The sequence below is a fragment of the Falco cherrug genome, chromosome 6 (genome assembly GCF_023634085.1).
Source record: "Falco cherrug isolate bFalChe1 chromosome 6, bFalChe1.pri, whole genome shotgun sequence".
NCBI lineage: Eukaryota > Metazoa > Chordata > Aves > Falconiformes > Falconidae > Falco > Falco cherrug.
Genome location: NC_073702.1, coordinates 60,696,423 through 60,818,318, shown reverse-complemented (window position 1 = coordinate 60,818,318; position 121,896 = coordinate 60,696,423). Strand labels below are relative to the sequence as shown.

The 121,896-nt window shown below is 39.4% G+C and overlaps 1 long non-coding RNA gene across 5 annotated transcripts; it reads left to right on the top strand.

Annotated features, from left to right (window-relative positions):
• Positions 1 to 1,474: 1,474 nt before the first annotated feature.
• On the top strand, positions 1,475 to 75,160 carry LOC114017687 (uncharacterized). Of its 5 annotated transcripts, XR_008732978.1 has the most exons (7): positions 1,475 to 1,697; positions 7,897 to 8,011; positions 24,366 to 24,484; positions 66,521 to 66,642; positions 67,301 to 69,419; positions 71,348 to 71,439; positions 74,168 to 75,160. It is a non-coding gene; the product is annotated as an uncharacterized LOC114017687 (long non-coding RNA). The 5 variants fall into 5 exon arrangements; XR_008732979.1 differs by lacking the exons at positions 1,475 to 1,697; positions 7,897 to 8,011; positions 24,366 to 24,484 and adding exons at positions 59,686 to 59,913; positions 70,099 to 70,159 and having other exon boundaries at positions 74,168 to 75,159; XR_003562883.2 differs by lacking the exons at positions 1,475 to 1,697; positions 7,897 to 8,011; positions 24,366 to 24,484 and adding an exon at positions 59,686 to 59,913 and having other exon boundaries at positions 67,301 to 68,690; positions 69,339 to 69,419; positions 74,168 to 75,158.
• Positions 75,161 to 121,896: the final 46,736 nt, after the last annotated feature.

The following is a 121,896-nucleotide window of genomic DNA, read 5'->3' as shown; positions in this document are numbered from 1 at the left end:
GAATTTCTCTGTCCTCTGATTTCCTAAGTAGGTCTTACCCAGCACTGGGAAAGGTTTGGTGTTTTAATTATACTGACAAAATGTTCTAATGTAGGTGCAGATTTATCAGCAGAGGGAGATTTCTTATACTGCTTATACCAATTCCCTGGAGAAAGTAACACTGGCAACCTATCCTATATACATGTTTTTGTTACTATAATTAAGCCTGTGCTTGGATTTTTTGGCATAGGAATGAGCAAAAAATAACACTGCTTTAACTAATAATCTATACTGACATTTAAGTTTTGCCTTAGAGGAAAGTACCTCCTTGCCCTACCACTTTGCCATCTTCATCTGAATTTCTTACAAAAGGAGAGAGAGCTTCCACTCTTTTCTTGACACTTTAGTTTTGGTGATGGGTGTTGACTTTTCTCATTTTAACCTTCAGTAAATAGGAAGAGAAAAGAAGTTAGGTCTATAGGAACAGGGACTGGAAAGAGGCATATTGTTGACCTATTCTTCTGTACTACCAGTCCTAACATTTTCTTTCCTCTGCTTATATCAGCTGTTCTGAGGAGCAGGAACAAGTTTATTTCAATGTTTGTGAAGCAGAAGCAGAGGGGGCATATTTAGAGGCAGAAGTATTTAAGAACAAAGAGAAAGAAGCTTAAAAATACTCAATTTAACCTGCCAGTAACTTTTGAGCAAACAACTTTTCAGCATTCTGTTACCAAGTTTACATTTAGCCCAGGATACAGCTATTGCCTTGAAACAGACTATTCATTTATGTTTGAAATGATGTTTATTATATCACTTACAGGATTTTGCAATAAGGAGACTGTCAGAGAAAGCAGAAGGACTCTACCTAGCAAAACCAGGACAGCATGTTCTCCTGCTCTTAAAGATCAAACATGGATTATTCTCCTGCATTTGCTTCACCCCTCTATGTAAATATGTAAAACCACAGAGTGGATTATTAAGTTTACCTTGTTCAGTCACTCTGGTGACACTGATGCATGTGTCAGCCTCCTAGAGCTCCGTAAAAGATAAGATTAGTAAGGAAATAAAGTTCAAGGGTCACAGCTTTGGTAAACAACCAAACTGAAGGAAGTTCATTTGAGGTGAAATTGCTTAAAACAGGCGTGTCAAGTAGCCATTTAAATTTCAGACCTTGGATTTATAGTGCAAATAGGCAGAGAGGAAAAAACAAACTGGGCAATGTGTCCCTAATTCTGATATCCCAGTGAATGAGAAGAACGTTTATGAGACTTCCCAGCTGCTTTGCTCTTGAGACATTGGTCTGTCCTTCAGCCAGCATTCTGCCTCTGGGCTTTTTATCACTCGGACAATACTTTCACCTTGCATAGGACTGGCTTGCACAGGGTGCTTGCTCCTATCCTTATTGATAGTCATCTCTAGAAGACTATACTAGTGCTGTTGCATTAAGGAGAAGTGAGATTGTGTTCTTCCTGAGCAAGAAACAGATGGCCTTGCAGCCTGTTGCTCAATCATAACCTTTTGCAGAAGTAGGAGGAGTTGCAGGGGTGGTGCCCATGCCTGCAACATCTGTGGGAACAATATGAGCTGTAGCTGCATCTCTGGAATTGAGGGGAGTGATGGGGCTTTAGAAAGACAAAAATAATCTGGCACCCTGACTGGAATTATATTTAGCAGCTGCCGTACTCCAGCTTTTACTTCGCTCCTGGTTACTTACCAGTGTGAGTTGCTTTTCTATTGAGTAGCAAAATGCTTTGTCCATTAAAGTAGGCTTGACTTTAAGAACATTGTGAATATACAGATTCCTGAGGACTGTGTAAATTTTGAACTTTGAGAGCAGCTTCTTTTTGAAGCTCAGGAGCACAGACAGAACCAGCTCTTGTTGCTGACAAGAGTCTTCTGGAATTCCTACCGGTTTAAAAGGAATTGGGGATCACAGGAGGCAAAGAGGAAAGAAATCTGATCTTCCTGTCAGAGCTATACATCTCTAATTCCCTTTGATCTTTTGCTTAGCATTTGATTAAATGTTTGGATGTAGACTGGACTACTTGATCAGAGATGGTTTGCAATACCTCTGTGCTGGTGCTATGTGCTCCAGCCTGCCTCTGTAATCTTGCAGACCAGGATACAAGGACTTGGTGGTGTTATCACTCATAAGCAAGAAGCTATTTAAGGTCAGTTTCATGCTCCTTTTAAGATTTTCAGAGGCAGTTCTTCAGGTACAATAAATTCTGTATCAGTTCATTGTACCGAAGCAACGCTGTAAAAATAGTCTCTCAGCATTAATATTTGCAGTTGTGGTTACAGGGGGAAAGTACCTTATACTCATTACTGAAGACTGATGTCAGCAGGGCGTTTCAGTTAGAGATGTACTCTAACCATAATCTCAGACCCAGATAACCTAAATCTGAACATCTCTCAAATGTCAGGATGTTTAATCCTACTGTGACTTTCACAGTGAGTCTCCCTTTCATGAGTCAGACACTTAGTTTAAGATACTTCCATACATAAAAGTCTCAGATCTAACTGCCTGCTTTTCTGTTACTTCTACAGATTTAAATCTAGCTCTAATAATTGAGGCTTAGGCTGCACCTATGCTGCTGAATTAAACATCACAATGTTCCCAGGCACTTTCTGGAATAATTCCTGGCATTCTTTTTACCCAGAATAACTAGCATTTTCTCAGTTTCCAGGCACTGTGTGGGGCTTAACACATGCCAGAGACCGTATTTGCTATGGCAGTTTGGATGATCCTGTTTTGGAGGCTAAGAGAACTTAGTAGAAGACAGAGGGCTGCATTGTGCCAGCTGATCTCAGAGCCAGAAAATAGGCCCTGGCATGTTTCCTTTACTAGTATAGATATAGATATAGCCTCAGGGTTTTCATCTTTGGCTCTGTGATTTGTTAGGAAATGTTTTCTTTTGGATAAGACAGCAAGATGAGTCAATTTATCTGTTTGTTTATGACTTGCAACTGGGTAGAAGCTAAAGATTGCACTATATTTTTCAATAGAAAAGCAGGAAGAACCCAAACATCCCAGGTTATTTTCTGTCTCAATTGCTAGTATTTGAAAACTGAACTACTTTTCTTTAATCAAAGTGCTGTTCCTGTTTGGTTCTCTACAGTTCAGGGTGATATGCCATATTAGAAGTATGGCAGGCCAATGAAAAATTCTGTTTGATTCTCTTTTCTTCAATTCTGTGCCCACTGTTTGTGGATTTCAAAGGATATTTAATTCCAAAATGAATATAGTAATTTTTCAGAATGATCTAGTGAAAGATGTGTTCTTAATGCCCAATACCCACTGATGTTAAACAAGAGATGAAGATAGTTTCTCTCTCATAAAGACATACTGTTGAAACATTGGAAGAGATCTATCTATACTTCTGAGGGACCATAGGGAGGGCCAAGCAGAAAGTTTTACTGTTTACGGCAATGAAGTGGGGTAGGCAAATTAAAATTCACCTTGGGTATTCCACTGCAAATTTAGATTGTTTTATGTAATAATGTGAATATTTGGAAAGCCATGTCAATCCCAGCAACCTTGGGGGAGCTCCGGACCATCTACCTGGAAGCACTGGAAGGGTTTGTCCCTTCCAGTTGTTGCTGGAAGCTGATGAGGGATGTGCCAGGATGGTGACACTTTGCTCTAGTTCATTCCACAGTGGAGGGAGAGCTGTGGAAAAGTGATGTGAGCTCAGGGTATGATTCCTGTCTAGGAGAATCTCAGCTGATCATATTACAGGGCCCCTTCTCAGTTACAACAGTGTCAATTTGAAATTTCAGGACACTTATACTAGGCAGCATAGGAAAAAAACTAGCCCATAGCAAACAGAAAATATTTGGGTCGTGTGGCCCATTGCTCAGTCTCAAGCAGGTTGACTGGCTCAAATAAAAGGGCTTCTACCCCTCCACTTTTGGGGATTTTCCACTGTTAGAAGTAACTTTCATTTGATCTTTTTAAAAATATTAGCTTGATTTTCTTATTTGCCCTTGTATTATCCTCCTTAGCTCCTTTTGCACCATGCCCTCCCAAAGGGCAACAATGGATCCCAAACCAGTCACATCTCAGATCTTGACTGGGTGCAAGACTGGGGTTTCACAGGTTAATTTGAAGTGCTGGGTTACAGCTGTGTCCTAACTGTGTCATCTCTTGGCTCAGCAACACCTAGTTAACTCTTCTCATCTTCCTAATATTTTACAGTTCCTTATGTACAATGAGAAGATAGAAAACACAGGATGTCAGACCTGTTCAAGCAAGTTTAGTGGTTTTTTAATTTGACTCTTTTTATAGTGGAGGAAAACACATCGGTTTAAATCATTAGATTAATGGGAATATTTGCAGAAGTTTTCGAATTCGGATTCCACACATGCTCCCTTTTGTTCTGACAGTAGTCTTTCCTCTTTTAAGTGTGTATTTCTGAATGGCAAGATAATAACAGACAAATATCAGTTGGCAAGGTAAGCAGGATGTTATCAGAGAAATGATCATCTTAAACTAATGTGCAAAGATAGTGGAAAGGCAGAAGTTTGTAGTGTGGATTAGCAAGTCATCCACCTTGAACATCAAGGAAGCCTTGCAATGAGCACCGCCAATCCCATTGCAGAGCCCAGAGCTTCAGTTTTCACCCACAGCCTGATGACAGAAGGTGGGGCTTGAACAATCAAAGCACACAACACTTCTTTTTTTGAGAAGTAGTCTGTCTCTCTAAGTGTTGTGCTTAATTTGCTTAGTCTATTTTACAGTGTTTGCAGACTCCCAGTGGCAAGCCAGGGGAGTTCCATGTTTAGCCATGTATTGATAAAAGCATGGTAAGGAGCTGTGGCTATCTGGTTGGCTCTTTTTTATAACCAACAGGTCTTGAAAAGTGATCTTGTATTAATAGTTAAATGTCCTGTAAAAAAAAAATAAAATTGTCAGTGGGCATGAAGTCTCTGGGTGCTGACATACATGATGTTTTCACCTCCTGTCATCATATGCTTGGGCACCTGGAGATGACTGATTTACTACCATGCTCATCTCTGTGGAAGGAGCTGTTAGAGGTGTTTATGGTTTCAGTGTTGTATCCCTGTTGCCTTTATGTAGGCTTGTCTGCACAGCTGAAAAGGTGCTTATTGTTTCTAACTTGCACTCAAGTTATGTTAAGGTAAAACGTCCAATCCAAACCAGGACCTTTGCTTTCATCTCCAGGACAAGCACATAAGGTTACAGCTGTACCTCAGTGAGTTCCTCACATTCTGTATTTCCAGCTAGGTCTCAGGCACCTGCAATTCCTCGCTTCTGAAGTACTGTGATATTTGACCACCGTCCTTCTTCATGCAGAGCCATTGTCAATTAGCAATAGAGGAAAGCAATAGAGAAATGTTTTTGAAACAGCCATGTGAATATTTTCTCTAACCTAATCTCACGCTTCACTGCAAGCAAAGCTAGATAAGCTTCCCTCAAAGCGGCAGAGCAGAACCCGTTGCCAGCCACAGAGAAAGTGTGTCTGTATGGGTGCAAGAGCCTGACTGACTCCCAGGCCTCTTCGAAAGACTCTGCCCCCTTCCATCCTTTGCCCTCCAGATATGTTTCTAAATATTGTCTTGCTCAATTTACCTATGTGCTGGCTCCCCTTGTTGAATTCACTTTGGTGCCGCTAGGGCCATAATTAACTGTATGAAAGAGGCTCCTGCTTTTCACACTAGGCTCTGCTGAGTAAGACCCATGCACAGCCCATATGTAGCTCTGAAAGCCATATGGCTGATGATTAATGGACATCTTCCTCCAACATTAGATCTTCATCTCTGATTGAGTTGTCTCCCACTGCTGAAGCTTTCAGGTTGTTACAGAGGGAGGTCAGACATTCAGGAAAGCGTCCAAGGTGAGGCACGAAACACTGGTTTCAGTGTTGCACAAGATACACATACAGTTTTCAGGAATGCCTTCCAAAGCATTTGATGAGCCATACATTGCTGGTACAAGTGGCTCTGGATTCCACTAACCTTATTCTGTGAAGTCAGATACTGAGGGTGTTTGTTAGATCATGCCACTGAGAGAAAAGAGAGCAATCTTTTCATCCATTTTATTTTGTTTGTTTGCTTTTCCTCCCCTTCAGTGACATAAATTGATGGTCTCTGGCAGAAAGTTAGTAGCAGTATCATCTGATGCTCCCAAATCCTTTGATTATCTGGCAGTACTTTAAAGTGCAGCTCTATGCTGAAAAATTATTCTAAAAGTGGCACTGCGGGGTTCTATGTCTATTATCTCTAAATGATTTTCATATCAAATGTCTTCTGTGAGTGATGAAAAAGACAATTTAGTTCCTGCCTGTCAGCCCCCTGGACTTGAAGTTCTCACTGGATTCTTTCCCTCTCCCATGTCATTGCCAGTAACAGAGCATTCGATGGGCCAAATTAAGTCTTCAGTTGTATCACAGCAAGCCTACTGTCTTTAAACCGGACCTCACTGCCACCTGTAAAGCCCCATGTTTTCTGCAGTTTTGCTCAAGTAACTGGAATCTATTAAACAGCTCTGTTGATGCATGAAAACAGGAAACACAAATGGGGTCCCTGTGTCTTTGCTGCTTTTTGTATGTGAACAGCGGCAGAAAGAAGAAATTTTTATTTTTTCCTCTCTAAAGCAGAATGCACAAGGTGCAAGTCTGTGGGGGAAAATGTCATAATTTTTTGTGTAGTATCTTTCAGATCAAAATTGTAGTCTGCAGAAGAAGAATACTTCCCATATGATGCAGTCTTAACTAATTTGCTTTTCTATTTTTCAGATTTTTCATGTCATTCTTGCTTAGTATGAACCATTCAGTTTTGTTTTTCCTGTTATTCTTGTTCTTTTGTACTCTTTCTCTACTTTTTTTGTAGTCTCCTCTAATTTTGTAACCAAAACATACAGCCCATTTGATGAATACATGCTCCCATATCTCTATAGGTTGAAGAACATTTGCTGTTCAACTGTTCTGCACTTTATTTCCTTACTTGAAGTACTAAACAATGTTCTATACATGTATGCATGCAGCAATGCATATAATATAGATGTAACAAAAGTGTGCATGCTGCAGCATCTTTTTCTAAGAGTTGTTTTCACAAACCAAATCCCTAATATCCAGAAATGGTAAAACTGGTAGCAGATCCCAGTAGTAGTACTTCAGCAGTCAAAGAGAGCGACATGACAGGAAGTGCATATAACACAAAATAGTTGTTACTGGCAGATAGTTTGACCAGATTGTGGAGTAGAAAGAATACAAAGTCTTAAAAATCAGGTAAACCGCAGTTTTGAAAAAAGGCTCTGGTAAATCTTGCTTGGCTGCTGACTTTCCCCATTCAGGATGGACAGCTAGACTAATAAGCGCTGCCTAGTTCTTTGCTAAATTCCCTGTACCTAAGGATGCATGGGAGAAACATCAAAATGTATCCCGAATTCTAGTCCCCAGAGAACGCTACCGCTATTTCATACAAGAGAAAAATACAACATAAAAGTGTAAAAGAATAAATTAATTTCAGAAAATCATGCTTGCTTTGAATTCTGGAGGCTTGGCTTTGTTGCTTCAAATAATCAGCCTCCATGGTGGCCTCCAGACTGGCTAACTTCCCAAGCACTTCTTTGAAGGTGGCTCCAGGCTCCCTTTTAACACGTGAGATGAATTCTTGGGTATATTTAGCAGCATTTCCTTTCAAGTATGTCTCTGAGGAAGTGGCTGTTGGATAACATTGCCCAGTGTAAGGTGGGGAAGGGGACAGAGATTGCCTTCTGTTAAGGTCACTGTAGCTATGGGGCCCAAGTTTGTACAGGGGCAATTTTATCATAGGGATTGTGCTGTGTATTGGCTGGATAACTTGATATACAGAAAACCCACAAAGCATAGAGCTTGTCAATAGCAATGCAGATGAATAGTTTAGGCTTCATTCTGTAATGTATTCACACAGGTGCAGAGGCTATGGGAGAACATATGTTAAGTCTGCCAGGACACCGGTCACTGCTGTCTTCCTTACTCCTCCCGAGCACATGCCCATCACATCTGTGGTGATGGCAATGGCATCAGTAAGTCACATTTCAACTGTTACAAACTGAATTGACAGAACTTCATTATATAAATGGCTGCTGAAGGGTATTTCCATTGGTGATGGAAATGAGTTCCACCATACCTCATGTAACATTTTTTCTAATTACTGCTCTCCAGAGACGAAAAAAAAAGAAAAAGAAAAAGAAAAAAAGGGGTCAAACTGAAAGGATCCATCCCCAAATTAGTACATGAGATGTTGTAGAGTACTATAAAAATGTTTATGTTTTATGACACTCCTCCAGCAAAGACTTGCATAACTCACTGGTGGCTCCATCACTCATGAGCAAAGCACTCATCCCAAATGTATGGCCATAAAATCTTTATAGTGCCTTGCAAAGTGTGATGTGCCATAAAGCTTTTATAACCATGCATTTGGGCTGACCACATTACATCATCACATATTTTCCCCATAAAGATTTTGGCTTACTGCTGCTTTAAGCCAACTAACCTTTACAGATGGTTCCCAGAATAGCTAAAAGATCCCTGCTTTGTTTTTTTGTTGTCAGCATGAATTTAATGTACTCCTTTTGTTTCATTAAGTCCCAGAGCTAAGCTGCAGGGGAAGTGGAATAGTGCAGTCAATACACGACTGGATTTGCTTCCTAGTTATATCAATCACATTGTCTCACTCCATTATTAAACATTTATGCTGTGGTAATGTTTGCATAGTACAGCTGACATACAAGACCAGGCAGAGCAGCAGCATACATGGGTATGTATCATGGGATCTGGTTTGTATGTTGTCACCCCTTGGGGAACCTTTATCTCTTAAGAGTGTAAAGCACTAATATATACTAAAAAGATACTTCCTATCTCAATTTGATACTTCCTATCTCAATTTTTGCTTACTCTCAGTTCTTTTCTTGACTGCTTTTCAGCCAGATGAGTTAGCGATTTTGCCCTTCTGTGACCCTCTGAGCCCAGGAATACACAACCTGGAGTGAAAAAACAAAGGACCCCTTCACTCATGGGTGGCTCAAATTTACTTTGGCTTACCCAGTTATGAAACTGCACCCTTGGACCATGTTTCACTGTAAGACACAAAACCTTGAAATATTATCACTTCTAAAACTATCCCTGTGTTTAAAATCAAAATTACATTAAAAGAAAATTAGGATTACTATTTTTTTTTAACAATTAGCACAATTCCAGAGTAAGAATAACTACAATGATGAAACTAAGAGAGGAAGGCATTACAAATGTAGAACAAAACTCATGAAAAAACAGTTTTCAGATTCAAGGCAGGTTATATCAGGGGAAAAAACAATCTCTGTATGAAAAATACTTGAACCAGCCCCCAAGTCCAAATAATGAGCATTGCTCAACTTTTACCCACAGTTTAATGCATTATAATACTTTAAATATTAGTGTTGACTGAGGAGATGGGGCCCTAAATCAGTGCCAAAGTGCATTAACTAAACAGGGTAGAACACAGTTCCAATCCAGAGTTCTATTATTTTCCTAGATTTTTTGAAAATTATTATTTAAAACTTTTTTTCTTGTTTATTTATGCCTAATTTTGGTCTCCTGTTATTAGGTCACTGGGTCCACAAAATTTGTTACTCCTTGTCTCTTTAGCACTTACTTGAAACAGGTTTTGGCAGACTTTCAGAAGTCTCAGATTAACTAAAACTTGTGATTTTATGCTTAATGATCATCAGTATGCAAGAAAAGGAAAATAATGCCATCCATTGTCACCCATTCATTCATTGTCATCTGTTTCTGACAGCAGGCAGAATCTGATTGAGTTACTGCTATACGTTTTCAGCTGCTGAACAAATGGGAAAACTTTGACATTCCACAGTGCTAACTTACATATGCAAATGTTGTTGGTGTAGTCCGCTGGGCGGAATGCAGAGCAATATGTTTGTGCATGATATATTAAATGATCATCAGTTTCTCATGAGGAATAGGTCCGGTCATTAAGTAGGTAACATTTGGTTGTAATTGAATGGGTTATAGAAGGGAGAATTTGAGACTTAACTGATTTTAGGCAATTGGCTTGCAAACTTTCACAGAATTAATAAAATGGAAGAGAAACTCATCCTCTGCTGTATGTTTAGTGCTGTCTGATGCTGAGGACTGTCTGTAATTGACGCTTGAGTCTTAATGAGTAGCCCCTCTGTATATTTATTTATGCTTTCAAGCTACTGTTTATGTGTCTGGTAATAGTGAAAAATGTCTTCCAGGTGCAGCATAATGTAAATGTGGAAGACAAAGCTCTGAGGGACAGAACTGAGTTTTGCAGCTGACAGCTGCACATGTGGTGTCCTGCTGGAGTAGTTTAATACAGTCCATAATCAATTAATTATGTTTATAGTTTGCAGAGAGCACTGTGAAAACTGTCAGGTGCAGTCAAAAAAGTAGTTGTGGAAAGACATAGGTGGAAATGCATATATTCCACTCTTAAAATAGCTGTTAACTATATCATTAGTATCTTAAATTATAAGAATGAAAGAAAATTGTATGACCTCATGTACTCTTTTGCATCTTCCTTCTTTTGACATTTATGTTGGCCCAAAAAGTGAAAATAATTTGAGTGCAGTTCTCTGAACAATGTCTGTATGAAAAGAGCATTTTAGAGTTCACTGCTTGTGTCGCTGAATTCCAGATCAAATCTGATCCAATTTACACAGAAAATTTAAAGAGCACTTAATCTGATGTAGGTTTATATTATTTATTTCTAGATGGGCATGACATTACACATCACTGTAAAATGAAGGACCTGGATTCTGAGCCTGGAAAAAAAATTCATATATAGAGTTCTTTCTTTTCCCACCATATTGTTTTTTACTTACCCATCAACATCCTTTAATAAGGAACTTTGCAGACAAAATGCCCTGATCATTTTACTTTGACTTATCTAGCTGTGCTTGCTGCATTGTCATTCTCCCTCAGAGTGCTAGTTCTAATGTGACAAAAGAAATTTAAATCAGTGCAAACAGCACCCAATTTGCAGACTTTGCAAGCAATCAGCTGAGCAACTAAATCTCTGAACATGTGTAGATTTATGTCTTCTTTTTAAACAGTTTCCAGCTATGCAGCTTGATCTAACAAAAGATATTATCTCTCAAATCATTCGAATGTCCACCTATATATATACAGAATCATGGGTTTGAGGTTCACTTCAGGACTTCACAATACATGGAAAACAACACCCAGTGTGCTACATTTCCAGAACTGGCTCGTTTGTGTGCCTGGAGTGCCAGGATGCGGCACGGGGAACCACTGCACCACATAGGGACCTGGAATTTCTCTATTTGAGCCCCAGCGAGGCAGAGAGCAGGGTGTGCCAGAGGCTGGCTCAAGCAGTTGATTTGGGTATTGGCTGCTTTGTCAACAGTTGTTTTGGCCAAACTGTCTCCAGTAGAGATCTGTCCTTGAACAGCTATTATGGAACCACTTCTTTCAATTAGCTCTCCAAAGAGATGTTTCACCCTGCAGTGGGAGCCCATTTGTGTGGTTTTAGAGCAGTCGAAACTGTCACACCCACAATGCTCAGTGTAGGAAAAGCCCAGAAATAGCCTAGAGAAGATGTGCCTATAATTCAAACTGAAACTTTTTTCACTCTAACCTCCAGTCTTTACAGTCTTCCAGCTTAATCAGATGGAAGATGAGACAAAGAAAATCCGCTGTTAAAGTGTTTATGCTGTTCTTATGGATTTAGAAGGCTCTATATGAAATACAGTTTGAATCAATATCAAAACAATGAATAAACAAATCTCCAAACTTGCAAACCCATTTGAATCTCTGTTTTGCACTAACTTGTCATCTGTATCCAGGTTTGCTGTGGGCTACAGTGTTTAAGCCCTCTTGGTTTAAGCAAATTGAGCATTTTCCTGATTTTTATTTTATGCTTTCTCTGTTCATGCTCCTTCCTGTGCCGTGTCTTTTGCTTTCATTTCTTTAAGGTATTAGCCTTAGCCTTGGTACTCAGTTATAGTCAGGGATATACCAACACTTTTCATCCACTCAGATCTGTGATGAACTGGACTGAAAAAATGCCCAATACCAGCTAGCTGCAGACTCCCATTTACCATGCGGTGCAATACCGCATTCCTGCCACTTCGTAGCATTCTGAGAGACTCCAAACTAATTAATGTGATTTAGGGTGATGTGTGTTTATCAAGCAGCAGTCACAGTTTGTTCTCTCAGCTGTCTCAAAGAGTCTTCCTTCCAGATAAGAGCATTTCTGTTGCACGGAAGGCTCTTCTCGGTGCTTTTTGTAGCTGGGTTTGGTGAGAGGAAGGCAGTTTATTGTTGTTAGAGTGTCAGATGTAAACCTGCCTTAAGAATCTGGGAGGCCCTGGGTGTAAAAGCAGTGTGTAAACAAAGACCCTCTCTTAGTGGTTGCTGGTTGCTAGGGCTCCACAAAAGCTAGTTTCTTGGGGTTAATAGCCTAATAAATTAGATAGGCCAGTTCAGTTGCTTGAGAGCTATTGAACTGAGATGCCTCCGGGCACACTTTCTATTTGCACCTGTTTAGCTGTGGGGTTTTTTCAGGTATTTTTGGAATAACCAGGAGCTAAAAGTTCCCTTTCAGTTTTCTCTCATCTCCCCAGATGAAAGCTGTGTTTCCATTAGCAATTATGTTTCCTTGAGCCAACCCTGTTGATATCAATTCCTCCTTCTAATTCTTCCCTGGAGCTCTTTGTTAACTTTCCTGGGGTGCCTTGGATATTCTTAACCTTTTAACACTCTCCACATTTTGGTTATCTGTTCCTCCATGGGAGTTCACTCTATTTATTTCTGCAGTTTGGGATATACAACAAATGTGTCCTAGGAAGTCACAAGGCGTTTCCAAGCACAAGGTTTTTCTGCTTCATGTGGATTGTCTTATTTGTCTGCATTTTGTTTTGAAGGAATTAGCCCATCTGCAAAGTACTGTGCTCACCAATGCTCCCCCATAAACAGTAGTAACCAGATTAATCCATTTGGTTTCTTGAGGTTCTTGCATTAGATAGAAGTTTGCTATATTTGGGATTTTGAGCAGCTTGCAAATAAATATTTCCATTGGAAACCACTCTGATGTTACTACACAGGTGACAAACCAAGAAACTGCTTCCTGTAACCCTTTAAAAATGAAAATGGATGCAAGAACTGCCTTACTTTGAGCAGCAAGGTGCAGGGAAGTGTGTCAGAGAAGAGCAAGCACAAAGTGATAGCTTCCGAGATTATGCTCTAACATATTCCAGCTCACAGTCTTCCTGAACTTCTTTGGCATTTTCTTCTTTGTCCAATCTCTCTCTAAACTCATGTGAACTTAACAACTTTGTGCATTCTACTGCAAGGAATTCCCCAGCTCTCCTCCTCTTTCACAGGGAGTGTTTCTGCCACACTTTTAACCTGCCACCGGTTCACCAGTTTGAGCTGGTGAACTCTGAACATTTGTTCCTTGTTCAGTTCTTCACCGTTTCACAGATGTCTGTTGCAATGCACCCTCAGCTGGACTCTGGATGTAAGACTAGTAATTTCTGCCATTCCTATAATGGGAACCATTCTGAAATTGGCTTCAGGCAACTTCTGTAACTGGTTTCACCGTTTGCTTCTCTCCTTTTCTCAGCTCCTTTTTAATATGGGGAAGGGGAGAAGAATAGCACACAGAATTCATGAAGAGATATATGTGGTGAAGTACCAGGGTTAGCCCTGGTGGGCAGCTCAGCCCCACACAGGCACTCACTCCCCCCCAGTGGGATGGAGAAGAGAATCAGAAGGGTAAAAGTGAGAAAACTCATGGGCTGAGATAAAGACAGTTTAATAGGTAAAGCAAAAGCCACGCACACAAGCAAAGCAAAACAAGGAACTCATTCACTCCTCATTGGCAGGCAGGTGTTCAGCCATCTCCAGGAAAGCAGGGCTCCAGTATGTGCAATGGTTACTTAGGAAGACAAACACCATCACACCGAATGTCCCTCCCTTCCTTCTCCTTCCCCCAGCTTTATATGCTGAGCACAATGTCATACAGTATGGAATATCCCTTTGGCAGTTGGGATCAGCTGTCCCGCTTGTGTCTCCTCACAGCCTCTTGTGCACCCCCAGCCTCCTCGCTGGTGGCGTGGGGTGAGGAGCACAAAAGGCCTTGGCTCAGTGCAAGCGCCGCTCAGCAATAGCTAAAACATCCCTGTGTTACCAGCACTGTTTCTAGCACTAATCCAAAACACAACCCCATACCAGCTACTATAAAGAAAAAAAACTCTACTCCAGCCAAAACCAGTACAGTTCTCTATGACTTTCCTTATAATTCTGAACATGTGATTTGTTTATTTGGCTTCTGTTCAGTATCATGCTGGTGTTTTCTTTAAATGATTTATTATAAGCTGAAGATCTCAGTCTGGTTGGGAGTCAGCTCTGAGCCCTCTCCTGCAGATGTAAATCTCAGATTTCTCCCCCCTCCCTCCCCCCCCCTTGCATCCTTCTACATTTATCTACATTGAATTTTGTTGTCAGTGTTTACTAGAAGTTGTATTAAAACAATGTGAACAGCTGTTAACTATTAAACCTCCATGTGTGCGTGCCTCTCCATATCAGAACTTACCTTTTGTGGTGAAGCCTGCTTAATATCAGATTGAATAAAGAGATGTGAAAACTGGAGAGTGCTTAGATTAATTGTTCCGAGTTGCATAATAATAATAGTGGCCTCCCTGAGGGATTAAGGTGGGAGAAACTGTGGAAAAGAATATAGGTCCAAGAGCCATTATAGGCTCTTGTTATGATGCTGGGAATATGGGTTTGCTGTAGGAGTATGGTGTACATGGCCATGCAGTTTTCTGGAGATTTGGATGCTTGCTACCTTGTTAGAAGAAAATGCAGCACTGTTCTTGTGTTGTGGGTTTTTTTTCCTCTTATTAAATCCTGTCTGTTCATACTCCTTTCCGTGACTCAATGCAGATGTGAGGGTGTCTCATCACCAGTAGACGAAGGGTATTACCATGAGGTGTTGAGGTTCTGTGACTAGCACACTTGCATGCATTAAGGCATGTTTTCAGACTGCTAGTTAAGCCAAGTAAATTCTCCAGAAACATTCACACTGGGGGGATTAGGGGCCTCCCACTTCACTGGGATATAGCTCCTATAAACATTAAGATGTTAAAAACTGCATCTATGTGGCTCAGCTTTCCCATATGCCTGAAAATACCTCTGATCATAGCAGAGTCACATTTGGCCTTGGAAACATGCACAATCAAACGGAGTCTATATTACTGACATGGTAACAGCTTGACACTGTACAGATTGATATGATTAGCTGGCAAGTTCTCAGAAGGAGATGCTGCAGATATTGTGCTCAGACCTACTTATTAACCTGTGTCTCTTATTGATGTGATACACAGTAAGCAGTTACAGCATCTCATCTTGGTGCCTCCAATGCCGTGCAGTCTTTCCACCTCAGTTGACAGTCCTGTGATTTCAGGGTGCATGCGAATGAAATGAAATCCTCAGTGTTGAAGTGGACCTTCACACACAAGAACATGCAGTAGACTAGTGAGTCTGAACACGAGGGAAATACGGTGTTGGAGCACAGGTCTGTCTTGTGCATAGTGCTGCTGATGTGCCTGCTTTCACATGACTATTGGGATAAAAATGATAAATAATTTTATTTTAAAATATTAGCTTGTCTTAAACTGACGAAAGGGAAACAATCACAGCTGACCAGATAGTGTCTAATACTCTCATGTCTAGTCACTACTGCACAAGAAAAATCATAAAAGTACGTAATGAAGAGAATAAAAACTGGCCACCTGTGGGTGCCATCTGGTGGTGAATACTCTGATCCTGATCCAGCAGTGCTTTTGAATCTGTGCTTGTTCCTAAAGCATGAACGACCCCTCTCCTAACCCTGTGGGTGTGTTACTAAGTCCCACACAATAGGGTAGGCACGTTGGAAGAGTGAGTCCTACTGTAGGTCCTCCAATGGAGATTCTCTGAATGTTTGCCCTTCAAATAAACTAGGGCTTGTAACAGCCCTGAGGAGGATGGAGCACTTCTTGCTTACAGGAAGACTAAAGAACAAGGCAAGGAGCCCTGTTGTAAAGTCCCAGCACATACCATGTGCCAGGAAGGCATGGGAGTGCTGGCAATGTCAGCACTCAGCTATTTTGATTCTGGTACCTTTTCCACAAATACCAATTTATGTTCTTGTGAAAATGTAGAACATAATTTGAAAGCATTTGGGTTGTAATTACACAGATGTGTGCACACAGGGCCATGCTCAGAGCTCCATTAGCACAGCATGGGACCTGGGCTCCTATATCCTTCTGTAGCCCATGAGCTTAGGCACGTATTACACAAGGAGAGTGTAGATTTGTTTTAGGGCAGGAAGGCTCTGCAGAGGGATCTGGGCAGGCTGGACTGATGGGCCGAGGCCAGTTGTATGAGGTTCAACAGGGCTGAGTGCTGGGCCCTGCACCTGGGTCACAACAACCCCACACAGCGCTACAGGCTTGGGGAAGGGTGGCTGGAAAGCTGCCCAGAAGGAAAGGACCTGGGGCTGCTGGTTGATTCAGCCGGCTGAATGTGAGCCCACAGTGTGCCCAGGTGGCCATGAAGACCAACAGCATCCTGGCTTGTATTGAAAACAGTGTGGCCAGCAGGACTAGGGAGGTGATTGTCCCCCTGTACTGGGCACTGGTGAGGTCTCACCTCAAATACTCTGCTCAGTTTTGTGCCACTCACTTCAACAAAGACACTGAGGTGCTGGAGCATGCCTAGAGAAGGGCAATGAAGTTGATGAAGGGTCTAGAGAACAAGTCTTATGAGGAGCGTCTGAGGGAACTGGGACTGTTTAGTCTGTAGAAGAGGAGACTCAGGGAAGACCTTGTCGCTCTCTACAAGTACCTGAAAGCAGACTGTAGAGAGGTGGGTGTCAGTCTCTTCTCCCAAGTAACAAGTGATGGGACAGGAGGAGATGGCCTCAGGTTGCACCAGGAGAGGTTTAGATTGGATATTTAGATTGGATATTAGGAAAAACTTCTTCACCAAAAAGGGCTGTCAAGCACTGGAACAGGCTGCCCAAGGATGTGGTGGAATCATCATCCCTGGAGGTATTTAAAGGAGGTGTAGATGTGGTGCTTAGGGACACGGTTTAGTCATGGACTTGGCAGTTAATGGTTGGACTGGGTGGTCTTAAAGGTGTTTTCCAACCTAAATGTCGTTCTGTGATTGTACTAGCTGGAACTCCTGGTTTCAATCACAGGTAGCAGAGCTCGGGGCTGTCCCCACCTGTCTGTGGAGACCTGGAAGTCTAACAAAATAACTAAATGCCTACAGCTAGCCCTCTCCCATCTGTGCTCAGCCGGTAAGGAATGGAGCTGATGGGAGATGCTGCTGCCTCTTGTTTCTCATCAGCATCCAGTCAAGGCAGGTCTCTGCTTTCCTAAGGCTGCTCACAGAAGAGGTGAGACACTATCTGCAGCTGTGTAAGATAACTCACTGACTTTATCTGAAGCTACTGTACCATCTGTTCTGCTGGAAAACATTAGGGTCAATAACCTCCAGTGGAGGGACAGCAGCCCACAGGTCAGGGAGGAGGGAAGGGCAGGGTGAGGGGCTGTGCCCACAGCTGGCACAGCAATCAGGGAAGGGGCCATCTATCCGGAGTGGTCTGCAGGCTGCTTCCTACTTCCCCCATCCACTGGCTGCAAGCTCAAAGGGTGCTGTGAAGTGCTACCATAGGGGCTCTGACGGGGGTTTTGCAGCAAGGCATGAGTTTTCTTGCCTCATATAAACCAAGCAGAAAATGGTGCAATAAGTTTAAAGATGAGGAAAAGACTCAGAATTTCCTTTCTTTTTCTACCAATAAACCAAAGTTTTATCTTAATTTCAGTCCTACATGCATGAGTTTACTATTCAGCCAAACATTCCTTCTGAACTATATTATCTTGGTGCTGTTCAAAATCCCATAAACCAGAAAGTACTAGACAACTTTCCCCCCACAGAAAGCACAGTGGGGAATAAGCAAATAAAGTTGAAACAGATAAAGATCCTAGTATTGATCTCTGCTTGTGTTGCCTAATAGAGTGTAACTCCAAAGGAATATTGTAGTCACTGGTGGACGAGAAATCGAAATAATCTGGCTATCACTTTACATGTCTCTGTATTACAAGGGTCACGTAGGCTAAAGAGCGCTAGGGATTTACCCAAAGTAACCACAGATTTTCATGAGCTGTATAGATTTACAGCAGCCTCCCGGAACGTGCTACAAGAAGCACTAGAGTTCCCTCAGTAGTGGTGCTCGCACAGCTGTGATTTTGTTGTGAACCCACAGCAGCTCCCCCATGCTTCTCTGCCTACCTGAAATGTGTGTTATCTCACAGCTGCCAGGTATGGGTGTCCCCCCAAATGATCACACTGAAGTTAATACCAGGATTTTTCTGCTTATTTTTAGTGTGAAACTAGTACCAGAGGTCACATGTGAAAGGCATTATTTTTCTAACATGACCATTTCCCTGTTTTTTCAATAGCTTATTTGAAATTGTTTGGGAAGACAGCCTTCATTATGCAATTAACTCATGTTACTTCCTGCAGTTGCAACTGTATCTGAGAAATAAGAACAGAAATTACATTTTCTGACTCAGCAGTGATGGTTATCACTCTCATGGATAAAGGAGTTTTATTACAGCTTTACTTCTGCTCAAATCACAGAACCTGTAGTTATAGGAAGGCAAAATGGATTCCATCTGGCTCATACATTATCAACAATTGTTAATAGAGCTTCAGTTACAAGGACAAATTGCCAAGGCAGAAATGAAGACCTTGAGGACAAATGCAGTTTCATACCTGTAATTTAAAGTGCAGTTTGGCTCACAAAATCTTTGCAATGTGCAATAAATGGGAGCCTTGCCTGACTTTCAGATCAACTTTCAGCTGAAGTTTTCAGAGCCAGCAGCTAGGAAAAAAATAATTCTGTGCTTGTAAACTGAAAAAATTCTTATCTGAAAGCCCTCTGGACACTTTGAATACATGGTAGCATGATGCAGCTACTTTTCACTGTGCACAAACATCACCCTCATGGTTTACATTATTCACCCAAACAAGATGCTGTAAATGCTGTCTCCTCCAGAGCCTCTTAGAGAGGAGGCTTCAGCTGTGTCTTGGAAACCCTGCAGGCTCTCCTCTTGTGTTTGATTTGCAAGGAGATACTAAGAGACTGCCTTGGTGTTTCATTGGGTGAAGACACATTCCTACAGCCTCTTGCAGGAGCCCTGTTGAAAGCATAGACAATCTGTGTGGGCACAGGATACTACCTACATGTATTGGAGTAGCCTTTCAGGGCCTAAAACTATGCTCAACCTTACAGGCACAGAGGCTGTCTGCAGAACAGTGATGAATGCCTTCTCAGCTCAAGAAGCTTATGAGAAAAACTCCTGTTTTATGAACTGAAACATGTAACAAGTGCAGCATGTTGAAGGCATATATGGTCAGTGTGCTACAAGCCCATCAGACTGAAGTCCTATACATTTATTAAACTGCAATTCACTTAGAACACTGGAGTGACATCTCTATTCTGAAATTTGCACTTTCTAAGTTGATTGTGTGGTGGGAGGGCGGGTAGGGAAGGAAATGGAGCAAACTAGCAAATATTAAGGATGGTTAAGTTGGAAGGCAGGAATAAATTCCAATATCAGATCTCAGACAAAGTCCTTTATCAGGAAAGTCCTTCTTCCTGTCCTCACTTCTTATTCATTCATTTTTTGGTGCCAATAGCAACTCTACAATTCCTATCATGTGCTGTAGACCTTAGCAGCCCTCAGTCACTGGAACAGCTTCACATCATGGACTGTGGTTGTGGTACCTCCCTCTAAGAATATTCCTGAGTGGGACAAAGCAATAGGCCTTAAAGATGAAGAGATTGCTGGAAAAACATTAGCACTACTGACTGACCAGGGACCTGAGGAAACACTTTACCAAAAACCTAACTGTAAATTTCTGCTTGAACCCCATGGCTTTAATATACTTTAAACAAGCAGTGTGCTGAGTGTTTACTTCTGGCCCTGTGAAACAGCTGTTGCTCCAGTTGACATGCACTGTGAGAAAGTGAAGTCTATTTTTTTCCTAAACTGATATTGAAACATAGGTTATGGAATAACCAACTTTTAAATTGTATTTCATACACCATTGACTAGAAATTCTCATGGCTTCATTGCAATCCAGATCTCTTTTATTAAAAGGCATTCTTTCAGTCCCAGTGTGAGATCCTTCCGTATTGTGAGTTATTATACACTAAATATGTGTGCTAATCCAAATGAAACTAACTTCCCTTGAGTATTTTTATAGCCTACAGTCAGCTGAATCTGGGCAGAAGATACAGAACCTGGGTTAATGTACCGATCTGTTTTGACTGACATAAATAGTTTACTTATTCTGCTTCAAATCCAGAATATTTATCCTTAAAGACCAGCTAGAAAGGATTGCTTTCAATGAAGCTGCTAGTTTTTTTCTAGTTGCCATTTAAAAAAATAATGATGGAATTTTTGTGAACATTCACTTGTATTCTGTGAAGTAATGGTACACTTTTTTTCCTTACACAGTGCAGTGAGATTTCTTACCTAATCGAAGCTGCTAAAATGTGATGGGCATTGAATTTGTGTTAATGAGGTGTTCATGAATGCATGTTAGAACAATAGCCTGTCATTTCTTCATGAACTGATCTGACATTTTTGCTGTGCTTGGGGTATGAAACAAAAAAGCTGTAGAGATGTTGTCATTAGTAAGATTTACAGCAGCAAAGGCTACGGTGACATAGGCCTGTTAGGATTACAATTAGATGTAAAAGATCATCTAGAAAAGTACAATTGCAGGCAATCTATCCAATCAAACATGTGCAAGTGACACCACCGGAAGAAATCCTGTTCTCCTGTGATGTTTTTACGTATGGTGCTGGTAGCCTTGGTGCTACTTCCATAGATCTGAAACAAACATACTTTGTTTCTCCGTAACATACTATTTCTGCCCTGTGGCTTTTTTTTCACTTTTAGCCTATAAATAAAATGACAGCATATATGTTAAGTGTGTGAGAACTAGTTTATGCTGTCACTTACATTTCAAGGTGTTTTAGTGTCATGCTTGCCTAGAGCCCTTGACGAAATAAGAGAGCTCTTATTCAACAAAATATTTTGTAAGAGTAGTTCTGCAGAGTGTTTCTTATTTTGCTTTTGTTCATAAGGGAACATAATGACCAAAATTATGGATTCTAGCATGCTGAGTGACAGTCTACTTCCCTGAGAGCTTTGCAGAAAGGAAATACATTTTACACCCTAGATGTGGCCCAATCTATGCATCTAAATATCCCTGAATATTGAATATTGAAACAGTTATTGTAGTCCAAGATTAATTGCTTCTGTGAGTAAACAACTAAAATAACCAAGCTTGTGTTAGAAAATATCATGGAGACTATCTTCTTTGTGCTCTAGGGCACAGACTAATCAGTTGGGGGAAAAATATCATTCAGCGACATATTGATTCATAATTGGTCCCACTTTAGGTAATTTATTTTTTCCCTTGGAAAGGCTCGGTAGTGACCGATACTGGAAACAATAGCCTATTTAAACTACAGATTTATTCTGATGCATTTATATATTTTTTACAGGAGCTGTATTTAAGATGATGACTTTTCACCATGATGATGTTGCACAAAGACTGGTTTTGTGTCATCTTGTGGAAGAAATGCAGATTCTTCACTGCATGTATATCTGAAAGCTATGTATTTATAGATATTGTTTTTGAAATAGCTTTCCTAATAAATAGTTCTATGGATTTATGTTCTTTTTAGACGAAAATAGAAGAAAAAAAAAAATGTAAGCATCTTCTACCAAAATCCAAAGACTGTGTAGTAAGTGACTGGAAGGCATACCAGTGGATCATGATGTAACTCAGCTTTAATTGTAGTGAGTAGAAGTTTTTCTCTGTCTCATTTCCATTACCTTCTGTGGTAAAGGAAGAGTAAGCAGGTACTGAAGATATGTCTTAAGTACTGCATCCTGTGTTAAATGGGACACCAGACTCCTTTTTACATTTTTAAGCTATAAAAGTGTGAAAAATTAATTCTCATTCCACTCAAAACAGGGAAAATGAAGATGTGCAGGTCTGTTTTCTCACCCAGCAATAAAATTCTGGGAACACCATCTATATCCTTTAGTCAAAGTGCTGTATAAGACTGTGCGTAAAATTGCATCCCTCGAGGGTATAGATTACCCATAATGAAGAAGCCTCTTGGGGCACCTATTAGGAATTTTAGTCTTTGAAAGCTTAAAGTTATCTTAGAAAATGAGTGCAAATGTGATAAACTGCCATTCACCTCCTTTGAGTTGCTCTATAATTCCTCCCACCCTTTCTTCAGACCTATTTTTTTCCAGAGTTATGCCAATATCTTTTGATTCCTTGTGTGGATGCTTATGGTTTTCTATAAGAGTGTAGTCTTTTTAGGTTTTATTTAAACCTCTTTCCAAGTTGCATAAGCTGTGAATAAAATCAGTTGGTTTTATTTTTGAAAAACTGCCTATAAAGTGTCATATTGTTATATATGTTTGGCCTACATTCACCTCTTGGTTTACGAGAAAACTTGCCAAAATAAGAAAAATATTGGAAACTTTGGCTGCTAGAAAATCTTATAATAACAGAGCATCATAGTTCAGAATTAAAGTCATACCTGTAACTCTGTTGACCCCAGAGACAATGAGGGTATTTTTTTTCTCATCTGCCGTTAGTCATTTAAATGTTTGGAGGCAAATGATTCCTTTTTAAGATTAACTGTGCAGAGCTTGTCTTGAGGGGTATTTTTGCAGGCAGTGGAAGAAGACTGGGCACTTCTAAAAGGATGCTTATCCCACTTATTTTCTGATGAAATGAATCACCCTTGGGAACAAAGCTTTTCTAAATTTCTAATTCTTAAACATTTCCCTTTCTAAATTATAAAGGGACATTAGTGTCAAACATATGCCTACGTTTCAGATTACAAAAACAAGATGAGAGGAATCTCACACAGAGTTTATGTACTTCCTAAGGCACTCAGTGGGCATACTGACTAGATCTTACATATCTTGGAGTTAATGCTGCTTCAAGTCTAATTTTAAACCAGAGTTTTGGATTGCCTAAAAGTAAAGTCAATGCAGTTAGAATTGTTCTCTTAAGGTATGACCTGCCCTCAGTGGAAATGTATGGGAATCATAGGCAGTAAACTAATACAGATCCTAGTACTTAATCTCAAAATCTTACTTGGACATCTTGCTTTTATGCCCTGTGTAGTAACATCCTTTTGAAAAATTATTTTCTATTATGTGCAAGTACCTCTTCTGACAGTGATGATAAAGAGTGATCAGCAATATCTTTCTTCTGTCTACATTATTTTATGCTTCATGTTGTTACATGTACTGTTTAACAGTGCTACAGAGAAGTGATGAGAGAAGGGTTCTTCCCTATTTTCTGACACCCCTTCCTTTTCTTTTGTTCTTTAGTTCATGCTTCCATTACCTGTCTCATGCCTGTTATCATGGTCAGTTATACCCTAAATCTCTACTGAGCACCCTGCAGTCCTAGGGGTTTCTCTGTGTAAAGGTCTAATTGCAGAATAGGAAGTCTGGTGCTCAGACTGCTGGGTTCTGTTTGATTTAGAAGGCAATGTCTGAACCCACTGTTATTAAATGTGACAGGATCTGACAGAGCCTTAATCAGTTTCCCCTCTTGTCTTTTTCCACAGTGTTCAGTGAAAGAGAAAAACATTAATTGAAAACTGTGGCCATAAAACTCATAGAAAGTGGCAAGATGAAACACAGACTATGAGCACTACATTAAATTTGTTTTAATTCCTGGTTTTATGTGTAGGAATGATCAAACTTCAGGTCAACAATGACACTTTAGCATTATTTCCACTGCATGAGTAAAAAATAGCATCAAAGTGATGGCTTTTAAATGTTCTGTATTATGAAATATAACCCTTTTGATATAAAGATAATTCACTAAGTAATATATCCACACTAAAATGTTGTGCTTTGTAATACAGCTCTTCATCTGTCCAAGTTATTTGCCTTATAAAGTGTTTGAATTTCATAATAAATACTTTCTGAAAGAAAGTTATCGATAACTTCCAGCCTGACTACACTGATTAAGCAGATGTAAGAATTATGACTAGTGGGTAGGTTTTAACAACACAAACATATATGTAAGGGACATAGACTGTATATTTGCAAAGTGCGCAGCAATGAGACCAAGTGATGAAACATCATCCCATGTATAAGTTGTATGAGAGTCAGCAGAGGCTGATTTTTCTCATATTTGGCCACTGTGCAGGTCAGAATTCCTTCCTGATGGACTAACTCATGAACTTGTATGCTTTTCTTCTAGGTGGACACCTGGTAATCCCTGGCTGTCTGTTGGAGGAGGAAGCTTACACCTTTCAGAAAAGGTTTCTGGCTTTCTCCGATAGCCTTTTCTGCACAAATCTGTTCCAGACATGGGCACAGGTTGTTCTTTTTCTGTCTGAAGTACTCTAACTTATGATCTGGCATTTGTTGTTGGTTACAATTCCTGCTTGGAGTACCTGAGTTGTAAACACTGAATGGTCCGAGGAGATGATCTGACTGTCTCAATGGCATTCAGTTGTGTGTACAGTGTATGAATGAGGTAGTGATATTTATGTGCTCAATCTCAATTCTCATTCTGCATTTGACTTGTGACTCTCTGCCCACAAATGCTTCCCTGCTAGACTTATTGGCATGCTTCCCGAGCAGCTTCCAGCACCTGTGGTAAAAGAAGACCATTAAGAATGCTGTGGTTGGGATGCTTGGCCATGAGCTGGAAATCCTGAAACTCTGAATGAACTGAACTGCAAGAAAAGTGCTTAAAATAGACAGTAACACTTATCACAGGAAGGGGGAATTTAAAGCATGATATAAACTCACTTTTGTCTAGCGCTTCAAACTTATCTGGGCCAGAAGATCATTAGGTAGGTAGAGATTCCCAGCCGGAGTTACTTTCAGAACTGAATGGTGCTTGGTGTGAGTTAGTTTCTGTTTTAGGAGTTAAAAGTTTCTTCTGAGTCTCTGTTAGACCTGTGGCATTAAGGAGATGCAGAAATACAGGTGGAGAGATGCAAAAGGTAGCATGACAGTCTAATTGACACCTAGGGTGACCTGTAAAATTCTCTTGATGTTTTGTCACTGATGAGTAACGTAAGCTACTTTGAAACCAAGCCTCCCAATTCTTTATATGCATCGTGGATCTTTATTTTTTATGCTTAGCTTTTGCCATTTCACTGAGCAATTAACCTCTTCTTCTCCTGAAGGGGTTTTGGTGCTGCTTGTTCAACAGTCGTGTGTAAGATAACTGAAAATAAGCATTTGTAATACAAACTTTTAAAGATCTTGGTCTTTGTTGTCTTTACTCATTCTAAGTTAACAAGTTTTTATCAAAAACACAATATCAAATTCATTTTTTTCTGAAGTGAAGCGTGTCAGCAAGTATAGTCCATTTCCATTGTTGGCATATTTTAGTATCTCCTCAAGGTGTAACTCAGGTATTTAGTAACCTTTGAATGTTTCTGTCAGATTGTCTTAGCAGCAGCATCACATCTCATCTCAAATTGGAAAGGATCCTCCATGGAAATGTGAAAAGGCTGGAAGGCTGATGTTTAAAATGAAGAAGACAGAACAATCTTTTTGTAATGATTGCAGTACCCATCAGTTTTGAGTGGCATTGCTGACAGCAGCACTGAAGATTTGCTGTAAGGACAGAGTTCACGGCAGGCAGCTGAGCATCTCCGCAGATGGATAATACAAAGTTAGGTACACCTGTTGGCTGCCTGACCCCCACCTCTGTTTTTCATCATACAGATAATCTTTTCCATAGCTTTTCCGAGAATTATTCAGCTAAACTTGTGCTTTGCCTGAGGCAGAAAGAAACTCCAGTAAAACTTGTGTAATGCAATAGTGAAACCACGTAACTTCTCTTTTATCCCATAATAAAAGTCAGGCAACTGGGCAGGAAACAGGCAAAGAAAATTTACTAGCATTTATGGCTATATTTCTCAGCCTCGGTTTTGGGGAGGGGGTCAGCTGATGTTTATGGCTCAGTAGTGAAAACATTCCTGTCTGTACTGATAATAGCTGCTAACTGTAACAAAAGCATCAGGAAGATGCCCCTCTGGCTGCAGCACTTCAGCAAACTTGCTTATCCGTAGGTGGGCTATATTATAAATTATTAGTATTATTAGTATCATCTCTCAAAGAAGAGGTGTCTCTCATTTCCTTTGAGATGTCTTTTTTTTTTTTTTTTTTTCTCATTATTTGGTGAATTTGATCACAAAGTTGTATATCAGTGTCCTGGCTTTTGTGTAAAGCCTAGCTGTGCAAAACAAAGCTTAAGTCAGGTGCAGCCTCAGTGACGGAAGATGATAATGATTCCCTAATTAAGCTTTATAAATACTGATCTTAAAAGACTTACTACTACTACTACTACTACTACTAATGTCCCTAGCTAATGCTGAAGAAAAAAACCCATGTCTATGAACTTTCAAATGAAATAGCGTAAAACTACTAAGCCGTATCAGCAGTTACTTAAAGAAAAGTGAAGTTGAAATATTCAGCCAGTTTTTAAGTAGTAACATACTTTCTCATTATTTTTTTTTTGCATTATCTATCCTCTGTAAGGACACAGTAATCAGTGGCAGAAGGAGAGTGAGTGTCAGCTAGAAACTGGAAAGTGGTGAAGGACATGCACATGATTAAAACAGTCTCTGCTGTAACAAACTCATGTCTAAGCATTTCAGGATTCATGAGCAGAGTGAATGTGTGGTGTGTACTGTTCAGATGGCCTCAGCAGGGTTGCTTGAATATTGTTCTTATCTAACCAGGGTGCCCATGGACTAGTCACTGACAGGAGCGAGTTAAGGATGAAGTGCTGGAGCTGTGGATATTTCATTTAAAAATGCAGCAGCTAAGAAGAAAGAGTAGTGGTGCTCTTCTACATAAACCCTTTTATCCCTGTAAGTGCGAGATGTGGATCAATTTCTTCAGCAGACTGGAAGTGTTCAAAGACATCTGCCAGGAGCGTGCCAAGAGCAGTGGGGGTGGGTTGGTCATGGGAGAATTCCTTAAAAGTTGAGTTGCTCTTAGAGGTTTCTATCTTTTCTGTTTGGGTGCAAAATGAAGCCTGACATGGTTGGCATTTGTGTCTGGATTTGTTCAACCATGTTTGCAAGATCCACGATACAAGAGAGAGCATGTCTCAGCTCAGTGCCAAGGGTGCTGAGGGAGGTGAGAGCATTAAGTGCAGATCCTGCTTCCACCGTTGCTTCACACTTTACCAGTGACTACTGCATGGGCTGACCCTAGGATATACATATGACCCTAGGATATGACATACAGGTGCACAGAACAGCCTCCTTACCACTGTTACTGCTTTTTCTCCTTCCAACAATGTGAACACTGAGGCAGCGATCACATGTGACAGGAGCAGCCCAGAGAAGGAATCTGGCCCTGAGCAGAGGTGCCCTGAGCTCCTGGGTGCCTGTCCCTCCAGCGCCAGGACGTGACCAGCATGGCAGGGATGCAAGCATGGCAAATGGCCACTGCAGCTCGTGGGGTGCTAGTGGTGAGACGCATCCTGAGCCTCAGCCCTCCAGATGATTTCTGGTACTGCAAGAGCTTTGAACCTCCCTGTAGCAGCAGCTATATTTTATAAGAAAACTGTCGGACTATGTGTCCTCTTTCCAGTTGTGTAGCTTATGCCTCTCTCTTTGGATTAACATAGCTTTTTTTGTGGTGGTTATAACAATTGCTTACAAGGAAAGCAAACACTAGGAATACAAGAGTGATAATATGAGTGATCTCTGCTCAGATTTGTACTACAGATATGGTCCAGTATTTGGGATTTTAGTTCTTTGATTTAATGAGCATAGCTGTTAAGAACACAGACAATACTATGATGTATGCAAGCAAGGGAGCACAATTTCAGCTGATCAGATTTGTCATGTTACACAATGAATTTTCCTGTTCTAAAGACCTTATTATCTGCATCAGCAGATTGTGTAACACTGTTACATCATGTGTAACGTTATTACTTAATGCTTGTAATGTTTGTTGCCCAGGGGCCCCAGTCAAGACTGCGACCCCCACGGCGTTAAGTACTGTGTAAACATGCACAATTCAAGGAAATATGTGACCTGAAAAGAGAGACAAAGCAGACAATAAATTAAATTTGTTTTGAGATGATACACATTTGTACTGTTTAACTGTTGTCATAAGTTGGTAGGTGGCCTTATTTGTGCCTCAGGCCATCACTAATTTTCTGACTCTTTGTTTTGTAGGCAAAACAGCAAAGAGAGATTTTGAGCAGTGATTTGGATTAAAAAAATATATATGTGTTTATCTTGATTAGGGAATTGAAATAGTTTCTGGGCAGGAAGCTCAGAGACTTCTGGAGCATCTGGGAGCATGATCTGCTAGTGGAACAAGAGAGCAAAGGAAAAGCATGGTAAAAAAACAAAGTCAGGCATCCAGTAGAAATACTGATTTGATTTAACTGGGACAGTGGGACTCAGTGGAAGATGTAAGCGATAGATTCCAGTGTGTTGTAATGAAAATCCTGGAATCATATGATGCTTTGGTTTGGAAGGGACATTAAAAAGTCATCTAGTCCAGCACCCCTGCAATAGGGAGGGACATTATCAACTAGGTCAGGTTGCTCAGAGCCCCATCCAACCTGTCCTTGAATGTTTCCACAGATGGGGCATCTTTAACCTGAATTTGGAAGATGGGTTAGAAAAATTACTTTGAAAGATTATGTTTTCCCTTGGTTGGAGAGATATTGCACCACACATACAGATCTCTCCCAGAGGAGTAGATGAGATAGAAGGGCTCACAATGCTGTCACTGTGTTATTCAGTGCATGTCTGGTAGGAGCGAAGACCCAGCGATGCAGCCTGCAGCAGCAGCAGCAAGATTGACAGGAAGTGTTGTGTTGAATTTTTAGCAGTGTCAGGTAATGCAGGGAGCACTGAGATTTCTGCTTTCCTGCTTGTAGTTAATGCCATCAAACATCCAAAGGAAGGTGGGCAGCAGGTAGGTAGGTGCAAAACAGCAAGGAATGGTGATGGTCAGAAACACAGCCATTGCAATGCTTCAGAGTTGGTATTGTATTGAAAGATAAAATTAAAATTACTGACAGCTCAACTTCAGAAAAAAATCACCAAATTATCGATAACATTTAAGATTAATTTTTTCTTCTAATACTCCAAGTGAAAGCAAGCTAATTAAGTTTGGGAGGTTATTTTGTTACTTGGTTTCAAAATCTTTAAATGCTTTATTTAGTTAGATTCTGGGTATGAAAGTACTTGCAGACCCATATTGATTGAAAGCAAGGATTAAAAACTTGAGTGCAGAATTCAGAAAGTTTTTGCAAGAGTGCTTGTCATTACAATAACTGTATTATCACAAAAAGATGGTGGTTGTTTTGTCACTGTGACTTGATTTTCAGCGTTAACACACCCTGCAATTTAATTTCACTGTTTTCTGCCAGCAACAGAGACTAGTTAATTTTTTATTTTGTTCCATCTTTCCTTCTGGCTACAAATGCATCTCAGAGGGGCTGCCAAAGTTTAAATGATCATGGTGCTGATCAGTGATTTCTTATTTACGGATATATTTTTTTAAATTACTTTCCATTGGTATATTCATTTCATTTCATGAATTTGTTTTTGTGACTCATTTGTTCATTTGTCTCAGAGACAGGACCATAAACAAGGGGGAAAAAAAGCTCAGCTCTTTGAAACAGAAATCTGTGGTGTCTTGGAAATGTCAGAGAGAAGCTGAGATACAAGGACACCAAATCTCATCAGGTTTTGTTAGTTATTCCAACTAAAGAAATAAGGCTGACATACAGAACTTTTTACAGAAGGCACTCTTACTCATTTTAGCTTTAATGACGGTGCATCATCTGAGATAGGAAAAAGATTTTTGCTGAAAAATCTACAATATTGCTGAAAACCAAGACAAGAAGTAGACATGCAGAAAGCCACTGGTAATGCAAGAGTTCTGTTATGAGTAAACTACTAATCCTTCCTCTGTCTGATCTGTGCTACCTGGCACAGAGTAGATTATTGGTGTTCTGTATAGAAATAACTTTTTCTGGAAAAAATTAGGAATGTTGTCCTCTGTTATTTTAGATGAAAGAGCAAAGAACATTTCTCTGACAATGATGATGTGTGAGGAGTCAACAGTATGTCAGAAATATTAATAATGAAAAATAGAGTACTGTATCAGTATCAGTTCATACTGATACCACCCAGTTACCTTTAGGAGTATAATGGATGGCAATGAAGTTGAAAAGACAATGATTTTTTGGTATATTAAAATTTTTATTTGAAGTGTTATCTGAAATTTTCTTATGAAAATTAATTTCATATTTAACTGCATTAATTTTTTAAATGCCGATGAGATTTAACTCCTCTTGAGCCCTGGAGGTTAATATAAATTATTTATTTGGACTTTCAAAGGCCTTTGACATAGTGTCTCATAAAGTTGTTAAAAAGCTACTCACCTGAAATGCCATCATGGATTACAAATTAAAGACAAATGAAGATTAAAAGGTTGCTTTTCAACATGACAAAATATTATCACTTGTTTGTCCTGGATGTCTCTGGGGACAAATCAGAAGGGGCCAAAATAAAATATAAAACATAGTTTTGTGAAAAGAGTAGTACAGAAAATGCAAGTGATAACAATTCATTATCTTTCATTGCTGGTTGTACTGTGTTTGGCTTTGGCAGCCTCATTTTTATAAAGAAATAGGAATGTGAGAAGGTAAGGAGGTGATAAAAGGTAGGTGATAAGATTTGTGAGAGAAGACTATTCTTGTAGTTTAGACACTAAACACGTAAGAGATGTTCTTCTTTTAGTTTAGAAAGGAAACAAACAGCGCGGTAGAAATAGTATGGTAGAAGCATACCCAGTATTTGATACTACAGAGAAGATAAATTTGTAGCTCAAAATGAAAATCCAGGAGGGATTCACTGCTGTAAGTCATCATTGACCGAAATTAACAAAACTCTCATCTTCCCTCATATGCCTGTGAATAGCAGTGTTGTGAAGCTTTCTCTTGTATTCCCTCCACAAAGAGGAAGCTCTTAAAGCTGATATTGCTGAAATATATTTCAAGGCAAGGTGAACTTTTGGACCTTGTTTTCAGAAGAGTCATTTAGTCTGCTTTTACCTGTATGTTTTGTCCATCTGATCACAGCAAATTCTGGTGTATTTATCCGTACAAGCTGTTTTGTTTCTCTGAAGCATCTGGTATTTGCCACAGCTGGAGGTGAGATCAATGTTTCTCAGACTCAGCTGTGATGCTTTTGAGCTCAAACGGTTGGTGGATTGGGGAGCTTGTGGTGCCTTATGAGTCAATAGTCAGCAAGACATCAGTTGCCCCTGGCTTGGAAGTGTCTTGGTTCCTCCAGGATAAAGGACCAACTGTGGTGACTGGCTGCCTGCGTGCAGAGTAACCAGCAATTGCAAATTGTACACCAGGCACTGGCGGACATGGACAGTGGGGCTGACCTCGTTTTACAGTAGGATCAAAATATGGGGTGTTGGATGAGGAACTGAAGAAGAGAATTCATGGTGAGGAGGGAAGGTCAGAGAAAAAGGAGTAGACAGAGTAAAATCCAGAGGGATAAGTTTTAGAGAAAAGGAGAGAGCCACAGAACGGAGGGAATAAGCAGTCCTAAGGAAAGCAGCACAGGAAGGCCAGAGGACAGATAAGCAAAGCATCAGGCATTTCATAGTAAGCAATTCACTTTCAGTGAATCCCTTGTTTCCTCAAACACTCTTCAATTTCCTAGGTCTTGCTGGCTGAGTGCTTTGAACACATGCTTGTGTAAAGTGAGGAGATGAAACATGACCTAAGCTTCTGTTCAGATATACTTTAAAATGTTTAAAGCACTCAGTCAGCTGGGTCTTAATTGATTTGTCAATAACTTGTGGCTCATGTTTAGTTCAGTAACAATCAGTAGTTCAAGGTCTAAATGTCAGGCGGACTGTTGCTGAGATTAGTTCATGAACTGTTGTGCTGTATTTTGTCTGTTACTCAAGATGCCTCAAGCTCCTCCAAGGATAGAGTCCTCAATGTCCTAAACCTGTTTTTGAAATGACGTAGAAATGTCTTAGCTGCCTACCTGTATGATGGGGCTTCAGAAACTTGTTCAGCTTGTAGGTGTGGGTGAACCAAGTGAATCACTGAACTGGTTGTTATATGCCGTCTCTGAGGAGTTTGTCTCACACTATTATTCATTTTGCAGTGATGGCAACTTCTGATGCTCTAAAGCTGCAGATTGCTGCATTGTACACACTTTTTCAGTTAGCAATGAAAATAACAGCTGCAGTATTTGATACATATGGATGTCATGGAGGACAATTAGACTGTAATACTCATTCGGTTTCTCATATTGGTAACTCAGTCGTAACTTTGAAGGAGTGCTCCCTACCTAACTTGGTGCCTACAAGCCCTTAAGATGTAGTTGTTGCCGTATTTTTGGTGTTGTTTCGCAGATATATCTGCATAGGAAGATCTCTAGCAAAGAGGGAGGAAGAGGGACAGGCTTTCTGAATTGATATAAGGACAGGTGAATAGCTGCTCAATACTTTCTTTCCATTTCTTCAGCATGATGCTGAATCTTTCTGTAAAAGACTGTAGAAAAGAACCTGCTAGGCCATGACTGCAAATTAAAAGTTTACCCTTGCAAGAATACAGAACACTATTAAAATTGATAGAGACTGCGGCAATCTTTTCCCATTTGCATTAAACTCTGTATAATCCCCAATTTCATGATCTTCTTCTCTTTATTTTGGCTTTGTTACAGGAAAAAAAGATAGAGGGAAAGAAATTCCACTGGTATAAAACCTGTAAAAATGCAGGCAGATGCATGGACTCCTGCAGTTAGAATGGAGTGATAGCACAAACTGGTATCCCCATGAGTGGAGGAACAAGGAGGGAAATAACCTGGCTGCCTCATTAGGTACAGCATGTCCCTTGCAGTGCCTACAGCTCATGAGCAGTTCACCGCCATATCAGTGCTAACTCATTTTTAAAGCCAGCATGGATTATACATGCTGCATAATCATAGCGCTGATTGTAGGGTAAATCCTCTAGTTTATAACAACTTCTAAGTCATGTAATTGCTCTTGGAAATTATTCTTTTTTGCATTGATGATGTCCTTCCAAATGATCAACCTCGTTTCAGAGTATTTTTTGTGATTTAATAGACTGCATCCATTTCATTCAAATTTTTTCCTCATAAACTCTATGCTGTATGTTGCTACTTATCTTTTGATGTATTAAAATGTGCTCTTTTCATTGTTCTCCTTGCAGCTATAAAGAATAGCTTTGTATTGTTTTCTATTTTTATAATGGGTGTTGGAAGCTTAGAGTCTTCTGTGTTTTTGCAGCATTAGTAAAAAGAAGGTCTTGAGAACATTTCATCAGCAGACTCTGATAAAGTGCAGTCTGCTGCTAGCTGTGTGTCCCCATTAGCACTGGGTGTTTGGGTCACCAGTGGTTTATTCGTGAGAAGTTTCATGTGTTTTCATTTGAGTGAGTTTTCATTTACAAGTTTGTACCTGAGGAATGTTTTCTGTTCTTTGCTAGCATTCCCTGTGTTGTTGTTTCTCCTGGAGCATAAAAGGTGCATAATAAGACCACAAATTAAAACTTTTAATGAATAATAGGCAATAGCGAACAGTTTTCTGACTGACTGGTGGGTTGAAATCTGTATCTGAATTCGTCAAAGAACACACCGATATATCTACAGTACTCATGACCAAATTGCAAATGGTTTGTGAACAAAAACTGGGCTTCCTTCATCAGGTATCTTATTCATGATGAATAAGTCGATCAGCTCTAGTATTGTGAGGCAAATTATACTGATTATTATAGTGTGTAAGAAGTTCTTGCTGGTTTGAATGACTTTTTGCCTGCTCAAATCTGTGTGAAAGAATACTGTCTACATAGCTGTAGTTATATTCATGCTTTACAAGAACAACTTAAAAGAGTAAAGGGAGAAACTTAAATAGGAATAATAGGCTAAAACTGCAGAAGAAAACAAAGGATAAATATCTGCAAGTCATTTCCAAGAGTAATTTCTGAAGGTTACAGATAAGAGAGGTAATTTGCATAGCTTGAAGTAGATTGGACAAGTAATTAATAAGCAAAACATTATTAGCAGAAGAATAGGCAAGATTGTCCCAAGTAAAGATAAGAATGATCTATCTTAAGCATATATTGCTGGTCTAAACATTATATGCATTTTCTGGTTTGGAATTACCTTTACTGTCTAGGCTTTGGTTTCTTCTCTAGGTCACTTAACTAAAGGTAAAGGTTAGAAATATTATGTATTGCAAGAAAGCAAAGCCAAGCACCTAGATGCTAGAACTGTTCAAAGGAGCTATCTGTTATCATGTTATCATATAGGAATAGTTTGTGAAGTTTTGATTTGTTAAAAGTAGATGGTAACTTGCACATTTTATTACTAATTGTTTGCTGTCATAGCATTTAGGTGAAATGGTATTCTTTGAAATAATGAGTTACTATAGAAGGGGTAAGATCATTTTAGAGGACATAATATGCTGCAATAAGAACAACCTCTGGAATATTTTTATGGGTCACTACAAGAATTATCCTTGCAAAAGGCAATGTGACTTCTTTTCAAAAGACAGTGTTTCTTCAAAGGTTAAAATTGTATTGCCAGCTTCTATGATTCAGTAAGATACTTTTTTTCAAGATAAGGCCTACATAATTTCAGATACTGCAAGATTTCCTCTGGATAAATGAATGCCAGAAAATGGAAAAAGCTCATTTTCTAAGCCTGAGTGGCAATTTTCTTATTATGCTGTCATATGGATAAAGTACTTGCCATTCTGAATTGTGCTGGCTCTTAGGAAGCAAAATTTAGGCCAAGATTAATGAAATCAAATAAAATAATGTTTGTTTCCTTGGACGCTCTATTGACGTTCCTAAATGGCCTGTCAGATCTCTTTTCTAAGATCATTAGCTTGCTGATAGAGTTTGATCTGTCATTTGAAAAGTCCAGTCTTCAAAGCTTCCCTCCTGTTTGCTGTATCCTGCAGCATCTTCTGAAGGACTAGAGCCTCATCATCAGGGCCCACTCTCTCAGTAGCTCTCCTTTCAGACAATGAACAGCACTGGACACATTAAAAATTTTTTCAGAAGTCAGCAAACTGTATTCATAACTTCAGAAGTTGTAGTAGATGTCGTTGCTCCGGCTGGGGCTCCAACCAGGGATAAGCTGAAGATGTGTGAGAGGCTAGTCTGTCTTGGCAGCTGGATACTGAGTGTAGACATGACCCCACTGTGCTGTCCAGATGTACAGAAAAATAGGAACTGTACTCAGAAATGATCAGTGCCTACCAGGTGACTTACAGTAAAGCCAAGAGGAATTAATGGTTTAATTTAAAAAGTGAATTGCCCTAATGTCTGTTGGCTCTACAGGGACCCAAGACAGGCCAGGGCCTGCCTTGCGCCAGCAGAAAGGAGTAGCCGAGATTAAATCAGCCTAGAGTGTTTGCCTGGATTTCATTGTATTTCTTCACTCTGAAATAACATGGATGCAAACCACATGCATCTCTGCCCTGAGTCTAGCTTGAGCGCATGAGGACTATGTCTGGGAACGTAATATCCATCAGGGATGGAGGACAAGGGTCTTTGGGATGTAGGGCAGGAGGAGGGAGTATGACAGCAGTGTCAAAGTGGTTGTTGCTGGTGCTGGTAAAAACATCAGGGTGGTCATAAGGATAAAAATATCAGGGCATCAACTTGTTACTGGTAGAAGCGTATTAGAATATTGATGTCAAAGAAGACGACATACAGTTGTGTGTGTGCACCTATGCACATACAAATGCTGTGGTCGAGGCTACGCATACATGCGTATTATTTTTTTCAGGAATATCTAGTGTTCATGTGCATATATGAGGCAAAAATATTTATCTACAGAGGCTTGCATGATGCAAACAGGACAAGCCCGTGAGGCACAGGGACAGAAAAGCCAGTTTGCCTGTGGATTTTTGCTCATATTGTCAAGAAAGCTTTTGGGGTCAAGACAGGGCTGGACATGGAAGAAAACTGTACACTGAAACCAGAAAGCATGCATGACAGTATAATTTGAAATAAGAGTTCTGAAGTTGAAATTTGCCCTTCGACTATTTTTATTTAACACACTTATAGCAGATATTTTCAAAGTTATCTCATACTTGTCTTAGTGCATGCAAGTATGTAAGTAGCTCCCCTGTAGAGCTCTGGCATTACATGATAAGAGCCTGTACTGAGGCAGACCATGATCCATTATAGTTGGATATCTTCAGGTGGAAAACCTGATGTTCTGGTGTAACAGTATGGTTGACAGACACTGAGGCATGGCATAAAATAATGAATCCAGTAATTTGTAGGTTTTGATTCAACCCTAACATAATGCTGAAGCTGGTGCTCAGCTGCACAGAAAGAACCCTGTGTTTTGACAGTTTTTTTCCTCATATTCCTTATGAGAGACATAGGAAATCATGCATCTCTCTGAGTCTATGCTGGCCTAAAGGCTTCAGTGACAGTCTAATAAAGGCTAAGGACACATTTCTTATTAGAAAAGCTCTCCCTTTACTTTTTTTAAAAATTATTTTTGCACTGAGGAAGTATTTTTTTCTAATCTTCCGTGGAAGTTTACAAGCATCTTTCCCCTGTACTTTAATAATTTTTTGCATTTTTTTGGATCCTCTGAACTTTTTGATATCTACTGCAATTTCTCCAAAACATGGCTAGCCTTCCAGCAGCAGATGTGAGTCCAGAAGCTGCTTTATTAACAAAACTGAACATGTAATTCTGCAAAAAAGTGCGTAATAGAGGTGATCTGTTTTCTTTTACAGTAACTCAGAGGGACACAAAAGATGAAACACCTTTCAGGTGCTACTGAAAAGGAGTCTACTGGAAGGAGAGGGAAGGGAGGGGACTCCTGCTTGCTTTATTTGTTTTCTCCTCCTAAGTTGTATTTGTAGGTGAAGCCTGGGTACTTGCATTCAAAGGCTGTTATTTTTAGAAGGAGGAAAAAGCTCATTCTTTTCCATCTTTCTGTCACATTACTAAGTTTCTGCCAGCCAGAAGTATGTAGTCATACATACATGTAGCACACATGCTTGACACAGTTTTATATGGGGAGTAAGAGTGTTCAGGGCAGATATAAATGCCTGGTTTATGACAGACAAGTGAGCTGAAAGTTCAGGATGGCCAGGTCACATAGCATTTATTTACAGAAGGCAGCAGAATGGCAGGCAAACCCAACTTTCAGCTTGTTTGAAATGGCAAGGCGGTGCGTACACAAGGCGGTGCGTACACAAGGCTCCCTGCTAGAGCGGTAACCATCTGTAACGTCATGCGGGGCCTGGCTTCTTCTATTTGAACTTAGTAAACAGAGGGCTGCAGCCTCAGTACTATGCCAGGCTCCCTGGAGCGTGCAAAGGCACCACATGACTGGTCTTACTGCTGCTGTGATTGGCACCCTCTTGCACTTTACAATGCTTTTTATAAAGGTTTTTTGTTCTACCAGTAGCTGGAACATACATCAACAACCTGGCTGTAGTGCAAATAATACAACAATCAAAACCAGACTTGGTCATTAAGACCCAAGGCTTAGTTAATCGCTAACTACAGCCCATGTGAATCTGGGTGCTGCCAGTCCTTATCAGGTGTTTGCTGTGGTTTAGGAAGATAAAAGCAGTTGTACTAGGTCAGAGCAGAGATCCACCTAGTGTGGTGTCCCAACTCCAGCACTGGCCAGAAGATCTGTGGGGAAGTGCGTAGGAACGGAGAAAAATTATTTTCCCCCATACTTTCCCCAGTTTCTTGTGCTCTGTAGTTTACGATTTTCCTGACCCAGGCATTACAGCTTTGAGTATATCGGCCTTCAGTACATCTTCTATGACTTTTTCATTATGGTTTATTAATAAAATGTATAATTATCCAATTTTTTCCTGAATTTTTGAAGCTCATTTCATTTCCTTCAGAGCAAATTTTAAACTTTAGAGCACTGAAGAAAAGAAAAAGAAAACTCCAGAATCTGTAAGTTTTGGCTGAAACCTAACTCTGTTTAACCTAAATAAGATAGGCAAATAATTTGGCTAGACTGCTCTGATTTTTTTTATTGAGACCAGAAATATCTTCTAGAAAGCTATTTCCTATGTGCTCTGAGAATAAGACAAAGCACCAGATTTATCCGGGTTCCCGAGCTGCCCCTGCAGCATTCTGCAGCATTACCCAGCACTGTTGCTTCACTGTGACTAGAGGCAGTAGCTGTCTTTGGAAAGGGAACACAATGCAGAAAGAATCGTGTGGTTTGAAAAAGGTGAAAGAAAGAAACCAGGCAATGATCTGAAGGGAAAACCTCTTCTTCTCGTGAAGTGCATAGGATTGGTCTTTTTCCTGATCTAATTTCCCTGAAGAGCAAGAGTCTGCCAATACAGTCTAAAAAAAAGTGGTTTGGTGGAGCAAATGTGTTCAAAAACAAGCTGTTGGCCAAGAAAAACAGTGAGGAAATGTGAAAAAATGGAAATGATGGAAAATCTGCTGAGTAGCTCCTTTCTTTGTTGCCATATAATATTTTCCTTGTAAGAAATGTTCATCTTCTCCCTTTCCCCATTCTTTTGTGGGAGGAATGGGGAGGATTGAGGACAGACTCGGGCATGGCTGCTGCTGTTCCTGGGGGAAGTTCTTGCACTGCCACCTGCACGGCCTTCACCCTTTCCTCCTGCTTTCCCTTTCTCCCTAGATGGGTGACCCTTTCCCCTTCGGGCAGCAATCCCCTGCCCTCCCCACAGGCTTGAGCATCTCACCTGAATTTGTGCCCCAGACCTGAGCCAGGGTTGTAAAGATGGCTTGGAGGGTGGCAAGAGGTGCTGCTTCCCAAAGCACCAGGCAAGGTGACAGGAGGGGAGCTTCTGGCTCCATCCTAATCTCTTTGCAAGTTCCATGCTCTCCTCCTTCCTGCCCCATCCCTCCCTAGGCATCACTTCTATCACTGTGTACTGTCATCAGTAACTGAAACTGCTGTTTTATTTGATGCAATCTTTGACTAATGAAGAGTTATGGAAGAAAACTGAAATGCATTACATTTTTTTGAAGTGTTCAGGTGTTAATATGGTGAATGTCAATGAAAAGCTTCAGCTGAGGATTTGCTGTTCAATTAAAAAAAAAAACCCGGACAGTCTGTATTACTCAACATTGGCACATTTCTGAGGTTCCTTGTCTGGCTGCAAGCCCCAGGCATGTCTTAACTTCATATTAAGATGTGTTTGTCTGCAAGTTTCCTCTCTATATTCCTCTTTCCTTATCTTCTTTCCTTTCTTGCCTCCTCTCACTTGTTTGTTGTTGATTTTTTTTTTCCCCCCAGAAAGAAAATTCAGTGCATGCCCTGGATGGGAGCTCTTGCTCTGTCTAGGTAGTTGTCAGTTGGAATGACCAGGGAAATGGAGCTTCTAGATGCACTGGACATCAAAGAAGTGTCTGGATGCATTAAAAAGCAACTTCCTAAAAAGCCTGCCAAGGTTAATGTGTTCTCCTCTGGCAACTGCAAATTCATTTTGCTCTCCTCATCCCCTTCCTCCCAACTTGTGTCATTTTAATCAAATTTCTTTAAAATACTGTTCTGAATTGTTATATGCTGTGAGACTGATTATTGGTTACATGTAGAACGCGAGAAAGGAGAAGGGAAGCTGATTTTTTCAATTGCCACAGGAGAATATATCCACTTTGTCTTAATCCTTGATAAATAAGTTCACTAAACAGAGTGTTATCATTTGATAAGCAAAGTATGTACGATATTACATTTGAAATGGCTAAATTTTTGGAAGCTAAAGCACAGCCATCTCATAACCAGACTGGCCTCAGAGATGCTGCGTTGAAGGGGAGGGGGCAAGCCCTGTTTTGTACTGGTCTGGGCATAAATTTTTTATTACTTGAAATGGATAATTTTTGAATGGCAAATTGCATTACTGGATACATTTATTAAAGCTGTGTTGCTACCTCAGTCAGCCTCTAAATATCCTCAAACATCCTAGCAATCATTCTTATAAAATGCCTCTGTTTGCTGATGTGCTTATAGAAGACTTCAGCTGTCATTTTGGTATTTTAATGGTAGTCACTATACAGCTCACAAATATTTAGAGAAAATCCTTAATGTCAAACCTTCCTCTCACATAACATAAATAATTTTTCTCATTATATATTTGTTGTTCACTGCTTTAGCTCTCTATAAATCCTTATCCTGATTTTAAAATCATCTTATCATGCATTTATAACAAATTTCTATTGATCTCACTTTGGAGTAATTTCTTTCACAACGACAAGGGTAATAATCCTATTTATTTTGGCACATACATTCAGTATTTACCCTCCCTGCTGTGTAAACACACAGAGAGCTGGTATTAGGAAGATCGTGTTTTTCCTGTGTATGTGCCTGAAGAATATCAGGTCATAACCAGTTGATACACCATTAAGAGTGTATACTGAAGGAATTGACAGGGACAGAAATTCTCCCTTCTGGGTGTAAGTGTATGGGTCTGATACAAAATACACACACCCTCAAATGGCAGAACGCCTCAGCCATTTGCCTCCTAAGTTTTCTTGCCTCAGTCCAGAGGAAGGTCATGAAAAGCCATGACCCATGGTCTGGCAGTACACACAGACCCTCCGGACTCCCTAATGAGCAGGTTGCCTGACCAAAGGTTCCTCTGCCCAGGGACCCCGAGCAGCAGCCGCTTTGGTCCTCTTGAATCTTAATTACGAGGGTTCAGGCCACAAGTGAAAGGTTGAGGAGATTAACTTGCTGATGCAGTAAAACCTGGGAGTTTTCAGTTTGTGCAGTTTTGCAGGGAAAAGTATGTGTTGATGGCCAGACAGCCCAGGTTTTTAAGGACCGGGCAAGGAGCCAAAGAAGTCCTGCCTTTAAATTCAGTCTCTGGCATTTTCACTGTAGATATGGGCAGCCTGTTCAGCCTTTTCTATGTTACTTACCCTACATGCAGCACAGGGATTGTATCTGGTTGGTATCATTACAGGGTGTGTTGGTTAGCATGAGTGGAGATGAGAAAAGCCAAGCAATAGTAGCTTAATTTTACTAAGCTGTCCTGCTTCCTTCTCTATCCACCTGAGATTTGGTTCATGGGCACCTACCTAGATGCTTTTTTAATGCATAAAAATAATTTAGACAACACAATTTTACAGTGTATTAAAGAACAAAGAGAAACACCTTGGTGTAAATTTTCCATGCTGTTGTAGCAGCATATTTGTTTCACAGATATAAATCAGACAAAAAAGCTTTGGTTTTTGTATAGTGTTTTACAGTGTTCTAAGAAACAACTGAAGCCAAACACCTATAATTTAATTAAAATATTATGTTGCCAATTCATAATATAATTTTTATTTTTCTATCAGAGTGGAATAATTTATTCATAATTTTTTATCTTGTATTATTACTATTTATCAGTGTGCATGCCTGACTCACCTTGGTTCCTAGTCACTACCATCTGACGTCTCTGTAGCATCACTGCTGCCCTGGTGAATGGCATACCGGTGCTTCCCCCGCATCCCCAGTACTGTCACCTCCCTTATGGCTTTTAATAAACAGCTTTTCCTGCTAAGCCTTCCAACACCCTTCCAAACTGCTGCTTTGCTGGTTTTGTTTCTACAACACGTCTAGTTCTGAACCACCTTATTTTCTGCCCCGCTGCAATCAGGACAAATCCTGCCGAAAAGGCCCGTGCAGCAATAAGGGAGATGCTCATTATAAGCACTAAGGCAATAAAGCTGCCTTAAAACAGTAGCTAATAATGAATTTCAGCCCTCTGTGAAATGCCAACTAGATTAAATTTTCTTTTGTTAAGACTTTAGTTTACTTGGATTAATTCTTTCTAAAAGTTTGAGCCATAGCTCATTGGAATAAATCTTTCCAGCATACTTTGGAAACTGGCCCTAAGTAAGGTACAGAGTTTGACTTAGCCAGGGAAAGTGATTGTATTTTTGAGTTTTAGTGGAAAGAGGGGAAACTCCATAGTGGATTTTCTGATGTAGTATTAGCAACAGGTGGCTAAAGAAAAAAGTTTTCAGATTTGCTGGGCGTCAACTCATCCTTTTGCGAGGCTAATACACAGGTCAGCAAGACTTAAGTCCTAGTTTCACCGGGTAGTTGTGGGTTGAAAATAGGTTTCAAAGCAGAGGCTGCAAAACCAAGTACCTGGCATTTTCTGGAAGAAGAATTATTTTTGGGCTTCCACAATTCCAATTCCTTGCATGTAATTCCTTGACTTTCAATGGCTGATTTCTGTACAGATGAGGGCACGTTATTACTGGTAAATCCATTCAAGCTATTTTAAATCTATTTTTGTTTGTAATAATCTCAGATAAGTTTCACTATGTGTTTTCTTGTTTGTATATGTTAGATTGCAAATTATAGATGAAAGCTGACATAGCTTATTGGAAAATGTTTTTATCCCAGCCAGAAATTCTCTGTGACTGCCCATAGTCATCGGAAGACTTTGCCTTATAAGAAAAATCCAAGATTGGTGAATGACTGAGGACAGATAAAAGCACACCTATTTGTTTTTGTTTTTAACGTAAGACCATATGAGTGACATGTTATGTTAGGCACAAATAGTTCTGAAAAATATTGTTTAGAGTTCTTTATCATTTAGTAGTGTAATAACATAATATGTAGAGGTGATATTGCTGCAATAAAAAGGTGAAGGAACAAATTCTGCAAGCTAGTCTGATGAAAAAGGAGCTACATATTTCATCCTAGTATTCATCCTGGTATCCAGTCAAATGGGGGTAAAATATATAATTTGAGTCTTTGATTAGAAGTGAAGATAAAATAAACCAAAATATTTAGGAGTGAGTGAAATACATAAAGGAGAAGTCTGAGTATATGGATTTGAAAGACCGGACCTCAAGAAAAACCTCACTCTTTTCCTTAGGATTTATATGTTGGATGAAGCTAGAAAAGCCAATGTTTTCTGATATTTCAAGAGCAAAAGTATAACGTTCCAGTATAAGATCTGCATACATATCAACCTCTTAACTGAATTTTTACAGGTTTTCCTTGTAAACAGTTGGATTTCTTCAGAGGATATATGAAGAAGGGAAAAAAGGTACCAGCATGCTTAACAGCCCGAATGGCAGAGAGCAAAATGCAGGGATTTTTGGTATTCAACATGAGATACTGTGAAACAGTGGTGAATCCATGTTATGTGTCCAGTCAGTTGTGTAGTGCTTGTCCTTCTTGTTAACTTCTGCAGGCAACCACTTTGTATCTTGAAACCCAAGATTCAGTTAACTGTCTTGTTTGTTACTGCTAAAGTTAAAATGTTAGGATGTGCTCATAAGGTTATTGAGCCACAGTACCAGACTCTTTGTCCTCTGATTAATACTATATTGAAAAACTAAATACTGTTGTGTATACAGCACACATGACCATGTTTTTTGAAGGTGTATAATGCAAGAGGCACAAAGGATTAGAGATGAAAGCTGCTTTGACAATTACTGATAACCATGTTCTAGTGTTTCTACGCTTCTTAGTAGCTGACCTCCGTGAGATGAGAACTGATGCTTCATTTCTTGTTTTCCTTGTTATGGGGTGTGTATGTATGTACAGTGGTGATGTGGGTATGCCACTTCTAACTGAACTTGGAGCCTGCTTTTCCAATGGGCCGAATTCCTTGGAAGAGGCACTCAGCATCCCCACTACCGCCTGTAGCTCAAGATCTTCAGCTCTTCAAAGGAAATGGTGTTGAATTTTCTCTTTTGTTGAAGCAGTCTCTCGGATAATGTAGAAGTGTGGTCCTCAGAGGAGAATCAGAAGGTTAATAGCCCATTTGCCCAAAATGAGGCAGAATCAGCTACCTGTATGCCAAGAATTTTTGCAAATTTTTTTCTGATGTTTAATTTGAAATCTTCTTGCTGCAATTTGCATATCCTTATTCCTTGCTCTATCTACCATAAACACAGAGAACCGATTTTTCTCTTCCTCTTGACAGAAACTTTTTTACATATTTGATGCTCCTCAGTAATTTTTTCTTTAGCTTAGGTAACCCTAGTTCTTTCGCACTTTTCAGCCTTCTGGTTGTGGCTATTCTTTAGATCCAGTTACCCAACATCTTTCCCCTGGGTGTGACCCTTGAAACTGGATATGGTGTTCCAATGGGAGCTGTTGCAGCATTAAACAGAGGAACCCAAATACTTCACATATCTTCCTGGCTACATTTTTATGACCTCATCCCATGATGGTATTGGTTTCTTTCACAGCAGCATGATGTTGTTGGCACATTTCAATGTGCAATCCAAAGGCACCAAGGCTAGAAGAACTTAGAGAAGACAGCGGTGGTGCCATTAATAGAGAGGGCAGAAACTATCTGGAGAACTACACTTGAAGCATAACTTTCTGAACAAAGCTAGCTGTGTGGGCAAGCTGAGTCCAGGTAGACAAGGAAAAGCATATGCATTCCTGAATGGAGATTCACAAGTGCCATTCCTGAAAGGAAATGGCTCCTCTCTGCAGCTGAAATAGACACCCATGTGACAATGATACCTGATGATGTATCAGAAGACCAAATCCAAATGTTAATAAAATTTTACCGAGACTGAGCTGCTGAGTAAAAAATCTTTCTACTGTTTTCCCACAGCTGCAAACTTAGCCATGAAATGGGATGCTGCGGTGACACCTGTATGTTGTTCAAAGGAAGAGTGTGGCCTATGCTTAGGGTGCAATGAACCCAGGTCAAATAATCAGTCAGGGCACTGCTCTTCAGGTCTAGGTCTCCCAAATCCTAACCCTATTCATTAGCATAGCTCAGAGCTCCAAGAAATGAAGAATTACACATTTGATTATACCAGTAACATTCCTTACTGTGTGTGACTGTTTTGGAGCTGTTTTGCTTTGCGTTACTTCATGCTCAGTGGGTTTAAGGAGCTTCTGTTTCATAAGCCTCTCTTAGCTCCCTCTTTAACTCACCAGTTTCAGCACTTCTGAGATAGACCAGTCCAGCTGCAAGACAGGCACTGATTGGGTGTTTCCCTCTGAAAAAGCACAAGGAAGCTCAGAGCACTGCCTAACCACATTGATACTGATGAAGTTGTGAAGCCAAAGTTAAGATTTTGACAGCTGCTATTTCAGATTATTCCTTCAGGTGAAATTGGGACAGTTGTCCTTCAGACAAGACTTGAGTTAACATTAACAATATCATTATGGCGATATAAAACAGTGGGGGCTGCTAAATCTGTTCAAGTGTATGCTAAGTTTCCCAGACAGGTTTTATAACCTGCATTGAGAAACAAAGTGCTGTATCTCTGCTGCTGACAGTTATGTGAGCAACTGATATAGGATATTCTGATTATACTGGATGGTAGCCGCAGTATAGATATATCCTCAGGTCCCATAGGAAAATGATGTCTCCTACTTTAGATCCCTCAATAGGGGGAGAATTATTTCTTTTCTCTTTGCATGTCTTGGGTAGGAATCTCTGTTTGAAAATACTCAATAGGTTTTCCTGTTTCTCTGTGGAGGAGTGACTGGAAAGGAACTGGGTTTTAAGCTCTGTTCAATTCATTGCTGCTGGTGCCTGGAGAAGATAAAGTCTCAGTTCATTTCTCAGCAGAGTGAGCTCACCCAGGCAGGCCTAATATCTGCCAGCTTGCTTGAGCTTGTCGGTGCTGTTCCATAGCCTCCCTTACCTTTTATGAGAACACTGACCAATGGTGTAAGAGAGACTTTGGTTGTCCTCAAGGAACTTCTTCATAATCGATATCGTCGTTGCTGATTGCATTAGAGCAGAGAGCTGCAGACCATGGCATGCTCAATGGTGAGATCCCACCTCTCAGGGACAGTGATTTGCAGTTAGTGTCTGAGCATGCCAGGTTTAGGTGGCTGGCCCTTGAGGGCTGTTTCTCCTCGACAGCAAAAAGTTATTCAGCAAATCAGTGCAATACATTGAATTTTTTTTTTCCCCAGTGAGGTGTTACATATAAAATAAATGTTTTTCATTTCACCTATGTAGGATAGTCATTACAGCTCTAGATAAAAACAATACTAACAAGATGAGACAGTTATTACCAGCCCAGCTGCCAAAAGCAAGAAAGGGTCAATATGGTCCTTTTTATATCACCACAGGCTGCTTTCTCAAGGGTGTCAGTACAAATAAAAATGTAAATCTAAATAAAATTTCAAATTGCTTTTCCTTTTGTTCTCACATATGATGTCATGCGTTATCAATGAAAGGCTGCTGCATATCTGTGGACATCTAACTGTATAGTCTTTTAACCATGATTCTCTAGGGTATTGTCTCCTACATTGTGTAGGTAAAACCTGGCGGTGTGTTAGTTTTCTCTCTTGTCTTTATTGGTGGGTCTGTATCAGCTGCTCAAGTAATATACATATTTTATTTCTTGCATTTGTGCTGTTAAGGGTGTTAAATAACACTGTGTGGGGATTCTTATAGCAGCATGAGGAGTTGGACAAACAAGTATCAATGTGATCTGAAGACAAAAGTAATATTATTAAAATTGTCACTGTCAACTTTCATGACAAAACGACCAAAGAAAAGTGAAGTACAGCTTCTAAACTGCTGAGGTGGCCACTCCTCATGTGTAAAAAACCCAAGGGGCACAGCTATAATATGTGCCGATAGTGGCTTCTTCCTGTTTATATCCAGCTTTTCCAGTTTTGTCAAGCATTTAGCATTATAAGTAATTCTGTTAAGAGGAATGAATGTGCTAGAAAGTGAGTAATGAAAAACAGAGAATTTAACTTTAGGTTATTGGACTGTTTCATCTGGATAGTCATGATACGTTATCATCTGATGAGTATTTGTCTGCCTCTTTGAAAACAGATGGGAGATATAGCTCTGTTCCTCGGAGAGAAGTGTTCCCACTTCAGAAACTTCATTTGGCACTTTGTATGGAAATAAAGGAATTACTCTAGATGTCATCAGAAAAATATGCTACAGCACTGGCCTGGTGAGACTGGAGGGTCTAAGCCAGAGGAAAATTATGAGGAAAACCTTGCAGGATAAAAGTCAGAGAGATTTGTTTCCATTTGTTACCATTAGCCAAAATCTATGCCCAATGCATCGTGCTTGTGAAAGGAGTGGAAATATCCCCAGGTGTTGGCACCTCATCCCATCCACCCTTCACCAGGATTGTTTTTATGAGAAAATTTGTCTTCTATTCTGGGTTCACAGCTGCAGTGCACATTTTCATGTGGATTGCCCTTTGCCAATAGGACAGCTGAGAGCCTTGGGTGTTTAACCAGTAAAACTTAAAGTTTTCACAGTAACTTTGAGACCACATTTTATTCCAATTATTCTTATTTTGCTGCAGATCTCCCAGAATCCTTGAGGAGACTAGAGACTTTTACGCATTACCTGACAGTTCTCGCTCTCTCAGAAAGCCCTATCATGTCAGAGCTCAAGCCATTTACCATATAATCAATAAGCCATGCTTCTAAATGCTTTTATACAATAGCACTACTACTTTGATATCCTTTCCTTCCGGACATTACACTGCAAGGATTATTTGTTTACTGAGAGTGACTGTGCTCAGTCCAACATAGCAAATAACTTTGTCTTCAGTTGTTGTCTGCGTGTGCTTAGAGAGATGTAGTTATAAGCTGTATATACAACACTTTATGAGTTTTTACTCCATAGCTTCTGAAATTATTCTTGTAAATGGTGACTCTCATGGGAAACTTAGAAAGAGTGGTGATTCCTGTGTTATACAGACCAGTCTATTGCACTGTGAAATGCCAGCTCTTCTAATCTCTTTCATATGCGTGGCAAAATCCGTGTTAAAGTTGGTAGGTTTTCTCCCTCTGTGTTCCTATGGGAAAACTGTTCTTGAACATCAGCTCTTTAAGGAATGAGAAACCTCCACCTAACTTCCAGTCTAACCCAACTCCTGGCTAACTCACTTTTCTTAGCAGTTGACCTTCATCTTAGGTGGTTCTTTTGCACTTATCCCCTTATGATAGATATATTTTTGTAGAAGAAAGAAATGACCTGTGGTACCCAGGAGTAAAGACAGACATTGCTACCAAAAATCATAACCAGGAAAACTCTCCAAACCAAATGATAGTTTAGAAAGCCAACACTGGTTTATTGCAGTGGTGGGTGCATGGGGGATCTTTCCTCCTAACATGCGCAGCAAGCTACTCAAGGGTACACATTATATACAGTAGAGTACTTGCATATTCATAGTACATTACATATTCATTTTCATTCACACACAGGACTAGTTACAAGTTTCTCACTTCAATGCAAATTAGTGTGCACTACTGAAGTTTCTTACTGCCTACACATGCTCCCGAAGCAGGGGGTTGCCCTCTTTTGGTATGTGTGTGTGTGTGTGTGTGCGCTCTATCTGAGTTGGAGGTCCAGATCTCCCATTACCACAATTACCTTTGTCCTACTTTCAACTGATTTTCTGAGGAATGCAACACCTTGTCAGCTTGTCTCCTCTTGCAGTCAGAACTTTCCCACTTGGAGGCTTCTTTCTGCATAATTTAGATAATGGTGCTCTTATCATTATCTGTTCTTTGTTTCCCAAGATTGACTCCCTTGATTAGAAATCCTTTCATTCATCAGTTTTCATGACTTGAGACAGTAAGTCATTTAAAGATCTGAGAGGGTTAGGTCAACTGGACCTAACTTTGTGCACATTCTTGTTTAATCAAATCAGAATTTAGCAATTCAGGAGTTTAAGCAACAATTCAGCCCTTTGTGACTTATTTGTATATATTCATATATCAAATAAGTCTCATTCCCTCTGAACTCTTAATTGAAGCAATACAACCCTTCACGATACAGTGTAATATAACATACAAGCATACAAATATAACAATCATGAGTACAATAATTACAATTAACTTTTTAATCCATAGGTGTGAAACAGGAAACCAGGACATTAGCCAGTTCCAAACTGCTTGAAATCCCTAAGAATATAATTTTTCTGGATCTCATGCAAGATTTTAGTATGTTTCCAAATCTCTTGTAAGTGGGTAGAAATTCTTCCAATTTGATGCACATACACACAACAACCAGTACATTAACAGTAGTACAAACTCTGCCTTGAGATGCCAGCATCAAGTCTAATACCATTCAGTTATGCACAGCTATATGAGCTATTTCTGAAACTTCTTCCTGCAAAGCCTTTATGGCATCTTCAGTGTTGCTGGCTGTCCCTTCCATTACTGCATATATATGTATCATTGCCTTTTCCAGTTCAGCAACCGCTAAGTAAGGAATAAACCACCTAGCAAAAGAATGAAATCCAGTGGGTCTTTAAATAATGGGATTTTGACCCTCCCTATATCTCTCCCGATAAGTTCTTAACCACAGATTATCATCCAGTTTCTCAGCTATAATCATATTGGGAAAAATCACTCCCAATGTACAAGTGCCTGACCATCTTGGTGGTAAAGATTTTCGTGCTACACTGCCACGTACCTAATGGAACATTCCAGTACTTACTCGTAGTTAATTCTGAGGAATTCATCGGCTGCTTTGACCAATCACAATGTGGATAGTGCCCCAGAGATACCTCATCTCTATTTGTGTGTGTCTTGGTTTTATTTGTAGTAGCACACTTCACAATGGACAAGCGTGGATTCAATATTGTCCAGGTTTGGAGGTCAGTCACATTCCAATTAGTGTATTTTGGTCTCACCCACAAGTTATTCCAATTAGTCCTGAACGGAATAGTGATATCAACTAGAGGAATTCCTTTATGAGTTTATTCAGGGAAATGGGTACATACCCAACACTCAGTCTTATTAACAACCTTTGTTGATATTTCCACAATTTTCAAATGAGTATTCTGTGTCTAAGAGTCCTCTTGATCCCACCAAATTTGAGAATTTATCATACCACATAACAGGCAAAATTCTATATATCAGTAAAGCATGTTTAAACAAGTATCTAGGAAGAAATCATGTTAACAAACTCAACCCCCCCTGTGTACAATCCAATTCTATATAGGGTCTTATTTTAGTCATTAACTTTCATGCTGCTTGGCAGTATTGCAAGAGACCGAACCTAGAACTTTATGAATCTTGAGTTAGTTTCAAGCATAAAGGTCCTTCCTGCTTAACCGTCCATTCTGGTGAATTGGCTGGCTTAACTCTGCTGTGATGTATCCATGGAATGATTCCTTCAAGCTTGACAGCAGTGTAGGTGGTGAGTAAAATCTGGAAAGGTCCTTTTCACTTCTCTTTCAACTGTTTGTCTGACCACATTCTCTGATACACTTGATCTCTGGGTTGGAAAGAATGTACCAGCACATCCAATGGTACAGGTGCTCTCTGTTGAATATACCTCTGTACAATGAGGAAAGAGTCTTTCCCAAAGACAATATATATTCAGTGAACACCCAATCGCCAGAAATACAAGTTTGGTCTTCCGTTCCTATTAAATTTACAGCATAAGGTCTTCCATATAATACCTCAAACAGGCTTACCTTTTCCTAACTTTTGAGGTGATTCTAATTCTCATTAAAGTGGTAGGTAAAACATCTATCCATTTTAAATTAGTTTCTTGACACAATTTAGCTAACTTTTTTTAAAGATCCTTTCTCCTTTCCCACTAGACTGGGATTTCCAAGGTGTATGTAAATCCCATTTTATTCCTTAAAGGGCAGAAATTGTCTGTATTACTTCTGCTATAAAGTGTGGGCTTCTGTTCGGTTAGATCCCACTTGGAATTACAAATCTTTGCATAATCTCATTAAATAATTTATTTGTTACCTTGAGCTCAATTGGTTTAACATGGGAAAGCTTCAGGCCATTACGAAAAGATATCTACCAGTACCAAAATAAATTTATAATTATTGCATTTTGGTAATTCAGAAAAATCAATCTGTCAGTATTCTCCTGGAATATTCCCTTTTTGTACCTCTCCAAGTGGGGAGATCTTAATTCCACTTTAGAATAATTTACAACATATTACATGTCGGTTTACTATTTGATCAGCATAGCTTTGCATCTTTGGCCCTATATCTCCTAACGCTTGTGATTATAGCATCTGCTCCCATGTAAACTCCTTCGTGTGTCTGCTGTAGCAACTTCTACATTATGAGAGCTGTTAATAAACATTGTCCAGTAGATATTACCCATCATCTGTCTGAAGTCCTTATACATTTTAACATCTTAGTGAATTCATTCTCCTTTTTATTATATTTGGGCTCTTCAGTTCTCATTACATTTTGAGGAATCACGGCTCCCATTGTTTTATTGGCCGTTCTCTTCGCTATTTCATCTGCCTTACAATCCTCTTGAATGATTTCAGTATGCCCAGGCCAGTGAGCCTTACAATGAATTACAGCCAACTCCTTAGGTTTCTGAACCACTTCTAATAATTTCAATATTTCTGATCCGTGCTTAACAGGTGACCCTTGTGAGTTCTCTTTCTTTCCACATTGCCCCATGTGCATGTGTCACTCTAAAAGCATATTTAGAGCCAGTATACATATTGACTTGTTTATCCTGTGACAATGTCAAAGCTCTAGTAAGGGCAATTAATTCAGCGTTTTGTGCTGAATTATTTGATGGCTAGGGTTCTGATTCAATACTCCAAAGTCACCAATGCATATCCAGACTGTCGTTCTCCAGCATGAAGAGCCCACTCTAGATTTTCCAATGGAATATCCTTCAGATGTGGCCTACTGGAAAAGACCTATTCAATAGTTAGTACACACTCGTGCTCTGCATTTATATCATCAGATACCAGTAATAAAGTACCAGGATTCAAAGAGGTTGTTACTTTTAAACTTACATTGTTCAGTTTCAATAATGCTGCTTGACACTGGATCATTCTACTAGGTGATAACCAGTGATGTCCTTGTTGTTCCAGCACTGAGATCACAGCATGTGGTACAAATCCAGGTCTCTAAACCAATTTTTGCTCCCATTTTCACAGGTTACAGTTTTGCTTCTTTCTTTCTTTCTTTCCTTCTTTCTTTCCTTCTCTCTTTCTTTCTTTCTTTCTTTCTTTCTTTCTTTCTTTCTTTCTTTCTTTCTTTCTTTCTTTCTTTCTTTCTTCCTTTCTTCCTTTCTTCCTTTCTTCCTTTCTTCCTTTCTTTCTTTCTTTCCTTCTTTCCTTCTTTCTTTCTTTCTGTTTTTTTTTTTTGTTTTGTTTTTTGTTTACTAATTTGGAGTTTTGTTTTAATTCTACCTTTATCAGTGTGGTGTTAGCTTCTCCCAATACTTCAGTAGCCCATATCAACAGAAATACAGCATCCGGGATTTCTTAGATTTCTGGTTCACTTCATTGTTCCCCTTGCAGCACATATATTTGTGCCTTCCGAGTGTTTTCTGGTGGGATATGCAACTGAATGGAATTTTAAACCCCCCCCCACATTATTCACATTATTTGGGCCTGTAGTTTACAAAGTAAATCCCAGCCTAAGAGAGGTATAGGGCATTCTGGCATATACAAGGACTCATCTCCAATCTGATATTCCATTAGTTTCAAAAATAGCTTGAATTGTCTCTTTCCATTAATCCCAACAACTGGCATATTAAATTTACTGAGAAGCCCCTTACAACTAGTTACTATAGAATAGTTGCTCCTGTATCTATCAAGAAACCTATAGTTTAATTCTCCAGCTTTACTGGCACCAGGGGATCTGCTGGAGATGCCTCTAAGCTCACCCCCACTCCCCGTCAGCCTGAATCTTCCGTACCAATCTTAAGCAGGTCTGCCTCTGGAATGAATGCAGACACGGGTATCCTTATTAATTGACTGTTTCTTTGGACATTCATTTTTCCAGTGTCATTTTTCCTTGCAAATCATGCACTGATACTTCCCCAGAGGAATTTTATTCTTTCTATTTCCTCCTGTTCTTTGTCCTCTTCCCCACTCTCATCCTCTTGGGAAACCTCTTCCCCAAGATGAGGTTTGGGCTTGGATAAATGCAGCTGCCAAAATTGCAGCATTTTGTTTCTTTTTCTTTCTGTTTATCTTCCTCCCCCCCCCCCCCTCCAATTCCTCTCTGTTATGATAAACCTTATAAACAATTTCTATCAACTCAGATATCGACGTTTCAGACATACCATCTACTTTTTACAACTTTCTTCTTATATCTGGTGTTGACTGCCCCCCAAACAAAGCAGTAAAAGTCATTTATCCTCTCATTCTCTTCCCTAGCTTTCTCCAACACCATTCTTTTTCCTTAGGCAAAAATCTCTCCCTATCATCAACAACACTATCCTGAAACCATCAATTGCACATCCTCTTCTTCGTTCTTCATTTTCAAACACCTTTTCCCAATACTACAAGCAGAACAAAACTGAGGCAATTTCTTATCATACTCCATCATCATCGATACATCAGAGTCAAATATAATCAATTTATATTTCTTTCTCATTTCATGATAATTTCTCAAGGCAAAAAAAAAAAAACAGATCCAAATATGGGTATTCATTTTCCTTTGCATATACAAAACAACATTATTTACAATATTGTATTATAATTCTTACTTCTGTTCTTAGGCCATCTCTCCTGATCATCTAAGGTATACAAGAGCTATGAGTGATTACAATATTCTACCATTTTTTTTCTGAGTGAAAGGGTCACCCCCAAACCTGCTCCAATATCTTAATATACAGCCCAATGGAGAACTCTTAAGAACTGCCTACACCCCATACCACTCACATCCCCTGCCCCGCTCCCCAGTAGAATATCCAGTTCCCATGTTAGAAAGTTTTTAAAATCACAAATACCCAATACTTTAAAAAGTCCAACAGAAAAAAATCCAGCAAACAAAATCCAATAGAGACAAAATCTGGTAAACAATAACCAACAAAGTTTCAATTTACCAATACCCAAAATCCGGACCCTAGGAGACCCTGTAATAGCAAACAGACTTACACAGCTGTGTACTTCAAATGTCCCAGTGGGACTGCAGCCCACTGGTAGGACTCCTACCCACAACACTGATAGCTTAACAATGCATATATAACTCAGACATACCAGGGGAACTATAACCCACTCTCCAATACAACCTGTTTGTAAGCAACCTAAGTATTTATGACCAATGTTGTTAATATCCCAGAGAACTGTCCCAGAAACTTACTTGGCCAGGAAATCAGAGGGCCTCCCCACAAATACTCCCGTGCACGCTTGGAGTCCTCACAATTCTTCTGGTCCATTGAGATTCCAGAGAGCATGCCCCATCTGGGTCACCAAATTCTGTTACCGAAAATCATAACCAGGAAAACTTTCCAAACCAAATGATGGTTTAGAAAGCTGACATTGGTTTATTGCAGTGCCGGGCAGGCTTTCTGAACTATCGTTTCGTTTGGGGAGTTTTCCTTGTTATGATTTTTGGTAACAACACACAGTTTTTCAGAGACAGAATCAAAACCATGGAAAGTATTCTGTGTCATGTCTTGTTTGATACCCCTCCCTCCCTGAAAAGTTTAATTCGGAGCAGAATTAAATGCTGGTTTTGTTGTTGTTTTAATCAAAACTATTTTAGCAAAATTTTCAGGTTTTTAAAGGAAGAAGTAAAAACTTTGGTGTTTTTGAAAATATCAAATGAAAGTATTCCAATATTTCAGAAACATTTGATTATAAAAGTGGCATAATATTCCATTTTTTACAGAGAGTTCAAATCTATTTTTAGTTAACTTAGTACAAGTTACAACATGCCCACCTGTGTTTAGAAATCTACCATAGCCAGAAGCTCCCTCTTCAGTGTGTGGTGCCAGTGAGCCTGAAAGTTAACTGACTGGTGTTTCACAAGATGTTTGTAGATACTCCACCATTACTTGCAAGTGCTGCATCAGCAGCTGACATTCCATCTGCACCAGCCAGCTCCATAGGTTATTTGAGCTACATTTTGGTAGATTTTACTGGGCAGAGAACTACAGGAAGTGTAGTCTTGAAAATTTTTTTGAGTAAGCAGCTCTTGGTATTTTTCTGATACATATGTGGATTTTCAGACTGAAGGGGTGATAGGAGGTAAAGAAGCTAAATGTACCTGTAGCCTGCTCCAGGTTCTGAGGAAGAGCAGGAGTGCCGTGTGCTACGGGAGATAGCACTGTGCAAGCCTCTGCCAAAGTACTGTACACTTCAGGGAATTTCATATATGCATATGAATGAAAGGATGACTTTTGAGCTTTGCTTCAGAAAATGGCTTTGTAGTGCCTGCTGATATTTGTCAGTGTTCCATTTTTTCCTAACATCTCTGAACTCCGATTTATTCTGGCAGGGTACTAATGTGAAGAGTTTTGCATGTTTGTAAGCAGGGTATGGAATAGATTTGCTCTGGGCGAGTCTTAGTTGGAATTTAATGGTGTCCCCTGTCACGGCAGCATTCGTGCCATCTCCTTTTGGGCTACGCGTTATCAGAGGTGACACAAATGATATGAGAATTTCCGTTGTGTGGAGAAGAATGGTGATTAGAAAAAAAAAAAGAAATTTGATATCTTGAAAACAGCACAGCTTATGTGGAGAATAAGGACTTCTGGAACGTCATGTTCTCTTTTGGAAATGCTTGTCACTGCAAAGCCTATGTGTATAGAGACTAATATGTCAATTAACCTTGCTTGGCCAAGTGCAATCTGCAGGAGTGATGTGATCACTCCTGAGTACTTGCTGGTAATATGTTTCATTGGAATGTTCTGTATTGTGGGGGCACCGGGGGAACGTCGCTGTGATTGTAAGACTGTCCAGCCTCGTGTAGGCAAGACCTTGGCCCTTGGTGCAGTGCCACGTAACTTGCTTCTGCTCCCTGAACTGAAGAAAACAGGACTGAGTACAAGAAATTAGTATGCATCTGGCACGGATCCACTTCTCCCCCGCTAGAAGCTTGGCTTTTACAATGTATAATTCTTGTGACAGCAGGAAGATCAAACTTACAGAAGAGATATTTGTTAGGACTGGTGAGAAGCAGGCACTTAGCACTGACTGAAAGGCAGTACAGATAAAGATACTGAATTTGAAAACCTCTGATAAAAACTGCACTGAACAGTAGGAAGCATTTAACAATCACTGTGCTTAACTGCCCTGTCATCATTTACATAGAGAGTCGTTCAAAAGAGAGGAGAGAATTACAATGGGGGAACCTGGCAAAATCTTGAAAGCTGCTCTTCTTTTAGCTTCCAAGCAGAAATGCATCTGGAATGTATATTCCCACATTGTTCTCTATAAGGCTTTAATTCTGCATTCACATATGGTACTTAATTTGCATTTTTCATACAGTCATTAATGCTTGGTGAACTTGAAAGGTCTAGAAAAGTATTCAAAGGCTTGGATGCTTCCCAGAAATGTGTTCATGCTGTACTGGCTTGGAAATCTGGCATGAAATCTGCAGGTCAGATGCTGACCTGGGATTTCAGTTCTTTCTTTGTGAGGTATTTTGATAACAGAAGGCTTCTTCTCAGGCTTGTTTTATGTTTTAGGCTACTGTGAATCATTTTGCTATTGGTATCATTTTGATCACATTTCTAGCAGGGGCCAGATACAAGGGAGTGTCAAGAACAGGGAGCTGCCTGGAACCAGAGGTCAATGTACCTTCAAGGGAAGGCAGCAGATTTAGGGCTTGAAACTACCCTGGAAACAATCTGCTCTCTTGATTCTTAATCTAAGCCAGAAGAAGCAGGTCCTGGTCATGATAAGGTTGGCAGCAGGCTCCCACCCACATGCAGGAACTGCAGTGGTGGCCACAAGACTTGCAAGAGAGAAGGTACAAGAGCTAAAATGCTCAAATGAAAGATGCTGGATTATTTTTAGAGGAATGAATGAGGTCACTGGGATTTATTCTCTTATTGTGGGATTTATTCTCAACTGGACAGTCTTCTGGTACTACATACATTGCAGCAACCTTGACCAGCAGCAGGAAACTACTAGATAAGGTGGAACGCTGCCGCTGCTGGGGGAAGACAATCAGCAGCTAGGAAGATGTGACTGGCTGAAAGCAAGTCTTATGGTGTGTATTCTTAGAGATAGGGTGTAATCTTATTTTCAGAAACAAAAACGAATCACAAAATTTTTCTCCTCCTCTTTTATGAAGCAATAAATAATTTCAGATGAGAGGAGCAGTGTGATAGCTGATGGGAGATGGAGTAAGGCTTCCTCCCCTCCCCCCATCAGAGCCCCCCCACCCAGTGGCATTGAAGTGCAGAGAGTCTATTGTTCTGCTGCTTCTCTTTCCTTTTTATCTGTGGAGCTGTGTTCTCCATCAGATACCATTGGGCTGCCAGAGCTACTCTTCAGAGTCTGGGTAGGTGATTTGTTAACTGCTTGTCTTGGAGTAAACTACTTAGTCATGCAAGTTAGTTAGTCTGACAAAAGAACAAAAGAAAGAAAGTAATTGGTAATTATCCCCTCTACACCTTCCCTCCTCTCAATTTTAAAAAAGGGATATTTTTGCAGCAGTATCGTGTACCTATTTAATCAGTTACACCAGCTGATGAAATAAAAGCTTTTGTCCCTTGGCCCCTTGGAAATTATTCTTGTTAATTATTTTTTAATTATCCTTCCATCATTGCTCCTGGTGCCACTTTCATAATTTCTACATCAGTGGGTGCAGACATGACAAATCTAAAACCTCATCACAGAGAATTACTGCTGCTGCTGTTGTGGCTCCAGAGGAACACAAGTTGAAGTGTGACCCAGGGGGACTCCCTCCTGGTTCACCTGACGGTCGGTGCCTCCTCTGCTGTGCCGTATGTGACAATCCCTTGTTGGCACACGCATGAGAATCCCTTGTTGGCACACACACTTGCACGCACATATCGACTCACGCCTATGGACACACTTGCACGAGTGTGTAAATGCACTCATTAGTTAGTTCAAGCTGCACATTAGCGAGTTAATATCTGAGTGTTTTCAAGGTGGCTGACAGCATATTAATCAGAACCACATTTAAACAGATGGGTACATTGTATCTCTCCCTAATCCAGATAGCGAAGAAAAGATCCCCAGTGTGGAAGATGAGACTGCAGATTGCAACACTCTGTGGATGGTTTCTAAGGCATAAAAAGGATTAATTCATTTTTTCTGTTGGAAGGGTGCAGTGAAGATGTCAACAATCTGCTGTGCTATATACCTGCAAGTTTACAGAACCTGTGTTAACAGAATATAGGTCCTGGCACAATTTCCCTGTCCCCCAGGCTTTCCCATTTTAAAAAATAGTAACAACTTGCTGGAAGATACAGATGAAGCAGAAGCAGAACCCTAAATGTGGATGTACAGTTGAGCAAAAGGGAAGGAAATGAAACATAATATGTCTTTCCCCAGGGGCTAGAAATATTAAAAACAAAGTATTTTGAGCATGTGTGACAAAAGCAAGTCATGAGGCAAAGGAATAACTAGGCATAGCATTTGCATCTGAGTACTTATTTATTCCCTGAACTGCATTCCCCGCCCCCCCCCCCCCCCCCCCCCCCGGGCAAATTACTTACAAACAGATGTTGCATTTTACCGGTGTTCCTCAGAGTTAGTTGGAAGGTGGCTTGTGTTAGGAAGGTGGCTTGTGTTAGGAAGTTTAACCTCTGGTCTGCCTGCAGTGATTCACCACCACTGTTTACCTGAGAACTGGGCTTGCTGTATGTGAGCCATACTTTATGCAGAGTTTGATGGGTTTACGTTTTTGATAAGCACTTCCACAATTTAGTTCATGATGACCATAAAGGGTTATTCCCATTCTATTTGCATGGACATTGCCTAAACTAGAAAATTTTACATCATTATGTTTCCTGAGTTGCCTTTTAGGAAATAATTTTGCAGCAGATGCTTTGCCTTTCTGCATTTTTCCCAGCTGCAGACTTTAGAGGACACTTTGCATGACACTTTTTATAACCACAACACTTAGTTTCCTTGGCACCTTATAAACACAAACTGGCATAAACCAAAACAGTCTTACTGCTGACATTTTTGTGTTGGGTTTTCACATCCATACAGTGCCTTTGGAGGCCGTGAAAGCTTTGTATCATCTGGTTTTAGCTAGATTAGTAAAGTCACAGGAGCAACAGTTTAAAGTGAGCAGAGGTGCCTGCTGACTGCTCACCATTACTTGGTGATGTCAGTGAAGGACTGACCAGCTTACGGTGACAAAAAGAACATTTTCATAGCGTGATATGATGTGGATTGGGTGCTGCAGCACTGCAATCCAGCGTAACACTGATTTTTGCTGTGCCCGTGGTCATCTCAGATTATTTTCCTGGTTAAGTTCTTCCATTGCTAGAGTTTTTCCCTATTTACATAGCTGATGCCCACAGAAAATGTGATGTATGCCCTAAAATTTATCCATACTATCTCCAAGTGCCTGTACCTAGGAGATGGGTACCTAGATCTGCCTATTAAATGGATACAATATTCCTTAAATATTTGCAACCAGTCAGACTTTATAACTGCCTGAATTTTCTTGCTGCTATGAAGGATAAAGAGTTCCCTTTGTCCTTTCAAATTTGTCCTCTCACAGCTCACATTTGTAAAAAAAATATAGACATGGAGTCATTTCACTCAGAAAAATCCCAGGGGCGAGCCCTAGCATTAAATAATACAATGAAGAAGAATTGGCAGTGTTTATTTAGACTTTCAGGTGGAAACCGGTTTGAAGATTCAAAGCTGGGCAGAGTCATGGCTCATTTCCAGAAAGGAAAAGAGAACAGTGATTATGAAGAACAGACAGGACACAATAAAAGGTTGAGGAGCTGAACACAACACATGAGTTAGAGGAAAACATATTATTTAATTCTGAAATGGTGTAATAAACCAACTTCTCATGGACTGGAGATAACAAAGGGAGGTGGCAAGACCCCCCCACAGTACAGAAGAAACGGAAGAGTGAAATGTGTGATAAGGTAAGTATAGAAAGACTGTAATTATAAGTGACTTCACATTCCTATGATTTTTGTTGCCTTTGTAACAACATTTAATGAAGGAAATGCAGATAAGGGATTTAGCTAACAAACGTTTCTTGCATAGCTACTATGCCAGCAATTCAACCTACCTGTGATTCAAAACCATGTCTGATCTAGATTAATGATCAGAATATTTTAAATAAAATTAACTCATAGATCCTGATGTAATTATTGTTGATATCTCCTGATACTAAAAGATGTGTACAAGACCAGGATGCATGGCTTGATATAGACCTTAACTCTCTAAAGGAGAAACAAGAGGTATGGAAACAACTGAGTAATTTTAGAATTCATTATTTACTGTGAATGTACACAGCCAATTTTTCTCTTGGGATAAAGCCACTGCTGTCAGTTTAATTACATTGGGAGTAAATGTGACAAACCCCCCCTCACCCCCCAACCTTCTGTAAGTGAACAGTTTCTAATAAAGTTGTAACAGATCAATCATGAAAAGGTCTCGGCAGAAAAATCGGTAGGTAGGTAATAAAAAAGATAAAGGACACCAAAATGAATAGAGTGACATGCTGCAGGATATTAGCTTTATGAAGACAGCTTTGTCCAATAAGAAAAGTTAGGTAGTGGCCTGAGACAGGAGCAAGTGGAGGACTCCCAGCACTGCTAAAAAAGCTTGGTGCCATTTCTGAGGACAAAATGTTGTGATGGGAGTGGCAAATGCTTTCAGTGGGAGGTGCTTTTTTAGCATTACAGTTGCTTAAACTAAAGTAAATGGACACGTCGATTATGCAAAAATAAAGGCTTATCCATTCATCAAAAAGGTGATAGCTGGACTTGCATTTAAAGTGAATTTAAGTGCATTTAAAGTAAACATAAAGAGCTGGGGCTCACATAATGTGCTTCTTGTTCAGAGCTGCAGCATAAGCCAGTCAGTGCTCTGTGCTCTTCACAGCAGACCCTACTTGCCTTGCGCCTGCCATTGCAAAGTGAGCAGTGTTGCACTGTGATTTGAATATGCTGAGCACTATGGAAATGCTAAATAAAGTCAAGATCAGCTTAAATGTATGAACTGCTAAGTCTGCTTTGAAAGCACTTATTCTGCAGAAATTTCTGTGCAGTCTTTGATGGCTGTGGAAGAGCGTGTTGTCCTTGTGATGCTACACACGCCATTTTGTCCTAGCGGGGATGTATGTGTGGGTGGAAGGCAATACTTGCCATTTTCCTGGAGGGGAGCTGAGCAAATTTTTCTTACAGCTGTACTCACTTGGTTTATTTGCAGCTGTGCTTGTCTACAACTCACCATATTCTGTCCCCTGCATTTCCCTGCTCCTTTCCCCTCTAGCTCCTTTTTCTTCCTGCGGCTTCCCTTTCCCTCTCATCACTGCCACCATTGCAGTGCTCTTGCATTTCCTCCCTTTGCCTTGTGCTCAGCTGGTTTCCTTCTCTTGCATTCTCCAGAAGTTCCTTCACCCTTATTCAAAACAAAGAGGTCAGCCCCCTCCATCATCTCCTGTCTGCTACTTTGTGGGTCTGAGATCTGAACTCTGTTGGTTGGAAGGTTACCTAATTGCTTTTACACCTTTTTTCTTAGTTTCCCCACAGTATTAGACCATGGCAGGGGATGTGGGCTTACTCCATCCCACTCCTCACTCTGAAGTACTGCTTCCTCCATTTCCTACTCCCTTGCTTCCTCTGAGCAGCACTGCTTATGATTTTTCCTCATTACTCCCTTCTACCTGCTACTACCAACATTTCACCCAGCTCCTCCTAATCAGTTTTCCATCCTAAATTCGATTTTGGCCTCTCCCTCTCTACACTGCACTGACTATTGTCATATATGATGAATATATGAATTCATATATGACTTCTGATGAAACTCATGTCTCACTGCAGTTGCCTTCCAAGTTTGGTTCAAAGCTGTCTTTAAGTTGTCAGAAAGGATGACTTAAAGGATACACTTGAAGACCTATTTCATTCTTTTTCTACAGAATAACTCCAGGATGAAGCTTTAAAAAAATCACTAGAGAACAGTATTCTAAAAACACTGCATATGGAAAGCGGAAAATCTGCTCAGTGATATTTATATTGTTTTGGACATAATCCTAAGTGTTGTGGTTATTTTCTTTTTTTTTTTTTTTAGATTTTATACTTTTGGATCTGCCTCACCAAGATATCCATACTGTTATTATTGTCATAATATGAAATTCAGCCAGGTTACAGTGATGGTGGTACTTTTTCCTTCAAACAATCATTCTGGCACAGTACACTGCCCGCTGTGGTGCTGCTGTTTGATAATTTGAAAATGGTCTTTCTGCAGTTATGATGAGGGAATGTGGGAAATGATGGGAAGACCATAGCTTTGCTCTCAAGGGAATTAACTTGCTTTTAGGAAAGACAGGTGTGCTGCCTAATAGTAGAAGTCATCTCCAGGAACCACACAAATAAAAGTTTCTTTCTTCTTTTTGAACACCCAAGACTCAAATTTTAAAAAATTATTTTCCTCACCAAAACCTTTGCTTCTCTCTAAATTCCTCATTCAGTAAAATGGATGAAATATCAAATTGTGCAACAGGGGCCATTAGTAATACCTAGCAAAAACAAATGGATACATAAAAGCGAAATTCTGATCTTCCTTACATTCATGTAAATTGATAATAACCCTATTGATTCAAACTAAGTGATTCTGTATTGCGTTAGAATAAATGAGTTATATTTGAATCCTGATTTACTGAAGTGAAAAGGGAGATACCCAGGATATCCAGTTGTCCAAATGTTTTTGTTGTGTTTTTTTTTTTAATAGGAATTTTCTTTGTAGCTCTTTTTTACTTTCGCTGTTGCTCTTTAAGTGTGGTCTTAATGATGACTTTGTAACATTTATGTTCATTTGCATGGCAGGGATCTCAACTGACACAAGAAAGCATTATATTTTTGGTGGAGGATTAACAGGAAAAGAAGCTGGGTCATAAGCAATGAAATCACTTGTTCAAACTGTCTGAAATATCAGAAAATGAGATTAAAAAAACTGTGGTGAACACATCACTCTTTGTACAAATGTTCTCTTCCTGCAGTTCAGTTTTTTTCCTGCTTTCAGTCTCTTTCATTTCAGAATAACACAATTAAGTCTTTGCAGATTTATATATGGACTTAACCCTTCAGAAGTGAATTGCTAACACACAAATAGAACTTGATTGTAAAGAAAAAAGCCTATTTAGGTCCTGATTCAGCAAGGAATATAAATATTGGTCTACTGCATTGTTTGAGACATTAAAAAACCAAATAGCTGACAGATAAATAGTGAGGTTAAGATATATTTCCAAGCCCATTTTCACCCATTATATGATGACTGAGTAAAAAATATAAGTATAGGTCTAATTTTAAATGCATGTTTGCATTCAGTTAAACTCAACATGACCTTATTAACCTGAATGAATTGAAGCTAAATACAGAGCTCCTGTTTTCCTTAAAATCATGTGTTTGACTTCCGAGACAAATGGAGAGCTTTGCTCCAATATCAGCTTTGCAGCCAGTTTTTTTCATGTTTGTTTTCTATATATATATGATAGGTTCTTTTAACGTAACTCCTTTGGCTGTATTTGGACTCTTGAAGGTTTTGGTTTTTGTAAGGGGGAGGGAAGGTCGGGTGATTTCTTGATAGAATAGTAATTTACAAAACTCTGGTCCTCCTAGTACAGTAGAACTGGGTAAGAGAAAGTAGTTTCCTTGCTTAATAATCTGAGCTTTCCTTCTCCCCGCCCCTTTCTGCCTCTTTTACAGCCTGCTTTCTGTTAGAAAAGCTCTTAATTTTGTTTCTGGACTCCATAAATGCGTCCCTGCCAGTGAGACCTCCTGCCACCCTCTGTGTTTATGGATCTGGCATTCTGACATTTTAGGCTTTGGTTGTGTAATAGCTTCTGCAAACAGCGATCAGATCGCTCAGTCTGCAGTATGTCCACAGTGAATATGCCTGTTTGTTCCTCCACATAGCTCAATTTCTGACCAGTGTTATGTGTGTAGCTGGCTTTGTGGGCAGTAGCAACCACTGCTTTCACTCACTTTAAGAGAAGATTTATTTGACTCATGTTTCTCGCAAATAACAGCTAATCCTTCCAAGAACAGGGAGTATATGATCCATCCCTATGTATAACAGTTGCTTATCTCCAATGACTCTATTACATTAAAAATGTGAAAGCTGTGTCCCCAAACTGTAAAATGATATAATCATGATAAATATGACTAGAAGGGTCCTTCAGAGGTCCTGTAGTCTGTCCTTTTATTGAGACAGATTCAGTTATACTGAGAGCCTTTCTCATAGATGTTTGCATACTCTGTTCTTAAAAGAATCCCAGTCAAGTGGGTCAGTCACCTTCCTAAGTGCTCCTCTATTCTATTGCCTAGTTATCCTTCTAATTACAGATATTTCCCCCTCCTTGTGTTTACCTTACATCTTCTTTTCTTAATTTAAACCCATTATTTACTTTCCTTTAACCTGTGTATAGAAAGAACGTTTATCTTCTAAATATCTGAAAATTGTTACCGTGTCTTTTTTAATCCCTGACTCAGTAAACTGAACTTCAGCTTTTCCTTTTTTTCTTCAGGGATCTATTTTCTCCACCTTTTATTTTTACTTTTTTTGTTCTTGTTGGGTTTTTTTGTTTGTTTGCTTTATTTTGTTTTGTTGTTGTCTTTGGACACTTTCTGATTAATTTCTTTCTTGAGTTTGGTAGGCAAAAGGACACAATGATGTGTTGGCTGAGCCATAGCCTTTCTGAGGTGTGTGGGAGGCTTGAATAAAAGAAGCTCCTTTTTACAAATAAGCGGTCTGACAGGGTAGTGAAATGATAATGTTGACTCTGGGCAGTTCCTAAACCTTCTAATGCTGTAGGCCCATTTTGACAGTGTTTCTGTTTAGATGGCAATTCTCTATTTCATAATTATGCACATGATTGTTCCTATGTTAGGGTAATGGTTTGCATTTGCCTTTATTGATTTGCATGTTTTATATGTTTTTACTCAAATAACTTTTAATAACATTCAAAGGTATTTACAGTTTCCCATTCCTCCATTATTTTTCTACTCAAGTATGTGAACCCAAAAGCACGGGATGAACTGAACAAGAGGCTTGAAAGATTCTAAGTTTTATATGAGATGAATCTATTAAATTGCCAATGTAGAGTTGTAATTTCCTTGGGATGACTTATACTTGTTATTGGAAAAAAACTTGTCTTGGGCAAGTATTCAAGTAGATGCAGACCAGAGTCTTATTCAGCACACTAAGGCACCTGGTTATTAGTCAGGAATAGAATAAATCATGATTTACTTTATAAAATGAGTTTCTTAATCTCACAGAAAGCAATTTCAGGTCTGTCTCTTGCCTAAATTCATCAGTCTTCACCTCTAAGGAAGCAGAGCTCCCTTTCTATGTCCCTGGCTCCTTTCCTTTTAAATGACAGTGAAGTTACACCTTCTAGCAAGGTGGAACTGTAAGTACAGCTTTCCTGGTAGGTGGTTCACTTGGGACCTTGGGTGTTGTTGGCCATTTTGGTAAAACCTACTCTTCAGTACCTGGCGGAAGTTGCTGTGCTCTTCAGAAACCTGCTACTGTGCATGCCTGCATCATCTGCCTGGGATCAGCATCTGGTCTTTTATTTCTGTTCACTGGAAAGCTGCAGTGTCATTTTGTTTTCTAGGACCAGTTTGTATCAGTTCTTTGTTCAACCCTACTGTTACGAAGTGGAAAATTCCATCTTGGGCCTGTCAGTGGTATAGAAAAATTAATAGAAGGCTTAGTTTCCATGTGACTGGTGGGAAAGTATTTTATTATTTTGGCTATGGATTTTATGTGTGACTAGGAAACAGCTTTTATCCCATTTCCTTTGTACTGGTGGATTTTCCGTGAGTGTTTCAACTCCTGTTCTGGACACAAAGCTTCTAGTAGTTCCTATATGGGTGCCTATAATTTTGGGAGATAATTTTCAGTGATGACTGAAATGACAGGTATATTTAAAAATCTGTGGAGTCTTGGAATCTCAGCTGCTGTGTATTTTGTTTCTATGTTTGATTTTTTTATTAGCAAAACCAACAGACCTGTTAGAGATCAAAGTTCTCCAGACAATTTCCTGGAATACGTTTAGAAACAAATGCAGTAAATCTTGAGTTTTCTATTTTGCTATGTAAGTTGATCATGTGTTTCTGCATAAAAATTGTCTTTGTTCTGGAAGGTTGAAGGAGCTAGTTATAAAACAAAACCCTAAAGAGCTTACTGTAACAACAAAAAAGCTTACAGTAACAACAAAAGAGCTTAGTGCAACAACATAAAGCAAACCAAACCAGGAAAATCTTGCTCCCTTTCAGGGGTTCAGTGTAGATGCTGACACCTCAGTTCCCAAAGAGGAATCGTAATGAATTGAACTTATCTATTGCAAATCAGATACTGCTCATCAGATTGTCTTTTCAATGCCTGCATGGCACTACTCTGTACGTGTATCATGAATGCGTGATTTATATCTTAGAATAGTACCTGTCTGATTGACACGACTTTGTGTATTTATACTACATTATATTTTAAGATCAACAGAGTGATCTTATTTTCCAGAGTGAAAAATATTTCCCCTGGAGTAACATCACTACTTCCTCTGCTCAGAACAAGTAACATGAAGCACCTGGAGACAACTGTACATCTCTTCTAATAAATAAGAAGTTTGAATCTAAAGTCAGGTAACATTTTGCCTTAAAGTCTTTTCATAGGTGGATTTTTTTCTTCCTGCTTAAAAGACAAGTCAGTAAAGATTTATTATAACTTCTCTTGAGAGATCTCCTACTTCTCTAACTCACCTTCTTAAAGAGATAGCCACAGAAATAATAGCTATATTCTGCACAAGAGGTTTGGAACATGACTGCCAATTTCTGAATTATTATCATGCGTTGGATTTGAATGTATCTTTATATACTAACCCTTTTAGTGCCACATTACATTTTATGTCAGAGGTCACCTCTAACGCTTTTAGTAAGCTAATGATTTTGCCTTAAGTAAAATCTTTGGGGGGTTTTATAGTCACTTTCTAAATTCAGTTGCTCATAGTAGTGCATTTATTTAAAGCAGAGCTTTAGTAGGAGATAATACAAGGCATACGGAAGGAGAAGTCTGTGAGAATTTTGTAGATATGAGATTGAATGGGGACTTTCTGGAGTCAGCAGAACCACATGCCTGGTACGTGCAGTCCAGGATGTCCTGTCAGGCTGAGCCTGGTAAAAAAGACAGCAAGAACTGGTTGCTGCCTGCAGTGGGGCAGTGAGCAGATGCTACCTCATTCAACCTTTATATTTGAGCAAGATGCTTGAATATACTGACAGGTTTTATCTTTTCCTTCCTCAGTTTTCTGCAAAGGACATGCAAGTGGTTATCTGCAAGGAGAAGAACTGCATCCTCATTCCTCTGTGCTATAGAAAAAACATGAAGACACTCCTCATGAATTGTATAAAGGCTTGCACTCCACTCCCATGTCTTGGGACCACTGGCTTTTTTCAGCACGGTGTGCGGTATATAAGAGATTACACAACACAGTCTCAGTGCAGGGGGCAGAGCAGGGGCTGTCTTGGGGTTAGAGTCCAAGTGAAAGAGATCATCCTATATTCCTCCTCCTTTTTGGACGCCTTCTGCATTCAAACCTATTTCTCATGGATATTTCATCTTGGATCTTTGCTGTTCTTACTTCACCCTGTGTCCTCCTAGTCTTTACTGGCCTCTATCTGCATGACTGCATCTTTAGACTGAAGAATTCAATCTTGCTTTTATTTTGTAGGTGGGGATAATAGTGGGTTTATTGCCATCAATTACAATGACATAACTGAACAGTGACTCGTTGGTGCACCAGAAACCTGCTTTAAATTTAATTAATATTCTCCTCCCTTCTGTTTTCTATTGCTTAGTCTTTATTCTTAGACTTCTGACTTCCTCCAGAATTATTCATGCTGCTTTGTTGTGAGTTCCCCTCTCTTGCCCTTTGTCATATCCAGGGTTCACATAAAACCTCTGAGGAGTTGCAGGCCATCCACAGGGACTGTAACTGGGATCTGCACAGACAAAAGGCTGCTGGTGTTTTGCTTTTCCTCCTGTCTTCTCCCCAGCTAAGTATGGGAAGGCAAATGTCATGCTCTGCTGGGCAGCCGGGAGTCAGGTGCAGGAGCCAGGGAGGCACTGGTGGGGGGCTTGGAGCTGGGGCTGACAGGAATCCCAGCACTTTATTTTAAAACAGCATTCAACAGGGAAATATGTCAGGATGGCTAGGACACCAGTGTCTCCCTTGTAAACTGGAAAATGAGAGAGGCTAGTGGCCATAGTAATCAAGGTGATAGAGTTGGAGCTTAAGTGGTTGCCAGATTTTCTTAGCTATTAATGAAATGCATTAAGGTACTGTTGTTCAAATGATAGTTCATGTTTCTGTAAATGATTTTTGTCCTAAAGCTTGTTAGCTGTTGTGCTCTCCTTTCTTTCGGTAGTTTGTCTCTGCGTGTAATGTATATTTACAGACTGTGTTTATAGTTAACAGGCTTTTCTAGAGGAAATAAGCATGACATATTCACAAGAATTTGCAACTATTCAAAGCCAGCTCTAAATGTGCAAAACACCAGCTCTGGTGAATAATTATGGTCACCTCCAACCCCGTTGCTTCAAAGATACGAAGTGAGGAAAGAGCATTTTGAGCAAGCCATACACTGTGTCACGGCAACATGACTCAGAGCTGAGATGCTGGGAAGGAGAAAAGGTTTTCTTAAGCAGAAGATGTGTTTCAGCCTTATGAGTATTCACTTATGTCTCCTTCTGACTTACCTCTTACCCTGTGTTGCCAGCCATGGAGTTTGGCTTGCAGGGCAGTGTTTGCAGCATCTCTTGCCTGGAGATTGTACTGGTGTCTGGTCTGAACAGATTGACTCTAAGATACTTGCTTCCATAGAGAGGTCATCTGGGAACAAGGGGTCTGTCTTGCTCTAAATTGCTCCTAAGGAGAGTGTAAGGCTCCCCAAGGCGAAAGACACTGGTCAGTGTATGGGTTGCAAGGAAGAACCTCATCTAGATGGACAGCCATCCTCTAGACACACACCTATGAAAGGCATCCATGTGTGTTTGATTTCCTAATACCTAAGTGATGGCATTATCTTTACTGCCTTTGTCCTTCAGAAAGCCTGTTGGGACATTAGTGTCTTGCAGTCCCAAGGGTTGATCAACTACAGCTCAGATATGATTTATCAAATGCTGCACAAGGTATGTCTGTGCAGCAGAGTGCAGTGCTCTATAGAAAGAAACACATCCAGCTCTGGTACATCTTTGGCTTTCATCCCCACAGTAGAGCTATTGAACTGGAAAATGACTTTTAATGGTGTCCTCTCTGTGTATGTGTGTCTCTTTCCAACAGTGCCGGTAGATGTTCCCAGTGTTCATGGGTCTGCAGATCTTCCTAGCATGGATGTCCACAACCTCCTGCATCCTTCAAACTGTAAGTATTTAAATTACCATTGATGTGCACTGCCTGTTTTTGCATTTTCCAAATGAGTTACTGCTAACTAGTGTGATTACTGTTTTGTGCTGTCTTTCGTGTACCGATCTGCACTGTTTTCCCACCTCCCACTTGTGCAGTGGAAAAGATTAGACTTCAAGACCTTTTGCTACATTTATCTATTCATTTAGTTAAAATAAATATTTTACTATTGTAGCCGTTGATGTTTGACTGTAGCACATCCAACACTGGCAGAAATACTATCCAGTTGAGCAAATCATGTTTTACCCTTTACAGCTGGCTGGAGTTTCCAAGGCTTTTTGGGCCTCATGAAGAAATTGTTTTCTAGTTAGCTGTACTTGAGGTTTGCTTCTGACATTTCCTAACCAAATAGGAATGAAATGGTGCAGCAATTGCCCAGCAATGGATATGCTTACAAAGTGAATAATGAAATATTACTAGGAGAGAAGGATATTGTCCATTAGGGAAGTTCACTGAGAAATGTGTTGAGTGATAAGGCTGAGTGACAAACGTGTTGGAATTATCACATGTGGGCAAATGTTATGGCAGTGGCTTAAATCAGGGGAGATATGGCATGGTGCAGCATAACCTAAGTCTTGGAATCCAGCATTATGGATTGGCTCCAAAAAAGCTGACTCGTTCTTTGCACCTCTGGCAGATTCATGCTGCTTGACTGTGTGTACCTGTTGCTCATGAGGCAGGATTTGGTCTGTGGGCTGGTGAGTAAAATTTACAGCATTCCCAGAAAGCTGAAATTGAGGAGTGAATCATTAAACAGGCATATGTTGCACATCTTACCAACAGCAACCATTTGCTAAGGCTACAAAACCAGTGCATTGCAGATGTTTCTCAGTCTCACCTGATAAACCTGGCAAACTGCAGAAATATTTGTGCTTGTGTGCCAAAAGAACAGAGTTGGTATCGCAAGCTTAGAGGCTATTCTGGAGTGTAAAATAAAGCCGGATCACTGCACAGTAATACCACTTTAATTACAAAAGTCATGTTACTTCAGAGTCTATAAGATCATTGCTACATTTTATAATCTCTACTTTCATTTGACCCTAGGCAGTTGAAATTAAGTGAGGGTTAGAATAAAGGTTAAGGCTACTGGATTTCCCTCATCACTTTAGCTTTAAAACAACACTCAGCTAAGTTGGTATAGTGTTCTCCTGGGACATAAGTAAGGTAGTATTCAACTACTAGCAAGATAGCTTAGAAAAGAAAAGAAAACAAAACAATTATTGAAGGGTTCATCCTTAGGTCAAAAGAGGCATGTATAAAAACCTATTTGAGCTAATAGATTTCCAGGCAGACATTCCTGATTTCTTACACTGAATAGTGTGTAAGCATGGTCAGATTTCTTCATATTGAATATCCCCAACTTTTCTCAAAGTCAGTAGATGTGCTTTACATGCATGGTACATATTAAAAATACGCATACATTAATTCAAGAAGAATTGGGCTCCCTCTCCCTCTTCCAGAGGTGCTAAATACCCATATCTTTTGTCTGGAATGGAAAATGAGGTTGCTCGTATTTAGTTAAATGGAGTTAATAAGCAATGAAAGGAGCTATTTTTAGCTCCGTGAGCTTTGCTCATTAAATGCAGAAATGGGTGCCATGAATTGAGGTATAAAATGTTAACCTTGCAGGAAGTGAATTGTCTTGGACTTTATACACAGAATTTAATACAAGGTATTTTAAAGTGAGAATATGCATCCCTCTGTCTCTATATACATATATAGATTCAGAGAAAAAAAATATATTCCTGTACTTACAATGAGAAATAATTCTCATTTAAATTGTTTTGTTTCATGAGCAACTTATATAGCTATCATATTTTTTCCTTTTTATTGCCTATCATTTTTACTGTAGACTCCATTAATAGGTAGCTTTCTTGCACTGGCAGGTCCTCAGATGTATAGTAAGGGACCATTTCTGTCTTCCAGAAGCTTATTGTGTGTGTATCTTGCTGAATTCATCAGGATTTACTGTAGGAAGGTGAGTTGTATTTGTTTTTAGAGGAACTAGTTCGATAAAAATCTAAGTCTCTGTTGAGGCAGTAACTGTTTTATGATATAATCAAGCACGAAATTCAGAGCAACAGAAACTAATGTTTCTTGTAAGACTTGTTAATTCTGTGCTGACTAATTATGATTAATATTCCTATTCTTGTCAAAAGTAACCCAGATATACTGTACTGAAGTATACAGCATGTACTAGATGAGCAAATTGTCACTATATGGACTGGAATATGTAGCATTATCTTCCTGGCCTGCAACTAATGATGCATATAAGTAAATTTACATTCCTGAGTAGCTCTATTAACTTTACACATGAATGTGTATTTCCAGCAAATTCTATGGCATACTCTTGCATATAGAATTATTCATACATACAAATTTCTACAAGACTCCTAACGTTTGTAGCACTGGGGATACGGATCACAGCCCTTCTAAAGAACAAGTATATAAATTCTTAGTACAATTTTTAGATCACATCTAGTCTAAATCATAAATAATAATTCTTAATTTCATCTTTTGCTGACTCATACTTAGATCAATGAACTTATTGCTACATGGAGAGTAGGGCTTTTTTTCATTTTTTCAGGGGAAATAAATTGATTTTAGGGCTAAAAGGACCTAAGAAAAAAATAGTGGAGCTTAGAAAAGCAGTAATGACATATGTAATACAAGCCAATATAAATTTAAGTGGCACAGAACACCAGTCAGAACTGTTTTCTCCAGCCCGTACTGATGATGCAAATTGAGTATCAACAGATACAAAAAAGGAAGTTAGGAAACAATTTTTCTAGCTGAGAATAATAAAAATATGAAATACCCTACCAGGCACTAGGCTCAAGCCAAAAACCTTGGGATCATCCAAAGGAGCAATAGATACCTTCTTGTGTGACAAAGCAGCACTAAAAGAATGGTCCCCAGCAGATTGTGGACACCTTATGTATTACCTTGAAATTATCTATTTTCCAGACATTCCGATATATATCAGCATATGATGATTGCTTTAAGCAATTATATCTTTTTCTTTTCAGAGGACAAATAATGAAGGTTTGTAATGGTCCAGCCCCTATAAAAATGACAGTTTTCACAGGCAGTTAAAACACCATCCAAAGCCAGCCTGAGCGTAAACAATGAAGTATCTAATATGGGATCACTGAGCATATGTTTTTATGAGCAATTAAGTATTAGCCTGAGATGAAAAGTTTTCTGAAAACACCTTCATTTCTTCAAAGCAGACTCTTCACAATTATCTTGTCTCAGCTTTAGAAAACAACTGTTTCAAAGCATGCTATTTCTCACAACTACTGCAGCTGAATATTTTGCAGTTGCTTTAATTTGCCCTGTATGTGTGATCAGCTGAGACAAAGTCATGACAATGAGCATCTTAACCCTGTTAGTAAGAGGCCCTTGCAGTTTAAGAGTTAAGCAGGCCATTTAGATGGGGTGGACTTTAAGACAGTGCTATTAGATGCTTTTAGTAGCCAGGGTTTTTTTATTAATTGAAGGCAACTTGGGGTCAGCAGTGGGAACGGCTCTAAAGTGCATCTTGCTCCTGGAAGAACTCTGGACACAGGTGATTTGAATGTTCAGTGGGAGGAGCTTTAGCCCATGTGCAGGCACACTTAATCACAAAGGGTTTCTCTCCTAGTGTGGGTTTTGTATGCTGGTTTTTTGTACTTCTCTGATTTTTCTTCTTACCTGCTCTTTCTGTGTCTAGATACGGTGGGTGAGAGGCAGCCAGTCAGAAGAAGCTTGAAAGCTGCCTAATAGCCTATGTACATTTTGCTAAAGATTATTTCCTAATTGTTTATTATTCTTGATGCCTAGTGTAATAACATTAAAACAGTATTTGGGCATTTCTGAATGTGGGCCATTTGAACCTGGACCTGGAAAGCAGACATCATTTCCTTACAGGACCATTTCTAAGGAGTCGTGTTCTCAGAAATGTTTTTTCCTGGGAGCGCACATAATTTGTGAGTTATTCAGCTATCAAGGTAGTTTTTCTAAGACTGTAACTATTTGCGTCAAGCAATGGTAATTTGTTCTTCTCTAGCTGATTGGATTTGTTGTCTTCCAGTGCTTGTGCTCACCCCCATTCATTCATACTGTGTTATAGGCCTGTTTCTGGAGGACGCTGAGTACCTGCGGTTTGATTGAAAGTTATTGCATCTCTCAGGAGTAAATTTAATTTGAACGATACCCTCTATAACCCAGTGTGATATGATGCATTAGAAAATAAAGCAATAACAGAGTATCTACAAGCCATTTTTCCAATCTGATTTGAGGAAAAGAAATTGTAGCAGAGAAAACCTCAGAAATAAACTGTTTTTTGTTCTTTAGCTAATATAGAAGTTCCTTGAATCCTGAAAACTAAAAAGAAAGAGAGAAAAAAAAACAAAATTAGGCATTGGTCATAAACAGCCCTCTGTCAGCTGTTAGCAACTGGGATTGGTGTTTTGTTACCAACGTTATTTCAGGTAAATGAGAAGGCAGAATTGTAAACAAAGGAAAATGTTCAATCCCTGAAGTGAAACGTGGGCTGACATCTAGCATTTATAGCTTGGTACATTCTCATTAATCTATTCTGTTAAATATTTCTTTTCTTTAACACTGACTAAAAAAGAATACTAATTTAACATTTCTCTGCTGTTTCTAAGTGTTATGTTATATTTGAGAGTTTACTTGCTAATATATTTTTCTTTCCAAAGAGCTCATGCAGTCTTCACTTGGATCATGCCGTGGAAAAGAATCACTGCATTTCTTAAACTATTAACAAATACTTTAAGTGATGAAAACCCACCGAAGCCAGTAGGAAACACAATCCAGCAATTACACAGCAGCAGCAACCTGGCTTTTTTTCTGATTTCGAGTCAGTGGAAGAGTAGTAGTCATTGTAATTATGTCTTTAAAAAATACTTAATAATGTTTGCTTGTTTCTGACATACCTGAAGACTTGTCCGCAGAGTCTGATGCTAAAAAAACCCTGTATACTCCAATAAAATGTATTGTCAACCTCAGATTCATATAAAACATTTTTAATGATGTACTGGTATTGTTTTGGCCACAGTGTTTATATCAAAAAGGACATGGGGATGAAGAGAGTACTACTTAGAACTTAGTGTAAAGATGCAGTAGAAAGACTTACAGTTGTATCCATAATTTTTGAGATTTGTTACTCAGCTCAGTCCTGTTGAAGCACTGACAGAAATTCCATTGTTCTCAACATGATCCAGCCTGTGTGTCCCTTTTCAGTTTATGTCTGGACTGGTAGAAAATCATGATTATGAAATTTTTATAGTAAAGCTGTTGTATACATGGTATTTACTGCAAAATCCAAGTCTTGTAAGACAATAGGATTCAAAAGGTTCAAAGCTAGGTTTTCAACTGTTATTTCAGGGTCAGATTTTCAAAAGATTTTAAAAGTCAATGTTGCAGAAGTGGTGGGGAAATATGGCCTTAGCCTGGCACACTAAGATCTTTTATACCCTGGTCTAGCTGGACTGAGGACCAACAGTACTAAGATCTGTTAAGTGGGCTGTGTCACTAACAATGATGTATTCTGCTATCTACTGAAAGAACTGATTTTCATACTTCATTTACAGTTAGCACTTATGTAATGGCTGTAAATTTTTGGATGAGATATTGCTGAAAATAACTTTTATTTTCTAACTATTTATCTTTTGAGAAATTTTAATAAACTAGTTTGCCCACCTAACTTAACTGATGCATTTAGGCACTTGAACTGGCTCAGAGCTTTTTGTTCAGGTGATCTCAGAGTTGGCCTGTGTTTGGTTCAGGAGCTGCAAGATTTTGCTTCCTTCTCAGAGCCCTTTTCCACTGTAAGACTGCGTTTATTATTACTGCTCTCCCTTACTGGCCATCACCACTCATGAGGGGAGGCACACAGCTGCTGAGGGTAGCCAACAGCAGCATTAGGGGGTGGATCTGTCTGCAGGGTGGACATGTCCAGCACTGCAGTTCACCAGGGTATGTTTGACATTGAACTAGGCCTTAATGAAACACTGCAGGAAGCTACTTGTTCATTTCAGAGTGAGGTTTTCTTCACAGTTTTGGGAAGAGGGACAACTTTAAAAAGTTTTGTCTTTATATGAAAACTTCATTTTTAGTCAAAATATAGTTTTGCTTGAAAACTTTCACCTACCCTTAGCAGAGACCTCACTGGCCCCTTCTGGAATGCTGTTGGCTGTACCTGTGGGATAAGTTAAAATCCCTTGAATAAACAAAACCAAAACCTGAGGACATCTTATGTCCCTAGGGAAATGCCTGGCTTCCTTAAGTGTTCTGCAAATACCACAAATCCACATCAATTAAACCCATATTCTGTAACACTATTTTTAACCTTTTTTCATAAGACACAATATTTTACTATAATATTTGTATTCTATTCTTTGAAGACCATCAAGAGGACTTGTCAGTGATTTACTTCACCAGTAGTGGATAGTTAAAGCAAGAATTTTTCTTGATACTTAAATGGGCTTAATATCTCCTGAGCAAGGAGGTACACATGCAAATCTGTGATTATCAGGACTATGCGATGTTGCATCTGGTGTTGCATTACTTAAAGTCATCATGTAATTGCTGATGGTTAGTAAAAACACTTATCTCTGCTTCACATTATTATTATTATTAATATTATCATCATTACTATTAATTTTGGGAAGGTTGAGACAGTAGTTGAAAAAGAACAATCCTTCCAAATCTGAGAAAGTTTCAGAAAAATTAGAAGATTGCTTTTGTGCTTTGGCATGGCTATGTCAAAAATACATGATAAAGTCCAGAAGTCTGAAAGATGACCTCTGTTTTAGATTTCTCAGTCACGATGCATAGTTAGATAGCTCTAACCATTCATGTAAGGGTTTTTTATGCTTTTTTTTTTTCTTTTTCCAATTGTTAACAACTCGTAAAGGTTGAAATAAGACTGTGTAAAGCACTTTCTAATTTGGATTTACTCATATTAGCCTGGAAAAACCTCCTATTTCTGTTATCTATACAAAGAAAACAAATGAACCCTGAAGTCTAATCCAGATAGACAAAGGTGAGAAGGCCAAAGCTGATTTCAGGGAAGGGTCTGCTTCTGCTCTTCCCCAGTTCAGGAGCTGGTCTGGAGTAATGGATAAAATAAAATTGTGTGGCAGCACCTATTACTTCTGCATCTGGTGAGGAGTTTTACTGATATCTGTAGGTTCATGGAGCCATATATATTACACTGAAACACTGAAAATATTCCTCCTTAGGTTAGGACACATCAAAGTGGAAGGCAAGGATGCTAAAATTCTGGCTGTAGTCCTTGTAGACCAATAGAGGAGCAAAGTCTTTCTAAAATGTAGTCAGATATTTTCTCAGCAAATATTCATGGTCTACTTGTTATCATCGCTCATAATCCACTTTCTGAGAATGTCATACAAGGTGCCTTCTGTTCACAAGTGGGAAAATGCAAACAGAAAGCTGAGGACAGCTCCTGAGAAGGTCAACACAATCTGAGGAGCTGGCATGAACAGGTCAGTTTCTGTCTGCCTACAGAAAACTGTGCTGGAATGTTGATTGCTTGAGTTACCTGAGTTATTTAAAATGACTAGTAGCAAAAATCTAGAAATGGCTGTCAGTTGTGTCTGTGAGCTATAAAGTGTTGTGCATCTCATTAGTTACCTTCTGGTATGGTGAAAGGACTTGAATAAAAGTACTAAGGAACAGCAGAACAAAGAATGATTACATAGAAATGCTCAGCATGATCAGGCTATCTGTGCCATCAGGAAAACTTAAAATATATAGAGCCTTAAGATATATATTTTGAAAGAAGATAATTTGGAAGATCAACAAGCAAGAAAAGTGGCAAACATTAAAAGCCGTGCCTTCTGTAGAAGCTGCATTCTTGGTGTCATCTGGATTATTGCTACCAGGCATGGCAAAATTTTGAATTAATCTTTTTCTCCTGGAAACTTTAGCGTCTTCAAGTTCTGCCCAAATTCTCCTTGAGATTAATAGATGAGTTAGAGAGAAACCCAAAGAGACCTAATACATGGAAATGTGACTTTATTATAGGGATAAGAAAAGAGGGTGGAAAGCAATTAGAATTTATGCTAAGAAATTTACCATTACTTTACTTTTTGTTACTTTTTTTTTCCTTTTTCCACATTTTTCCTTATTTTAGTAAGCAGCTTTAGCTATCTGGCTATTTAACAGTTCAGTATGTGGTATTTTCTTTTGCTTTGAATACAGACATCACTGAGAATTACCTTTCATGCTCTAATTGTCTATTTAGCACCTGCATATGGCCTTTTAATAGGGAGGTTCTGATCGCAGCTCTGAGAGTTCGGTTTGTTTCTAGATCTTCCTTTACCAGTATGTTTGTAATTGTGTGATTGTTTGAGTTAAATATTCTGTAGCAAATTCTGTTTGTCTATATTCTATTCTTCATATTTCTGTAAGCTGTGTTTCTCTGTAACAGCTGCAAAATTTCCTCCCCCCCTACAGTTGCAATCACACTGTCTTTCACACGCTCAAGATATTCTATGTAATTGGCAGCAGACAGCATGTCCGAGTAAAAAAAGAGACAGTGACCAGCCTGTCATGTGCCTCTTGGAGCAGACAGAGCGATCACCTCATCATTGCATTGGATGAGTTTTGTGCTGTGAACTAGAAGGAGTCTAAGGCGGGTAGGAGGGCTGACACTGCTGGAGGGAGCCCCGGTGGAGGCAGAGGGCTGGAGCACCCCCACTGGCACTGCTTTCTCATTCTGTTAATTTAGCCCTAGCTGCTCAGCTCTTTTGCTGGGCTGCTGGCTCAGGCTGGCCCATCCCCTTTCAATACTGTAAGACCTCAACAAAAGAAGGAGCACAAGCCAGGAGCCAGAATTGCCGACTGGAGCTGTCAATGTTCTGCAGGTGCCCCTTGAGCACGTGGCAGGTTATTGGGATTTAGCAAGGGACAGGCAGCTCAGGTTTTCAGTACTTTCCTTTTCTAGGGTCTTATGCCCCTTCCAAGTGGGAGGTCAGTGTGTGAAGAAGCATGGAGGTATCTGTAGCTCTGTAGCTGGCAAATTTCTCAGGGATTTTGTGATCTATGAGCAGAAGAGGAGTCTGTATTTCGGTGCTGATTGAGGCATGATGCATGGGTGGTGGTGGTGGTGAACAGGGCTATGAGTTTAAGGTAACTGGGTGGTGTTCCTCAGTGTGCCAGAAAAGGGGGGGGGAATAAAGAAGAGAGGGGTGAGAAGATTGCACAGGTCATACTGTGAAGTACTTTAGGTAAGATTGGACAGAAAATTGTTGCTGCAGTCAAGGCAGAAAAGGTTATATTTTTGGCAGCGTAAAATTAGAAGCATTTTTTGAAATAGAAGAAACAGATATGTTACACAGAAAACTGGTGTTGACACATATTTGGGATCTGGAGAGACACATTCCTTGTTGAAGGTGAAGACCCAGCAGGATACCTGGACAGAAAGTGGTCTTGAAGTGCAAGCTTTTACGATGGGCAGGATGCATTGTACTCCGCACAGGAAAAGGGTATAGCAGGGGTAGCTTTGGGAAAGATTATTTTGTCCATATTGAGTTTAATTTAGGCTGAATGTCTGTGTTCCGTTCAAATGGTTTAAAGCTGAGCACCATTACTGCTAATTTCTCCCAGAACCTACACTTTCCTGCCAAAGCACAAATCCACACGTGCTGACACAGCAAGTTTCCATGCTTTGGGCTGGAGCCACCCAATATGATGCATTCGGTGCCTGCAAGGAGAGGCAATTTTTTACTGGCAGGTAACAGTTTTCAAATTTCCACAGGGTTTCACAGAAGGCCATCTAGCAGGGGCAGCTTGGAAATGGCTCTGTCTTGGTTTCCCTTGCTTCAGGGCTTTTGTGCACCAGCCTGACAGCCCTGCGAAGGAAACAAATTGAAGATGGCTTGTTCCAGCCGACTTTCTATTGCTACAGCTGAGTACCTGGTGTGAGCAGAGGGTGATTGCTGCTTATCAGAGACTAGCTTTGAGGGCAGAGCACTCTTGATCACCAGTAGATTTCACACATTGACTTTGCACAGGCTTAAACTGCTCACTGGGGAGAAATGTGTGTGGTTCCCTTTGGTGCTCTTCTGTGTTGTGTGCCGTTCTAGCTCATTTTCCTGCCTGCTGAGCAGCGGGGCGAGGTGGAAAGCTGAGTGCTGAACTACGGGCAGTAACATGGGAGGTAGATCAGGCTGGCTCAGGAAGCGCTACAAACACTGCCTGGCACCTCAGAAACGTATTAAAATCAGAATTATACTAGAGCCACATAAATTGTTGTCAGATTTCAAAGTATATCGGTCCCTCTGCCTACCTGAGGGAGCCCTACCACTGGGAGGGAAGGCTGATGGTCATAGCGGCTCTGTGCTTTTGGCAGGGTTGCGATCCATTTTTTTTCAGCATGGTGCCATTTGGCATGAAATGCAGTAACAGCCTGATGGTGGTTTAGAAAGGGGAAGCCACTCAGCTGTGGTAGAGTCTGGTTCTGCCAGAATTGCCCCTAAACTCCACGAGGGTTAGGTTGAAGCTGGCACTGCATGCAATGTTGATGCAGGAGGGTGGGATGTCGCTGTGCCTGCCAGTAACCCTGCCTGTGGTTAACACGGGCAGCTGGAGAGATCTGCTGAGGAATGTATTCCACAGAGTCCAACTACCTTCCTCACGCTCGACTGTTTCCCCTCAAACACATGCTTTGAATGGCGTTTTAGCCTGACAGGTGCTGCCATGGCTGACAAGCCTGTGCACCCCACAAGGGGAGGGAAACGGACAGAGGCTGGCAGTCACCAAAATGAGCAAATACTCGCTTCTGTGCAGCCACTGAAAGTGAGAGCACATGGCTTCCAGTAAAAGCAGGGCAGAACAGGACAGAGGGGACCCTGGGCACTAATAATGTGCACTTCATAATGTGCTGCACGGAAAACAAAAACAAGTCAGCAGTGACAGCAAAGCTGTCCAACAACTGTCTTCCGCAGAAGAGCTGCTTCTCACTTGGCTTCTGAAGATTATTTCATTTTGGTAGAGTTAGTAACTGAGAGCCTCTGACAACTATATGAAAGAACAGCCTTGTTTCTGGGACATAAGCAGCATAAAAGACAATCTTATACCAAGTTTTTCTTTCTTCTTCTTTTCTCCTGTTTCATTTGCCATGAATATGAAATGATAATGTTTAAGTATTTCTTTAGGCAAAAAGCTAGGTCCTACTGTTTCCATTGTCCATGCTGTTTACATGCCACAACCCACAAACGTCTCCTGCTCTTTTTTAGGAGAACTGAATTGCCTGGTAGGATAATTCTGGATATCAGATTGTGATGGGAAGTAGGAGCTGCTGGAGCACAATGGGGCTCCAACACCTCTCAGAATCTTTGTATCTGAGATACCAATGGCATCTTTAGCCCAGCACTGCCTTACAGCACCTGTCCAGCATCAGCTCTCAGGCATTACTTAAGACACACCACACACAACAGTTAAAAACGGGAGCAGGGGAATGCTTGTAAACATTATCTGCTCAATAGCTGCAGTGTGCTACATCCCCCTGACATCAGTGGTATACCTGTTAATGGTTTCTGTAGAGGAATGACTAGGATATATGTGGTTGGTTGTTCGCTGTCAGCTGAGAACGAAATTCAGTAATTTAAAGGCTATAGCTCCATCAGCTCCAGTGCAGCCCTGGCACAGCTCTGCTTGCTCAGCCCCCTGACCCTCCCAGAGATCCATAGTGAAATTCTGAGCTGGCTGTAGTTTGGGGGTGCTGCAGTGCCAGGTGCTGGGTTTTTATCCTCATGCTTCTCACTAGATTACTCTTCCTTTGCTTCCTGTGCTTGAATTCTAGTTAATTTCACACTGTCTTCCATTTAACTGAAAAATAAACCTCTTTTTTTTCATATGCTTCTTTTTGTATGCTATTTATACCCAAAATCTAATTCCCAAATCAATACGCTTCACCAGACAGGGAAGCATTCTTTACCTAAAATGGCGCAATCATGGGGAAATAACACACAGGTAAACTTCCTAAAAAATATCAGTGTAGATATACTGTGGCTGCATGAATGTTGGCAGGCTAGTAAACAGGAAAGGCTGTGAACGGAGCTCTATGAATAAACGTGAAGGTGGTGTTCATCCTGCCCTGCTCTTAGGATGTGCATATGTATTCCTGTTCTGCCTTTTACAGTACTGATAGTTCATCTTTAATAAATCAAAGGCAGCTTATTCTTGCTTGCATGCTCTCTGAAGGAGGGGATATCCAGTCATACCCTAAAGAGTTTTGACACACAGATAATGTCTGGTGAAATGTGCTAATGGTAGTCTTTTATTTACAGATGTGTTGAGAAATATGCAAGGTAATGAGTTTATCTTCCCTCTTCCTCAGAGGAGGTGAATAAGATGAGAAGCACATTCTCCTTTCGTCCTCTAAATCCAAAGGAGGCTGGTTTTCCCTGTCATCCCTCGAAGAAACTCCTTTACACTTGTCTAGCCAGGACAGTTTCTAACATGCCTCTTTTCTTATGCACTGGCACCCTGGTGACTCGGCTGACATTGATATGAGTGTTTCTCTTTCCAGTCCGCCCCTGCATGCCTGCTGTATGGGGCTGATGCCTGTCAGCTGCCTGGAGCGCTGCTGCTGGAGCACCTCTTGGATCAGTGGGCTCCTTGTCATGCGGCAAGGGCTCGGCAGGAGCTGCAGGCTGCTGGCATATTCCTGGTCCTGATCTGAAATTAATTGACATAACTCGAAACTTTGGAGATGATGCCAGAAGGAAGAACAGAAGACCTGTGAGATAGCAAAGAGCAAATATGATGTAAAATTGTCTGCTGGCATTCTTAAAATGGAGTGGTTTGATTTTTCTTTTACAGCTTGGTTTGCTTCACCTTGCAGCCATACAAGCTGCCATTTAGAGCTTTTGAGACTTGCCATTGTCTCAGCAGCTCTGTGCGTTTCTTTAGCCAGGAGAGGTTCAGTACTGTATGTGATAATAAAAGGCTCTTCATGCTACTGTGCAGCCTCATCTGTAAGACTGCCAAAACAGCCTTGTCACAACAGTGAAAACTACCAATATAGGTGCATGGTTTTGGAAAAGGAACAAAAGAGAAGGAGTTTTTTACTGAATTAGGTTCCTGGGTATAATTTCTTTGAAGGAGATTCCACAACTGGAGTATTACATAAATACTGTACCTTTTGTGAGGGCATATTTGCGTAAGATGCCCTCATCTACAAAACTGTAACTGGTTTGAGAGGTCAAAATAATTAATATCCATGTTTTTCCTCCTCCTTTTATATATGTAAAGGTCCCTTTTTTCTTGCTCTTAGTGCCACCTTCTGCAGGTCACACTAACTGAATTACTCTAAATTGTTCCAAAAATCTCTGAGTTTTTCTATTCTCTGCCCCACGGAAAGCTTTACAAATGAAGACAGCTAAAGACATAAATAGTGTCTGAAGAGTACATATTTGAGATTTGCATATGTTCAGAAATTTATCAGTCTTGTTTCCAAGAAAAATGGGGATGAATCACCCTCCAGAGGGGCTTTTTTCTCTCTGCTGACTGTACAGGAACTTTAGCTTGGTGTCAGGCAGCTGAAGTTACAGCTAGCATTCATCTGACCCAAGAAACAAAAATACTCTTCTAAAGGAGAGATCAAGCTGGTACTTAAACACGGAGTAATGGGAAAGTGAAACGTGCAGATACCAAGTGAAGGGCAGAGGTAGGGACTAAGAGCCTGCCATACCAAGTGGGATAGGGAGGTGTGGTTACACATTGCAAGGGTACAAAACCAGACAACTGGCAAGAGGATGATGTCTTTTTCATGACAGGTAACATTTGAAAGCAGAAGTGGTGGTTTGTATCTCTTAATCAAGATCATAATTGACGCTTTGTTCCATGTGGACCCTGTCTATGCAACCAGGTGCAGACAGCTACCTCCTAGCTTTGCCCATTTTCTGGGCACCCAGGACTCTGTGGCCAAACTGAGATGTGTGCCAGCTCCACTCCAGAAGCCATTTAAACACATTTACACAACTGTGACAATGTGACTGAATCCTCCTTGGTGCATGTAAGAATGTGGCATGCAGCTGTCTGCACTTAGACTCACAGAGCAGTTTAAGTTGGACAGGACCTTTGGGGGTTGCCTAGTCACACCCCCATGCAAAGCAGGGCCAGACAAATCAGGCTGCACAAGACTGTGTCCAGTCAAGTTCTGAATATCTCCAGGAATGAAGATTCCTTAACTTGTCTGAGCAGCAAGTTCCAGTGTTTGATCTCCTGCATTGGTGGTGAAGAACAGAAATATTCTGCTATCTAGTTGGAATTTCCTTGTTCCAGCTTCTCTCTCATCCTATTGCTGTGCACCTTTCAGAAGACCCTGAGTTTGTCTTGTCTACATATTCCCATTAGGTAACTGTCAACAGCCATAAGACCCCTCCCTGAAGCCTTCTCCTCTCAGTGCTGAACAAGCCCAACTCCCTCAACCTCTCCTTGGCTGTCCTGTGTTCCTTCTCCTCGACCAGCTTGGTGGCCTTTGCTGAACTTGCTTTGATGTGCTGATGTCTGTCTTGTATTGGTGAAAAGTGAACACAACAGTCCAGAAGTGGTCTCACATGTACTGAATAGAGGGAAGGGATCAGATCCGTGGACCTGCTGGCTAATGCAACCCAGTATGCGGCAAGCTTTTGCTGCAAGGATACTCTGCTGACATATTTAAATTGCAAATGTTCAGTCTGCAGCTATGCACTCTATTCACCTAGTTAAAATAGAAGAAACGTAAGGACAAGACATACTGTATACATACTGAGCTGGAATTAAATATTCAACCCTAATGGACAAACCTCTGGATCCCAGTTACACTATATGAAAAAGTCTGAGCAGGTTTGCCATCACACAGCTTGTAGTTCTTGGTGCTTATTTAGAAGTCCTTTTTCCACGGTCAGTTCTGAACAGGAATTTCTCATGTTCATTCCAAATTCACCACAAATAAAGATAAATGCTAGGTGAATGAACAGCATCTCTTACCTATGGGTGCTAGAAACATAGCAGGAAGCATTAGTGTCTTTAGCTTATGTTATTTCTGTTTGCAAACAGCAATTTAAATAACATTCATCACCCAAAAGAAGGTCCATTGGTTGTAGAGGAATGCAGGCAGTGGGTTGATGGGCATTGATGGTATGCAGCTGTGGCCTTGCCTCAGCGACAGTGGGTTGATTGACATGGATGATGTGCAGCTGTAGCTCGTTCCTGCCAAGTGGTTAAATAGCCCTGAGGATGGTGGGAGAGAGGTTGGATGGTGGAGGAGCAGTGTGGTCTGACCTCTGGAGGAAGGAGAAGCAGCATGGACAGTAGAATCTGACTGAGGGTAAAGCCTTATTGCAGCCTACTAGTTTGTTTGTGTCCTGTGTGAGGCTGACTGAGTTGGACTCTGACTGCAATTGGTAAGGAGAGAGATGATATTAAAAGGTGTAGGACAGCTTTTATACAGTTTGCTGTTAATAATTTTTATGTGTGTCTTCTATCTGCGGAAGACCTTGGCCCCCAAACAGGCATTTTGGAAACATCAGCATGTAGTGCAAAGGGAAAATGTATTAGTTTCATAGATATCTGCTTAGTAATGAAAGAACTCTAAACTTTGTTAAAAATTGCATATATATATGAAGTGATGAAAAGTAAAGATTCTTGGGACACTTTTAAATGATGCCCACAGAAAATGTTAAGAAACATTAATTTATGGTTTAAGTATTTAACAATTTCTTGAGTACCTTGAAGAAAATAAGGCTGTTCTTATCCCCAAGACTGAAGTCTTCTGATTGCAAACTTAGAAATACCTGCCCCTTTAGAGGAGGGTTGTATGTTAAGATTTTGGCTACCCTGTTTGCAAGCGAAGTTCAAAACATCACACAGCAGTTCCAGGTTGCAAGAGAGGCAATATCTTTCCACTATTAATAATAAAGTGCTAATGATAAATTTGCTGTAATAGTTATAAGCCTTGCCAAAGCTTTTGATTTAGTGAGGCATGATCACACTATATATGTTGATAAAAATATTGGATTAAAGACTATTTTAACAGAAAAATGTCAAGATTTGTATCAGAATTATTCTCATTTAGAACCCAAACAGGAATTGATAGTGACAATTATTCTTGTTTATAATAGCATTATATAGGGCTATCCATAAGTCCAGATTTAATATCACCTTCTATCTTATTTTTTGTTAATTGAGGAATGGAATAATCAACTTTATAATATTTGGTGGACAAATAATAGTTTTGTTTTTACAAATAAATCTGCTATTGGCAGGATTTAGTATCCTGATACGATTAAAAATTTAGAGCTGCAGAAATGGTTTTGTTCTTGTTGTAGGTTTAAAATAAACACAAAGAATATAATAAGCGTTACCTTAACTGAGTACTGAAAAACTAAGTGAAGTGAAACTGGTAATATAGGAGAAGGCTCACTTGAAATATATTTGGGAATCCAAATTGATTCTTGGAAGAGTATAATATATTTATCACCTTCAATTAAGCTTATTTGATGGTTCAATAAACAAAATGAAACAGCAATTAAAGCACCATGAACAGAAAGTTCTTAATGCTTATCCTCTTTCTGGATTATTTCAGTTTAACACACTTTGTGTCTGTTGGTATCTATGCTGTTATACAGATTTACTTGCGAGAAAAAAACCCAAAGCATCATTCACTTATCAGAACAGGCCTCTAACAAGATAATGTATTCCGGATTTAGAATAGGGATCCTTTGTCCTTTTTATGTATGCTGTGTAGCCACTCATAAATTGGTTAGAAAGAGAGAAGTGATGCTGTTTCCAAGGGTATATGTTTTAAACCTCTGCCATTTATATTGGTGAGAAATCACTGCAGCAAATCCTCTGAAATACTTTTGTTATCCTTCAAATTTAATCCAAAACCAAGTATGGAAGATAGTCCTGTCAGTGTCAAGGGGTAGGAATAGGTGAAAGTAAAATAGTGATAAAAAGTCATGGCTAACCTTCTCCCTGGTTCCATTCCACCCTCCACGCACACCCCCGCCACCCTGCCCAGTCTTTCCTTAGGCTACCAACATTTATTTCAGGTTTGCAACTTACTTTTTACTTAGACTTGCAGATGTAAATACTCTCCATGTCTGTGGTCAAAGCTACAAAACAGAAAATATCAAAATACAGGGGCACTCTAGGGTATGAGAAAAATTAAAAGTAAATGGTTGAAGATTATTCTGAAACTGTACAAGAACACCAGTAGATTCTGCAAAACAACTGAGGGACTCTAGAGGAGATGAGAAGGCAGTTATGTCATGGGAAGATGGGGTAATGGTGTTCAGAATACGGAAAAGAGCCATTGTTTGAAGGTGGAGTGCTTCAGTTAAAACTGGAACAGAAAAGAAGCATATCCTTCTGTAACTCTTCCTTTTCAGATCTTTGTTATTGAGTTGTGTAAAAAATGGACAGATGGCAGTTGTGCAGTTATGTTTTTTCTGATCTCACGATGGATCTTTTGTTTTAGAGGATATGAAGGAAGATTGGACTTTAAGTTGCAAGCAGCAGGTCTTATGCTTTCACAGAAAGCATAAGTAATTACAGAAGTAATCCAAAAGAATTAAAAAGAATGTGTAAGAAGGTATAGTTTATAGGGCTTTGTGAAGGGCTTTGCAGGTTAATCAGTATGTTTGATTTTGTCTGAGTTTGGATCCATCTTTTCTATAAGACTCACTGTAGACAGAGGAAGAACTCCAGTAGATTTGCTAGGCATGATTTCCTTTTACAAGAAACATGCCTCTTCTGGATTTTTATGGCAGCCTGTTAAAGCAGAAGATTGCAGTTGTTGATCTGGAGCATTGTCTGAATAGGGCAGTGCTCAGAGCTGTGGCCAAGGCGCTGACCAAACCCAGAAAAGGCTGGGCTAATCCAACCATTTAGGCAGGGATTTTGGGTTATCTGTTAAGCACAGATTCCCCAAAGCTAGCCAGACCTAACTTGTGATCCTCCTATGGAAAAGGAAGCTGAACTAGTCTGTAGCATTTTGTACCCTGATCGTTGCAGATCATGGGTATGTATTATGGATGCTGTACCTCTAAGAGAAAGGAGTACCAGAATGACTTTGGAGGGATTTGCAGTCCCCATAGCTGCCACATCCTGATTTTCATTGATCAGGGCATGCCTTATGAGTCTGAAGGGCAAAGTAACTCAGACCTGGGACAGGTAAACACCAGTATTTGATGATGAGAATAAACTGATTTAAGGGATGGATATGTGAGAGCAGTCTTGGAGTAGAGGAAGGGCTTTAAGTAAATATTTCTTGTGCCAGAATGTAGGGCAGATTAGAAGCCTCACGAAATACAGAGCATTGAGGAAAGTAATTTTCTTTTAGGTCATATGATGTTATTTTGACTTCTACTGTGGAGATGTTAATTCTTTATTTTTTGAACGTATGTTATATTCGCTCATGAAAAATTGGACTTTTTAGGTATTCCTGGGGAGTATGTGGTCTACCGAAGACCTACCTAACGTAACATTTAAGTTCTTATGAGTAATTATTGCTTCTGTTTCCATTTTTTAAGTATTACACTTTTCTGTAAAAATGTCTTATATCTTTATGTGTGGATAACCTTTGGCTTTTGCATTTGCTTGCTTTATGGTATCTCATGGACACAACATTGTTTTACGTTGTTTCCTTCAATATGTGTTTGCACGTAATCTCTTGTCTGTGGGAATATATGTTGTGTTTTCTTAGCACAGGAGTCCTCAAACTTTTTAACCAGGGGGCCGGCGCGCGGATGCAGTGGCAGGCAGCCATCTGCGGCTGCTTAGTTTCCCCCACAGCCTGCGCCGGGGGGTTCTGTAAATACCGGGGGCCGGATTGGGGACCCTGGGGGGCCGTATCCAGCCCGTGGGCAGTAGTTTGAGGACCCCTGCTTTAGCACCTCTTTCTGGGAAGGAACCCAGTGTTACACAAGCAATAGGTTTTAGGATCTTTTTAGCGTATAAAGGATGCATCCTAGCCTGCTTCTTGAGACATTCTTACCTCTCTCATACAGGGCTTTTAGCTCTGCATACAGACTGTAGATGGTTGAAAATGCATTAAACTCTCAGTAAACATTTCAGATGCCTCAGTGTTACTGTTTTCTGCTGGAATTGGGCACACAAAAAATCAGTTAATCGGATTCTCTAAGATTCATGAGCATCTTGGCCAAAATAATCTACCACAACCAATTGCCAGAAAAGGTGGAGTCCCCACTGCTCAGTCTCTAGGCTTCTGACTCCTACTTATCCTCAGGTCCTCCAAAATACTCTCAGGTGTTCAGTTTAAGAAAACATGGACAGCTTTCCTTCCTAGTCCCTTGAGAACCTTGCACGTACTTGATATGACGAGCTGCATAAGGACGGGTCCAGGGTCTGATGAGCTGTGTCACTCCACAGTCTTCTTTTAACCACTGTCATTCTAGGGTTCCTTGGGCATATCGGCTACCTTGATGAGGAGGTGAGACTGCCTAAGCAAACCTACACTAAGTAAATCCCCCTATAACATTTAATAATAACTGGGTCTTCCTTTATGCCAATGAGAGCGATTATTTATCGTGGTTTAGTTCTCATTATTACTCATGCATTTCTCTGACTAAGGGCAACATTTTTGTACAAGTAGGCTGAATTCCTGATAAAACAAGCTAGACATAGTTCTTTATCATTCTTGCATGTCTTCGGTTGGTCCTATATCTTTTGGCTCAGAAAGGATGCTTAATTATTCTATTTGATCTTCACTTATCATGGAAGCACTATGTAAATTATTTCAAAAATGACCTGTTTTAATTTCATTATTTATCTTCAATATAACCTGGTTATTATGAAATATGAGAAGTGCATGCCTTTCTGGCACACTTAGATTTGAAAATTTTGCATGTGTTTTTGTTACAGGTCTTGTGACCTGTTGTTCGCTGTGTCTGTTAGCAATATACTTCTGTGCCTTCTAAATTAATTATCCTGGCTTCTAACTGGCAGCTTACTATCATTACTGTCTGAAAATGTACTCTTTAGCAAACCAAAACATGCATATTCCTTAGCAATTTAAAACATGCATTTAGAATTCAACCGGCAGAAATCATAAAGATCCTTTCTATCCTGTATGTAGTATGTATATACTTTTTTGTTTTTCCAAGTGTAGAGCAAAAATCTCTTCTTTGATGAAATCTGTGGGCCACATGTATTTGGTTTAGTCTTATTTGTGAGAAACTTCAGTGATGTGAACAGAATTTTGGCTCTCGGAAATGAACATACGGTGTAACACAGCATTCCAGGATACCTTGAAGGGGCATGCCTTTGCTGTTGAAAGCTCATGTCGAGCAGTCTCTGATGTTTTCCTAACTTTACATCTATGCATGAGCATTAGCTCTGCTCCCTAAAGGGCTGTTTCAAGTTGGTCACATTGTACCCCTTTATAATAATGCCTTCTGTCATTGTTGTATTAATAATGTATATTGCTTTTTGCAAACAGTTAATTTTCTTTTTTCTGCAATAAAGAATAACTTATCCATCAAATTTTTATTAATTTATCAAGTTGAAGGCACATGAATGAAATCAGAGAATTAAAAAAATATTTGCATTCCTTTGTTCTTCAGCTTTCAACTTGAAATATTACAAAATTATGTGTTCCAGTGAAGCTTTGCAGTACCTGAACAGTATGCCTAAGAATTTCTCCAAAATTTTTAGATTTCAAATTTTTCTTACTGTCATTTAAAAATATTTTTTTATTAAATTTGTTTACAGAATGTTTCTGGAAAAATAATGCTTGTCCTGATAGTATTCACCTTTTGTCTTTTGCACTCACTTTATTAACAAATCTTTCTTAGCAAAATAAATAGACTGCCTGTTGTTCGTTCCTTCTTAGAAGCAGAAAGTCTTCTGAATTCACAACGGATGGAAATTTAGAATGTTATTTTACTACTTCCTGCATTATCTAATGCTGTAGAAGTTATGAGAGTAATTCTCTATTTAGCACCTTTTCATCTGTTTTCTTACGAAAGTTTATGCATTTTAGATCACATATGCACTGGATAAAATCAAGAAATATCCTGGAAGAGAGCCAGGGGACCTGGTCTGTCCTCTTCAACTTGTAAATCCTAGAGCAGATTTATACCCTGTTTAATTTGTTCGTTATCTGGTCCTGTGCAACTTGTATTCTTGGCCACTCAACGATTGTGTTTCAAAACCACCTTCTTTAGTATCTTCTCATGTGGGAAGTGCTGCTGTGGGATTAGATCTCCCTTTTGTTTGGTAGGTGCTTTAACCATTAGGTTGCCACACAAAAGGTAACAAAACCCCCTTTTTTTTTTTTTGCCAGTATGTCTGAATGAACTCCAAGCAGCATGTCTTACGGATGCTCTTTCTATATCAGGTCAATTCTGATCATAGGCTGAGGTCTACCTTTAGCTAATATAAGGACTTCAGGCTTACCAGGGATGCTCCGCAAGGTGGGAGGTACAAGAGACTGTTATTTGGACTTACTTCAGGGACACAGGCAATTTGAGGAAAATCAGAAATTTGTCCTGGATGACTAAACAGGTCCACGATCAAAGATCAAAAATATTCTCCTAGTTTCTTTAGAGAGTTGAGGCTAAGTAACTCTGAAGTGATGATCCTTCTGCTGCCCTCCAAACCCTTTTTGTAGAAGATAGAATCTCAGGTTTTCTTCTTAGCAGGGTTTTGCTTTACTGTAACTTTATACCTGTTTGGATCGTACGTAAGTAAGGTTTCCTGCCATGAGATAATTACACTGACACAGTACCCAGTAGTCAGAAATTTAGTTTGTCATCTCTGATGTGGCAATTGTCTGACCATTTGTGGAGGCAGACAGGAGTCTGAACATAGCATGATGTGCTTACGTTACAGGTTGTATCTCTTTGTGCTGTAGTGAACAGTGTTTGCTACATTGAACTGGAGAGGCTCAGCTTGTGCTCAGAAAAACAGGTCTGTCTGCTTCTTCTGTAGGTTGGAGTATGTCTGCACTATGGTCTGGGGAAACTCCTCTCTTATCTTTTAGAGTGATTTTATTTCTCTTTATCTTGCACATTTGAAAATAAAATAAAATATAAATATATAAGTTAGCTACATTTTCCTGCTCTGCTCTAGGAAAAAAAACCCAAATCATTTTGGATGGACTCATTACCCTGTAGGCTGTGTGGCCCAGCAGCCATTTGGCTACCTCTGAAACACTGTTCCAAGTCACTTTCTTTTTCTGCAGTCATATTTTGCAAACCACCTACATGGAAAATAACCACGTATCAGGAAAATCCCTCTACATGCAAAATGGACATGGATCAGGAAGCATCTTTAAAATAACTGATTGCAACTCCACAAAAGATTAGATATGAGGCAAAATTTCTTGACTTGCTTTGGGGGAAAAAAGTTGAACCAATAAAGAGAAGAATAAAGGAACAGAATGACAAACTGATAAAGGCACTGCAACCCATTTCTGACTAAAGTGATTTGGCCCAGTCATTTCTTAGCTCTGAAAAGGATAGTAAGAGAAAACGATGGCAAGCAACCACTATGATAATAGAAAAATAAATCTGGTAAATGCTTCTGTGACTTTGAAAAGTAAGAACTGCTGACTTTCTTCTTTCTCTCTTGTTAAACAGCTTGGCTAAGAAAATGGGAATTTCGTTATTCTCTCTTTACACTGTCTTCTAGTCTACATGCTAATTTTTAGGAAATTCTAGGTATTCTTCCATGTTTGTAACTGGAGCAGATAATAGGCACAGATGGCTGCAAATTCAGCTTTTCAGGAGGACTTTCCTGCTTGGATGAATGAATGAGCCTGTAGGTAATGTTTATGGTGGTCTTCTACCTTCCGTCCCCCAGAGGAGGACAAATATTGCTTAGACATCAGTGGAAGTGAGATCTTTGGGACTGGGAGGGGGGAGCATGCACGCACTTCAGTTGCCATGAAAATGATTCCCTGATGGCATCTGAGGGACAGGGTAGGATATTCATGACTGAGTGTTGTGTTTAAACATGTGATGTTTCCTACACATTTTCCACATCATGAGGCTGTGCAGTCGTGATATTACACTGAGTAGTAGCAGAGTAATTGGACAGTGGGATATGAACAAAGTCTGTTTCAGATGTTGGAATTCAAATGTATCTTTGGGGTAATGTGAGTGCATGTTGCAAAAAATGTGACCTTCAGTTGCTGTGATATAAACAGGGAGCAGGTGGAGGGAGAGGTATATTCCTTTTAACAGACAGTTGAGGTTTGTGACTTGTTACAGCATTGGATGTATCCAGTAAATCTTCAAGGACCAAAGACATGTGTCTGACCTGTGTATAAGACTTAAAAACCATCCCCTATTTTTTATTTAAAGGTGGCAGTCATCAGAGAAAAGATGAAACATCAATATAATTAAGAAAAAAACATGATTAGTAAGCAAACTTTTACTGTTTAATTTAAAGAAATGGAAGAATGAACAACCTAACAAAAGCAGGAAAAAGAGACAGTGGTCCACCTCAGCACCCCAGCAGGCTGCCAGCTAATTTAGGAGGGAAATTAAGGAACTGAATCAAGAGACAGCCTCATCATTTGCTAACCTTGTGAATTCAATCTCAGAAATAAGCAAAGCTTAATAAAAACAGATGAGGGGGCAGACTAACTGGAGCAGCAAATAGGAGAAAGAGAATGGAAAGGCATATTGATTCTTTTTTATTGAAGTGAGAGAGACAATTGTGCATAAAATGTTCTAACTCCTGAAGCTGATTAAGAATGAATAATATAAAGATTTATGAGTAATCAGAAGAAGAAAATTATTAAATGCTAGAATTCATATCTTTATTTTTAAATTAAGTGCTAGAAGTAAATGAGAATTTTGATTACATGATAGCACAAACCCAGAGGGCACTGATCTCAAGGAGACGGAGTCTTTCAGGTGTTGTGTGGGTGGCAATACTTGTGAATTTAGTTTAGTCTCAATTAAAATGTTGAATTTCCTAGATGTTTCCTTTGATTGTTATACTTCATTTTATACATTAAAAAAAACTAGTCATCTGTAAATGAAAAATTGAACATTTTTACCATATTGCAAGGCTGTCTATGGATATCAGCCAATGTGAAGGAAAGGGGAAGGAGACCTGGACAGATTGCTATTTGTGCTATAAATGAATAAATGTTGTTTGCCTGGGAATGTACATTGTTCATATGCCTACAAGAAGTGTTTTGGCACATTCTAAGATAGATGTAATAAAACTGAAATTTATGCTTATGATGTAGTTGGACACATGCAGCATACTTTCAAAACCTTTCTAGAAAAAAAACCCAAGAACAAACCAACAACCATTGATTCTTATACATATCCAGGGTCCTGCTGTCAGTCATTTAGCTGGCAATTAGGCAGTTGAATGGAGGTGAGGTTCTATTCTGAATATTCTTTTTTTCTAATGCATATAAGGTTGGTACCTGTAAGTGGTTTTTACAGCTCTAACCAGAAATATTGAACTTATTACCAACAGATGTAAAAAAACATATTGCAATTCCCTAATTCACTTTACAAAAAATATTATGACTTTGTGATTCAACTAGCTATTCTTGGCTAGCTGTTTTAGATAAATGTTATTTCTTCTAACTGATTTTTTTCTGGAGTTATGCATTTTCAAGATGCATCAAAACATTTGAAAGGTACTGCAAAGGTGATATGTCTTATACCTTGGGTTCTTTTGTGGTATTGTACTCATTTGCTGGTTTATTTTTTTTTAGATGGGAAGAGAGGCCATGCAAACACAATAGCAAAGGAATCTCAGAAGCAAAAGGAGAATTCCTGATATTCTCTCACCTATGGTGTACACGTAGAAAAACACTACAATACTGATCAGCATGTGATATTACTGAAATTGCATTGAAAAGAAACCAAAAGAGCATATGTTCCTTCTCACACAAGGTCTCAGGCAGTTCCTGAAGGAATGTTCAGGAATTAATGTATCCTTCTTAGGCAATGCATCTGAGAAATTGTTTCATGTGCATTTAATACACCTTTTAAATGGTTGTCCTGGGATTTTGTCCAGTCTTATCATTTTTTCTCTCCCTTTTTAAAACGCTCTTAAGGGACTCAGACACATTTAAAACATGCGGAATAGTTGTAATAACGTTGTACCTAGTGAAGGTGAAGTGTTTAGCTTCCTTTTCCTTGGAGACCCAGAGGCAGCAAAACACTATAAAACACCCACGGAAGTGACTTTGTTAGAATTACAAAAGAAAACCACAAATTTTAATTGGCAGGAACAAGCAGGCTTTTCACTTGATTCTTGCTTCAGGCAGCAGGGATTTGGCTGTGGTATTCTTTTCCAGTATTGCAAGCCTTTTAAAATAAGGATGTTTGTTTCTGTTTCCAGCTCTGTCTCTCAAACATTTTCTTTCCAGAATGAAGCAAGCTGTGAAATGAAGGTAGATTCCCCGATCTGTTTGGAAAAGGGATATTTTTTTAACTCTTTCTGTCCAAACCAATATTGCTTGTTTTCTGCATGTTTTCAATTTCTACCAGATGTAGGTACTCCCTATTCAACTCCAAGAGCTGAAAGGGCTGTTTGTGCTGCTCCATGTAGGCTAAAGTTCTCAAATGCATCTCCTCTTTTTGTTGGAGTTGAGATGAAAATGTTTAATGCTAGTAATAGAAAGAAGCCTTCATTGTTGCTCTAATTAAGGAAGAAAAAGATTCCTGTTAAAAAAAGATTCATGTGAACACAACTTGGCAAACTCCAATGGGATGTGATTGGATCATCATGGCTAATTTGCCAGTTGAAGTCAGTAGAACAACAGAGCCAAACTTTTGGAAATGTTGTCCATTGTTTTGTAAGTATAATCAGCTCTTCCATTACTACTTCTCTCAATGTTTTTTGTAGCTCCTTTGTTACACACAAGAACCAAAACTAGAAAGGTAAGGCAAAGGAAAAGGCATTTATGCTGTTAGATCCATAAGAAAGTAGTAAATTAAGTGGAAATTCTTGGAAAGGGGGAAGTCAGTTATTGATGCAGCAATGCTGATTGCTGGAAGTAACTTTGCACTGCTGTTCCTTTACTGAATCTGGAATTGTGATTATTTCTATATGCAGATTGGGCAATTTTCAGGCAATTGTGCAGGCAAGCATCATGTTCTGGAGGTAACTTATTTGCCTGAGAAATTCTGGCAACCAGACACACAGATTTTGAAAACTAGGCTCAGCCCATTATGTATGGGCCTTTGTGCAGGGCAGTCTTAAGTTTCACTGTTTCTAGGGCTTGATCAAATTAACAAAACCAATTTTTACAGCCAGAGTGGGCTCTATACATAAACAATCAGTGCTCTCAGAAGCGACTGTCACTGGCCACTTTCTTAGAACTTCTAATATCTCTTTGCTTCTCCCAAGAGTTGCACTTCTCATGTTTCCAGGGAACAGCAAGAATTCAAACTTTTTCATACCTAGATCATGCATTATACCATTGCTTCACAAGCAATTTAAGCCAGAATATTCTGGCCTTGTCATCAAAAGAAGCCATAACTCCTTTTCATGCATCTTATTATTTCTAGTTACCTACTGCCAGTCTGGCACTTTTCTCCTCCTCCACTCTATCTGGGCAGCGGGTAAAAGACTGTGCAAACATGCAGGGAGAAGATGGTAAAAATACTACCTTAGAAACTATCTTTAGCTTACTTCAATAGTCAGGATGGATTTGACTACTTCAGTGGTGGAGCTGATGTATGAACTAGCAAGGAGGAGAGAAACAAGCACCTGGCAGTATAAGGGAGGACAAGACTACTCATTTTTTTGCAGCAGAGCTGATTTACATCAGTTGAAACATCTTATGAAACTACTGTGAGAAAACTTTGGAAACATTGGGAAACTGCTGAACAGCAGGTTCTGAACAGAAGCTATGGCTGCCCGAGTGCTGTGTGGGTCGGTGGTAACTGCTGTACCCAATGTGGTTCAATGAGTTTAGCATATGAATGGTGTTTGCTTATAGTTTAAGGAGATGTTTATAGTTTAAGGAGATCAATGGCTTTCAAATTATTAATTAAAATTCATAAGAACTTGTGGCATGGTCAGAACGTTGTGAAAAAACTGACATAATAATCATACAGTGTGTACTGCTCATCACAATTTCTTTGGGTGCCATGCAGAGCAAAAATAGTGGAGCAAAGCAGAGAAGTAATGCAGAATAAGATACAAACGTAATAGCAAAATTAAGTCATAGACATGTTGCATTTGCTATCCTTTGATGCTACATTAGCAAATGGAGAGGTGGAATCTAGAAATACTTCTCAAGCAAACTTTGATAGAGACTAACTGCAATGACTCTTCTAGATGACTAGAAACTGTTTTCATGTATAAAATAGAGTTCTGTCTTCAGTTAGACTTAGTAACATTGTCTCAGCAGATTCCTAGATTTTAAAAATGTTTTTATTGTAAATACTATATTCGTTAAAGCACATAATTGATAAAATGCACAGCTGCAGCCAGGCAGATAGTGAGGAAAAAACTTATGACTCTTGCCAGTTTGACTCTTCTAGAAAGTACCTCTTGTTTAGAGGTGTTACAAAATGGTGGAAGTGCTGTCTCAATGCCACAGGAACAGGGGTTACCGTTTCCAACTATGTGTATCTGTTTCCATGAAAACTGCTGCCTTAACCTCCCATTGTTACCCTTGCACAGAAGGACCTTGCTACCTTGGTTTCCTGTTGTCGTGTTAATATAGGTGCTTGTGATCTTTGCTGCTTTTTCCATATGAAAACATAACTGATGTTTTTTGGTATTATAAGAAGGCTAAAGTTGAGGCAGCTGCTTTTAGTTTTACTTCTAACTCAAGACACAATGCGAATGCAGCTCTGGTGGTATGCAAACCTAGTGAATCAGTGCACTGTGTTGCTTCATTGAGCTTTGTTTCCTGCTTATTTAACCTGTGGCTGACTGTTAAAATGTGCTCTATGCCACTTCTTTTAAAGTTATTTACTGCTAAAAGGAAATCTAAATTTTCCATTTGCTTTCTTTCTATGAGTTAAGCATCATGTTTTTCCCACTCACAATAATAATTCAGGTTGTAGAGGGACATGTTTTGACAGGAACATCATGCATAATTTTAAAATTAAGAGTTGCAGAACTCATGACTTATATAGCATGACAGTTTTAGGCCTTGTTGTTTCTAAAAGGCTGGGTAATGTGAACAAGAGATTTCCTTTAATTAGCTTTATTTACTGTTTCCTATATTGAAACATCCAAAGGACCTTTCGTCTGCAATTTTACATGGGCTGAGGGAAGTTACTACAGGCTGTTACTTCTGAGATAGTGCTGGTATTACAGGATGCTGTAGTATTACACCACTGCCATCCCTGGGAAATGTGATGGCAGGTAAACTTGCCTGTTTGGTCAAAGTACTGTCATTACTTCTAATAGTTTTGAATTGTCCCTTTTTTAATTAGGCTAGCCCAGCAATTGTCAAGATGATGAATTGGTGAACAATGCTTGAAAACTTCATCTGATTGCTTCCTAATAACAGTTAAGTGAGGATTTTAATTGTATGCATTGCATATTTTTCAGCATTAAACCTTTGTAGATACTAATAATAAAATGCAGAAAGCTCTAGAAATAAAACCAAAGTGAAGAACATCGATAAATAGAATAAACAGGAAAGTTATAAAAATAAGCAGAGAAATGTTTAAAGAACAAAGAGTTCAAATACAGTCTAGTATTTGACATCACAGAGTCAAAGTGTACGTACATGGGAGGGGAAAAAAACACTTCCTCAAGGCAAAACTAATAGGTGGCTTCCCTAGAAATCCTGTAAGACATTTCAAAGTTAAATGTTAAAAAATTGGAAAATAAGCTAATGCTAAAACAGCATTAAACCCCAAACTTCCTTTTGAGAATTGACGCATGTGATCTTGGAATGAGTCTTGTGTGTGAACTTAGAAGAATTTATTCAAGTACTTCAGTATTTCAGGTGCTCAGTCTTAATATTCAAATTCCTCATTAAGATCCACCAGTGCCACCTGCTATATATTTTCCTCTGGGAAATAAATAGGGCCTTTTGGTTTGTAAAGGGCTTGTAAACTGACCAGGCTACAATCTGGGAATGAAATTCTTGAAGGGGTTGAAGGAATGTAGAAATTTAACAACCTGAATGTATTTGGCAAGACCTTCCTTACAGATTAAGGTATAATCAGGTGTAGAAAGAAAATAATAATCAGTAATATAGAAGCCCAAGGGAAAAAGAGGAAGGTAATAGTTTAAGCAAAATAAGGACCTTATTTTGCCAAAGATGAATGTAAATACAACAGAAAAACCCTTTAGACATTGTTAAAATCAAAATTACTCTTGAGATCAAAAGTCCCACTATGTGTGAAGAAAGGAGTTGTTATGCTGGCACTGTTGATGCTGTTATGTGCAGATATTGTTGCCTTTGTTTCTCTGATGTAAAGATTTCTGCACCTTTGTACATTTTATTACAAAAAATTAAACTCATAAATAACTAAAGGTTCATAATGCAATCAGTTCTAATCTCCTAACAGAGAGAGAAAGACTCTCCCAAGACCAGTATTTCTTTGTTTCCTCTACTTTCCTCTTCTTGGTCCCTTATGTTGTCTTTTTGCTGATTGTCATGATATGCGGTCTTCAGTTTAAGTTTCCCAGACACCATAAAGTTGTCATATTGTTCTGCTTATTTGGTTACCTTCTTTTCCCTTTTGTATTATTAAATATATATTTAATACTTCCCTCTTGTCTCACTCTGACAGTGACCTTAGAGTCAAGCTTTTTGATTTCCTCCACATCCATCTATGGTTATCTTATAAAAATCTAGGAAGTATTCAGGCTCATTCCAAAGCACAGTGATTACCTATAATGAAAAGCAGTAGCTCTCCATTTTATTTTTTTTAGAGAAAAAGTTTACTAGTGTTAATGCTTACCTTCAAGATAGAATTATGCTGGTGTGCTCTGAGCAGAGATATGTGAAACCCTCCTATTTGCAGTTAGGCTAACATATCCAGTGGGTTGGGGGCTTCATATAATTTGTGTTACAACTTCCAATCTTTGTTGGATAAACAAAAATTCCTTTTTATAATACCATGGGCCTAGCTTTACTGAGTCTACTTTAGTTTCCTGTCTCTGATCACAAATGATCCTGTCACTGAAATGTAGGGAGGAGACACACAAGCATATAGTGATATTCTATCCAAATATTCTCCAAGCAACCACTGATTTTTGTAAGTCTGAGGTCAGAAATGCTGCCATATATTCAGTGTTTCTAAATAGATTTTTTGTATCCAAGAATTTTGTTCTGTCCCACTTTGAAACCAGGTAATATGTACTGTATTCACCACACAGATGAACTACACATGTGAAGAACCCTCTCTGCCTGTTTTGAATCTATCATTTACTATTGCCATTCATTGTCATTTAATTCTTACATTAGGAAAGAAGATGCAAGACTGAACCTTTCTCCATTGCACTTTGTTTATACACTTCCATCATATTTGTACTGACTCATCGTATCTCTTGGGTGATGCTAGTTGTTCCTCTCTAGTCCTTTCCTTGTTCTGTTACTTTTTGTGATGGGCAGTGTTTGGGTTTTTCTGCTGTCCCTTCGAGGAGAGTGTGGTGGAAGGAGCATCTGGAGCAGAAGGGTGGTTGGCCCTGCCTGGGCACCTCATTCAGGTGAGGGCAGGAGGGACCTGACATTGGCAGCAGCCATAGCTGGGGCTGGGGTCTGCTTTCATGAGAGTGAGGGCTGGAGGGCATGCCTAGACTTTCTGGAGAGAGCACAAAGGATTTCCTGGGGATCAGAAAGAGTGGGCAGAGCTGTCTGCAACTCAGACAATCCTAAATTTATATGAAAGCTAGGACTTGCCTGCAGGGGAATGGTAGGCAGTGAGAGCATTGCATTTAAACTGTTCTTATTTCTGTTCTGACTCCCTCTGCTACTTTTTTTTTCTTTTTACAAGAATATAATTATGTGTCTCTCTAAGCTGTGACTGTGTTGGGATTCTACCATCCTTTTCAAATCGAAAGAATCATGTCCCATTTTCAAGAAGCTGGATCCCTTCTGTAAGCACCTGAACACCCTAGTTGTGATGGGAGGAGACTCCACTGGCAGCAGAGCTACCTGGGGCTGTAAATGTTTACTGCTGAGAGTCACTGTGTCTGTAGATTTGGCCTCTTGTCTTCTTTCATGTAACTGGCATGATCTGCATCCTTTATGGTGAAGAATAATCTCAATCACAGCAATTTTAGTCTGGCATAGGACTGTCCTATCATTGCAATGTGTGACTATGAGCACTCCGTCAAAATTATGCTGTGCCAACCAGCTACCCTGCATTAAATGAGGTGATTTTGCTGCAACATCTCATAGCAGTGAGTTTATCCTTGTGACATTGATGGAAGCAATTTGGACCTTAGTGTGGAACTCAAAAGTGAAAATCAGCACTGTTCAGACGATCACACTGCAAGCATAGACTAGGTGGTCACTTCTCCAATTCCCCTCCTCCCAAGCTGGTTTGGGCTTTGCCTTTGACAAAGAGTTTGCTACTTCTGTAACTCTCTGTGTTTTCCCATGCAGTTGATGAGTATCCACCTTCTGCCTCACTCTTTAGTTGGTGACCTGCTGGCTCAGTTCCCTCTTTCTCCCACCAGAGACTCTGACAGAAAGGAAGACATATATATCTTGTATGAGAAGTACTGCTGGGTATCATTTGTCTTAGTTATGATGTCTTTCTTGACACACCCACTGCAATTTATAAGTATGTTCAACATACCACAAAAATCATTATTCTGCCCTCACAGTGCAGGCAGATTGTGGGTAGATATGCCTGCAGAGTACAAGAATTGCATTGTGCCAGTGGATTTGTGGTGATGCAATTTAGAAAGGTTTTAATTTGGATTAGTTTTAAATTGACAAATGTTATATTCTTCCTGAAACAAATAATAAATAGTAATTTAGTCTCAAATTACAAAAGCGACCCCTAGTTGCACAAGAAAACCTTTCAGATATCACAAGGTGTAAAAAGCAGAATTATCACTTTGTTACAGGTGTAGAGGTGTAGGCTGAAGTGTTTTTTCTGTAAAGCTGAACTTAAAACTTATGTTTCTCATTTTTTTTTTACAGAGGAACAATTGATATTACTTATATGTAGTTTGGTTTGTGCCAGTTTATAGCAGAAGTATGGTTTGAGGTGCAATTAGCTGAAGACTGCATAGTAATTTTTGTACAGACTTGCAGCAGAAGTTTTATGTTGTGCAGTAAAGCTCTGAAATGAGATACATTTTAATTAGGTGATAATAGTGATAATATGAAGCTTTGTTTATTAAGTAGTCAGAGGGTTCAAATAAGCTGTGAATTTTGAAGTCTTTGGCAGGAGATGAAAAACACAACAGCATAATTCAGAATTCCTTTTAGTTTGGATGTAATCTCATGAGTCTAATCCAAAGTTCAAAATAAAATAAGGCCTGGAGATTATGTAGATGTTTACATTTGACATTTCTATTCTGGGAACGTCTTAAAAACCACAAGAGCTAGTTTTTCTTTTTTTAAAACAGATGTTGAACTCTGAAAAAATCCAATTGGGGAGGAATGTAAGGTGGTAGAAACCAGGAAGGAATAAATGTATTTGTTTGCTAATCACTATGGAGCCACTGTGCCTGACTTCTCTATATTATTTCATCAGTTTATTTGGTCCTGAAATCTTGAATGCATAAGTGATCTAGAAAAGCTTTTATGTCCCTTTTGATGTATCACTATTGCTGCATGTCTCCTTCCCTAATATGATGTTAAGTTTATATCTCTGGAGTATCTACAGAAAAAGAGCTGTACCTAAAGAGGGATAAATGCCCATGAATTATCCTATATTACCAGGACAACCCCTCGTCTGTTTAAAATATCCTCAATGACAAAATGAATGACTAGAATCCCCCAGGTCTTGTGCTGAGTGTCAGTGAGAGTAATAGACGAGAGCAAATAACCCAAGAGGAAGACCTGTCTGTCTTGTGGCAGCTCAGCTTTCCTATGCATTAATGGCCATTGTCGTCTTCCTCCTCCCTTCCTAGCTCAGGATATTTTGCAGCTTGGATTCCCCCACCTGCTCCTTAGGTTTCCTGCAGGCTATATGAAGATCTGCATTAGTCCATTATTGCTTTTCAAATTCCCAATCTTCTGTGTGGATGTGAGCTAAGTGAAATACAGGTTACATGCATGAAAATAGAGTAGGTGTGTATTTCTAGCCAGTCAGTAACAAGTTTTATGGCTTTTCCTATGAAATGACAAACTTGCAGTGATAACTGGCTTTGCAGTATTTCCTTGCCTGGCATACTGTTCATAGGCAATGACTGTCACTTATTAGTATGCTTGAGAGAGAAACAACTTTACTTAGAAAAATTAGTATTGTTTCAATATTAGCTATTGCTCCTCAGAGAATAGATCCTGGAATCATCATGGACAGGTCCATTGATTGTCAGCTTGGTGCTCAGCAGTGGAGTGGCAGAGAACATAGGGCAAAGGAATGGAGATCACATGAAAGCCATCAATATGGAACTGAATAGGTCCAGGATGCACCTATGGCTCTTGAGAATTGGTATTCACTCTTCTGTTTCACTAAAGAATCAGGAGGTATCAAACTGCAGGTAGTTTACAGCAAATAAAGAAAACCCTTACTGAAACAGGTTAAAAATCACTGAATAAATTCATGGAATAATAATAACTTGTGATGGATTTTTTTTTTATTAAACTCAGATGTAAACAGTGGCTTACTGAGACCTTAAGCCACAGATTTCTGGAAGCTGAGAGTATAATGTTTATTGCCCTCTTGTTTCTGACACATCTGTTACCGTCCACTGTCAGACAGGATGCTGGATAAAGTTGACTTTGTTCTGAGAAATATAGTCATTCTTACATTTTTTTAGTGCAGAAGACAAATATAAAAAAATGTCTGCCTGCCTGCCCTCTCATTTCCCTGTGTCCAGGCATTTGTAGCCTGACAGCTATCTCTTACACTGCTCTATATCACAAATAACAATGCTGAAATAATTTAAAACGAGTCTATGAGAAGGCAATATTAATAAAAGGGTCCTTTCAGTTTATCTTCACTGGGGACAAGCTTTTCCCTCTGGCACAGCAGATAAGTTTTGCAGCCTCTTTTGCATATATAAAACTCAGTCATCATAGTCCCCCCCTCCCTGGACCCTGCATGCCACCCCCCCCCCCTCCTTTTTTCCCCCCTTGATTGCATTAATACAAACAAGTGATCCATAGGTAGCTCTCCAATGCAACTGTGCATTTGCTTAATACAGGTAAACACTTTTGTACCTACATTTTACACCTACAAAACAGTAGGTTTTTTTTAAATGTTCTAGAAGGAAAATAATGGGATTGGTCACAACAACTATAGGCAGCAAATAATTCAGAAGCCACCTAAAAAAAGTGTCTGTTCTGAGCCAGGGTCTAGTAAACAACTAATAAATAATCTGGAGCTCCCTGAGAAGTGTAAGCATGATTGACTCACAGAAAAGATGGATAAGAACCAACCTTATGGCTTCCAGGGGCATCACAGAAACAATTAACCAAGCAGAGATAGGTCCAGACTGTCCATCTTTGATCTTTTCTTATGGGTGAGGACATTTATAATGACCCTGTGGCATCTCTATTTTTGGTTTATATTGGCAATACACATTTTTTAATAGTTTGCTTCTATTTTGTGCAAAAGTTGTCAGCCACATTCCCCACTTCCCAGATGACTTTAACACATTGCAAAATGTGCTTTCTGCATCCCTTAGATTAAAGTATTCACTAAATACCAGTAAACTGCCAAAAGATGGGGATTGAATAAACATAAATGCTCCTTTGAAGCTACTCCCATCTGGCAAATAAAAGAATAGACGTGTCAGCAACACAAGTTTAACTTAGTTCAAAAAGAAAAAATGTGTTGCTACCAAAACCAAACAAGACCAGAAACTTCAAGCTTGATTTAAATGAGGAATAGTGAAATGGAGAATAAAATTGCTCACAGAATGTGGAAGCTGGGTTTTCCTTGCTCCATTAACTTTTCTGTTACAGCTCGGCAGTGCTCTCTAACACAGCCTGGGATTGCTTTCTTCCCTTCTACTACAAAGCCACAGGTGAAAAGGTGTCAGCCCTTAACCTGAAAGACAAAAGTGACGTGAAGTATGTGTGCTTGGAAGAACCTCTGTAGGTAAGAGAGGAGGAATGTAACTCTCTCCTTGTACTTATACCTGGGCATACTAATCCTGCCAATTTAATGGGGTCTTCCTTCTGCGTACTTTTTTTCTTTCTCCGGATTGTCCTGGCCTTTTTGACAGTGGCTTTAAAAGTCCTGATGTTATTCCTAAAGAATAAGAAACAACTTTTGCTGTTTTCAATCCAGATCTGTTTCCTGTGTCTCTGTGTTTCTAACTTCTTTAAGCAAGTTTTAGGAAGCTGATAACTTCAGAGCTTGATTTGTTTTGATCCCCAAGGTCAATTCTGTGTAATTTCCAGGCTTTGTAGTCAAAGACAGAGAAGGATTCATAAACCCACATGAAAGTATTGTGTTTATTTAATAATGTGCCTTATACAGCCAGCTTCTTGGTTGCAGTGTGATAAACCATGTTTTCCTAATAATGTTAAGTAACACTGTTTCAGGTACAATCCTTCTCTTATTGTCAAGATTAGGACAGGTATAAAACCGATGTGGAGCTCCAAATGGAATATTTACTGGTTTTTTATTTACATTTTTTTATTACATTCAAAATTCTAATTCAAGTTTAGTTGTAAACCTGAATAATTTATGCTAAACAGTACAACAAAAAAAGCCTTTTTAGAGAAACCATTGAGCCCAAAAAAGAAAGGTCATATCTGTTTCTGTGCAATACACTGAAAATATATACTTATGCCACTCTCATAACAATAAATTCTGTTATGTTTTATATGGGTGAGAGACTTCTCAGGTATTGCTTAGAACCAATCATCCATAAATCTCTATCTCACCTGCCACTTCCCTTTCAGCAAAAGGACGTTTAGGTTGCTCTTCTTCACCTTACAGCTTAAACAGTAATAATTGTGAAGAGAGATGTTGGTCACTGGGTATATTATATATGTACCCATCCTTTTTTCTGTCCTTAAATACAACTTTTCTTATTGCTGTCTGTGTATCAACCTTGTTGAAATTCAGCTATAGCAGTACATGTGCTGCCAAATCTAGACTGTTAACTCACAGGGGACTTCATTAGTAGATATCTTTCTTTCAGTTCAAAGATTGCACTTGAGAGTTTTAAACTCTAGTTTACTAATTAGCTTACCTCCAAGGACTGTGTTTAACAGTGTACAAACCTTTTTTTATTGATATGGGCATTTGCACACACCTCCGTTCAACTCACAGCATCACCATCCCCTGCTGCATTCAAGGACAAATGCTTTTAAACTTTGAGTGTGATAGAACAGCTTTCCTTGGTGTCTCAGCTCTGCTTTTGCAGAACACCTCTTTTCTACTTATGTACATGAGGATAAATAATCCAGTTTTAAACAAATTAATTTGTGTATTAAATGTGTTAAGAATGTTACAGTGGCAGTGCAAGGCATTTACCATGTGATTCCATTTTTTCAATGTCCGTGTGTAAGTTAAGTCTTATAATTGAAATAATCAAATCAATCCCTAGCAGAATACTAATCACAAGTCTTGACACAAGACCTTATTCACAAGATGTTTTTCTGTGGGTTGCACAGTTTCCAGGCTGAGTAACTTTGCTGATCAGGTCTGCATAATCAATTCCAGTCTGCAGCAACTCTAATTGTACGGAAATGGAAAGATTTCTTTCATTCCATCAGGACTCATTATGCGGCGGTCCCAGGCTGCCCTTCCATCACAGGGTTTCAGCTTTTCAGTGTCTGCTGTGCAGGCTCTGGCGGGGTTTATGTTCCCAGCCCTGTCGCCTCACTCCCTTTTCCTGTTTAGTAATGGGACAGACTCTATTAGCCAAACAGTGCCGGAGGACAATATTTGTATTTTTGGTGGGATGCTCTGACAAGCTGAGTTCCTCAGGAGTCATGATCTTCCTATAGGTTGGTATTATGCAGTCAGAAATGTTGTTTGAAATCTTGACTCCTTTGCTTTACGTTTGAAAGAAAAGAGAGAATCCTGGGGGTCTGTGGCCTTACAGTAAAAGTGCCAGTTGTTGGTATATACAATTACACACAGAGTAAAACAATATGTACATTCTAGTTAGAAGCCAGCTTATTATATTGTTGTTTTACAAGGTCATTTGTTCTAGTTTCTGTTCCCGTGAATGTATAACTGATCGTAGTGCACTTCTATAGGTCTCTGCTGTCCACTTCTAATTGACCTGACCGATAAGAGCTTTCATCATTTTTTTCTCAAAGACTATGTCACAGCTTACTCAGACTTCTGCCCAGGAAGCACACCTGCATGCCTGAATTCTCAGTTGCTGTACTGCATCCCAATATTCATCTTTGCACTGCCTGGGTAACATGTATTTAGATGGAACTGTTAGATCCATCCCAGTGCGAGTGCTAGCTAAAGATAGCATTTCTTCATGCATTGCTTTTCCCCTGTAGAGGTGGGGGAGGGAGGAAGTCCTTTCTGCTTTTTGGATTGGGCAAGCGCTACTGACCTGACTTCAGTAAAATAGACTATTATATCTTGGTTGCCCATTTGTTTTTCTCAGAGATTGCATCTGGGAGAGCTGGCATTTTAAATGCTCCGAGTTTTGGATCTGGAGCGGTGACTAAAATATTTTGATTAGTTTCCAGCATTAAAAGTGATTTTACTAGAGATCTCCCTTTCTCTGCTCATCATCCCTGCATTTAATTCTTTATGTGGACCTTTAAGCTGACCTTGCTTCACAGGTGCTGTGCCAGCCTGCTCTACGTCCTGAGCTGCTGGACCACTGATGCACTGGGAAGTCGAAAGTATGCTCTGTTGAATGGTCAGGAGTCACCATACATAGTGCAGGAGTCCTTCTTAGCTGAAGCAAACTTTTCTCCTTTAGACTTCATCTGTGACTGTGAAATAGCAGTTATAAACAGTGAACATACTTTGTGAAGCTTGGCAAGGTTCATTGTTTGATGTTTGAAACCTGTGTGGATTTTCTGTACTATGAATACCAAATGCTTAGGGGAAACACAATATTTTGCATACACATAATATATATGCAAAACCATGATGAACCTACATATTATGCTCAGATTAAATGTAGGTGGTCTTCCTAGAAAAAAAACCAAAAAAAACCAAACCAAAACCAGAACAAACTAATAAGCTCTGAAACTTGAAATTCAGAAGTGGTATTCACATTTCTTCTCAGTACTTGTTTCTCCCACCTGTTAGACTAATATTATCTCCCAGTAATTTAAGGGAATTCATTGTTGGTGTGTGTGAAAAGCTAACCCAGCCCAGTGGAGAACTGAGCATGTTATAATAAGCATAACGTTCTGAGCATTTTAATTTGAATTTGCTTTGCTCCTGTTTTGCATCACATGTGATGTTCTTCACTTAGAAAGCCTTTTGCATTGGAAAAGAAACTTGAGCCCATGAGAGAAATATAAATCAAAGAGGTTATTTTTTGAAAATGCAGAGGTGCTTTCTTCTGCTACCCATGTTTTGGGATGTTCTGAGATGGGACTGAAGATTTGACAAGCCTTGTTTCCATAAATTAAACCAGAAATCTTTATTTCTCCCAACACTTTTCCCCCTTTCCACATTTCTTTATGAGTAGATCTTTTCCGCTGTTGTCTTCATGCTTTCGGTGAGCTGCCTTTGGATAAAAAAGGTGGAACATTTTCCTCATCTTGAACAGCAACTGAAACTTCGTTTTGCTAAAATCGCTCATAAACAGACATCTTCATCAAAACCAGACTAGTTTATCTGGTAGAATTTATCACTGAAATACTGCAACCAGCCATCTTCCTCTCCCATTTTTTGCAGCTTATTTCTTCATTATAACTGTCAGCTATTCTGAAAGTCTATGACTGGGCAGACATGCTCAGGTATTAAAAAAAGGATGTAGTACAAAGACCTAAATAGAGCAGGATGTTGCATTTGCCACAATTTACAGAGTAACTGCAATGTTGACAGGTAAATGGACATTTAATAGTCCAGAATTTTTTAGGATGTTATTCAAAACCTCAGTTTTCAGTGGTAGGACATACTCTAGGTAATCCTTTTTGTTACTGGATTTGCTTGTTTGCAAGAAGAAAGACCAAAATTTGCATATAATGATTTGAGCAAGCAGGAGGAAAAAAGTATTCCAGAATCTGTCCCTATTACACCTTTGGCTTTCATTCTTGAATTTCCAGAAAAAAGTAATTCGTCTAATGGAACCTCTTTAGTGTGAAAGTATTTTATTTTGTCTTCTTTTTCATAACATAGTAATGTTGAAAAGTGCACTAGAATTTATTAATATTGGGCATTCAGTAGACAATGTGCAATTGTAATTTTGTCTGTTGTTTGGAGAAGTTTGGCTTTACTGAGGTCAGTTTTACTTATGAATGCTCCTGTATTCTTGTTTTAAATCACAGGTTTTGTCATGGAGTGTGTATTGAATCATAGTCAATTGTATGACACTGTATTCAGGTTTGATAATGATAGGCTTTGGAAGGTAAGGCCCAGTGGCTTGAGAATCACTACATTTGATGTTGGGTCTATGCATGAAAAGTAAGGGTTTCTTTTGTGGATTTTTTCCTTCTTCTTCTTCCAGGATATAAATGATATGCATTTGTCATTGTTCTAGAGATGCCTAAGATTCAAGGCCAAATTTAGTGAGCTGTGTCTTTCATGCATTTTATAGTGCTATAATTTCTTCTGCTCTTGAAGAGGAATACTTTAAAAGCTAGGAAAGAGGTGCAAGGTAAAATGTACAATTTTTCACTGGAGCATTCTTCTCGCACCTTAATCTGATGTGACTTTCTAAACCTGAGAAACAAACCAACATAAATCAGTAAGATTTATGTCAGGTTCACTGTTGAGAAAAGATCATGTTGACTGCTAGTTCAGATTACAAGTACTATGGAACAGTTTCTTGTTGCCTTATTTGCTAAGAAAACCAGTGAACACACAGGAAAATCAGTTCAGGAAAACAGAGACAAAGAAGTTAATACCTTGTTATGCAGTTACTGTTTTCTGGAATAATTTAAAAATTTTCTTGAAGATATTCTTCATTTGTATGACTTTATGAGCAGATTTTAAAACTGGTTTTCATTTATGATTATAGAACAGACTTTGAAATTAATTTTCCACTGAACTTGTGGATAAAACTTTGCTACTCAAGACTGTATAGAAAGGAAACACAGATGGTAGCATGAATTACCTAAAGAATTTAAACAAATATTTGAATTAAATGCTTTGTTATTTGATTAGTATTAATTGTATTTGACTTGGATAAATCACCACTGCTTACTGAAGAATTACTTTCTTAGGATATGTTCTTATTTGTGGATTTACTTTCATTGAGTGGTTCAGCTGTCTCCTAATTTAATCTCTACTGAAATGGAACGGAAAGGCAGCATTTTAGAAGATTTCTGATTGTACATTTCAAACAATATTAACTACCAGTTTAATCTATTTCTGGTGACTGAATTGTGCAGACTCATCATTTTTTGTGTGAATATATTAATTACTAAAGGCATTCCCTAAAGTCGTTTGGGTAAACAATCTTCAGAAAGAGAATAATTTGTGAAGAGTTTTTCATCTGCAGCTCAAACTTCCTCCTCCATGTCTACCCTTGCTAGAACTTGCCAGCCTGTGGGAATAACAAACATTTGCCATCAATTTGTATGTATTTGGAGAAAAAAAATAACACGATTCAGAAAAAATGGAAAATACCTTCTAATTTGTGAAAATGTTAGTGGAAAATATTAGCCATAGAAATTATTTTCTATTGTAGAAAAGTGTCACTGGTCAGCCATCCTATTTGAACTAAATGAAAGAGCAACAACTGTAGCAAAGATTGACAAGTTTCTCCTACTCCTGCTAGGACCAATCTCTTGTTCAGATACAAATGTGCCATTTCTGTCCCAGACATGCAGCCCTGCTGTATGTATATGGTAGCCTGTTCTATAAATCCTTTCTGCTGCAATCTTCTGGGATGTTGCATTGCTACGTATAGGAAAACAGATTACATCTTCACTTGTTTTACCTATCCCCTTGTCAAATCTTACTGGAGGCAATAGGGCTTTTCTTCAATGGAATGCTACCACACTGATGTTGAAAACTAATTTTGTATTCAGCATCCTGGAGGATGGAAAACTTCTCAGATGCCCTGGGCAACACAAGTTAAACTCAATATGTGACCCTGTCAATTACCAATTTGCCCGAGGGATGTTTCTAGGGAGCAACTGCTGCAAAATCTAAAACCAAGTCCAAACTTGTTATATGAAATGTAAAAGTTCCTACATTCTCAATGATACTTTGCTGTGAGATTCACATACCATTGTCTAGGAGTTGACTGTGCCTGTTAGATGATCTTTTCTGCTGTCATTTACACCTGTTCCCCATGTTTTCCCAGCAACGGTGAAAAGATGAAAGCAAACATGAAATGATGTTTCTAGGTGGTTTTTAGGTATTACAATCTATGCCTTAATCTTAATACTCAGTTGTAGTTCTGTATATTCGGTACATTCTTCTGGGCCACTTTGTACTTCAAGATTGCATAATTAGCCAAGACCGTGCTTCTTGAGAAAGTGTTTCTTTTTGTGTTTGTTACTCACACAGTCCTGTTTCCTGCAATCAATGAGAGTAGTCAGCTGATGGCTTCCTTTTCTTTTCTGGCAAATATATTCAAGCAGCTTTCATCAAGTGTAAGGAGGCATGCGGTGCCAATGCTTGACTGCTGGTACAGATGGGAGGCATCCTGCAGCAGAAAAGGCATTTTCAGTATTGGGTAGGCTGCTCTTCTAAACACGTTATTGCATGCCACGTGTACCCTAGAGCAACCATCTGACTGACTTGTGGGCAGGCTCCATGCCATCTGAACAGATGGGCATGAGTGTAAGCTGACAAGGGAGCCCATATGTTCCTAAATTGTGGATGTTGAGGAGGGGATTCTTAGCCAAGAATGTGCAGATGATGGTCCAAGTCTTACATGATTGTCATTAAAAAGAGGCAGCACTGCCAAGTGGAGCTTACTCCTTGGAGTCAACTTTTGCAACAGTGCATGTGCAGCATTGTGGAATGAGTTACTGGATAGCCTTTTATCCTGGCTGAACATTGGGTGTCCTCAGACTTTAATCTTACTTAGAGACCATTGTGGATTTTCCACAACACTTTCAAGTCTAACCTTTGCTTCTGAACAGTCAGGAAAGTACAAACATCTGTTCTTCACCCATCATTTTTTTTTTTTTTCTCTCCAGAGGGGATATGACTGTTAAGATGTGAAGTTAGGCCAAGAAATTTCTTAAGGCTTATTTTCTGTCACATGATCCTCCAGTGGTCATGACAAAACACAGATTAAAATAACCAGTCTAAGTACCTGGCAAATTTCATTAACTCAAAGTAGATGTTCAAGTACTTGAAGACAGTTGATATTCATAACAACTCTAATCTGATTATAGATGACAGATTTTACCATGCTTGACTGAATAATCAGTTAACAATGGAATAAGAAGTAGAAAAAATCTTTATAAATTATATCATATCTGATTTTTTAAGTAGTTCCACTGGGAGATAGGTAACTATAATCTGTAAAACATTGTACAGATGATAACAAAAGAGTGACTAACAAGGAGTAATATTTCTCAGGAAAAAGATATCGTTTTTTGGGCAGAATAATATGGCTTAGTTATGAACAAAAATCATTTATACTCAACTAAAAGGAATATTTATTTAACTGCACATAATTTTGCCTGCTGCCATAGTAACTTGTGACAATAAGGTAAATCCACATGAAAGTGGATTTCTATTTTGATAATTCTGTATTTTCAGTCAAATTAAAAATGGTGGTGCTCTTACCATTCAATGTTCTATGGCTCAACTGTGAAAAGGAAAAAGATGTAAAATGAGACAAAAACCCCAAGATTTATTACAGAATGTAAATTAGTCTGTGAGAAAAATCTAAAGATATTTTATATGACAGCAAATCTCCTGCAACTTTCCTGTCAACAGAAGATAGGCTAGTATGTCTTTTTGTCAATATACTCGGAAAAAAACCCCGCCTCACTTGTGAGGAATAAAACCTACACCTTGGGTGAAAAAAGTGACAATCTGAGCTACTCTTGAGTGACTTGGCAATTAGTCATTAGTGGCAGAAATCTCTGATACATTTGCATACAAACATCACGTATGAGCACTGGTACAGCGCATCACGTTTCTTTGGAAAATTACATTTTGATTTTGTGATTCGCCAAGTACCATCTGGTGTCTCGGCAATGCCAGTGGGGTCCCATGTAAATCAGCGCATTCCCAAGTTCCCTGATTGGAGCTATAGTAAAGTGAATAGTAATCTCCAAGGCTGAATGCCTGCATTTGAAAAAGCATTTATTTCCCTGATTTGTAGTTTGTTATTAATGGCATGTACCGGGAGCTGAAACCGAAGTTCTGAAGACTTTGCAAAGACGTCTGTGCTTGCTCAGATCTAACACTGACATGTGAGTAATTGCTAGTTAGCAGCATGAACATTTCCAGGCTGCTGACACTGTGAGGTTGAAAACTGACAAGTTTCACTCCTGTGCCATAATAACCTACAACGAAATGCAAAGCAGACAGCAAAGATTGCAACTTTAAAAAAGACAAAAGAAATGTTAGCAAATCTTTACTCTGTGCTGCTGGAACATAATTATTTTAGTTTAAGGAAGATGATTATGGGCGAGAAGGAGATAGCTGCTACAATAAGCTCAGGCATACCTGCAAAGTATGGTTTTGTTGATGCTTTGATGAATACTTTTGTATTGCGAGGGGATTGGAGGATTTCACTTTGTCTCCCTTTGCAACCTTAGGAGAAATATAGCTCCTTTATGGAGAGTTTGTTTTAATAACTTGATAAAAGTTAATGTAGTAGATAATAGACTTTAGACAGTTTTAAATCTGGCATTCTTCATTTGCTTTCTAGTAAGGCTGTGTGGATGAAAGGAGGGAAGAAGCAAGTGTTTTCTGAAGGGAATTAGCATCCTTTTTGCGAAGTATTTGACTTGTTCTCATTTTACTCATCCGGGTGGTTCCAGGTGCTTCGTCCCAAAAAGTCACCTTGCCAGTGGTGCACTGCCACAGCATAGGAAATGGATTTCAGCTTGCTTTGTTTTAATATTAAAACTGTAATCTCTGTCTCTTTGGAGAGTTCATCTCATCCATCTTTAGAGCTCCTCAGTGAGAGCCTATGTTCTCTTCTGACTCCCCAGTCTGCATTGTACCAATATCTGATGTAGAGGTTGAACTGAATTTCTTTGGGAGACCATTAACCCATTTCCTAGATCACTCAGAGTTACTGCAGTATTGTGCTTCTTCCCCTAGGAAGATTATGACTCCCATGGCTCTTGGCCAAGAAAGAAAGAAACAGCTACTTGATTTTCTATCCTGTTCCTTTTATATTTGAATTTTAGACAAAACTCTAATTTTTAGCTTAGAATTGCCGCTCTCTTTAAAAAAAAAGGCAAAAAAAATAGTTATAACTTAATTAATTTGAAATACAAAACCACTGTTTCTATCTTTCAAGCAACAGTTTCATTCGAATGAGTTGAAATAATTTCAAATAGGTCATTCAAAAAAAGAAATTGCAAAATTTAAATTCCTCACTTTTTTGAATACCTTGAAGAATGGATGTTGAGGAATACTTTTAGACTGCCTTCTTGCTGGAAAGGCATATGAAAATAAATGTCTTTTATCTAACCCTGGGAGGTGACCATGAGAGGCCAATGGGGTGCTGATGCATCAAAAATACTATGGGTATTCACACTGTACTGGTGTGTCTGAGTTGTTGCAGGGCTCAGTAACTCGTTTATGATAAAGACATTTGATTAAGTAATGTTCCTTTTAAAACTTGCTATTCTTTCAGTTTTGTATGTTATTGATTTTGTTAGTTTGGGTTTTTTTTCCTCACAGGAAAGAACATGTTACCTGGATATCTTACCTGTTTCATTTCTGCATTATGCTACATGAACATCAGTGCCCTTGCTTAGGCATTGCAGTGGTGACTATCTGTTAACTGTAACTTTTGGAAGAAAGGGCTCCCTCCAACTCCTCAGACTCAGGCCAGGATTCTTAAAATGCTCTACTGTTCTAGGCATGGTTTTGCAGTCTTTTTCTTGACTGGTGAGGATGATTACTGGAGTTAGTGCTGCCCTTTGCTTCTCATTCCTACCTGTGCGCTGCTCCTTGCTTGTGGTAGTGCTGTTGTTCTGAGGGCCATCAGTTAAACCACGTTACTGAACAGAACTGCTTCACTTCATTGAAGCCAAGAGTTATTTGGAGTGACATAGGTGGGTAATGCAAAGGATCCTGGCAAGCACCCAATTAATCTTCTTGTGCAAGAAGAAAGTAAGAAGATGTGCCAGTTCTCTTCTCTCCTTGTGCTCAGAGCAGCTAGATGTAAGTCTTGGGCTGATTTCCAGAGGTTGTTTCAGAGGTAAGAAAGGGTTAGGCGTTGCACTAACGCTTCTGCAGCATGGTTTGGCCATGAGGTGCCCAGGACACTGACATGCAGATGTTTATCATCTACTAGAGTGAACGTCTCCCCAAAGACCAGCAGATTTAAAGCCCAGCTTCCCCCACTCCCATATGATCTGATTGAAAAGCTAAAAACATAACTATTTTTTAATACATAAAATATAAATAGATTAGAGAAAGTGGAACAGGTAGAAACAGAACTTAAATACAGCTCTCCCCCTGCCCACTTTCTCTTTGCAGGTGACTATGCCTCTGTGCTTGGCTTCAACTGTCTCAGCAGCTTTGCTTTGCAGCACCACTCAGGCTTTGCACATAGGACAGCCTGCCTGGCTGCTCCCAGCTCCTCCTTGCTGTCCAGCTTTGTACAAGTTGTGTTTTTTCCCGGTGCCACTTCCCATCTCTGGAACCTCTCTCAGTAGCTGCCCCAGGGCAGGAACATCAGGTCCCTTCTCCTAATGGGCCTGTGTGATCTCTTAGAAAAGAAATAACTGGTGTAACCAAGGACTAGGAAAGCTCAGCACATGCAACGCTGACACTGTCTGCTGCAGGTACAAAGCGGTGTGCTTCTGGGTACAGCTATTGTAATACAACTTGTAGATTTACATAGCTTTTCTTCTGCCTTGCAGACTTTAGTATAGATTATTTCTCTTCTCATAACTTCATTTTCTCTTTCTTAACTCACTATTTTTTGTTATCCTTCAATTTTTTATATAGAACATGGTAAACATACAGATGTATGTTCACATATTATGTAATACATAAAAACATTATTTGTTTGGATACTTTTCCTGATTTCTTTATGCTCACCTATGTAATACGTAAAAACAATTGAAGCAAAGCTCATTTGCAGCTTTAGAATGATTGCAATGCATTGAAGATCACTTAGGGTGGACTGTTTGTAATGTCACTAATTCAAAGATGTAGTTTAACTGTTGTATTTCATAGCTAGTGCTTTTGGAATATCTCTAAGCCGTTATGGTAAGGTTTCCCTTGATTCATATCACAACAGTCAGTTTTTCATAACATCTTGCTGCCTAATTATGCTAGGATCTTGAAAATTCAACCATTTAGAGATAAATGTATCTACAAGAGTTATGTCTTTCTGTATAATCTTATACATTTCAGAACTGAGACATTTTCATTAATTCCCTTCTGAGACAAGCTGATGTATCACAAAAAGGTGTTATTACCAAACAAAGTTAGGGATTCCAAAATTTATGGATGTTTTGAAGGGTGAAATCAACACAGCTACCTGAGTTTTTTAGGTCTTGGTTATGAAGGAATGTGCTGAGTTATTACATCTTTAAAAGCAAGTTTTCAGCTTGTGTGAAAATTGTCATTTATCTGTAAAGCTCAGTTTTATTTCATACAAGCTCCAACATGGGAAATTTAAATAGGTGCAGGTGAGATGTGGGGCTATTTGCATCACGATAATTACAATGGGAATAGTGATACAGCTTGCAGAGTGATCTTTATTTTTTCCAGGAGATGTTAGGTCCAAATATAGATTACAAAAAGAGAAATTGGAATCCAGAAGAGGGTTCCTAAAAAGTATATAGAGGTCATAGGCTATGAAGGAAATAAAAACAGATTTCTCTGTTATAACGCAGCAGAGAGGGACAGGTATGCAAGTATGTATAGCAAGAGTAGTGAGGTGGCTTGAGCTACTATATGCAGTCCTGGTGAAGTACATATTAAAATGCTGAAAACAACTGATACCAGAGTTTGAATATCAACTTGAACTGATTTAACTGAAATTCAGCCTTCTGAAAATTGGGTGTGCAGTCCAGTCAGGTGGCTTAGATTCCTGCTGTAGTCTGTGGACCATCATTATCTGATCCTGAGAAAGGTGTCTAAGAGATAAGGATTAATTGCTCTCTGGAGTTGCCTTCTGTCCTTTGCAGACTATAGAGGGACCTTGCAGACTTGCCTAGGCTAGATGCCCAGCTTGTAGATAGCTAAAATGAGATGAGATGAATTAAATTTAAAGAAGCAAGCTGAAAGATTGATGACACAGAAGAAATCAAGAGAAACAGTATGAGGGCTGAGGATAATGTCAGAATGAAAGACAGACAGAGAGTAATATGGTTTAGTTTATCCAAAAGATGATTTACGTATAATGTGATCAATATGGATAAGTGTTTTCATGGGAAGAAGGTACTGGGTATTACAGAGCTCTTTAATCTTGCAGGAAGTGCATAACAAGAACCAACAGCTGGAAGCCAAACCTAGACATGTTCCAGCTGAAAATAAAGTGTGAATCATTAAGAGAAAGGATGATTAAACTGTGAAATATGATTTTGGGAAGTATTGGACTGCCTACTTGGCAGGCTTAAAGTCAATATTGGGCACTAAAATGTTTAAACTGTAAGTGACATTTTACTTGCAGTATAAACTGCTAGGTGTAAGATACCTGTTTTATAATATTAGCAGGTCAGATTAGGCCTTGCACACTTCCAATTTAATGACTAATCACAAGTCCTTCTTTGTAGTATTTCTCTTTGGTATAACATGTGCCACAACGTTTTACTGTGTTGTTTTTTGGCTACTGTGATTTATGCTTGGTTTAGCTGTTCAAATAAGCTCTGATGCAGGATTTCATTAGTGTTCATGCTCTTTAGTTTTGTTCCTACAGAAGGTATAGCTGGAAACTCATAAGAATGTATTTCCTGTATGCAGTCAGCTAATACTGATAGGCTTGCTTCATAAAAAACTTCAGTTCTCAATTTTAGGAGTAATACAAATAAACTTCTCAAAGCCAGAATGTCTTTGTCCAAGGCTTGTGAGCTAGAAACCTCCACCAGTTTGAGTCAGTTAAGCAATCTCAAGTGCAAGTGCATCACATAGCTTTGTTTTTTCTATTTCCACATGGATGCTGACTCAGATCCTGTGAAGGTCAAAAGAGCTCTGCTGTATTTTGAACTTGGGTTTGTGTGCTGGTCAAATAAATCAACATTACTCTTCTTTGTAGGGGATTCCTGAGCGTCTGAACTATTAAGTATTAAAAAGATCTAAAAATATATCGTGTCATCAACCCTAGGATGACAGTTGAGCTAGCAATTTCTTGACCGCATAGAGGCCTTTTATTACTGTCTCCTGCCTTCACAGCCTCACAAATCTCTTTCAGTATGTTGCTCACTACTGTTACCCTGATCATCCAGTCAGTGTAGGCTCGTTACTGAACTCCTCCTAGTTAGGTCAGTCTACAGGGGTTCTACTGTGTTGTAGGTACAGATCTTATGTTAACTTGTACTTCATATTAAGGCTTTATAATTAAATTATAAAGGCTTATAATGTATTGTTACACTTACCCAGTGGTTTTCCCCCATACTTCATATCCCAATGGAATAATGCTCCACTGATCATTTTTCCTCTAAGTTTCCATTGCGACTACTGTATCAAGCTAGGTATTCTGTCTCTACCATCTTGCTTCTTAATCTCTGCAGAGGCATGTGTAAATTTGTCATAGTTTTTTGAATGATCTATTTACTAGCATTTACCATTTAAGTATTCCCAGTTTTAATTTTATTCCTTTCTTAAGGATATAGAGCTCTTGTGACTGAGAAGATGCATCACCACAAACTATGTGGTTTTTGGTAATTTTCTGGTTGAAAAATCCTCCTAAACTTTCTAATTTCAGCTTAGCTAAAGCCCTTTCCTCATAGAAATCTTTTGTTGCAGATGTTTCCCCAGGTCCTAGAGAATCTAACCTCTCTTCTTTATGTTTCTGTGTATAGCTATTGTACCTCTGGCCCTGCATGTGATAACAGCCTTGCAGTTGGTCCTGTTATCAGGGGGTCCTAGTCCTCAGATTCCTCTCTGGTGGTCTGAATTCTACCCCCAGAGCATCTCTCCTTGCTTTTCCCTGTGTTACCCATATGGACTGATTTGTAATTCTGGTGGACTACTGCTACCAGTTTTTGTATGTCTGTTGAGACTCCCAGGAGCATCAAACCACTATTGTGTCTGGTAGGTAAACAAATGCTTGGTCCACTCTGATACTGCTAAACCATATTCTTACTGCAGCAAAAATCCTCTTTCATATCTGAAACTTTCCTCACACAGATAAGAGATTTTTGCTGTGCTTTCCCTTAGCTTTTTATAGGAATGGCTGGATCTGTCTTTCAGCCAGAGCTTTTGCCTGATTTACTAATTGTACAGTTAAGCCTTTTTTAATTCCCCCACTTTGAATCATGGATTATGTTTTATCATGATCAACCCTTCCTGTTTCTTCATTACCTGTTGAGTCTTATGGTATTTACTTGCATGTACTTTATCAAATTCTAGTGTCTCCATTTGATTTTATGTGTAGACTCAAGGCACTTGTGTCTCTCCTTTCCTGACTTTACGTTTTCTTTTTTTGATTGTCATATTGACTATTTTGTCTGGCTTACTACCACTTCATTCAGCATGTGTCTTTTTCTCATCTTGTCTTTTTCCCTTCTTCTGTCCAAAGGCATTAATTAATCCATAGTGTTTCCATATCTGTTACGCTTTCCTCTTTTTATGTGTTGACAGACAGCATGGATTTCAGAACTCTCTCTTAAAAGTTCTTCTCCCCAGTTTATTTACTTTAAAACGCATGAAACTTGATTCTGGTATGTAAGTTAGCCAGGTATTGTGGTTGATTAGGAAATCCCTGTGTCAAGAGACTGTTTCCCATTAATTCTTCCCAAGGATTACACATCTGAAAACTTCCCCAGATGCAAATTACATATTCCATTAATTAATCTGTTAATCCTCACTTTTTTTGTTGATCCCATGCCTTTTCCCCATTGGGGACAGAGACAGATGTCATATCATCTTGTTTTTATCCTCATTACTAGTGGGCAGAGCTATTCTGGATTGTTTCACCAGGAAACTGGCAGGATCATTTGTTCCAATGTGAAGGGCAACTATGAGAGTGTTTTCTGTGCTTTCCTCACCCCTACTTCCTATCAGTATTTGTTCTTGCCTTAGACACATAACTCATAACCTTTTGCTCATGGCAGATATCGTGCATCTTCCTTGGCTGCAACAGTTCAAGTGACAGACTAGTCAATTCTTACAACAAAGCCCATAGTCACTACATTTTCCTAATTCTCGTGTAAATCTTAGGCTATCTTTCTGCTGTCAGCAGATCATTTTTTTCTCCTTCAGAGCAACAAGTCATCTTTATCCCTCCTCGGTTATGCCATTTCAGTCTTCCCCTTGCTCTTTTCCTTGTCACTTCTTTGTACTCTTATTGCTCTTCTATGCATCATGTCTCAGTTTCTTTGGTATGCAATGTGGATTTGACACCTAAGTGGACATAAAAAGTCTCACATTTAACTCTCCTTAGTCTCAAATTTTGAAGGTAGATGGGCAAAAATTGCCCAGAGTCATGCATAAACATACTTTATTCTTTGTTTTTATCACTGACTGCTGGTGGTTTTTTGCCAAGGTCAGTCCCTTCTCCTTGTTAAAACATAGTGGTTCTCAGCCTGTGGAAGTGATCAAAACAAGGTGGTGAGCTACAGCACGCACTTTGAGATCTATCACCTAGCTCCTGTCTGGTAACCACAAACACTACTGAGTAATAGAGAGCAAGATACATTCATCTAAATCAAGTGATCAGCTAGCTGCTCCTTCCTCATCAAGTAGTTAAGTTTGTATACTGTTGCTGCCTGAATAATTTATGAAGAGAACCACAGTCCCTCAGTCCCTTTGAGGATGTAGCTGAATGAGTAGCAGTTAACCTGCAAGATTGATACCATCTCTGAGAGGGAGAATGGTACAGGATCACATTGAGAGAATGTATATACTTTTTGAAATTTCTTCTCAAGGTGTATCCTTTTGTAATCTACAATCCCGCACCAGTGTGTATAGTCTGTAATTGCAGTTGCTCTCAATTTTGATACTTCCTAGGAGTTATTTTTCTAACATTATTGCTCCCACACAAAATAGAAATACAAAAGAAAGAATTAAGGTTGAATGGCCAACCACTGAAAAATCCAGGTGTGCCAGAAGTAAAATTACAAGCTTGGGTCATCTCATTTAGGCAGTAATTTTACCTAGGTGCCTTTTTCACCCCCACACCCTGAACATTGTATTTCCAGTGCACAGATGCAGAGATGCAGTGTAGTCCTTTAAATGATCTGCTCTGCTGTCACTGATCAATGAGTGACTGTAAAGGAATGAAGCTGGGTTAATTAATATTGATAATATATAGCTGTGGGCTGGCTTCAGGGGTGGCGGGTTGGCTAATATGGATAAGGTGCAGCTGTGGCTGGTTCCTGTTAAGTGGTTAAATAGCTCTAAGGGGTATGGAAGAGGAGCAGCCAATGAAGAGAGATTGGGAAGAAGCAAAGCGAGGAGAGAGAGACCTAGATGAGGAGAGAAGAGGAGAAGGCAGCAGAGGGACTGGCCAGAAGAGTATGAAGAAACAGCATAAACAGTAGATGGACCTTTAAGACCTTGTGGGAGATTAGTGGCCATGCCAGGGCAAGGTGTGCTAACTACTTATTGAAGTTAACTTGGTGTGTTAGGGTAAAAGACCTTGTTGCAGCTGGCTAGTTTTGAGAGTACTGTGACAAGTGACCATAAGCGTTATTTACTGATTGTCAGAAGTTTCCAGAGAAGTGTCATGACGCCAGATGAAGTTGTGCCAGGGTAAGTGGAATTACTAGCCTGACTCTTCCCACTGTTATAGTACATGGGCTTCACAGCTTGACAGAAGAGGAGCAACTAGAAATGGGGTCACAGCTGAAAGCAAAAAGTGAGATGCTTGTACTTTGCAATATTTAAATACGGTTTTGAGGACAGAGACTGGAACAGATTTCACCTCTCTGCACTGCACTTTGTCAGCTTGAAGGCAAGCC